This window comes from Bos taurus, chromosome 8 (assembly GCF_002263795.3).
Source record: "Bos taurus isolate L1 Dominette 01449 registration number 42190680 breed Hereford chromosome 8, ARS-UCD2.0, whole genome shotgun sequence".
NCBI lineage: Eukaryota > Metazoa > Chordata > Mammalia > Artiodactyla > Bovidae > Bos > Bos taurus.
In genome coordinates this window covers 69,896,636-70,007,109 of record NC_037335.1, presented here as the reverse complement: position 1 = coordinate 70,007,109, position 110,474 = coordinate 69,896,636, and the positions used below count along the sequence as shown (strand labels likewise).

Genomic DNA, 110,474 nt, shown 5'->3' with positions numbered 1-110,474 from the left:
TTCCCAACACTTTGTGCAATAGAATCCAAAACTCAAGGACAACATTGCTTGGAGGAATTTATTCTTTTTAATGCCACAGAATGTATCTTTTATTTTTCAATTTAAACTTTTTGTTTTCTGGTGGGGTGTAGCCAATTAACAATACTGTGATAGTTTCCGGTGAACAGTGAAGGGACTCAGCCATCCCCATACATGTATCCATTCTCCCTCAAAATCCTCTCCCAGCCCTTTCCAAAATAGAATCCAGAACTGGTGAATCAACACTACTAGGAGGAATTTAGAGGTAGGTTAGCCAGTCCAATCCCTCCTAAAAGCCCAGGAGTCAGAGGGCAGCCCAAGGTCACACAAATAATTGATAGTGGAAGCCAGAAGTCCTGATTCCCAGGCCAGGGCCTGTTCTTTCCATGTCCCCATACAGTACACTTTTTCCATGTCTTGCCTTCTATCTGAGATTGGCCTTCTCTCCCTTCCCTAGCCCAGCCCTGCCCAAAATCTCAACCTCTGGACCCCCATAGCAATTACAGCCTGGGACTTGTGTCTGAGGAGGGATCTCCAGGAAGGCTTTATATCCCACCTCACCCCCAGCAAATCTTACTTTGTAACAAGACTTTCTCCCTTCAGTCACCAGCTTCTCCCCATCATTGCTTGAAAAGTAAGCAAAAACACCCTTATTCAACGATTATAATGAGTTTGTTCAAATGTTGGCACAGCAGATGTTTCAAAAGGAAGTGTGCAATTGGCTTGGTGAGGAGCCTGTGACCTCTGCGACAGGGCAGTGGGACCTGAGCTCTGAGGGGACAGATGTTCTTCTGCCTATTAGGAACCCTGGAAGAAATGCTGCTCCTCCCTGACCTGCCTGTGGGTTGGAGCCCCTCCTCTCCCCTGGGAGAGGGCTCCTCCCCTCTCTGCCAGCTGGGCCCTGAGGATGCTAAGAGGCAGATCCTGGTAGGCCTTCTTCTATTCATTGCCTTCTCCATAGGTTTTACACCTCTCCTTCCTCTTACCTGGGCTGCCCCAGCGGCTCAGTGGTAAAGAATCTACCCATAATGCAGGAGCTGCAGGAGACTCGTGTTAGATCCCTGGGTTGGGAAGATCCCCTGAAGAAGGGCATGGTAACCCATTCTAGTATTCCTGCTGGGAAAATCCCTGGACAGAGGAGCATGGTGCCCTACAGTCCACGGGGTCGTAAAGAGTAGGACACGACTGAGGATGCACTCACTTCCTCTTACCACACCTACCATTTCCTTTCTTTCTCCTGACAGCCAGAAAGGCTGGAATTAAGAGCAGTATCTTTGGAGTCACAACACCCTGAGTTCAAATCTCAGCTTGGCCATTTCCTGGCCAAGTACCCTCCAACTAACTACTCAGATTTCTTCCAACTCCTTAGATCTTTCATGAAGGGGAAAAAAAAAAAAAAACACTATTGAGGGGCAGCCCTTAAAGCTTCCTCACAGAACTGTTGTGAAGAATTAAGCTGGTGTATCTCCACAGGCCACCATCTTTTGTGGGTACAGAAGATCAGCGAGCCGGACGCCTCCAGCAATCCCCACACAACACTCTTAACCAGAACCACCACCCCTCAAATCGTCATTACTGTCAAGTTCCTTCCATGGGCTTCTAGACCAAACCCATCTCACCTCAGAGCTGGCTGTGTGTGTTAGTCACTCAGTCGTCTCCTACTCTTTGTGACCCTATGGACTGCAGACCACCAGGTTTCTCTATCCATGGAATTTTCCAGACAGGAAGACTGGAGTGGGTTGCCACTCCAGGGGACCTTCCTGACCCAGGGATCAAACCCAGGTCTCCTGCATGACCTCTAAAATGCCAAGGAGGTTTGTCCAGGTTGATTCCATGGATGAACAGTCCATCTCTTGTGGGGTGCCCCAAAACAGAAAGCAGTTGGAAGCCCTTGAGGGAGTTATCATTCAGGAGCAATCTCATCAGGGTAGGCTCTCTACATGGGTGCCTGGTGTGACTTGAGGAATGCCAGATGTTCTCTGCACCCCAAGCTTCCAAATCCTTGTCACTGGATCTGACATCCCACAGTCAGACCTCAGCCCATCAGCGTATCTGAGTTCCTACCATTTTCCAGGCACCATGCTTAACAATGGGCTAACTTCCTCTGGTTACACACTACCCTCTTCCAAGCATTTTCTGATAAAAAGGCAAATCTTGTCTGAGATGGTAAGTCATTAACTTGCCAGCACCTTAGTTTGAAATAATTGGGGGCTTCTTTATTTTTTTATATTGGAGTGGAGCCGATCAATAATGTTGTGATATTAATAGTTTTGGTAGACAGCAAAGGGAATCAGCCATACACATACATGTATCCATTCTCCCCCAAATAAGGCCTTCTTTCTTATAAGACAGCAGAGAAGTACTGGATATCTTTAGCAAAAAGGAGCTCAAGTTCAGAGGGCAGAGGTGACTAAGGAGCAAGACAGAGTTCCAACCTGGCCTTTTTCTGTGATGGATTTGTAGGGCCAAGTCCCCTCTTTCCTCCACTCTTTCACCAAGACAAACACACTCATTGCCCCCACAAGCAGCAGTAGCCCCAGAGGTAAGCAGTGGGGAATGGGTGGCCTTGGCCCTGCTACAGAGCCACAGCCTTGCCTTTCACCATCTTCAGGGTGAAGATGCCCTGAACCAGTGCCCTACTCGCTCCCCAACAAGTCTGGGGCTTCCAGTTCAGGTAATTAGGCCCTTGGCAATCTCACCTGAGCCCGCCAATAAAACTGAGACAATCACCCTCAGCCCCTGTTCAGGAGGCAGAGAGGCAATAAAACTGGAGGGAAAGGGAGTTTTTTTTCCTATGCTGAATTCAAGATGGAGCAAGCAGAGGGAGAATGCTGTTAGTCTCTAAGGGGCCACTCCACACCTCCCACCCCAACTCTAATAGGCAGGGTTGCCCGTGCCCACCATAGATCCCTGGCCTCTGTTTGCCACCTTCATCCAGATTGACAGGGGACACCTGTGTGGGCTGTAATCGGACCAGCAGCCAGGCAGTGAGGACCTATGCTTGTGGAGGCAGGCTTTCCCCAGCATGGATCCTTCCAGGATCCCCACCCCACCCTGAAGCCACAGCCATCCTCCATAACATGTCTAGAAGGATGCTCCAGAGTGTTAAAGAGCAACTGAATGACTGCTTGGTATTCTACTTTATGTCATCACCAGCTACCAAGGGCTCCATCCTTGTCTGGGTTCTCACAGAGTGGGGACCATTCCTTAACCATCTCTGTGATGATGTAAAGCTCACACATAAAACCTTCCTGTATATGATCACACTGATATGTGTGATGAAGGGTATGGAGTTTCCTACCTGGCCCTTTTTACTCCCTGTGTCAACTACACTCACCCCAAAGATACACAAGGGGAATGGGCTTTTCTGTCACATGGTAGGGTGGGGGAAAATAGAGTTTACCAGTAATAATTGCCATTTATTGAGTGCTGCTAGTGATCTAGCAACAGTATTCTATGACGTTATCTAATTTTAGTTCTTCCTAAGGGATTGTTGTTGTTGTTGTTCAGTTGCTAAGTCCTGACTCTTTTTCGACCCCATGGACTGTAGCCCACCCGGCTCCTCCATCCATGGGATTTCCCGGGCAGGAATACTGGAGTGGGTTGCCATTTCCTTCTCAAAGGGATCTTCCCAACCCAGGGAACAGAACCCCCATCTCCTCCATTGACAGGTGGATTCTTTATCATGAGCCATAGGGGACCCTCCCCCTTAAGGGATAGGTACTATTATTATCCTAATTTACAGACAAGAAAACTGAGACCCAGAAAGAGATTCAGAAATTTCCCCAAGATCACACTAAAGTTTTAATGAATACTTATTTTTTAAATACTTATTAATTGAAGGCTCCCATTCTAGGTCAGGGACAAGTAGGGAAGAAGGGGACAGGCATTTTGCCCAAAAAAAGACTCCTACCCATTCTCACCAAGCAAACAGGTCTGGAGCAGGCCTGCAAACTCTTCTTGTTCTCCTTGAATGCAATAGGTCCAGTCGGCCTAAAAGTGTCTGCGGCCCACCTCTGGAATGGCTACACTCCTCTATGGTCTTTGGGGCCCCGGAAGCTTTCAAGAATCCCCGATTCTCCCACCGGCCTCTGCCTTTCCTACTGTGGGTGCCTATCAAACAGGCCCGGGGTTTCCAGCTCCTCAATCTCCTTTCCCTCCCGGGTCTCAACGAGGGTGGGGGGTGCATCATGGTAGGGTCCTCCCGCGTTGAGCTGGGCGGCCGGGAGCGCTCGCACTTCCTCCCCGCCACCCCCGCGGGCTGAGCTGTGCCTCGCGCGGGGAAACATGGGCACTGCAGGCACCACTGGTGTCTGCGGCTCGCCTGAAGGCCGCTAACCTCGCGGCGTCTCTTGGCCCCGGAGAGAAACCCACAGAACCCCTCTCCACCTCCGGGTGCAGGCGCAGCAGAAAGCGCCGCGGAGAGGCCACGGCCGGAACTGGAACGGCCGATGCTCGCCGGGGGTCGCTGCTCCCCGCCTCTCCCCGTCTCTCCCCAGCTGCCAGGCTCTGCGGCCAGAGGCCGGAGCCGCTGGCTAATTTTTCACGCCCCCTAGACCGCCTCCCTAGGTGACGCTACAGCCTGTGTGGTTCCTTTAAAGGCTGCGGGTTCCGTTCTTCTTTCCTTTTCCACTGGATGCCAAAATATGCAAATCCGGGGACCGGAATCTGCAGCCAAATCGAGAAGGAGAAGGGGCGCGGCCGGCGCGTCACCGGATCCGCTCCTTGTATGGCTCTTCCCGGCTTGGCCCGCCGCCCCGCGACCCTCCTTGCAGCCGCCAAGGCCCCTCCCGCGCCCAGCCCGGCTCACACTGCCGCCCACGCCCCCGGGCCGGCCAATCGCCCCCCCCCCCACCCGCCCGCCCCACCGCCTTGGGAGGGAGCCGGGGGCGGGAGGCGCTGCATGCCCTGATTCCGGCCGGAGCCGGGGACCGCTGCAGAGCGCTCCCTCCCCGCGCCGCGCGGGCGGAGGAGAGCCCGGGGGCGCAGAACCTCCCCGGTATAGGTGCGGGGAGCCTGGCGGGAGCGGCAGCAGGGGCGAGGGAGAGGGGGCCCGCGGGCGGCGGGAATCCCTCCTTTCCTAAGCACCAGAGGAGATCCGGGGGAGACCGGGCCCTCCCACCCCTAGCTCTCCATCGAGTGAAATGGAGGGGAGGAGAGCGAGGTTGTCATCCACCCCCACGACGAGCAGCAGCTTGGGAGTTCCTCCCACACGTCCCCGGCCCGCGTGGCCCTCCTACGGAGTGAGGCCCGGGGATCCTCTCCTCCTCCTTGTCAACACTCCCACTCGCCCTGAGAAATGCACGTTCCCCCAACCCCAGCTCCCGGGCCAGGGACCGCGGGATCCACCGCGCCCACACGGCCACCGAGGAGGGAATCCTCCTACGCCGAGCCGGTGTGATCTGGGGTCGTTCCCCCACGCTCCTCTCCTCTTCTCCCCCTCTCCCGCGGCCGGGCCGCGCGCTCTCCGAGAACAGGCCTCGGGGAACGTATCAGCCGCCCCCGGGATCTCTGCCTCCCCCGGGAGGTGACAGCGCTCGGGGTCGGCTAACAGGCGGCCCTTGACTGCAGGGCACCCGGCACTCAGCCACGGGGACAGCCCCGTGTAAGGCGAGGGGGAGGGCAGAGACCAGGGGAGGTCGCCGCGGTGGTTCGGAGACTGTGGGTTCGGCAGACTCTTGCCGCAACTCGGTGGCGCGCCCTTCGCAGGAAGCACTACACAGCGACTGCGTCTGGGCCTGCTGGGCCCTCCTGCCATCCCGTGGTCAAAGGGGTGCTTGGAACCAATAGGGGATTTTTGGAGGGTTTGGTGCACATGTTTCCTATCCCCTCGACTTCACTCCATCACCACCAAAATTGCACACCCTCGACCTCCCGAGGTGCGGGTTCTCGCCTCCAGCGCAGCCGTTCTGCAGCTACCAATCTCCCCAACACTACGCTCAGCCTGGTGTCAGCTCAGGGTCAGGGGCCCAGGGAGCAGCAGGAATGTGGGCGGCAAACCCGAGGGAGGGCGGCACAAAAGTTCCCGAGGTGCTGGACCGGAGACCCCTCACCCGCTGGAATCCTCCTCAAAGGAACTTTGTCCCAGTCCCAGGTGAGAGGAGTCCTGGACAGGAGAGGAGTCCTGGACAGGAGAGGAGCCGTGCCGGGTCGGGGTCGGAGAGCACACCTTCCGGGTTCCCCAGAAGTTCCCAGGCTGCAAAGGGAACCCCGCTGTGTGTTTTCAATCCTTTTTCTTCCTGCTGGGGGGAGAGCGTCGGAGGCCACTTGCAAACCGCCCCACCTCACTGCCCCCCGCCCCGCCCTGCGATCCTATAAGCGCGCTCTCTCCAAGTGCCGACACCAAATAAACATACTGGAGGCTATTGCTCTTTCGACCCCGCGCTGCGCGCTTTACTCTTCACTTTCAGTTACATCCCTCTTTCCTCTCGCCTCTCGAATTTTCTTTCCTTCTTCTCTTCTATTTCTCTTTTTTTTTTAAGATCCGCGAGCGGTGCGGGCGCCGCACGTTGGCTGCGGCCCGCTTCCTGCTTTCTAATGTTCCATTGTGAGGAGCTTCCATTGTGACGTCGCGCCCCTTCGGCTGGGCTTTGTCTGTCCATATATGGGCAGCTACGTCACGGAGCTTTCCCGGGGCTCAGATAAATAGGCTGGTGGAGTTCCCTGGCTGGGAGCTTTTGGGCAGCAGTGAGCTTGCTAGGAAGCGGCGGGGCTGGTGCTGGCGGTAGCAGCGGCAGCGGCAGCGGCAGAGGCGGCTGGCAGAGGCAGTGGCGGCGGTGGCGGTGGCGGATTGGGGGGCGGGGGGGCCGCGGGCGCGCGTCTGTTGGTGATATCAATATTGAGGCCGCGTGCGACCCCCTTGGACCGAGATCTCCCCACCCCACCCCAACCCAGCCCCCACCCACCTCGCGCACACGCCCCCCCCCACCACCACCACCACGACCCAGCCTCCTACCACGGCGCCAGCTGAGGCATCCAAGAGGATTACCCACCCTTTGCCCTCTCCCCCACCCACCCCTCAAAAAAGAGAAGATCCCTTCCCCAGGCCCACCCCTTCCCCTCTTCCCTCCCCCCTCCCCCCGAACTTTCCCTCTCGCATGCTTTTCCCCTGCACCACCGATCGCCTCTCGGATGCCGCTTGCCTGGAAGCTGCGTTAGGAGCAAGCGGCGGCGGCGGCGGCGGCAGCTCGGGAGTGCTATGACCGGCAAACTCGCCGAGAAGCTGCCGGTGACCATGAGCAGTTTGCTAAACCAACTGCCTGACAATCTGTACCCCGAGGAGATCCCCAGCGCGCTCAACCTCTTTTCTGGCAGCAGCGACTCGGTAGCCCATTACAATCAGATGGCTACAGGTAAGGGCGGCGGGGAAGCGGCGAGGCAGCGAGGAAGGAAAGGGAGAGAGGAAGAGGAGGAGGGAACAAGCTAGCTACGGATGGATAGATGGATGGATGGATGGAGAGATGGGGGGGGGGGGCGCGCGCTGTGAATTTTCCGGGGGGCGAGTTGCTTTTCCCACCCACTCCTCCCGCCCTCCCCGATCGGGAAGGCTCGGTTGGCGACGCCACGGTAGAGGCTTCGATTCTTCCGGGTGGGGGCAGCCGCCGACCAAAGGGAGGTAGGTGCGAGCGGCTCTGGGGTTCTCCACTTAGGGGGCGCGATCGCCGGGCTGCGCGCAAGGCGTAGTGCCATCGCCCCCTTTCCCGGGAGGAGCCCAACGTCCCTTTTCACCCGCGCTCTCCCCCCTTACTCCCTCAGCCTCCCACCCGGGATGGAGCCATGTGCGGCGTGGAGTCCCCGCGGTGGGAGAGGTACTGCGACGCTGCCTTTTCAGGGCGTTCAGCAAAGCCGTGGGGGTGTGGGGACGGCGGGGAGGGGAGAAGGTGGGGATCCACCCGCCCGGGGGTTGCCACGGGGGGCGATCCCCGGACCGAGGAGCTTGGGAAGAGCGGCCACTCCCGCCATGGAGACACCGGCCGGTTTTCCGCCGCCCTCCACTCTAGCTAAGCTGAGGCTAGGCTTTCCCCCTCCGCAGGAGCCGAAAGCTCCTTCAGGCCCGGAGGAGGCTGGGGCTGGGGGAGGCGGCGGGAGAGCTCCCTTTGCGGGCAGCACCCCTCTACGCGCCGAGGACAAAGCGACGGAGCGCTCCGGGTCAGCTACCCGGGCGCGGTGCGCACAGGGGGCTTCGTCGGGGCAGGAAAGGCGCGGGGTCCGGCGCGGACAGGGCTAGGGGAAGAGGGCCGAGTTGTGTGCGCTGGAGAGCGAGAGCCCGGCGCGCTCCGGGTCTGAAACTACCTGTAGCTGCAGCTACCTGCCCGCCCCACCTCGGGAATAACAACAATGCTTCTCGCTCTCGCGCCTGTGTGTGTGTGTGTGTGTGTGTGTGTGTGTGTGTGTGTGGTACGGGAGTGTGTGTGTACGGCGTGTGCGGTGTGTGTGCAGCAGCCACTCCACACCCCGATCCGTAGTATTTTGCTGTATCCAGGTTGCGCCCGGGAGCGCGGCACCGCCCGCTTTGCGCTGGGCGCAGCTTTCTTTCCTCTTATCCCATCCTCTGCGCACTCCACGCGGCCGCACCCTCCACACCTGGGCAAGGACCTGGGCGCCCCGGCCCGGGAGCCGACTCGGCTTCACTCACCCCTCCCCTCTCTCCCCCGCTCTCCGCAGAGAATGTGATGGACATCGGTCTGACCAACGAGAAGCCCAACCCGGAACTCTCATATTCGGGCTCCTTCCAGCCAGCCCCCGGCAACAAGACCGTGACCTACTTGGGAAAGTTCGCCTTCGACTCCCCTTCCAACTGGTGCCAGGACAACATCATTAGCCTCATGAGCGCCGGCATTTTGGGGGTGCCCCCGGCCTCTGGGGCACTCAGCACGCAGACCTCCACGGCCAGCATGGTGCAGCCGCCGCAGGGGGACGTGGAGGCCATGTATCCGGCGCTGCCCCCTTATTCTAACTGCAGTGATCTCTACTCGGAGCCTGTGTCTTTCCACGACCCCCAGGGCAACCCCGGGCTCGCCTATTCTCCCCAGGATTACCAGTCGGCCAAACCGGCCTTGGACAGCAACCTCTTCCCCATGATTCCCGACTACAATCTATACCACCACCCCAACGACATGGGCTCCATGCCGGAGCACAAGCCCTTCCAGGGCATGGACCCCATCCGGGTCAACCCGCCCCCTATTACCCCGCTGGAGACCATCAAGGCATTCAAAGACAAGCAGATCCACCCGGGCTTTGGCAGCCTGCCCCAGCCGCCGCTCACGCTCAAGCCCATACGGCCTCGCAAGTACCCCAACCGACCTAGCAAGACCCCTCTCCACGAGCGGCCACACGCGTGCCCGGCGGAGGGCTGCGACCGCCGCTTCAGCCGCTCGGACGAGCTGACCCGGCATCTGCGCATCCACACGGGCCACAAGCCCTTCCAGTGCAGGATCTGCATGCGGAGCTTCAGCCGCAGCGACCACCTTACCACTCACATCCGCACGCATACGGGCGAGAAGCCCTTTGCCTGCGAGTTCTGCGGGCGCAAGTTTGCGCGCAGCGACGAGCGCAAGCGCCACGCCAAGATCCACCTCAAGCAAAAGGAGAAGAAGGCGGAGAAGGGGGGTGCGCCTTCTGCGTCCTCGGCGGCCCCGGTGTCCCTGGCCCCTGTGGTCACCACCTGCGCCTGAGGCTCGGGCCCCCAGATCCCACTTTTCCCCTTCAGTGTCTCCCGGCTGCTCGCCTGAATGCGCAGCCGAAAAGCTAGCTACGGAGGCGCAGGGGCCGCGCCCTGGCCTCTCCATGGACGTAAGGCCCCTTGTTTCCCTTCGCTGTCCCCCGTCTCCACCCTTTCACATCGGCCGACGGTCGGGGGCCAGGGCAAGAGGCGCCTTCCCCTCGCTGCCCACCCCTTAGCCAAGGCGTGGGGGCGGAAAGGTGGCGTCTAGCCCGCTTTGTTCAGTTCGGATCGTCTTGATCCAGGGGCCGCCGGGCCGGGCCAACGACCTGCCGGGGACTGAAGGCGGGGTCCGCCCAAGCCTCGCCGGACCCAAGCACCTCACGGTTCCCCCCACGTGTCCCTCGATTCCCCCTCGAAGACCCGAGAGGGGGAGGGGGTAAGGAGCGCACCAAAGCGCAGAGCTTGCTGCCCGCCGCACGCACGCGCGCCTGCGTGCGGGGATGCGCGCGAGTGTGCGTGCTCGCGTGTGTGTATGTGTTATGTGTGCGTGTGTGTGTTTCTGTGTGTGTGCGCGCGCGCGCACGCGTGTGTGTGAGACTCTTGAGCTGAACTGGGCTGTGTCCACCCTAAACTCTTCCCCACTTCGGGTCCCCAGGCCGCTAGGGAAACGTCCCAGCCTGGGGGCCTGCGCGTGGCGGGACGAGACGGTCTTCCATCTGCTCAGAAATAATGTTTCTTACAGAAATGCCTCGGATGCCGCCGCCGCGGTGCTGCTACCGCCGCTTAGGGTTTGGCCCCTCAGAATCCCTCCTTTTCCGAGCGCTTCCCTCTCAAGGCCTCAGGGCAGTTTGATCTGCGGGGAGAAGGAGCAGCCATCCTTGAACCTGCCTTTTTAGAAATGTGTTTCCTCAGCCCCACTTTTTAAAAATCTGAGTTTGCTCTCTGCCTTCCCCCGCCTTTCCCCTCTAAGCCTTTTACCATCTCTTTCCAAATCTTTTTTCCAAAAAGGCAGGCCTCAACCAGCCACCCCATTTCGCCATCTTTTTGTTTTCTCTCACTCACGTACCCATTTCTCTTCCCACCATTGATTGGAATGCAGCCTTTTTTTCCCCTCTTTGTCATCATCCATACAACAGGTAGAATTCAAATTTAGGTAAATGGCATGTGTGTATGTATGGATGTGTATAAATATGTGTGTGTGTTCACACACACACATATATATACACATACACATATATATATATATAACCTGCACACAGTATGTATTTCTAGCAAAATTAAATCTCTAAGGTACTTGGCAATCCCGTGCAGTGCACTGGAATAAAAAGAACTTATAGGCATATACAGCTTTAAACGATTTATTTTTTATGAAAAAATGGAACCAATGAGACTGTATCTGCCTATGTGTGTATGTGTATGTGAGTATGTATATATGCATCCATAGAAACACATAGACACACATCAGTGTCCAAATTTTCCTCAAGTTATGGGGATGTCTGCATTAATCCATGTTGATGAATGAGGCACATCTCTTCCATACCCCAGTCTCACCTTCTCCCTGCCCTACCTCACCTCTTCTCAGGCACCCCCTCCTCCCCAGCCTCCTCCGCACAGGGGGAACTATTTGGATGTGGAGTAGTAGGGAAGCTGGCCTGAGACACAGCTTCCAGTGCAGTCTTGCCTGAATGTACTGTTCCCTGTTAGCGTTATTTCTCCTGGGGTCAGTAAGCTGCCCAGAGAGAAGGAAGACAGGTCTGGAGTTTACAGAATGTCTGTTTTTAAAGTCACTTTATGCGTTTCCCACTTTTTTTTTTTTTTAAAGAAAAAAGCACCGGTTTTTTTGGTGGTGGATAAATAATACTAAAAGGAATCTAGTGAAAGGGGGAAAAAATCATAGAGCAAGAGGATTGTGGATTTCCAGGTACTTGGATTTTTTGTAGAAGAAGAGAGAAGTGGATGAAGTTTGCCAGAAGGGCCCATATTTTTTCAGCTGAAGGGTAAAATCTTTCTTTGCAGAGACAGTATTTTGCTGAATACTTTTTATAATGTGATGATTATTTAAAAAAACAAACAAAAATTTTGGTCACTTCAAAGCTGGAAGGAGGAATCAGATAACCCTTTAATATTTTTTCCTTGCTCCTTCTGATCTATGCATGTCACTGCATGATAATTCTGAGTTTTCCTTTGTTTTAATAAAACTGTTCTCAGACATTTAAACTAAACTAAGAGAAAAATGACTTTGTTGCCAAAAGGTTGTGCTATCCAGATTTTTTATATGTCTGCATGTTTTAAGAGGAAAAAAAAAAGAGAAAATGCACTCTAACTTATGTGAACTGAGAGAAAAAAAAATCAGGTTTTAAACAGGAAAACCTATGGGGAATGATATTTTTTGAAAGACTTTTGTATAAAGTTGAGTACTTAGAAAAAGACAAACCAGATGTAATATATTTTGTGGATGTTTTTATTTCTTGGATTTATAGTACCTTATACTAAGGTTAAAAAAATATGCTTGATATTGTGAAAAGGTGAAATTCTTCACCAACATTTCATTTGCTCCTTTGTCACATTGTTATGCCAATATAATATAGTTAATGAAAACAGCATTTTTAAAAACCGAAATATTGAAATGGTGTCATGTTGTACCATTTGCACTGTGAGCAAATGCTAATACAGTAAATATATTGTGTTTGCTGACAATCAGCTGGCCTATAAATCTCCTTATTTTATTTCTTGTTTTCATAGCATAAACTTTTGGTTTGGCTTGTGTTTTTTTTTTTTGTTTTTTTTTTTTGTCTTGTTTTGTTTTTGGCTGGTAGTTGGTTTGATAGGTGGTGCTTGTGCCTGGTTTTTGTGGTTCTTTCTCTGAGACTCTTTACCGTGGAAAGGTGGAGTCTGGCATTATTAGAAGGTGGTCAGAATTTTGTGTGGGGTTCTGGTGTTTCCAGGTCCATGTTGCGTGTTTACTGTGGTTCTCAGAGAATTCCACTGTGGTTCTAAGGTTTCTCCTCCACCCTTCTGAGAGCCTCAAACTGCCAGAGAGATTAGACGAACAGATTAGATAAGCTCATGGGACTCTGGGCTGGACTCTTTCTCTCTGGTTTCTAATGGGTATTTGAGGGTAGAAGGGAGGGGAGCTCCTGGTTTAGGATCTACTTCTCTGGTGGTTACAGTGAGCACCAGAGCCGGACCCAGGGTTGGGGGGTGAGTATCTCTGCAGCCACACTCAGTCATGCTGTAGTTGGAGCTTTTAAAGCTACTGAAAAGCAGATAGAGATTTGAGAGGGGTTCTTCAGGGTTGGCAAGATCACTAGAGAGAGGGAGAGCTCTTCTTGTGGTCAGATAATTGGGAAAAATAAGGTTTAAAAGCTCTACAACTCAGTCCTACTTGGACAGGGAGCAACCTGGAAAAGGGAGTCCTAGTTTTTATGAACTACCCAAGGATCCAATGCTTAGAAGAGAAAGAACCCTGGAATTTGGAGAAATACAGGGAATGTTTTCTATAACAGTAATCCCTCCCATCTTACAATTTCTATCTCCCATAGGAGTAATGGTTTCCCTACCCTCTGAGCTTTGTTCTCTGGAACCTTGCTTTACCTTAACAGACTTTATTTGCCAGCCCCAGAGCTTTTGCCATTTCTCTTGAAGAGACACGTACTCTCCACTTCCTTCCTGTGTTCACATCTCCATCCTGCTCCTTATTTCCCATCGTTTATAGAATCCTTTATCCTTGGGAGGCTTGTTCTAGAACAGTCTTTGGACAGATCAGTCTCTCCCTCTCCAGCCTGCCCCCTGAAACACTCGCTTGCATTTCTTAGCCATGCATTTTGTATCTTACCTGCCTCAGCAACATGTAGGAGCTTGTTGTACCATACAGAGCTGTGTCAGTGTACCATGACATTGTGACTTGGGAACAGCACCTGAGGTGCCAACCGGGCCAGCCATCCAGTGACAGGATGTCATTGTGATGTCCCTGCTTGAAAACTGTTCTATCGTGCCCCCTGCCCTCCATGCGGGCCCATCAGAGTGAAAAATACGGGTGGTATCTCTGGTTGAGAGCAGACCTGGGTGGAGGAGGTGGGCTGTGGCTTAGAAAAGAATGTTTTTGATGTGAGAGATCAATACAGAGAATGCAGTGTGCAGTCTCTCATGTTCTCACCCACACAGCTCTAGGTCACTGGCTGCCATCTTAAATTCCCTTCTCTGGCCCTCATGAAACTTGGAAACTTCCAAGCTGCAACTTTGTGTACAGCTGTAAAGGAGGTATCCTTTTTTAACACAAGGAATCCAAGATGGCCGAGAAGTCCTAGTGATGGAGAATATAGTCCATCTCCTTGCTAAACTGGATGAATCCTTCCAGATTTCCATGTGTTTTTCAAGTGAACATTATCAGAGGAAGAGAGGTCACTGGGTTTCTTCAGAGTTAGCACACAGCCCTACGTGCACCTTCTCCAGTCAAACCCGGCGTTCCGAGGGACACTTTCGTCAACGGTGTACTACGCAGCTTGATTAATAAACTCGCTTCCCATTGGTGCATGTTACTCAGCCCAACCTGGTTCAACCACTGGGCTACTTGGCAATATGGCAGCCCGCCTGGCTGGCACCAGCCCTCTGTGGTGTAATCTCTGATTCACACTTTGTAGGTAGATAAGGCTGCCCCAGATAGCATCACATCACCAACCCAACCTGCCCGAGTTTTGTAAATGTGGGGAGAGGAGATTCAACCCTGAAACTTATGGGTGAAGTGAGGGTGGGGGAGAGGAAAGTTCTGGATGGGGCTGTCATGAGAAACAATCCATGGAGGCCTTGCCAAGAAGAGGCCCGGGAGTGTGGAAACCCCTAAGTTGTTTGGGGGTGAATGAAAGGATGCTCCCCAACACACATACACACCCCTCGGAGTGGCATACTGAAAGTGATGACTCTACAAAATTGTACTTAGTGAACTGGGATTGGGAACAAATGAGGTGATACTTTGTGAAAACCGGGGGCAGGGAATAGGGAATAGCTTATATTTTTATTCAGTGGTGGTGGTGAGTGAGTGAACGAGTGTGTGTGTGTCTATGTATTATTCACAAGTATATAAAAAGGAATAGGAAGGTGGATTCTGGTGAGTGTAGGCAATAACATGTGGCCACTCATTCCTGATCCCCTTTTGCTAGTCCAGAATTTGCTTGCTGGAGGTGAGGGGTTGTGAACAGCCTTTTACTGGCCTCATTGGCTCCCCTTGTGTCCTGGAACAATAAACCTGGGGAAAGTAGGAGGCCTCTGTGTATCCCAAAGACTAGAAATCATACTGGCAAAAATCTTAATGACTAGGAGAAAATGACTTTCTAAAAGGTGCCATGGGGTTTTAAAAATAGGTCGTAATCCTAAATCTATCCCTAGTGGCTCCTTTTAGCAAACCCACTCTTTGTGTGGGGAGGAGTGAATTCCCCAAAAGGGGATGGATCTGAGTGACCCTTGGAGCCCTTTGGTCCCGGCAGCCCCTGGGACAGTCTTTAGGGCAAACCATCACTCCCCCATCTGTCATCTACGAAGGCATGGAACATGTCTGGCCTCATCAGCTTCTCCCAGCATCCTAGCTCTTGAAATTTCACTGCTCCTTTTGCTGGAAAGTTCCCATCCATGCAGCCATCTCTAATATTTTCCACGCTGACCATTTTCACTATTCCCTGCAACAACAGAGGTGGGGGCAGGGTTGGGGGCAGTGCCGTGGGGCTCTCCCCAATTTGCACTACAGTCTCCAATGGGTCATGCCCAGGCAGGAAGGGAGCAGGCCCTGAGCTTCCTGCATGGGATCCTCAATCCCCATCCTTCATGTGGGCTCTGGAATTGGGGTCTTCCCTGCCACCACCACCCCTGCAGGCCACCAGGGGCACAGTGCTCCTCAGCCCCCCTAATGGGCATGAAAAAACTATGTCTTCCTCTCTGACAAACATATAGGTGGTGAGAAGCAAGGTTTCTGAGCAATCTTACTAAGGAGGTGATGTAAACAGATCATGGACACAAAGTGGCAAACAAGAATTAGAGAATACAGTGTTCTAGATGGTGCTGGCTACTCAGCAGAATATGGGGTGGCTTACTGAGATCCTGCTCTGCTCTCAAGGTCTCTGGACAAAGGAGAGACATAATCTCTGGGCTTTTGGAATGTCATTCCTTGATCTCAGGCACCCTACCCTGCTCTTATGGTCTCCTCCTTCATCCATTCCTAGGGGTCTTCAAGACTCTACAACCCTCTAATGCCATCATTACTCCAATTATGTTCTCTTATTTGTGTGGAGCATGATCACTAGCCCTCCAAGTGGTTTCCCATGAGGCCTGCCCAGGGCCTGCCGTCATCTTCACCTTGGACTGTTCACAGTGGTATCACACCCAACCAGAAACCAATGCTCTTTTCTGCTCCAGCCAACAACAGACTTGAGCCCCCTCTGGGGTCTCCCACTGGGTTTCTAGTGAGAGGCTCAAGAATGCTTCCATTTCTCAGCTCCCTGGAGAAGAAGAAATGTCTGACACTGCCGAGGCTGGGGACAGCCCAGCCCTCCATGAGGGAAGTTACCCTTATCTGTGGACCTGTGTTCTGGTCCACCTCAGGGGTTGACCACTTACCCAGAAGTCATCGGGTCCCTGTCTCCACCAAAGGGAGAGAGATTAGTGACAAGAACAGAGCTGGGCCTCCAGGAACGTTGGCTTCTTCTCACCAACACGCTGCAAGAGCTCTGGCACTTTTATTCCTGCGTGCTTTGCCCATCCAGGTGGTCCAGGCACCCAAAGGTCTTCCATTCTTCCTTGTTCCCTTTTCTCTACTGCTTAGGAAGGTCAGGCCCTCTGAGCAGGAAAGAAAAATTTCCTGCTCCTGTATGACCCTCGGGTGCTAAGGAAAGCTTACTTAGGGGCACTTGTTACTCAGGTCTCCGTCCTGAAAATTGAGAAGCAGTTAGATAACCCAGCAGCTACTCTAGCTGTGCCCTTGGGGCCCTTAACTTGTTTTGGAGTCATCATCCATCCTTGATCTGAACCCAGCTCTGCCACTTTCTTGCAGTGTGACTGTCAACAAGTTTCTTGGTCTCTCTGGACATCGCTTTCCTCCTGTCTGATCATTACTGTTGTGGGGTTCAAGTGAGGTGATGTGTACGATGCCTGACTCAGTGTGGGTGCAACATAAATGCTACTTATCTTGCTTGCTCCTTGCCCCGCCCTCTTTCCCCATCCTCCAAACCCAGATGCGAGAAAGAGGCATCTGGCTCCACCAGGGATCAGTACACGGATCCAAACACAGCCAGAGGAACGTGCAGTCCTCAAAGCCACTCCCAACCCCAGCCATCCACTGGACATCTATATTCTGAAAATGGGTCCTCTCCACCCACCCCACCCCCAATCCACCCAGAGAACACAAGTCCTGTCCCCTCTTGGCCGCAGTTGCTGCTCATTGTTGCCATTTCCTGCCCTGGTTCCTGACCCCTTCCCTGGTCCTTTTGTCTCTCTCACTTAGATGGGTGGATGTAACACCTTCCTGATCCAGTATCATCTGCAAAGTTAATTAATGTGTCATCAGGTTGTTGCCTGCTTCCTGATCCTTATCAGGGATTTAAATAAAACGCAGCAGCCCCAGCTCTTCCCCAACCATCCCTCACCCTGGATCTGAGACTTGGTCTTAGTCATCAGTCCTTGACCTCAGCCTTCTGGCCAGTTCTCAGCCTCCAGCCCCAGGGCTGTTGGTGCTGCCCCTGCCCCACCCTAGTTTGGGAACAGAAGTGCCATCCAGGGCTTTAACGACAGTGATGTTCTTGAGGGAATCAGGGTTGCCAGGGCCTTTACCTCATCCCACCCCCTTGGGCGGGTTCCCCTAGGTTTGTAGAGTCATAAGGGACTTTGGAGAAAGAAATGGCAGCCTGTTCCACTGTTCTCACCTGGGAAATCCCATGGACAGAGGAACATGGCGGGCTACTGTCCATGGGGTTGGACATGACTTATTGACTTAACAACAAAGGGACTTTGAGAGGCTATTTAGGCCAAAACACTCCTTTTCAAGCGTGGAGCAGGTCATGATTTGTCCAAGATCATATATATCCCGTAAAAGCAAAGTCAGGATTTCAGATCCAGACTCTCAGCAGATGGTCTCATAAAAGGGTGCTAATTGCTTCACTTATTTAATAAATATTTGTGGAAGGATATAGCCGTGAACAAAGGAAAAAGTCCCTCTGCTCTCAAAGATTCTCTTCTCCAGGGAAGAAACGGGTAAAAAACAAATAAGTAAATACATGTTGTGTCAAGTTGTGATATGTGTCACAGAGAAGAAGGGTAAGAAGAATGACGAGTGTTGGGGAGCTGATTACAATACTATATAGGGTGTGGGACTTCCCCGGTGGTCCAGTGGTAAAGAATCTGCCTTTCAATGCAGGAGATCCCTGGTTGGGGAACTAAGATCCCACATGCCACGGGGCTTACTGAGCCCTCGCTCCACAACTAGAGAGATTGCATGCTGCAATGAAAGATTCCTCAAGCTGCAACTAAGCCTTGACATAGCCCAAAATAAATAAATATATTTTTAAAATATACTATAGGGTGGTCTAGGACAACCAAACAGGGAAGGGGCCTTTGTGCACAGACGCAGGAAATGATGGAGCTGGCCACACAGGGACCTCTTGGGCATTAGCTCTCCGGGCAGAGGAGATGGCAAGTGTAAAGGTCCTAATGATGGTATTCTTAGACTATTAAAGGAATCGCATGGAGCCAGAGTGACTGGAAAGAAGCCAGGGAAGGAGTCAGGCATAGGAAGAAGTCAGAGAGGTAGTGTGGGGACCAGATCACAGAGAAAGCAAACCCGTTCTGAAAACTGATGGTCAGAGAGAGCCCCGTCCCCCACCAAGCCTCTGGGGAGAACACTGACCTGTGCCTGGATGCCCCCTCTCTCCTCTCATGCTGCCTCTCCTTTCACCCTTCAAACACCCTTCCTCTGCTTGGCCTCCTCACCCTCTTACTGCAGTCTTCTTTACCCTTCTTCCACATCCTCTCAGAGGCCACTGATGATTCCTAGACTCTAAATTGTCCAAGGAGAGACAAAGCTGCCTCCTTTGAGAACCACAGCCTGAAAACCCTTTCTCCTCCTGTTGCCATTTGCCTTGATGCCAAGTCCCTAATAAGATGGATGACTCTTTCTGCTGTCCAACCTCAGAATGGGAATTTCCCTTGGCCTCATCTCTGAGGAACTGCTGCAAAGGCAGCCGCCTCCTTCATCTGTGGCTGGATTGGCCATGTTTCCTGCCTTGGCAAAGAGCTGGTGGATGGCCGCTTTTCTCCAATAGGGTCATATTCGCATCCCGTCTCAGCTCTCATCTTGTAAGATGGAACATTCCTGAAATCACTTAATCTGCAGTCTTCCTGGCATAAGTTCCATTTCCCTGGATTTTTGCAAATCTTGGAGCATCATTTCTATACACTCATCTGAGCAGTTTCATTCTGGAGAAGAAAAAATGTCTTCCATTGCCTTTTTTTGGGTCTTCCACTTCATGTCTTTCCAAAAGCCCCCATCAATCTCCGTCTTTCTGTGGCAACTTGGCATCATCAAGAGCTTCTTTGCATCTGATTAATTTGTCCGTTAATTTAGTAAAACCATATCAAAGCAGATCCAGTGCTACTTGGAGGGGAGGGGCAGCAGCAGTACAAAGTCAAACAAGCACAGGACAAAGTTTCTGCCCTCGAGGATCTTCCATTCTATCAAAGAAAAGGCAGACATGTAAACAGACCACTTCCGTAAATTGGGCCTCTTTTAATGTGCGCTTTCCAGGTGGCATTCATGGTAAAGAACCTGCCTGCCAATGCAGAAGACATAGAAGACATGGATTCAATCCCCTGGAGGAGGGCATGGCAACCCACTCCAGCATTCTTGCCTAGAAAATCCCATGGACAGAGGAGCCTGGTGGGCTACAGTCTACAGGATCGCAGAGTCAGACACAACTGAAGCGTCTTAGCACACATGTCGTGTGATAGTAATGCCTGATAGGAAGGCATCTAAATCAGAGTCCAGTGGGAGGTGGGAGAGGTGGGGGTGGGGTGAGAAAAGCTTCCTGGGGGAACTTAGAGCATCCTCTCCAGACCCCACAATAATAATGAAGCCTCAGAGTCACCAGGAACTTAACTACCTGTCAAGTGCTGTGCTAAATTCTTTTGTGAATTATCCCACTGGGTTCTAGGTGGAGTGGATCTACCTGGGATGTTCACCTGGTGGCCTATTGGGCTGCTCACTCTCTTGTCCTTTTCCCAAAGGAGAAAGAGAACATCCCGGTGGCCCACAGGCCCCAGAAAACAACATAGCAGCTTGGCATATCTGGAGCGGGCCCAGCTGGCTTGGTGGAGGTTGTCCAACCCAGATGACACTTCCCTGTGTTACATTCTGGTTGCTTCTTCCTACAGGGCAGACTTTTCTGGGGCTTGAGGAGGGGTTAGGATGGGGACTCGATCTTCAGATTCTTCTTGGTCCATGCAGAGCATCCTTTCTGCTCTTCTCCTCGGCTGTTTCTCAGCTCAGGGCCTGAGATGGTCAGCTGGGAGCCAAGGCCACCCCAGGCCCTCTTTGTTCTGATGCTCAGAGTTCTGCTTCTACAATTCCAGGGGCTTCTCTGGTGGCTTAGATGGTAAAGAATGTGCCTGCAATGTGGGAGACCCAGGTTCAATCCCTGGGTTGGGAAGATCCCCTGGAAGAGGGCATGGCAACCCACTCCAGTATTCTTGCCTGGAGAATCCCATGGACAGAGGAGCCTGGAAGGCTACAGTTCATTGAATAGCAAAAGATTTGGACACTACTGAGTGACTAACACACTTCCACAGTTCCAACCATGGACAGACCTCTGCCTTCCCCCTATCAGCCCACCCACCTGCTTCTCCTTTGCTGCTGTTGGAGGAGCTCAGATCTCTCAGCCAAAAGACCAAAGGCACTCCAATAAATAAAAAAAAAAAAGCCAAGAAAATTTGAGGAAAAAATTATTTATTAATGACTTGAACTTTCAGATATTTTAGAGTATTATAAGCACTGATAATTCACTATTCTTATAGAAAAAAACATATGTCAAGAGAACAAATAGAAAAATAAAATTTAACTGTTGGTAAGAATTAAAAAAAAATCCCAAAGGCATAGCTTCAGCCCCAGAACTGCCTTTCTGTGTTAGACCATATGTCAACCTCATAACTCGGCTGAGTCTCTGTTTTCCCATCTGTACAATGGGGTTAATGCCCCTACTCTCCACCAGGCTGTTGAGTGGATCTGCTGCATTGTAAAATTGTGATAAACAGCTCTTCAGTCCCAAAAGCTTGAAGAAGACTGCTGGGGGATGTTCTCCTTCTACAGGTGAATATTCTGGGCAGATGTTCCCAAGAGATCTAGGAGCTAGGTCTGAATTCTTCCTACTAGATCATGTGAAAAAACCATACAGGGTCCAGGTGACAAGCTCAGGCATGGTCCCTGCTTCACAGTTAGAAACTGTACCTTCTGGGTCGTAGAGTGTTGAATTTACACCCAATGAGAATCTGTATCGTCAAACCATTGTTCACCTCTGGGCCCCACTGCATCAGGAGTTAGGAGATCTGGCTACTGGTATTGACTCTGAAATTAGGACAAAACTGTATGATGTTTGCAAAGTCACAGTCCCCCTCTGGATCTTACAGTCTGATCAGGAAAGTGAGTGGTGCTGGTGGTGGATCCATACATCACCTCCAGCTGTGATGTTTTGGGAATGGCAGGCTGGGTCCTATGGGTCCACACAAGACCCAGCCCTCCATCTCAGCAGGGGAAGCTGAGCCAGGGCCGGGCCACAGCAGGTTGAGGGAGAGGCCTCTGCTCTTGTCCTCCTGGGCGCTAGCTTAATGATCCTGCTTCCTTCTGCTCAAAAGCTCCAGCCTCTCTCCAGCCCTGTGCTGGCTCCCTGGGGCCTCTGTTCCCTGACTATAGTTCCTTCTGGCCTGAGTCTGTGCTGGGGGAATGTTCTGGGGCTGTGATTATTTGGGGAATGTGTTTCTTAACCCTTTTCCCCTTGTGGGCTTCCTAAGTCATTTCAGTCATGTTGGGCTTTGTGTGACCATATGGGCTGTTGCCCTCCATGCTCCTCTGTCCATGGGATTCTCCAGGCAAGAATACTGGAGTGGGTTGCCATGCCTTCCTCCAGGGGATTTTCCCCACGAGGGATCAAGTCCATGTCTCCTGCGTCTCCAGCTTTGGCAGGCGGGTTCTTTATCCCTAGTGCCACCTAGGAAACCCTTTGTCCCACTTATTTGCCTGCAAAGTGTATAGAAACTGGTATGGAGTGAGGTCCCCTGGTTTGGGGTCCCAGTCAGTCTAAGTGCTCTCAGAGAGGCCTGAGATGCGTGAATGGATCAGCCTCCCACCTGTGGACTGGAAGACCCCAGAGGGTGGCCGGTTCCTGAGGGAGCCACTGCTCTGATGAGGGAGCAGGAGGGCTCAAGAGCTCTGCCTCTAGGTCTCCATCCTGAAGACTCGCACTGCTGGGAGTCCTCCATGGCTAGATTTTTAGCCCCAAAGCCGCCACCTGAGCCTCTCCCTCTGCTGCCAGGACCTTGTCCCAGGAAAGGCCTCCCAGGAAGTTCTGGAACCTCATTCCTTCTTCTGAACCCCAAAACCCAAGTGTGCTCCTCCCCATCCTCCTCCTCAGCAGGCTGCCAGCAGCCCCTCCCAGCTGGGCCGGGCCGGCACACCCTCTCTCCCTTATCTCCAACATCACCTATTTATTCTAACCCCTCACCCCACTGGAGCGTCTGCTGGGTTTCCCAATCACCCCTGGGTCAAGCCTGTGTCGAATGGGTTGAGTCATTACCTCCATCTCCTCCCCAACCCTCCCAGGTCCCAGGGCTTGGTCTGGTTTAGCAGGCTGGGAGGGAAGACACATCCTTTCCATGAAAGTAGAAGAGGCCTCCCAGGACAAGGATTTCCCTGAGATTCAGCCTAACTTTGTCTTCCCTGGCACAGTACCTGGTGACCTAGGAAGGCCCCATGAACCGCCCCCATCACCCACTGGACCACCCAGGAGCTTGTCTGAGTATTCTTCCTGTCCATTGCTCCTGACAGTACCTCCCCCAAGTATTCAGAGCAACTTGGACACAGCAACTAACTCAACTCTCTGGGCCTCAGATGACACATCTCTGAAATGAGGATAATGATACCTCACCTGACTCAGGCAGGACACTGGCCAGCCCATTTCCCAAGGTCCTCTTTGGTTCTCTTAGGTCTGCTCATTCTCAGCTCTTTCTTACCCCTATATTGAGAACAATACCTCTTCTGCATCCATTTGGGTTTCTTAGCTCACTTTGACCCTTGCTCTGGGGACTAGCTGTCTCCTATCCACAACCCCTACCCTCCAGTCTCCGATGATTTTCTTATAAGAATCTCCAAATCCCATAAAATCTCTGAGAACAGGCCTCCAGACCCGCCGGCCTCCCCACAGAGGCTCAGGTCACCACCTCCCTCTGCACTGCCCCCACCTCATCTAGGGAAACCCAGAGGTTACAAAGCAAGGCCTGGTTTCCCTCTGGGAACGAAAAGAGGATTCTGCGCTCTTTTCACACAGCATCTGGAGGGGCCCTCGGCAGTCCCTTCTGTGTGCAGCCCTCGGGGCACGGCTCTCATCTTTGTATGCTTGCCCTGCACACTTGCTCACAGGTGCCCCACTCCATTGTCCCGCAAGCAGTCTCTCCTGCCCTCCCTCCCTCTTCTCGATTTCTCTCTCTGCTCTGTGCTCCAAGAACACGCCCTCCCAACCCACCAATCCTACACACGCCACTGTGCTCTACAAGCTTCAGCTCCAGAATTTCCCAGTTCTCTGCTCGCTCCTCCACCGCATCCCCTCCAACTCCACCCTCAAAAGGGTGGGCCCCCCCACCAAGACAGAGACACCTCAGCTTCTCTTGGCCTGCCTTCATCAGAGGGAGTCTTTGCAGGCCCCTCAACTTCCTTTCCCCCTGAGAAAAAGCAGCTCGAGGTCCTCAGCAGCCTGGGGAAGCCCCTCCCCAGCATCTGGTGAAAGGACAAGAAGGAAGAACTGTAGGTTCTTTTCCCCAAGACTCCTAGATTTTGTACCAAAATGCAGGGTGTGCTCCTGTTTGCATTTTTTTTTTTTTTTGTTTCCTTTCTGAAAATAACCATGAAACTATCATTTCCTCCCACTGCCTTTTCCCTATCTTATTTGGATTAGCAGCAGAGTTCCTGAGAGAGATGGTTTGGAGCCACTGACAACCTTCTCTGACTTGGGTCTGGTGCACTCACAGGTGGCTTTTGAGCAGGTGCTGGGTCCCAAGGTTGGAGCGAAGGAGCCCCGAGGCTGGGCACGGTGGGTCCAGGAGACCACCACACCCCACCTCTCCCCACCAAAAAACCAATCAGGGACTTTCGGGAAACCAGTTTTCTGCCCAACCTTGAGGCCTTGGCCCCAATGTGGCAAATATCTGGAAGAACTCTGTCCTCTGCTGTAGCTCTTGGGTGTGGGGGAGGGGCCAGCAACTCAACCCCCACTTCTTCCCCCCGCCTTAACCCCGGCTGACCAGATTGGAGGCTGCTGTGGTTGCAGACTCTCAAAGTAGTTGGGGGGCGGCAGAGGGATCAACACAGAGGCATCTATATTTACGCAAGAAGGAAAATGGGGTCCATACTGGGGAATATATTTCTCTTTTTCTAATTCATTTTCATGCAATATACCTCCTCCAGTTCAATCATTCTGGGCACTCATACAGTTGCATCAACCAAGCCTCTAAAGATGCCGCATCCAGAGTTGTAGGAGGCAGATCAGAGAGGCCCCGGGAGGAACCCTGCCACTCACTGCATCAGAGTGCCCTCAGGGTCCAGCCCCTGACTTTCCCATGGCTTGCTTGAGAAACTGGGTTTGCCCCCCTCCCCTATCCCTCAGCCCTTGCTGTGAAGAGATGCTGGCCCCAAAGGTCTGAAGTTTTCTGTGACACCTCAGAGAAGTCCAGAAGCTGCGGCTTTGGTAGAAGGAGGGCAGTTAGACACAGAGGTGTTGAAGAGCCTCATTTTGGAGGGTGCCCCAACCCAAAGGTTCTGGTCCAGCTCCCAGACTCCAGCCCCCCATGCCTGCATCCACCTGCCTTTACTTCTGGTTGCAGACCACCCTGAGGGAGGGTCCGTGGGGCCCGGGAAGTTGCAGTTACACGTGAGGCAAGAGGTGGCCGCAGGAGGGTCTAAGACCTGTACTGCACACAGACCTTGTCCTAGCTCTGCAGGGTTTGGGGGTGGTGCCCCCAATTCCCTCCTCATACTCACTTAGTCTCCCTTCCCTCCCCATGTGCCTTTTTTGGGGACCCTTTCCTGATCAGTCCAGCGGTGCCCCTGGCCGGGACTTGGGGGGCAGCTGGCCTGGCCTCAGGGGCATCACTGGTTCTTCCTCTACAGCTATGAGCCCCTCTTGACATCCCTGCTCATGCTGGGCACCACCTTCTCAGTGTGACCAGATTTATCCTGGAGTAATGGCATCTGCCCCATCTAATCCCTCTGGGTCGCCCTGCGTCAATGGGGACTCATTCCTTCCTTTGAGAGCCCTTGCCTGCACAAAAGGCAGAAGCCTTGATGTGGTGAACTCCTCCTCCACTCCCCAAGTCCTTCCAAACACATCCACCCCATGCACCCTCTCAGTCCTGCCCCTTCATCCCCAGTGGGACCCTCCTCCTCCCCCACTCCCTGTGCCAGGCTGAGCTGCTGGGCTATTTGGGGCTCTGAGCAGCCCTGTGGTGTAATCAGTGCCCCGGGATAATTGCCACCTGCTCTGCCGGTGTCTGGGGGCTGTCTCGGCCACAGCAGCAGGGGGTGGACACTGGGCAGCCAGGCCTGGAAAGAGGTCAGACTGGGGCAGTCCTCCCCACCCCACTCCCCAGATCTGCTCCTCACCACCCACAAGACCTGCAAGGATTCCCCAGGAAAGCCATGCTCTCCTGGGGGCTGTGCCCTCCTGGGATGCCCTGTGGCTTCAGCTGGAAATGGGTAGCCATCCCAGCCAGGGGGCAAAAGTCCAGAGGCCACTCCATCACCCAGAATCAACTCCAAGAATATCTCCCCCCACCTCATACTGCCCCCAGTGAGCACCCCTCCCCAGGCTGTAAGCTGACCCCTGGACAACGTGAGGGCTGGAGAACATGCTTGCAGCTAGGACTTCCTCGTGACCTTCAGCAAGACTTTCCTGTGATCAAGCCCTTCAAGGCCTCATTGTCCTCCTCCAGGGGGGAGCCTAAGGAGACACGTGAGACTGAGTCCCCCATAAACGCCGGCTCCCTGCCCTCCTGCTACTTATACACAACAAGGGGCTTAAACAACCTGTTGTTCTCATTTGGCCTTTGACAGTTCAGCTTCGGTTTCCTCATTGATGAAAAGGAGATAATCAGAGGAGCTGCCTTAACAAGTTACTGTGAAAAAGACGCTATCTAATGCTTGCCAAATGCTTAACCCAGTATCAATAAATGCCAGTGGTAGTTATTATGGGGAACTTCAGAGGGCAAAGAATGGGGCTGGGGAACACTTAGAGGCCAGTGGTAAGACACTCAGAAGAGCAAAGCCTGAAGAGTCAGGCCAGGGCTGATGGGGCAAACCACACAGGGACCCCAGCACCTAAGCACCCCCAATGGCAGTGATGGCTCTGGAGGCTGAGACCGAGAAAACCTGGCCTTCTTCCTCTTTCAGTCCCATTTGCTCTAAGGTGGCACATATATACACAGCATATATATATATATATATATATATATATATATGCTTCTTGAGATCAATGAACACCAGACCCTGTGGATTTTTTTTTTTTGCTTAATTTTTTATTGAAGTATAGTTGATTTGCCATGTTGTGCCAATCTCTGCCATACAGCAAAGTGACTCAGATATACACACATATACATTCTTTTTTTTTAATACTCTTTTCCATTATGCTTTATCACAAGATATTGAATATAGCCACCTGTGCTATATAGTAGGACCTGGTTTTTTATTCATAAATGTTTTATTTTAAAAGAGAATCAGCAAAATCAAGATGAAGTGCCTTGATCCTGAGAGATGGAGAAGTAAATCTGTTGCTTTTTTCTTTACTGTTAGAGTCCAATGCTAATTCACCCTGATTCTTGGAATTCTTCAGACATCCATGAGTGGCCTCCTAGGGCCACTCAGAGAACTGACTTCTTCCCTGGGTGGTGCAACACCGTGGGAGGAATGGGCTGCAGTGCTGGGCCCAGAGGACAGGATTCGCAGGGCCAGACGCAGCGGAGCGCCATCCCTTGCTACTTCCCGTCTCCAACCAGGCATAGAGCTCCCATCTCTGGCACCCTGGCAAACAGGCCAGACCGGGAGAATGCCTTAGCTTTCCTGCTCCACCAGTACCACAGTGGATGCCAAGGAGGCCACTTGGGTAGAAGGGTGAGCCCAAAGTACTAGATACCTCCCCCTTGGGGATGGAGAGAAAGGGAGCATGCTGAAGAGTGGGGCTTGGAAAGTGCGTACCATCACCACCTGCAGGAACTTCGAAAGCCCAGTCTGAGCCCTGAGGACCCCAGACCAAGGCAGTCCTTAGCCCCACCATAGCCTGGGTACCAGCCCCACATCACAGCCATCACAATTCCACCATGCTCTCCCTCATCCTTGACAGCCAGTGCTCCCTCCCGGGAGCCGCATCTTCAGGGACTTCCTTTGACTTGATCTTGGTGGACCCATCCGGAGGAACAGGTCACCCAAAGCCAACAAGGACTGAGGGGAACCATGGGCTCCCACCAGTTCTCTTTCCAGTGGGTTCCTGCTACTGTGGGGTAAGCCATTGGGGGCTGCCCAGGCTTGACTTAGCATCCCTTGGATTGATGCCTGGGGCATATGTTGTCCAGGGGGGATTGTTTTCCCTCCTGGTGTGCTCTCTCTCTTTCACTCTCATCTCCTCCCTGGCTTCTGTGAGCTAATCAGGGAGCAGGAGGGGGAGGAGGGGGATGCTGCTTGCCTTCCCCGTTATCTGCAGCAATCCACGGTGACTAATGCTCCCAGTTGGTAAAAAGGCAGTGTAATCAAAACACTTTTTTTTTTTAGTCCTTAAAGTTAGTCATTCTCCCAGAGTGGAGGAGAAAAAAAAAAAAAAGCCCACAGCAGGCACCATGAAATGCAAGCTGAGAGACTCATGCTGCAGATGGAACTAAAGCATTGGCCGTAGCAGCTCCAGAGTGGGTCTGAGGCTCAATCTCTCCTCCTCTGGACCCTTGGCTAGACTTCCTCCACACCCTCATTTGTTCTTGCTTTCCTCCATATCTGGGCTGTCTGATCCCTAAAGGACTCCCATGCCAAATTGGGATCTGCCCTTTCCTCTCACCCTGCCAGGTGCTGCCACCTTCTGGTCACCCCAAAGTGGAGGAAGCATATAAAAGCTCCCAGGCTGAGGCTGAGGCTGAATGTCAACTTCTTGTTAGTTAGGTGCCTGGTCGTGTGCCGCCCCTCCTTTCACCTCACCCCGGCCATAGGTCAGGTTGCCCATGTTGGAATCTCCATTTCACTACTTACTGACTGTACTTCATGTGGATAATAATAACAGTACCTACCTCGTAGGGCTGTCGTGAAGATTAAATGGGTAAGGGGAGGGGGGTGCTTCCCTGGTGGCTCAATCGTAAACAATCTGCCTGCCAATGCAGGAGATACAGGTTTGATCCCTGATCCTGGAAGATCCCATGTGTCTTGGAGCAACTGAGCCCATGCACCACAACTACCAAGTCTGTGTTCTAGAACCCAGGAAACATAACTGCTGAAGCCCGAGTTCCCTAGAGCCCAGGCTTCACAATGAAGAGTAGCCCCCACTCTCCAAAACTAGAGAAAAGCCTAAGCAACAACAAAGACCCAGCACAGTCAAAAATAAATTAAATAAATTAAAAAAAAAAAAAGATTAAATGGGAACTGCTTAGAATAGTGCCTGGCATATCATGATTGCTCAATTAACTCATAAAAATAATAACAACATAATAAAGTGGAATGTATACCATCATATTCCCCTTACTCATCCATGGCAGACATTGCTAGTCAACCAATAGGAAGAATTTCCCCACCAATAGGAAGATTCCCCAGAATCCTCAGCACAGCACTCCAGCCCTCCCTAGACTTCTGTGTGGGGAAGCTGGGGGAGGGTGTATATGACAAACTCAGAGATGAAGGTTAACAGGGAGCAGCTGCTTACCAATTACGGCGTGAAAAACTCCCAAAGAGATGTCAGGTGGCAAAGCTAGTTCTGCTGCTGCTTCATTCGTGCTCATGCTCATTCGAAACCAACTCTTTGTGACTCCATGGACTGTAGCCCACCAGGCTCCTCTGTCCATGGGATTTTCCAGGCAAGAATACTGGAATGGGTTGCCATTTCCTCATCCAGGGAAATCTTCCAGACCCAGAGATCGAACCTGCGTCTCCTGCATTTGTAAGTGGATTCTTTACCACTGAGCCACCCAGGAAACCCCTTAAGCTGCTTTCCTTCTGATAAATAGCTTTGTCCCTGCCACCTGAACACTCATTTAATTTCTGGCTCAGGCTTCTGGGGAGAATGCAGTAGTCACCTGGCTTGAAATCAGTAGCATCTATTGATCAGTTCAGTTCAGTTCAGTCGCTCAGTCGTGTCCGACTCTTTGCGACCCCATGAATCACAGCACGCCAGGCCTCCCTGTCCATCACTAACTCCTGGAGTTCACTCAGACTCACGTCCATTGAGTCAGTGATGCCATCCAGCCATCTCATCCTCTGTCGTCCCCTTCTCCTCCTGCCTCCAATCCCTCCCAGCATCAGAGTCTTTTCCAATGAGTCAACTCTTCGCATGAGGTGGCCAAAGTGCTGGAGTTTCAGCCTTAGCATCATTCCTTCCAAAGAAATCCCAGGGCTGATCTCCTTCAGAATGGACTGGTTGGATCTCCTTGCAGTCCAAGGGACTCTCAAGAGTCTTCTCCAACACCACAGTTCAAAAGTATCAATACTTCGGCGCTCAACTTTCTTCACAGTCCAACTCTCACATCCATACGTGACCACTGGAAATACCCAAAACTACTCCACTCTCTGCTTCCACTTAGAAACTGAATTTGCTCATATTCTAGTCCATCCCCCACCCTGAAGGGCCAGGGTCAACCTGTATCATGCTTGTTGCATGCATGTGTGCTAAGTCACTTCCGTTGTGTCCAACTCTGTGGGACCTTATGGACCGTAACCTGCCAGGCTCCTCTGTCCATGGGATTCTCCAGGCAAGAATACTGGAGTGGGCTGGTTATAGAAGAGCAAGACAAGCTCCCAGCCCTGGGTCTGGAGCCCCTACAGCTGAGTTTCCCCCAACAGTGGGAGGTGTTTGTCCTTCCTTGTGCTCAGTTCCCCATGGCTCAGTTCCACATGGCATGCCATGCTCATGGAGGGAAGCTCGTGCATTCATGGGATAGCAGGATGCCTGTCTGAGCCCAGAATCCACCCTCAGCCCAGCACACCTCAAGCTGAGCCAATGAGCCACAGTAGGGAGATGGAGCTCTGCTCAGAGCAGACATTCTCCTTACAGACTCCTGGGAGGCCAGCACTTTTCCCAGTAAAGGTCGTGCAGGCTACACGAAAGTTCTGGGGTCAAAGGTAAGCAGTACAACCCCGGGGGTGGGGGGGGCCTCAGGCTGAATCCTTTCATTCCAGAAGGTACGGGTTTGGCTTCATCTCCAGACATCGATGATTCCTCAGACCTGCTCACTTCTCTGGGCTTGCCTCTCCCTGCTCAAGCCCCATCTCATATGCCTCTCCTATTCTTCTGCTTCCTGGGGACCTCTGCAGTCAACGGTTGACTTGGAACCTCAAAATACTAGTGACTTGGTGAGGAGATCCATCCACTCATCTCAAAGAGGAATTCAAGGCCCAGAAAAGAGCTGTGACTTGTCTGAGGTCATCTTGGGGTCAAAGAACCAGAGCCCAGGACTCCTCCAGATTCTTAATCCGGAACTCATCATTCTTGCCCTGCAGGATGTGGTTTCCATCCCACAGCCCTGAAACAGACTTCCCCTGGGATATGGTGGTTGCCTAGGCTAATACTTGGACGTTCTTTAGCACTGTGGGGCAATAACCAGGGGAGACAGAGTTTGGGGAAATGAGGAAGCAGGTGGGGGAGCCATCCACAGGTGCTGAAATTCCAGGAGGCTCATAAGCACATCGCCCTCCGTCCATCCTGGGCAAAGCAGCAAGGACTGTCCCTTCATTTGTCCACTCTGCCCTCACTGCCCTTTGGTGACTTCTCTTCCTCCTCTCTGCTCTTCAAGGCTGTCCTACTGCTCACTTTGGCCTGTCTCCTGAGGAGTAACATGGTGATGGAGCCAATCTGTGTGATGTGCTTGGGGGCCCACCCTTCACTGGAAAACCTCTGTTGAGTCATATACCCTCAAGAATGGAAACAGAAAATAAAAATGAGAGACTACTCCCTGTGGATGATATTATGCGCTCCCCTGTTTCCCCTGGTCAAGCCCTCCTCCCTACCCTGGGAGGTCAGAATAAGTCAAACATTCCTGGGGGGGTGTGGGTGGGAGAGAGGCTCAAGAGGGAGAAGATACATGTATACTTATAGCTGATTCACAATGACGTACGGCAGAAACAACACAACTTAGGAGACATAAGAGACTCAAGTTTGATCCCTGAATTGTGAATATTTCTGGAGAAGGGAATGGGAACCCACTCCAGTTCTTACCTGGAGAATCCTGTGGACAGAGGAACCTGGCAGACTACAGTCCATCGGGTCACAGAGAGTTGGACACGACTGAAGTGACTTAGCACTTGGCACAATTCATGTTGATATACAGCAGAAAACAACACAATGTTGTAAAGCAATTATCCTCCAATTTAAAAAAAAATTAAATCTTTAAAAAATCATACTTTTCCTTGCTCTAGTTCAAGGGTATCCAACCCCCATTAGGGGGGCCACTAATGGACCACTCAGCAGAAGGTGAGCAGCAGGGAGCAAGCAAGGCTTCATGTGTGACTCTCCATCACCCACATTACCACTGGAACCATCTGCCCCACCCCACCCCCAGCCATCATCATGGAAAAATTGTCTTCCACAAAACCAGGCCCTGGTGCCAAAAATATTGGGGACCGCTATTCTAGTTTACAGGCTTAACTACTCTCCAAGTAGCCCCAGTAACGTTGAAGCCTATGTGAAGGAGGAGAATACCTAGAGGGAAGGCCCTTGGGGCCCCAGAAGTAACCTGTAGCCTCACTGCCTGCTGCTCTCTCTTCTAAGGCAGGGTGTTTCTGGGGGGTAAGGAGACCAACTTGGCCCAGGCCCCCAGGTAACTTAGCAGGAACTAAGGCCCTGAAATCTGACTTTGGAAGACCCAAGGCAAATGAGTTGCTTGCCTGAAACTCAGTCCTCTTCTCGGCCAGGATAGGTTCCCACTGCCTGCACCTTCACCAAGCCCCGCTTTGGTATCACCCAGCCAGCCTGATTTGCCATCAGGATGTAGCTTACACATTGGGTTCTCCCAGAAGCCTTCAGTAAAAACCCATGTGCAGTTTAGGGGGGCCCCTTACAGGCTGCCACAGTGCCTTGTTCTTTCCCATTATACACTATTATTTAGTTGCCTGACTACCTCTCCCTACAGGGGCTTCCCTGGTGGCTCAGATGGTAAAGAATCTGCCTGCAAAGTGGGAGACCCAGGTTTTATCCCTGGGTCAGGAAGATTCCCCAGGAGAAGGGAATGGCTATTCACTCCAGTATTCTTGCTTGGAGAATTCCATGGACAGAGGAGCCTGGCGAACACTTATATCTGCCTAACTGCCAGGTAGGTAGCTCTAGGAGAGCGTAAACACGGGATCTATACTGTTTTTCCATGGCTGTATTCTTGAAGTTAGTGCAGTGCCTGGCACACTGTAGGAGCCCAGTGAATATTTGTTAGATGAATGAGTAGAAAGACTGGGACCATTCACATCATTTGCGTTCTATATTGGAGCCCAGACGGAAGACTGGAAACAACATTTACTCTTAGTCTTCTTCTGTTGAATAAATCCACAGAACATTCCAACCTGAAAAGCACCTATTCTATTTCTATTCACAGTCCTGTGTCATCTTGGAGGAGAGAAAGATCCATTTATTTCTTTGTTTGTAACAGGTAACTATGTACCCAGTAGAAAATTTAAAAGATACAAAAGACCATACAGTGAATATAAGTTCCCGTCCATCACACCCCCTCCTTCATCCTCGTCCTCTCGCCCTCCCCAACCCCGATCCCCAGACAATTAGTTACTGCTACCGTCCCTGAACAAGAAATCTCTTTACAGACTGAAAAACTAAGGCAATCGGCGGTTATGCAACACGTGTAGTCTGTGGAAGAGAATTTTACAAGTCAGTGTTTAAGGAACAAAACGCACCCAGGGGTCCTCAAGCCCCCGCCACAGCCTAAGTCCTCTGGACCCCCTAAGCCAACGCTTGAGAGTCGCGGGCCAGGGCAACACCTCGGAAGCAAGCGGCAGCGGAAGGGTTAACGCGCCGCGCCCCACCCCCACCCCCACCCCCGCCCTCCCGAACGCCTCTTCCGGGCAGAGGGGGCGGGGCTACCGTCACTTCCTGGAGACTGGTTGAATCCGGAAGCGATCTCCCAGGACAGAGTTGCAGCTGAGGACCCCGGTGGCAGGGCAAGGTTCGGGATCATGAGTTGGTGAGTGAGGCCAGGCGGCGAGAACCGCTGGAGCCCCCGGCCCGCAATGCGCTTTGCCCTGCGTCTGTCCGAGTTGTGTCCCTTGGTCCCTGCTGCTCGCGGACCCTTCACCCCAGAGCAGGGCCCGACTGGCTCGGGATCTAGGGTCGTTCAAGGGGCCTTGCTCCGGTGCTTGCCGGCAGGCTTCATCTCTCTGCAGGCCTCACCGGGAAGTGAGGCGTGGGATCCCTTTAGCGTGGGATCTTGACGTTTGTTTCCTGACTTTGTTCCAAGGAGCCGGTACCGTCCGTCTTATCTCGACAACGTGAAGGGAGCGACTCTCCTGTTACCTCCTTTTCTAGATATCCGTTGAGAAATATCTCCTCCTTTCTCCCTTCGTGAGCGTCTCTCCACCGCTGCCAGGTGGCCCTCATTCTGACAATCTGAGCCCAGTTTACGGATCAAACCCCCTTGCTTTCAGAAGAGTAACCTTTGCCCCACTTAGTCTTCAAGAGGCAAACCGTGCTTCTTTTTTGGAAGATGCCAGAATTACACACGCACCCTGTCGGTACAGGACCAGACTAGTTTTCATCGTTTCCAGGGCCATTACCCCCTCATTGCTTTCCCTGTTAGCATAAGTAAGTGTAAATGTTATGGGAAGGAGGGAGTCTCAGAGTAGAGTCACAACTAAAGAGCTGGCAGGTGCGTTGCTATGAAACTGTCTGATACTTGACTGGTGATAAACATTTGATATTGTTCAATGGTTGATTTCTTTTGTAAAACTCAATTTGCTTGAAGGACTTCACCCTCAGGCCCAAGGGCCTACATATTCACAACTCCAAACCTCAGGGCATCCAACCAACACAATAGATGTGCTGATCTGAATGCACTGCTCCCCCCTTCCCCCACCGCCCCCCCACCAGAGATGTACAGGATGAATCAATCCTTTTGGAATCCAAGTTCTGTTAGCATAGGGATCATCTTTGCCACTCTCTTCTCAGAGTCTAGTCTGTTTCTTTACCAAAAATACACGATAGCGAGTTATGAATGAGCAAAGATGGTAGAATATTCTTCAGGAAGGCTCTTGCAGGCTCTCATTTGGCCATCTGTGGAAACTAAGTTCTAGCCACAAGCAGCTGATGTCATTCAGTGTCAAGGACAGATCTCTGGTGTAAAAGTAAGCCATTTCTACCTAACTCCCCTTGCTTCTTAGATGAAGATTGACAAATATAAGACAATCAGCACCAGCACGTGGAGGGCAGCCCGGAGCAGTCCTCTAACAAGCCCCAACAGGAGCTGCTCCTTTTCCCTTCACCTTTGCTCCAGGAGGCCGATAGCGGGCTTGAGCCTTAAAAAGCTAATTTTCCCAGCTTGTTATAACCTAATCAGTGACGGGCAAAGTGGCAATCCTTCAGTTCCACTTCCTAGAGGAATTGCTTCCTTAAAGGGTCAACCAGGGTCCCCTTACTTTGTGAGATAGACGTCTTCTTACCTGCGGCATCTTGAATCTTTGGAGTTCTCTTACCTAATTTCCTCAAAGTGAAAAGCAGACAGTACAGGTGCTTTACATTGCTTAGACTGGCATTTACAGTTCTTAAGAGTGAATCAATCTTTTTTTCACAAATCGGAGGAGCAGAGCAGAGACCACTGAAGCCAAAGGATTCTGTGGGTGATCTGAGATGCATTGTTTCCACCTGTCTCACAGAACCCTTTTTTTCCTAAAAAAAAAACTAGTAGCCTATTTCCTAAAGCCTTTCAGGCTGGAGAGAATTGAAATTGACAAGTAACTGTCCAGCCAAAGCTGAGATTTTTTCCAGTAGAATTAATTTACCAGTACACACACGTCTTGGCTCCTCCTTGGACTGAGGGTCACAACCAAAAGGGTGGCTTTGTCCCTCAAAGCTGAGGTTCCTTTCTCTTCCTCCTTAGAGGGCTTCTACGTCATCTCTTGCGTGGACCCTGACCCTCTCTCCCTGAGAGGGGAACAGCACGGGCGCCTGGGCACACAATCACACTCAGTTCCTGGCTCAATGGCTGGCAAGAGGACCGGGGCTGGATCCTTCTGATTCACTCCTGGAGTGGTTTTCCTGCTCCCAGAATGAATCCATCCATTCATCTGCGACTGGAATTCTCAGTGGGGGAAGAGACCAGAGTGACGTAGAGCCGTCATGGGAGGCTGATGCCCAAGGTCAAGTTCACCAAGCACATAGGATATGCCAGCCATCATTGAATAAGGCCTAGGGGCACGCAGCCCTTAGTCCCCAGAGGGCAACCATTGTTCTGGGCTAGACTGGGCTTTCAAAATGTCACAGTGAGAAATGTCCAATATTGGTGCCCTTTGCACACTGTGGACTTTGCATGAAGAGTGAGAGCCCTTTGTTCTCTGCTTCCTCAGTGCATACAGCCCGCCCACTGCCTGTTTGTTTAGTGGGCCCTTGCTGCCTTCCTGCACCATCCACCAATCTGCCTTTCAGCAAGGTGGCCAAGTGGTGGGCCCTGCTCTGAGGAAGGCATTTGATGTTCACATATCAGATCACAGATCCACCTCTTGGCCCTAAGCCAAGTGCTTCTCTCTTTCCCCTTCTCTTCCCCATCACTCCCTCTCTCCCTGGGTGTGTGTGTGTCTTTATTATGATGTGGAGGAAGAATTAAGTAGTATTAAGGATAGTGGCCTTAATCTTACTCATCTGTCTTCCTTGGAACCATACACCTTGACAATGATGTTAGGCTTCAACGACAAGGAAAAAGGAGCACTGCTGAAGGAAATCGGCCTGTACCTAGAGGCTCAGGAGTTTGACTCAGAAGAAAGGAAATTAAAATCAACACAAATAAACTTGGTAGGAGTTGGCGTGCTGAGTTCAGGCTCTGGTTCCCTCATTCACAGTATGGCCTGGTCAGGCACTTGATCTTTCTCCATCTTGTTTTCTCCAGTGGATACTTTCAACTGACACTTTGTCACCCAGATCTGTTGTGAAAAGAATGGAAACCCTGCAGATCTGATTTTTTGTGTTTGTGATTCTTCTGGGTTTTTCTACCTCTTTCTGCCCCCTTAAACATTGGTATTCCTCAGGGAACATCTTTTTTTCACCCCCTGTTCTCACCCATCATCTTCAGGATAAAGGGTTAACTCTGTGCCATGTCTTATAAGGCCCCCTGGATCTGGCTATCCCCCTTCACTCCTGTGTCCATGGTTTTCCTGGTCTCTTGTGCCCCTGCTCCTTTCTACCCACTGCTCCTGCCCAAAATGCTTTCCTCCCCATGCCCCACCATCCTCCAGGCCCACATCCGCTCATCCTTTGAGTCAGGGCAGGGCTTCCCTGGTGGTCCTGCCTGCCAGTGCAGGGGACATGGATGTGATCCGTGGTCTGGGAAGATCCCACATGCCTCAAGGCAACTAAGCCCGTGTGCCACAGCCACTGAGCCTGCGCACCCAAGAGCCCGTGCTCTGCAACAAGAGAAAGCACCCACATGAGAAGCCTGTGCACCCCAACTAGAGAGTAGCCCCGATGCAACAACAAATGCCAGCCTAGCCAGAAGTAAAAAAAAAAAAAAAAAAAAGTCAGGGCAGGTGTCACCTCCTCTGAGGGTCTTTCCTAAATGGCCCCTGCACACCTTGCCAAGCTGAGTGGGGTGCCCCTCCTCTGGCTCTCATTAGCATCTATACTTGAATTGCTGGCTTTTCAGTCAGCCCACTAGTCGATGAGTTGTTGAAAACAGTTGTCTCTTGGCCACCGTAGTAACCTTAGCACTGTCCCTGGCAATCCGTAAATGTTGACTAAATGTATGAATGAGGACTGTATTCCCATATACTGACTTGCCTTTGCTCAGGAAAAATGTAAGATAAAAATGTGCAAAAGCTACTTTTCAAACTGAAGAGGGTCTAAGTATGCTGTCGTTAACATGAAGAAGTGGCTTCCCAGTCTACTGTCTGTTCTGTCCTTTGCCTTCCCTACCGACCCCCCACCTAAACGCCTTTATTCTCCAGCTCCACAGTGCTTCTCATATAGTTCTCCCACACTCTCCACATATTGTAAACATGTGCCTCTCACATGGTAAAGTCCCTGAGAGCAGGATCTATGGCTTCTCCATCTGTGTGTACACATGGTGTGTGGCACATAGTGGATACCTAATCAGTCATTGTCAAATGAATTGGATGGAATGTGAAGGAAGGACAGTAAACTGCTGGGTCAGAGGGAGACATCCATTCAATGGCAAACATTTTCTTAGGGGAGGCTCTTTTCCCTCTGGCATTACCATTGCTATCTTACATTCATACAGTATTTTTAACTTTGCAAATTATGTTCCCATCCATTATCTGATAGCATCCCTGCGTCTACCCTTTGAGGTTTGCAGTTCAGGTCTGATTATCTCCCTTCAGCAACTTACCTGAATTCATTCACCTCCCAGAACTGGAACTGAAGCCTGAGAATTCCTATGCTTGAAAAGGAACATTAGGAAAGGGGAAGACCATCCCCAAGTTGACTGGATCCCAGAGTCAGCTGATTAACATGAGCAGATTGGTAGTGAATTATAGGAAGTGACCGGTCTTATTCTGGGCCATCATGGTTCCTTCCGACTATGGGGCCTCCCCGCCTGGGGTAGCCTTACCACTCACTTCTGTGACTTTGGACAGGCCAGCCTCTCCCCAAGCTTCTTCCTCCTCTATAAAGAGCCACATGCTCAGTTTTATCTGACTCTTTGCGGCCCCATGGACTGTAGCCTCTGTCCATGGGATTCTCCAGGCCAGAATACTAGAACAGGTTGCTACTTCCTCCTGCTGAGGATCTTCCAGACCCAGGGATCAATCCTTCATCTCCTATGCCTCCTGCATTGGCAGGCGGATTTTTTACCACTAGTGCCACCTGGGAAACCCATAAAGAGCATAGCAATGTCCATTGAGGAGCCCATGGGATTCTGTATTCAACACTGTTTTGTGCACAGATGTAAAACTCTACTTTCCGCCATTTGTAACAAGAGGGGAAGGGACTTTTTCCTGATTTGGGAGCAGTTTGAAAGAGTCAAGCATCTTGAGTCCCACAGCTTCTTAGTCAAAGGCATTTTCTTATATTGAGTTGGCCAAGAAGTTCGTTCAGGTTTTCCCATAACATCTTATGGAAAAACCTGAGCAAACCTTTTGGCCAACTCGATTATTCTACTCTAAGTAAATGTATTAAGGTAGCTTTCAGATTGGCAGTTAAACTATTACAGTTGTCCCAAAACCATTAGTCTGGTGGCTGATCTACTAAATAGAGCCCACTGTAGTTCATTGCACATAGCGCTCAATGAATTTTTGTTGATTTAACATATATCAAGCACTAAACATTGGGGGACATTCCGAAGGCTTTAAGACTCTATCCTTGCCTTCATCTGGTGTATGAAAAGTGCCAGGGGTTCACAGGAATGACAGCGGATCACTAAACGTCCATGTAGCATCATCACGAAAGATGTCAAGCAGAGGATGTGACTGTAACTCAACGTTGACTTAGCAAGCGTGTCCTATTGCAGTGGGGAATGACAGAGAGGGGTGTACAGGTTGGAAAAATGGTGTGAGAAAAGTGCATGGAGATGGAATGCTTCTAGAGTGTTGGGGCGGGCAGTCAGGAGGCCAGCTTGTATTTAATTAATAGTGATTCAGGTAGAAGCTTCGTGGATGAGAGCTGGCACTCTGGTTGGGGCCCTACTGCAAGCACTTGCAGTGCCATGCTGAGGAATTGAAATCAAGCCTAGGCTTTTGAAAATTGCAGGTTTTTGAGCAGGGAAGTGGCAGGGCAAAAGCAATGATTTTTGTCAGGTTAATTTGGCAGTGGTCTGCAGGATAATTCAGAAGCGAAAGAATGGAGATGGGGGCGGGGCAACTTGGACAGTGGCTTCTGAAATTTTTTGACCACAGTTTGCCGTTAGAAATGCCTTTGATGTCAACACACACACACTTGAAATTAGTTTCACATTGGATGTGTGCAATGCACTCAGATATTTTCTATTATGTTCTATTTTGGTTTTTAAAGAAAGACCCACTTCATTGCTTTCATGACTGATTTTGATAGATGTTTACAGTGGAATGACATGCAGTAGTGTAAATGATCAGTGAGTGATGGGTCTTCTACACAGGACCCAGAGTTTATTACAGATATTCCGACTAGAAGCTTCTACCTGTGACTCCAGCCTGGTCAAGATGGTGCTGTTTGTTTATTTGGTTCTTTGTCATAGGTTATAATAAATACAGAAGGGGCGGCTGTAAAGAACACTGGTTGGTTCTATATAAGAATTTATTCCATAGATTTGGAAACTGTCAACCACTTAACAGAAAAGAGAACCAGGTGGACAAAAGCCTCAGCCAAGATTTTCTGTGAATTAATTATCAAAGGAGGACTCCCCTGGTGGTCCAGTGGTTAAGATTTCAGGTTCCAATGCAGGGAGTGCAGGTTCAATCCCTGGTCCAGGAGCTAAGATCCCACAAGCCTCGGGGCCAAAAAAAACCAAAACATAAAACAGAAGCAATATTGTAACAAATTCAATAAAGACTTTAAAAAATGGTCCACATAAAAAAAAATCTAAAAAAAATAATATTCAAGGAGAGATTAAACCAACAGTGAGAAATGAGATGCCATTTCACAGCTACTGGACTGGCAAAAGATTCGGTAAATTTCGTCTAGCAATGCCAGGTGTCTGCGGAAGCAGTGGGAACTGCAGCCACTGCATGGGGTGAGGGCGGGGAGGTTTTGCAGCCCACTGGGAGGTTTTGCAGCTCCTCACGCAGTCAGAGTTGGGCCTACCCCTCACCCAGTTAACCTTTCACACCTGTGCAGCAGGAGACCTGCAGCAGAAATGTCCACTGCTTCATTGTTTGTATTAATAGATGTCCAGACGCTAAAGAATGGGAAAATAAAACATGGTATCGTTACATAGTAAAATAAGCTGTAGTCAAAATGAATGAAGTCATGTGTGTCTCAGAAACATCAAGCTAGACATAAAGTTTCCAAATGGTACATTTAATATTGTACTATTTGTATAAAGTTTGTGTGTGCTAAGTCACTTTAGTCATGTTAGACTCTGCAACCCTGTGGGGAACTGCTTTTTCTCATTTTTTGTGATTACACAACTCTGCCCCATAGAGGAGCTTTTTTACACCAAGCTCCTCTGTCCATGGGATTCTCCAGGCAAGAATACTGGAGTGGGTTGCCATGCCCTCCTCCAGGGGATCTTCCCGACCCAGGGATCGAACCCACGTCTCTTACATCTCCTTCATTGGCAGGCGGGTTCTTTACCACTAGTGCCACCTGGGAAGCCCAGCACATATTTGTATAAAGTTTAGACCTGTAAAACAGTACTGTGTTGTGCTTATGGATTCAAATTTATGAAGTGAAAATATGGGAATAATACACCCTGAATTCAGGGTAGTGGTTGTGTCGAGGATAATGGGGTGGGGAGAAAGAAGTGGGATCAGGTTGGAAAACCCCAGGAGCTTCAGCAGTATCTGTGCTGTTGTATAGATTGAAGGATAAGACCTGAAGCAAGTGTGGCTCAGTGTTAGAGTTTCACGTTGCTCTGTGGTAGATATATGAGTATTATACACGTGCCAAAATTTTCTGTTTCCAATATTTCTGTAACTGTTGTCATGCCTCGCCTGACCAGCATCATGGCTAGGGCTGACCTCATGGCGAAAGAATCATTGCCTCCTGTGATCAAAAGCTGGGGATGACCGAGGGAGGGGGGCCTACAGGTGGATGTCCATCCCAGCCTTCCTCTCACTTCTCAGGACCAGACCTTCAACAGAGAAGAGGAAATGACAGAGTAAAAGCGCTTTTAAGATTCCTGGTTGGTGAAGTACAGAAGTGAGAATGAGATCAGAGCTAGTGCCTCAGCTTGTCTGGTGCTTCTCAGAGTCTCTGCATCTCAGCCTCCGTGAACCCATCAGAGTGGAGGTCAGGCCAAAGAAGACTTATCTCTGGCTTGTCCAGTAAGCAGGACAAACATTGTAACTTCAAGTCCCTTATGGTCCCCTTTTATAAAATGGGAAAACCATTTTTTAAAAATGTCTGTCAAATAATTAGGAGTTTTTTAAAGAGAGGCAAAAAAAAAAAAAAAGTCCAAGCCACCTCTCTGAATTGCCTTCCTTACTTTCTTTTCTTGATCTTTGGATGTTCCAAAAGTCTCCGGACTTCTGTCACAAATCCTTTTACTGCTCAGGAGGAAGTCACCACTCAATTGTAAGCAAATATATCAACTTGATCCTGGTAGTGGCGATTATGTTGTGGGACTGCTGCGTGCTCCCCAAACAGAAAACAACCATTTCGGGTCTCCTGACGTACTTGACCTCTGTTTAACTCTGTGCAAGTCCCCCATCTAGGCCTCAGTTTGATTAGCATCGTCAGGATACCACCACTCTCATCTTTATGACAGACAGATACGGGCTGCTTATTATAGGTTGGGAACTATTGTAAAGAGTAAACTAATTTAGCTTTCACAGCCACCCTATACAATAGCTATATTATGACCCTATTTTATAGACAGGGAAACTGAGACACAGAAAAATTAAGTCACCTGTCAAGTCTCACAGCTGGCAGTTGGCAAAGCCAGATCTTGAACCCAGGCAGCCTGGATCCAGAGTCTATCCCCTCACACAGTGCGCTGTCTCTTGAGTGAAATACGGGAGGGCAGCACTTTGAATGAACTGACGTAGCGGAAGCAGCAAGCACAGAAACTGGCAATAGTAGATGCTCAGTAAATGGCCTCTTTATTGGATGAACTTACTCTACACTCTGTGATTCATTCTGCCTTTCCTTTCAGAGGTCAGCCCCAGGAGCGTGGGGAAGGAGGGATCACAGCTGAGCTGGGCGATTGTACTGGTCCAAGCTGCTGAATCGGCCAAGTCACAGAGTCATGCCTTTTATTTTTAAACACACACACACCTCCTCGGTCCAGTGGCAAGTGAGGGTGGTGTCCTCTGTGCTCTGGTTTGGGATCCGGCTAATTTAGGGGAAGGACTGAGGTGGGGCTGGAGAGGCTGTGGTCGTAGGCACTGGAAACTGGTCGTTCATAGCTCAGGCCATTGGTCTTTCTGATGGGATCTCTCCCGTCCTTGCTCCAGCTGAACTTTCCTTGGCCCCAGGCATCGTGGCCAGCTGGCCCTTCAGAGAAGATGGCATCCCTTGAGCAGCTGCTCCTCCGGAGCCAGCTGACTCCCTGTAAGCCCTGCCCTGGCCCGGCCTGCTGTTTCCTCTCTCTCATGGTCAAGGTGGTGGTAGCCTTGGTGGGGGCCTCAGACCAGAGCCAGCAGCGACCCGAGAATAGAGTGACAGAAGGCTGGGGGAGGAGGGGCTTGTCCTTCCAGCCTGCAGAAGCTGCTGCCTTTCGCCCACCTTCCTGCTCTTGCCGAGACGGTGACTCAGGCCCAGACCACTCCCTGGGGAGCCAGGATTTCAGCCACTATCAACTGCCTCCTACTCTCTGCTCAGCCCTCCCTCTCCCCACCACCCCGAACTCTGATCTTTGCTCAGCTGGAGATATCTGGAAGATGGCGGGGTGGGGGTAGACTGAATCATTCCAGGGTTCTCTCCACCCTCGGCGGGGGCCTAGGCCCATTCAGGCTCCATAGAAACAAATCCAGGAGGCCCAGTGAAGGCCAGGGAGGAGGACGTAGGTTTTAGCTTCTTTCAGCTCTTCTTCGTGATAGACTGGAGGACTCTCCAAAGAAGGCAGGGCTTGAGAGAGGTGCTGGGGTGACCAGGGGGATCCCCACGCAGCTGCCATCTGGGGCTGCCTCTTAGTCTCTGCCTCTGCTGTGGAGGGGGTGGGGAAACAAAAGATTGAGAAACCCAGCAAATTGAAAAGGCACAAGAGCCGGTTTTGTAAATAGACATTACACAAGAGCAGGAGTTTTTTGGGAAAGGTTTTACTGAGACAGAATTAGCCAACTGGCATCCTGCTGCTAATAGAGATATTTACTGTTTGAAAAGTATATTTGTAGCTTTGGAGAACATCCTGTTGACTTTTCTTTATTGTGAAAGAAAATAGAACCCTTTCCCCCCTCTTCCCCTTTCCCTCTGTACACATAAAACTTTTTTTCTTTTTTTTTTTTTGAGGTGGGGCTGGTTGGGGGTTGGAGAAGGGCAGGGCTGAGAGAAATATTTTCTCCATTTTGTTCCTGAGACCAAAATATTTCTTCCCCTGCCCTCTGATGCTCATATTTATGGAATGGCAAGGAGAACCAAGTAAGGAAGCCCACTCCCTGGGTCGGGAGCTCACAGCCTTTCTGATAGCTCCCAGAGTTTAGAGGTTCTCTGGGGAGCTAGCCCTGTCTCCTCTCTGGACCTCTGCTGACACCACTCCTCCCCCCCTACCCCCGCCGATTCCAAGGGGAGGGCTGTGAGGACGAGGAGGAGAACAGAAGTCTGGAAGCCCAGTGAGCCCCTCATCCCAGAGCCCCAGCAATGCCAGGGCAGCAGTGCTCTCAGGAGATGCTGCCTTGCCGTCGCTCTAGCTGCTGCTTCTGAGGATGTCCTGTGGGGGCCTTGAACCATAGGATGAAATCCAGAGGTCAAGGAGACGAAGAGGCAGAGGAGTCAGTTGACTTAAGGTTGCTTTGCTCTCTCTCCACCCTTTACCACTTCAGCAGCAGAGAATCTGATCCCTCCATCAGACCACCTGCCCAAGTTCTCTGGCTCTCTCTCTGGCAGAGCAGAGCACTTTTGCCCTTTGGCAGCCTGAGAAGAAACCCAGGAGACTCTTCTCCTTTCACATTTCCTCTCAGGCTCTTGAAAATGTGTTCCCTTGACCCACATGCTGCTAACTTGCCCAGGCTTCACTGCCAGTGCCAAAGGTCAGCTCTGTTCTCTCGATCTCCATTGAATGTACTTTGCCTTGGCCCCGGCTGGTGCTTGTGGCTGGTGATGCCTTTTAGGTTTTTATTATAACCAGATAAGGATTGGGAGACCAAGGACAATGATACTACCTTTCTTTGTTCTGTATATAGCCTGATCTAAGAGTAGCTTTTTTCAGGAGCCCTAAATTAGAGTGTGGTATTTGATAGGGCCCTGAGGGCAATGGTCTCATTTTACTCATTCATTTAATCATTCATTCCCTGCTTACTATGTGTATGAAACCAGACTATAAGCTCCATGAAATCATAGAATGAGTCTGCCTTGTTCATCCTGAGATCCCTAATCCTCACATAGTACTAGGCATGAAGGATACCCTTAATACATAGTCACCGGCTGTTCATTCAGTAAAAGGTTGAAAATAGCACTGTGCCGAGTCCAGCACTTGCAGGAGATGCACAGAAGCATAACATTGAGTCCCTACCCTTGAGGTGCTTATGTGTTGTAATGAGAAAACAAGATGTGTACACGTCAGAGTTAATTAACCTGTACTTTTTACCAAATAGAGCTTACTTCGGTAATAAAAGGATGGCTTGTTCTGGGGACATGCATTCACACAGTTCATCACAGCACAAGGTCATAGGCGAACCAACAGGTCAATTAATGCATGCTGAAAAGGCATTGATATAATTCAGAAGTCCAGTCTTTATATCTTTCAGTAAACTGGAAACAGAAAAATATTTCCTTACTATTATTGGGTTGGCCAAAATGTTCTTTTAGGCTTTTCTACTATCATACAGAAAAAACCTAAGTGAACTTTTTGGCCAACCCAATGGGAGGCTTCTTGGCTGAAACCAGGAGCCTTCTTCTTGTTCTACAGCAGAAGATTAAACTCAGAGATTCTTACTAAAGTCAGAAGCATCATTTTCTGCAATTTCTAGCCAATGCCATAATACAAGACAATAAATAGATACTAAATATTGGGGAAGAGGAGGAAAATCTTACAGTTATTTTTAAATGATATGACTATTTGGAAAACCTAGTTCTTTTTTTCTTGCCAGCCAAATTTCTTGGGCTATTAAGACTAGGTTAAATATATAGGTGTGGTGACTGGTTGTGGGGTAAATATTTAACACCCCATAGCTTTCCTGTGTACCAGGAAGATGAAGTGAAAAAGAGGATCCATTCGTAGCATAACCAAAATATAAAATTCCATGGAGTGCACCTAAGACATGTAGGGCAAAAAATTTCACCAGTAGGTGTTACTTTGGGATGTTAATATTTAACAAAATAAATGTAGCAGACCTATATGAAAAAACTCTTAAGGCCAAAGAAAGTGATAAAAAGACTTGAATGACTGGAAAGAAATGTTTTGGCCCTAAACGAGCAAACCTAATATTGATAAAGATGTTAGTTCTTCATAAGTTAATTTATAAATATAATGTATTTTCACTTCATGGCAAATAGATGGGGAAACAGTAGAAACAGTGACAGACTTTATTTTTGGGGGCTCCAAAATCACTGCAGATGGTGACTGTAGCCATGAAATTAAAAGACGCTTGCCCCTTGGAAGAAAAGTTATAACCAATCTAGACAGCATATTAAAAAGCAGAGACATTACTCTGCCAACAGTGGTCCATCTAGTCAAAGCTATGGTTTTTCCATTAGTCATGTATGGATGGATGTGAGAGCTGGACTAAAGAAAGCTGAGTGCCAAAGCATTGATGCTTTTGAACTGTGGTGTTGGAGAAGACTTAAGAGTCCCTTGGACTGCAAGAACATCCAACCAGTCCATCCTAAAGGAAATCAGTCCTGAATATTCATTGGAAGGACCGATGCCACTCCAATACTTTGGCCACCTGATGTGAAGAACTGACTCATTTGAAAAGACCCTGATGCTGGGAAGGATTGAAGGCAGGAGGAGAAGGGGACGACAGAGGATGAGATGGTTGGATGGCATCACTGACTCAGTGGACATGAGTTTGAGTAAACTCCAGGAATTGGTGATAGACAGGGAGGCCTGAGGTTGCAAAGAGTCAGACACGACTGAGCAACTGAACTGAACTGAATATATTTTCAGTAATAAATATCCTGATTTAAAAGGGAGGATACAGCACATGATTTTGAATTTCATCTTAAATCTGAAAACAAAACAAAGTTAAAGTAGCCAAGAAATTACCTAAAAAAGAAATGTAATGAGAAGGATTTGCTTACTAGATATTGAATTGTTATAAACCTAAATAATTAAATCTGTGTTGTTCGAAAGAGAGTGGACCTACTTGTGGTATAGAGTGGAAATGTTTAACACTAATAAAATGATTTTTCAGAGATAGATTAATTTTGGGGGGTGGGGGGAACTTCCCTGGTGGTCCAGTGGTTAAGACTTTGCCTTCCAATGCAGGGGGTGCAGGTTCAATCCCTGGTTGGGGAGCTATGATCCCACATGCCTCATGGCCAACGTAAAACAGAAACAATATTGTAACAAATTCAATAAAGACTTTAAAAATGGTCATTTAAAACAAAAATCTTTAAAAATATATTTTTTAAAGATTATTTTTTTTAATCACATTAAAGCAGCTGGCTAACCATACACTCAAACTCTACATGGAGTAAAGATTTGAATATAAAAAACAAACCACTAAAATTCATTTGGAAATGCAAGGAACACAGAATAGCCAAAACAGTCTTAGCAAAGTAATACAAAGTTGGAGGACTTACTCTTCCCAATCTCAAAACTTACTACAAAGCAACAGTAATTAAGATAGTGTAGTACTAGCAAATCAATGGTGTAGAATTGAGTCCAGAAATAACCTTTACATTGATGGTCTGTTGATTTTTAACAAGGATGTCAGGACAGTTCAACAGAAAAGGAAAGTCTTTTCAACCAACAGTACTGGGATAACTGGATGGCCCCATGCAAAACAATGAAGTAGGACCCTTACCTACACTATGTACTAAAGTTAGAAAGGATCAAAGACCTGAACGTAAAAGCTGAAACTAGAACACTCTAAGTAAAGAAAACAAATGTGAATCTTCCTGACCTTGGATTTGGCAAAGAATTCTTAGATACAAAAACCAAAACCACAAACAACAAAAGAAAACATAGATTCGGCTATTTCAAAATCTAAAACTAATTCTTCAAAGGACACCATGAAGAAAGTGGAAAAAAAAAAATCACAAATGACAGAAAATATTTGCAAAACATATATCTGATTAGGGACTTGTACCCAGAGTATATAAAGAACTCTTACAACTCAACAGTTAAAAGAACATCAAGTTTTTAAATGGGCTAACAATTTGAATGGATGTTTCTCCAGAAAAGATACACAAATGACTAATAAACACCAAAAAAGATGCTCAACATCATACTCATACATGCCACAACATGGCTAATCATAGAAAACATTTTGCTCAGTGAAAGAAGCCAAGACAAAAGGCCACATGTTATATAATTCTGTTTATGTGAAATATCCAGAATTGGCAAATCCTTAGAGACTGAAAGTGTCTTTCGGGTACACTACAAAATGGTTCGGTTCAGTTCAGTTCAGTTCAGTTTAGTCACTCAGTCGTGTCCGACTCTTTGTGACCCCATGAACCGCAGCACGCCAGGCCTCCCTGTCCATCACCAACTCCCGGAGTCCATCCAAACCCTTGTCCATTGAGTCGGTGATGCCATCCAACCATCTCATCCTCTGTCGTCCCCTTCTTCTCCTGCCCTCATTCTTGCCCAGCATCAGGGTCTTTTCAAATGAGTCAGCTCTTCGCATCAGGTGGCCAAAGTATTGGAGTTTCTGCTTCAACATCAGTCCTACCAGTGCACACCCAGGACTGATCTCCTTTAGGATGGACTGGTTAGATCTCCTTGCAGTCCAAGGGACTCTCAAAAGTCTTCTCCAGCGCCACAGTTCAAAAGCATCAATTCTTCGGTGCTCAGCTTTCTTTATAGTCCAACTTTCACATCCATATATGACCACTGGAAAAACCATAGCCTTGACTGGATGGACTTTTGTTGACAAAGTAATGTCTCTGCTTTTTACTATGCTGTCTAGGTTGGTCATAACTTTGCTTCCAAGGAGTAAGCATCTTTTAATTTCATGGCTGCAGTCACCATCTGCAGTGATTTTGGAGCTCAGAAAAATAAAGTCAGCCACTGTTTCTCCATCTATTTGCCATGAAGTGATGGGACTGGATGCCATGAACTTAGTTTTCTGAATGTTGAGCTTTAAATGGTGAATGACTGCTAATAGATACAGAGTTTCCTTTTGGGTGATGAAAATGTTCTAAAATTAGTTAGTGGTGGGAATTCTCTGGCAATCCAGTGGTTAGGACTCTGCTTTCACTGCCAAGGCTGCAGGTCCAATCCCTGCTCCGGGAACTAAGATCCCACAAGCTGCACAGCATGGCCAAAAATAAAATAAAGGTAGTGATGAGAGTTGTACAAGTCTGTGAATATACCCAAAACACCAAATTGTACACTTATAAAAGAATGAATTTTACAGAATGTGAATTTCATCTCATAAAGTTGTTTTTTAAAATTAATAAAGCAGGTTCTGAGTAGAGGTGACAGGCTGTGGGATTTGTGAGAGAGAAACTAGGTATATATAGTATAATATAATGTATCTATAATATATAGCACATTATACATTATAATGTGTAATATGCATCTAGTTTTATCTCTCTTAAAATCCTACAAGAAACACAATTAAGTGATTTTTTAAAAATCATGAATCTACAAATTCAAGGAAAATAGAGACATCAACAACACTTGGTTTTCATTTGTTTCTATGCATATTTTGATTTCTTTTTTTATTTCTTCTGTGATTTGTTGGTTATTCAGAAGTGTGTTGTTCAGCCTCCATATGTTGGAATTTTTAATAGTTTTATTCCTGTAATTGACATCTAATCTTACTGCATTGTGATCAGAAAAGATGCTTGGAATGATTTCAATTTTTTTGAATTTACCAAGGCTAGATTTATGGCCCAGGATATGATCTGTCCTGGAGAAGGTTCCGTGGGCACTTAAGAAAAAGGTGAAATTCATTGTTTTCATGTGAAATGTCCTATAGATATTAATTAGGTCTAACTGGTCCATTGTATCATTTAAAGTTTGTATTTCCTTGCTAATTTTCTGTTTAGTTGATCTATCCATAGGTGTGAGTGGGGTATTAAAGTCTCCCACTATTATTGTGTTATTGTTAATTTCCCCTTTCATACTTGTTAGCATTTGCCTTACATATTTCGGTGTTCCCTATGTTGGGTGCATGTATATTTATAATTGTTGTATCTTCTTCTTGGAATGATCCTTTGATCATTATGTAGTATCCTTCTTTATCTCTTTTCACAGCCTTTATTTAAAAGTCTATTTTATCTGATATGAGTATTGCTACTCCTGCTTTCTTTTGGTCTCCATTTGCGTGAAATATCTTTTTCCAGCCCTTCACTTTCAGTCTGTATGTGTCCCTTGTTTTGAGGTGGGTCTCTTATAGACAGCATATATGGGGTCTTGTTTTTGTATCCATTCAGCCAGTCTTTGTCTTTTGATTGGGGCATTCAACCCATTTACATTTAAGGTAATTATTTATAAGTATGATCCCATTGTCATTTACTTTGTTGTTTTGGGTTCAAGTTTATACACCTTTTCTGTGTTTCCTGTCTTGCAAAAAAAAAAAAAAAAAAAAGACCCTATTTTTAAAGCAAACTTCATATATATTTTTTATAACCTTTGTGATTTTGTTCTGTTTGTTTTTTAAATATTGTATTTTTGAGAGTCTAACCTCTACTCTAGATTTTTAATCTTCACTTTTTGGTATTTGTTATCAACAACACTTGGGGTTTAGAATGCAGTTACGTTGGGTAATGGACTTAGCATTTCCTAGGAAGCCAGATCATGAACTAGCATTCAGGAAAACCAAGAACTTCTGTTATAAAATCCTCAAAGGTTCAGGAACTGGTGGCCCTGGACACCTCTAGAAGTGAAGTAAAGCCAAACACTCAGGTTAGGAAGACTGGTTGAAAGCTGCCTGTGAAAAAGTTGAGAGTCCTACCATCTCCTCCCCAAGTCCATTTCCCCAGAGACTGTCCCCTCCTCACCCTCGCAGAAGAATGAAGGGGCTGTACCCTGGAGAGTGTGAAGCAGAGAGTTTCTCTACAAGGGCACACAAAGGTGGATTTACTGTGTGAAACTAATAAAGCTTTAACTTCAGGGCCCCTTGCTTACATGGACTTTGTCCAGGGCCCTGGTAGGAAACCTAGCCATGTGTGCAAATAATCCTATTTCCATAAACTTTGGAAATGTATTTATACTGCACTCAGTTAATACCTCTGCCTTCTCTTCTTCCATTCTCTTTTTTTTTTACTAATTTTTTTTTTTAGTACGGTTGATTTATAATGTTGTGTTAGTTTCTGCTGTAGAGCAAAGTGAATCAGTTGTACAAACACATGCATCCACTCTTTTTTAGATTCTGTTTCCATGTAGGTTGTGTGTGTGTAGGTTGCCATGTAGGTCAGTCACGTCCAACTCTTTGTGACCCCGTGGACTATGGCCCACTAGGCTCCTCTGTCCATGGGATTTTTCAGGCAAAAATACTGGAGTGGGTTGTCATTTCCTTTTCAGGGGATCTTCCCAACCCAGGGATCAAACCTGAGTCTCCTGCATCTCCTGAATTGGCAGGCAGGTTTTTTGTTTTCTTTTTTTTTTTTTTTTAAACACTGAGCCACCTGCGAGGCCCCCCTAACACATTATTACAGAGTATTTAGTAGAGTTCCCTGTGCTACACATTAAGTCCTTATTGCTTAGTTATCTATTTTACATGTAGTAGTATGTATATGTCAGTCCCAAACTCCCAATTTATTCCTCCCTGATCTTTTTACCTTGGTAACCATAAGTTTGTTTTCTACATCTGACTCAGTTTCTGTTTTGTAAAAGGTTCATCTGTACCATTTTTTTAGATTCCACATAAAAGCGATATCGTATGATGTTTGTCTTTGTCTGACTTCACTCGGTATTATAATCTCTAGGTCCTCCTTTTTCTTCTATATACTATCCTTCATGTCAGGCAGCTTAGAATAGCCTAGACCTTTTTTGAGATGGGACAGGGTTGGGGTGGGGGGATGTTGAATTGAAAGTTTGCTGTTTTGACTTCAATTTGTAAGGAGATTTTTGGAAATCTTTAATAAGCCAAGTGAGAAATTGCAGACTCCCTAAGTTGGAAATATACAAAGGATATACCTTTTTCGGTCATCTTCAAGTTTATTTTATAGTTAAAAGGAAAATTCGATAAAAATAAAACACAAAACAAGTGACAAAGGGGAGCAATGAAATCATAGATATTATTCTGAAATCAAGTAAAGTGTAACAAAACAATGTCACATTGTGCCGAAAGCTAGCAATTCATTAAGAGGATAGGTCAGTTTTAAATAGAAGTGATGATTATTTGATAATCCAGCTAATGAAGAGGAGGAGCAAATCATATGAACGTGTTGCTAAAACATTTAAATTTCTAGTGGATTTAACATGAAAGACATAACAAAGAAAACCTAAAACTCATGGTATGCCCTCCTACAAGGACATCAGTGACAAGCCAGTTTTTTCTCATTAATTCAGAGAGCATTTAAGATTAGTCATTGTACAAGAAAATCTGAAATGTGCCCTGAAATCTTACAGTTTACTTATGAAAGAAACATGAGATTTTCATAAATTTTACAACAGTCCTAAAATTTATATTATATTTATATGTTACCAGTAAGCTGCATAAAAAAGCTTTTCTAAACTGTCAGTAATAGAAAACAAATTTCAATCAACGCCACTGGAAAAAAGGCTGAATTATCTTTCTTTTCTCTCTAAGAAAATGATTTATCAAGTCTGTGTCATATGAAGAGGCAATCATAGACTATGCAGCCAAAAAAAAAAAATGTAGAGAAGTAAATATAAAGGTGTGTCAGGCAGATGATTAATAAAAATATTAGGTTATTCTTGATTTTCTGATGTTCATGTTATTTGTCAGGTTTTATAACTTGTAATTTATTATGCTCTTTTCTCTGTCTAAATAAACATTCACTTTCAGACCTAATTTTACATTTGCAGCTTTGGAATCTCTTTAAAAGGGCATGCAGAATTGTGTAAGCTTCAGGGCCACAACACCTAGACCCACTTCAGGTACAGGTGAGGGTAGGACTTCACAGGGGATGAAGTGGATGAATGCATATGGAGTGCTGACACACCCTTTCCCCACATGCACACACACAGGGCCTCGTCTACTCCCGGAGATCCCAGAACAGTGAGCTGGGTCTTTATATCCAGTGGATGGGAGTGGAAAAATCTTCTCTAAGGAATTTCACCTCCCTCAGAGAAAAGACCAGATACTGACATCAAGGATCCCCTATAAGACTTCTCAGCCAGATCATCCTACACAATAGACAGACACTATTCATGTACTCACAGCTGCCTTTTGGCTCCTAGTCATATATTCGAGAAGATAACCAAGAACTACTGTTCATCCAAGGGACGTATTTAATGTGAAAAACAGAGACTAAAACAAACCAGAAAAGCAACTTGAAGGGAAACTGAGACTCTAAAGGAAGAGGAAGCTCTTTTCAAAGCTCTCATTGAAAGTTTCAGATAAAGCATCTGGTAAGTAAAAACAGGTTACTCTTTTTTTTTTTTTTTGACAGTTAACTTCTTTATTAAATAACAAGCTATAAGAAATTTAAGCACAAAATCCCAAATACATTAATGATTAAAGGACACGAAGAGAAATTCACAGCAAAAACACACAATATAAACATTTGGAAAAAGGTTAAGCTTCTCTAGGAATAAAAAAAAAAATAGTTTCATAATTGATGTATGAAATTAGGGAGAAAATTCAAATGTATAAGCACTGCCTGGCAAGAATGAACGCAATGGCCACCCTCACATCCCCAGTTACACTGAATTGCTACATGTTTGGAAAACAATGGAGCAAATGAACTAGGATCTTTGGTGATACTTACTCATGTTTAACCAGAAGAACCGTTGGAAATGAAAAACATGATAGCAGAAATGAAAATCTCTTTAGAAATATTAAAAAGTAAGGAAACGTTGAAAAAAAACAGAAATTAGAGGACCAACCAAGGTCAACATCAGAATTAGAAATTTTTTTAAAAGGCAAACAGAAAATGGGAGTGGGTCAACAACAACAAAGTCTCCTTTAATCCAAGAACTAAAGATTATAAATGGCCAACTTGACAGAGTCCTGTGAATACCCCAGCACAACGGATAAAAACACCACAAGGTGAAATTCTGCACTGCAGAGGACGCACATCTGATCCTCGAAGCTTGCATGAAGAAAATAAAAAGCAGATCCCATGCAAAGGTTTGGGAATCGGAGTGGCTTCAGACTTCACCACCTAAACGGTACTGGGAAAAGAGAAGCCAAGGAACCAGTGCCTTTGAGATTCTGGAAGAAGTCATTCCTAGCCTACAATTCTATACCCAGTCCAACTAACTATAGCGTGAGGATAGGATAAAAAGAGTTTGGGTTGTGCTGGCTCAAAAATGATCTCCAGGACTTCTTTGATGGTCCAGTGGATAAGACTCCACACTCCCAATGCAGAGGGCCCGGATTCAATCCCTGGTCAGAGAACTAGATTCCACATCCTTCAACTAAGACCTGGCACAACCAAATAAAAACACATATTTTTAAATGATCTCCCTCACACTTTACGCACCCAAATGAGGAGTAAACCAAGAAAGGGGAAGACCCATAGTCCAGGTGGAGAAGCTCCTAGGAGAGAAGCCAAAGAAATCCCTGTAAAGATGGTGATGGGAGAGCCCAGGAGGAGAGGTAGTCCATCCAGACTAGGTTCAACGCTCCAGTAGAGACTTTCAGGAAGGGGAGATGATAGAACACCTAATACAAGGGAATGTACTGCGTAGATTTAGACAATTGAGAGAGGATTAGGGCTAAACAGAGAAAATTAAGCATGTGAAAGTAAAAACTATTTTTAGGGAAACTTATGCAGTGTTCCGAGTTTTGTGTTGCTGTGTAACAGATTACCTCCCTCCCCCACCCCTCCACCCTACCACCAACAGTGCCTCCCAGCAATGCCAGTTTCTGATTGTCAGGAATTTGCGAGTGGCTCATCTGGGGAGGGAACTCTGCTGTCTCCTGAAGATGTGGCTGAGGCTGAACAGTCTGCTGGCTGCCACACGAAGGAAGGAAAACAAATCACATTATGTTCCTAATAGTGTATTTCATATGAATCTAACCAGATCACAGTATAACTCTATTGAGAAGACAGAGTTGCAAATATGCCTTTGGTAATAGGGGTGAAGACCCAAAAGAGGTGCATGTGTTTGTTTAGTTAAATCTTCTTCCACGATAAAAAGTCAGTAGCTAGGACCTGAAACCTAATAATCAACGAGGGGCAATGCTCACATTTTCTATTTAAATATGCAAAGGTACCTATCAAAAAACAACAACAAAAAAAGAACAGCCAAGTTAGAAGTGCTCATCTCAAGCAACTGAGTGAGACTGGGGAGCCTAGAACCTAATGTTTTGCTTAGCAAATATTGTTCCCTTATTAAACAATGCACATGTATAGCTTTGATAAGAGCAAAGCTTAAAGAGGAAGTCATAAAAGTAATAAAGTAAATCTAGATGAATTTTTCTTGTTGGGGTGGAGGAGGCAGGTCTTTTTAGGACATCAAAAGAAGAAATCATAAAGGAAAAAGATAGACTTGGTCATTTTGACTTCATACTAATTAAAACCCTCTGTATGTTAAACACACACACACACACACACACGTAAAATGGAGAGGGAAACAAGTAAGGCAGGAAAAGAATCCTGATACACTGTCCAAAGTATCATATACTTTGAAATAAACTATTTCAGTCCTTTAAAAATATGTAAACTGTTTGAATCTGTCTCAGGGTCCATTTGGCAAGTGAATCAAAACCTTGAACCTGCAGGTGTCCTTTGACCCAGCAATTCCAACTAATTGTAACTAATCCTTGATGTGCCCAAAGATTTAGCCATTCATTTTCATTTTCAAGAGAAGAAAAACTTGAAGCAGTTGAAATGAACAGTGAGTGATGTGAGCACAAAAAGAAAACTAGTGGTACAGTTGATTAATGAAATACTAGTTAGCGCTTAAAAGTCAGGCTAATTATTACACAGAGTGAAGTCAGAAAGAGAAAACAAATGTCATATTTTAACACATACATGTGGAATCTAAAGATGGTGCTGATGAATGTAGAAAGGTGGTGCAGGGCAGCAATGGAGATGCTGACGTAGAGAACCGACTTATGAACACGGGGGAGGGAAAGACTAGGATGAATGGAGACAGAAGCGTGGAAACATATACGTTACCATATGTAAAATAGATAGCCAGTGGGAATCTGGTGAGTGACTTGGAACTCAAACCAAGGCTCTGCGACAACCTAGAGGGTTGGGGTGGGGTGGGAGGGAGGTTCAGAGGGAGAGAATATATGTATACCTATCACTGATTCATGTTGATGTATGGCAGAAACCAATACAATATTGTAAAGCAGTTATCCTTCAATTAGAAACAATATAAATTAATTCAAATAATAAAAAAGAAAAAGGCCAATGAAAACTAAATTGGCGTATAAAAACACTCCTGATATATGGTCCCTTTATATTTTAAAAGTTGTGTAAGTAATGCATACGTGTACACACTCATGTACACTGAGATTCGAGGTGGTACTTTTTCTCTGGGATTTTGTGTGTTTGTATCTGTGTTGTGTTCTTCATAGTTTTCCAAGTTTTTGACACTGATCAGGTGTTATTTTTATAGTCAAGAAAAAAGAGTAAGTTTTTTCTTAAGCTTATTTGAGAAATAAGGAAAGTGCAAAGAAGAGAACAGTAATCATATTCTCACCACCCGGAATTAACTACTAACATTTGGCATATCTGCTTCAAGCTTTGTTTTGTTTTGTGTTTTTGTTTTTTTTTTTCCTGCAAATGTTAAAATATAATTAACACCAAAACGTTAACCTTGGTTGTCTTTCGATAGGAGACTGGGGGCTGTTGGGGTTTTTTCTTTTTCTTTTCCCCTTCTTTCTCTCTCTTTTTTCTCTCTTCTAGGCTTTTTTGTATTTCTTAAGTTTTCTCTGATGAGCATGTTTACTTTTTAAAGAGATGAACTGTAATCAACTGTAAAAGGTAGAATATTTTTAAATGCCAAATAAAGTCATCGACATTTCAAAGAAGGTCAGCAAAGTTTGAGACTCAGAACAGCTTTGATGAAACCAGGAGAAGGAAAGGGTTCCCTGTGGGTGGGATGGCTGTATGTCCCAGTTGCCCCAAGTTTTATACCTTTTGTCCTGATGAAATTGTAAATGACAGTGTTGATGCTAAAAAAAAAAAAAAAAATGGACGTCCCACTTTGGGACAGGGAGTTAGGATTTGGGGAATAAATGGACAGCCACTTGGCTGAATCAAGGTGGTAGCTGTATTGGCTGAAAGAGAAAGGAAGCTAAAAGGCAGAGCGAGACCATATTATAGAGGCACAGTGACTGCTGGTTTCGGAAGTTCCTTCACCAGTTCTAGGGCTGGTGCAGGAAATGTACACAATGAGCATCTTTTTGTCCAGAAAGCAAGGAAGTACTAACAAAACACACACACACTGATGTGGGTGTGTCAGAAGGACACAGGAGCCAACTAGAGGAGCTCCCAAAGCTGGAACAGTTGGAAGAACAAATAAAGTAGTATTGGATTATAACTCATATAAAATAAGTATGCATTTAAACTGATACAAATGACTGAATAAATAAATAAACGAAGAACAGAATTCTCCCGTGCAGAATCCCAAATAACTTGTGCCAATACTCTGCCCTCCAGGAGGTGGAGTATAACTCCTTAAGTATGGGCTGTTCCATAGTGGCTTCCTTCCAAAGAGGGGAGGGGGCATACCAGGGTGTGGGGGTGGGAAGTGACCATAGAGTGGAGAATCCTGGGAAACACTGCTTCAGCCCAGTGACCGAGGCTCACGTCAACTGTAAGAAGTCACACTGAGAGACTTCCCTGGCAGTCCAGTGGTTCAGACCGCGCCTTCCAGTGCAGGGGGTGCAAGTTGGATCCCTGGTCGGGGAGCTAAGATCCTACATGCCTCGAGGCCAAAAAAAAAGGCAAAACATAGATCAGAAGAAATATTGTTTACAAAGTAAAGAGGTTTTAGAAAATTCCAATGGTAAATTTTTTTTTTTTTTTTCCCAGAAAGTCACATTGATAGCTCAAACCCTCAGTGTGATGTGGCGAGAACGGCATTTTTACTTCTTCCCCCTACAACCCGTAACCCCAATCCAGTCATGAGAAAAAGAGCAGACAAACCAACCAAGGGACCGTCCATAGAATACCTGACCAGCACTCCTGAAAATGGTCAGGGTCATCAGAAAACAGGGAAGGTCTGAGAAAAGATCAAGAGGAGGCTAAGGAGACTTAAACTAAATGGAATGCAGTAGCCTGGCTAGGATCCTGAACTTCAAATGGACCTGAGGTCAAACTAAGGGAATCTGAATCAAGCATAGACTGATATCTCAGGATTGGCTTCTTAATAGTAATAAATATACCATACAACTGTAAGAAGTTAATAATAAGGGAAACTGGGTGTGGAATATATGGAGCTAGGGACTGTCTTCACAGTTCTGTAAACCTAAACCTTTTAAAATTAAAAGTAACTTTTTTAAAAGAAAAGCATTCTTCAGGCAGGGAGATGGCTTTTGAAGAGGTGAACTGAAACCTGATCAGATTTGAATGATAAAGTTATAGGTGATTGTCAGGTGCTGACAGTGAGGTTACAGAGACCTGGCTCCGTCTACACGGTGCACGTAGCCTCTTGTGTGTAGAAGCACCCCTTTCAGCACCAGCCTCCTTCTCCTGATAACACGGTCCTCTTTTCGTTTCCTGTCTCATAACCATGAACCCTTTGTAAAATCCATAGTATTTTAGGATGAGGTATTGTGGTCAGATGGTTTTTCATAATTTCTTCAAATACACGTGAAGGAACATGTTTGTGTGAAAGAGTATTACATTCTGAGTAGCTGAGAGAAATATGGACAAATCGAGGCCCTGACAGTTTGTTCTGCGTCCTGTCGTCGCATGACCCTGGGCTCGTCACTGTGCCCCTCCATATCTCCTTCTCCATCCACCAAATGAGAGGGTTGAACTGGAAAAATTTCTATGGTAACTCGCAGCTCTAAAAATACCGTGATTCTAAATTAAGATTTAGAGAGAGAGAGGCTGTGGCACCACAAATAATAGAATCGAAGTTCCTAATTCCTTTGTCTCTAGTTGGTGGTAATGTGTGTGTGTGAGTTGCTCAGTCATGTCCGACTCCTGCGACCCCATGCATTGTAGCCTGCATGTGGGCCCCTCTGTCCATGGGGCTTCCCAGGCCAGAGTATTGGAGTGGGCTGCCATTCCCTTCTCCAGGGGCTCTTCCCAACCCAGGGATGGAACCCAGGTCTCCCGCATTGCAGGCGAATTCTTTGCCATCGGAGCCACCAGGGAGGCAGTAGTACTAGACGCCGAGTTAGAATCTCTTTGACGACTGCTCTGAGTCGTGTTTAGAATTCTCATCCTGCTCCCCACATTCTTGGAAGGGAGAATTCAGTGTAGAATTCAAGTTTTAGATAAGCTGAAAGGGCCATCTAGTCCAACTCCTTTGTTTTATAGTTTGTCTAAGAAACTAGTCAGAGGCAGAGACCAGGGTTTCAGATTCCTGAAACCTTTTATACAGCTTTTTATAGGCCGTATGCTTGCCACAGAGTGGGATCAGTCCTTTTGCAATGCCACCAGGACCTCATTTGCACTGTTACCAAAATGGTCCTTGAAGGCAGTGTCTCACTGTCCAAAACCATTGTGTCAATCAGCTTGAGTCCCTGATCTGGGGAAAAGTAACTGGGGGGAGGGGGAGGAGTCTAAGGCTCTCCTCTTAACCTGTCTTCTTCAGGTCTGAGAAAGGGAAATGGCAGTTTCATTTTTTTTCCCTTTCCTTTTTGGTTCCATCACTTCCCTTTCCCTGGTAATGACACAGCCAGAGCTGATTTGTTTACAGAAGCCACGTGAATGAGCCAGCCCCCAAAGGGTTAACACTCCCAAATTATGGGGCTGGGTTAACAATAAACAGGATGTCCTCCAGAAATTAAATTTAAACCACTGTGACTCAGGCTGGCCCATCCTCTCAACCAGATCGTTGTCTGGGGTTATTATCGGTGGTTAATTATACCATTGGGTTTAGTGGCAGTGTTGGTCAGTGCGGGCCAGAAGTCAGGCTCCAGGAGAGGGATGTGTGTAGGGAGGGGGTGAGGGATGCAGTGGGAGCGGGAGGTTTGAATGGAAGGGACCCACTGGTCCTGAGCCTGGAAGGAGAGCATTGAGGGGGGTCCAGCCCGCACCCCGAGGGCTCTTCCCTGAGCTGATCCCAGCCAGGAAGGCTTCCCTGCCTCCTGCCTCGGTAGGAGAAGCCTGTGCTTCTGTAGCTGTTGGGTTGCCTTGTGGCTTCTTTAAGTCTCAGAATTATAGGATCGTAGAATTTTCAGCACCTGAAGGAAGCTTGTAGACTTGTAGACTCCCAGTTTAACCCTCTGGTTTCCCAGAGTAGGAGATTAAGTCCTGGCACAGTCCTGGTGAAGGGCAGCCTGTCCGTGAGAGGGGAGGTGGGGTTAGAGTCTTCCACCACGACCTTCCTCCCGTCAGGGCAAGCTGTCTTCCATTTCCAGGTGGACAACCTGAGGGGCCGAGCTTCCCAGCAAGTTCGAGCCAACCTTGAGCTGAATTCAGATTCTTCACCAAGCTAGCTTTATTTAGATGTTGTCAGTTCTTGCGGGACATAACCCAGCCTGACTGATCCTTAATGCCCCTGCAGTTTGTCATCTCTCCCCAGCCCCACAAGAAGCTCTCCACAGTTTTAGAATTTCCTTGGTGGTCCAGTGACTAAGACTCCATGCTCTCAATGCAGGAGGCCTGGGTTCAACCCCTGGTCAGGGAACTAGATCCCACATGCTGCAATGAAGACCCAGTGCAACCAAATATATAAATAAAGATATATTTTTAAAATCAGCTTTAAAAAAAAAAGAAGCCCTCTACAGTGTGTCTCTCTGTAGAAAAATAGGGAAGCACCTACTACAGATGAGAGTGGGGTTTTTGTTTGTTTGTCGTCTATGTATTTATTTATTTGGGAGGAGATGATAGTGGGTTTTGTGGTGGTTTTTTAAAGGCACGTTTTCAAGGATGAGAACTCTCCAGGTGAGCATGTGACCTCTCTGCCCTAGCCGCTCCCCAAGACGCAAGCTTTGTAGCGACTGTTACTAGTACAGTGCCTCGCTTTCCTGGCTTCACCTTTGCAGTGTATTTAGACAACAGACAGTAGTGCTCAGGGGCATCTCCACCTGTGTGTCCGTGGAGGACCATTGCCCTGGAGCCCAGCCTGGCTGCTGATGGTCTTTGACCCGCAGTCATGTGGTATGAATGCCCTGAGGTGAGGCACCCCTTCCAGGGGAGAAGTGGCCATACCTCATTGAATCTTTTCAGCCACATCCTTCCCCATTTCTCCTAACTTCCCTCTTCATCTCTCTCTGTCTCTCTCACAGGATTCCTTTCAAGATTGGGCAGCCCAAGAAACAGATTGTCCCCAAAACAGTGAGTAACCAGTTCTTTGACTCCAAGACTCACGTGGCCTTTGTATAGAACTGGAGCTTTGACTCAGCGGGTCGTGGGACTGGAGAAGCAGAACCGGGGCCTTATTATTCCCAGTCGTGTCACTCTAGGACCTCGCATTGGTAGGGGCTTGCAGGGCCCTCCTGTCCCAGGACACTTTATTCCCTCAAGTCAGCCTGGGCCCCTCCCCCTCGTTATGGAGGTGGCAGACGTGGGTCACAAGGTGAGGACGGACACCCCGCTTCTGAGCAGCCTGTCACAGGGGTCTGGTTGTGACAACCTGCACTTTACTGAAAGCATTCATGAAATTCAGCAGGGATGTGTCCCAGACCTATATGTCCGGCCTCCTCAGGCTGCGTAAAATCCCAGGGAGCCTCCCTGGGATGCCCAGGTCCCCTTCTCTCTGCTGCCACATTCATTCTTAGGCAGGACCCAGAGCCACTCAGAGGAAGGGCATGATTGACTCCTACCCTCTTATGAAAAAGCAGAGACATCATTTTGCTGACAGAGGTCCATATAGTCAAAGCTATGGTTTTTCCAGTAGTCATGTTCGGGTATGAGACTTGAACCATGAAGAATGCTGAGCACTGAAGAATTGAAGCTTTTGAACTGTGGTGCTGGAGAAGATTCTTGAGTCCCTTGGATGGCAGGGAGATCAAACCAGTCAATCCTAAAGGAAATCAACCCTGAATATTCATTGGAAGGAGTGATGCTGAAGCTCCAATACTCTGGCCACCTGATATGAAGAGCCAAGTCATTAGAAAAGACCCCGATGCTGGGAAAGACTAAGGGCAGGAGAAGAAAGGGACAACAGTGGATGAGATGGTTGGATGGCATCATTGACTGAATGGACATGAGTTTGAGTAAACTCTGGGAGATGGAGAAGGACAGGGAAGCCTGACTTGCTACAGTCCATGGGGTCTCAAAGAGTCATACATGACTTAGCGACTCATCAACAGCAACCCTCTTGTAAGCTCACAGTTTTTATCCCCATTTTATCATCCCAACAGAAGAGGAGGAAAATCTAGATTCTTAGAAAGTTGGAACTGTGGGACTTCTCTGGTGGTCCAGTGATTAGGACTCTGCTTCCACTGCAGGGGGCACAGGTTCAGTCCCTGGTCAGGGAACTGAGATCCCACATGCCACAGCCTTAGAGACTGTCCAGTCCAGCCTTCAGTTTTCCTGATAAGGAGACCAGTGGCCGTAGAGTTGGGGTGACTTTCCAAGGTCTTAACCTAATTCTGACGGAGCTGGAGTTAGGACTCGCGTTCAGGACCCTTGCCATGGCTTTGTGTGCTCTCACTTGGGCTGTGAAGACCTGAGGTTTTGAAATTCTCGTCAGGAATGGCCTCTTTAACCCCTCACCCACAAATCTGAGTAAGACTCCTAAGGGTCTAATGTGGGAGACCGTAACTGTAAGCCTAGCACTGGTCAGCCTGCTGGAGGCTCTGCACTGTCTTCCCAGCCACTGGCAGTTCTTGTCTTAATAACCTTGGCTCAGGACTCAGAACCAGAGAAAGCAATGGCACCCCACTCCAGTACCCTTGCCTGGAGAATCCCATGGATGGAGGAGCCTGGTGGGCTGCAGTCCATGGGGTCGCACAGAGTCGGCCACGACTGAAGCGACTTAGCAGCAAAAGCAGGACTCAGGACTGGGTTTGGCAGCAAGGGAAGTTCTGAGCACATCTGAGCACTGGCTTCATCTTTGGGAAATCCACCATCAGGTCACTTAGAAGGAAATGGGCCTGCATTAAAAGACCCCTCCTGTTTTTCAAGCAAAGGCAGGCCAGGGACAGACTCAGAGCTTACCTCCCATGCAGAGGCTGAGCAGCTGTGGAGGCTGAGGAGCGGAGAATCTGGGCGTGCTGCAGCTGGCCACAGGAAGTGGGAAGGTGTGGCTTTGAGTCTCCAGAGTTTAATCCAGGGCAGATCTGAAAGGGAAGTGGTTTCAAGAAGGGTCTTTTATTCCCAGCACTCACTACCAAAAAACAAGCAAAGAAACAAAAATGACTCCTAACATCCCAGCCTTTATCAAAATAGCCTTTGTCCTCCGTGGAAAAGTATAGACGAGAATGAAGTTTCTAGCTTCCTTGGCAGACTTCATTGTTGGAAAGTCTCTGGGTCTTCTGTTTGGGGGAATGGCCAGGACTCCCCAGAGGAAGGGCAGATGGCAGACTCAGTGCCCGTGGATGGGCCCAAGGCCTCCCTCTTCCCTTCCTAGAGTCCGTCGTGTTTGGGACAGAATTGCAGTCCTCTCACTCCTGGCGTCAGCTCCTCCAGACAGACTGGGTAGCACTGAGTGGATTTGTAAGCTTCTCTGTCTGGATTCCCGTCCCGGCCCTGCCACATGCTGCCTGTGAGCCTCAGCAAGTTCCTTATCCTCTCTGAGCCTTTGTTTCGGGGGTTGTGTGTGTGTGTGTGTGTGTGTGTGTGTGTATGTATGTGTGTGTGTGTGTGTGTGTTTTTGGTCAAGCCACGCTGCTGCATATGAGGTCTTAGTTCCCCAACCAGGGATCAAACCCCACCCCCTTCCTGCATTGAAAGTTTGGAGTTTTAACCACTGGACTGCCAAGGAAGCCCTTCTGATCCTTCATTTTCTCTTTGGTGAAGTGAGGATGTTACTAGCTCCTATGTCATTGATGTGTGATGTATCTCACAGGAGGAGCAGATGAAGCACTTAACACAGTACCTGGCAGGTAGTGAGCTTTCAGCAAGTACGCACTACATAACGAGATGATAGCTGACGTGGCTGCATAAACCACCAAGGACCCAGCCTGTCCCAAACAGCTGGATTCCCCACTGCAACCAAACGGTCCAGTCACCTGGGCCTTCAGTCTCTCAAGAGGAAATCAGAGCCAACTCATGGCTTGGAATAGAGGCCTTTGATTCCTCAACTCCCCAGAGGCACTGAATCTGTGGAGCTAGACCCTGCCTCTTTGGAGTCTCCCTCCACCCCACCAGCCCCCTCCTGGCCCCCACACAGGCCCAAGCCGTGCAGTTGTCTCAGCATCTCTGGCAGCTGCCCCCGAACTCGGGTGACGCACTCTGTTTTTCCAGGCCCTCTCGGGGAGGGAACAGATGTGGCTGCCTGGGTTATTGGAAGTCGCGGCACCCTTGTCATGGGAAGAAGTGCTCATGTTATCTTCAGGGAGTTCCAGGAGTTTTCTTGGCTTGAGGCACCCAACCATCAGACACAAAGAAAGCATTGTGCCTTTGCCCTCCCCATTCTCCTGTGCCCAGGTTATTGACACAAACCCCAGGGTTGTCAAAGCTTTGGCTGGGAGGGTGTGTTCTCTGCAGGGGCTGACCCCTGGGACAGAAATGGAAGGATGGGCACTCGCCCACCTCCTACTCCTCAGCTTCTGCTTAGTCCCCTCCCGCTGCCCCAGCCCATCAAGGAGCTGTAGTGTCTTGGTACAGAAAAGAAACTGTACCTCCCTCTATAGCCTGGAAGATGGAAGACTTCTTTTTTTTTCTTTTTTTTAATATTTATTTGGTCTCACCAGGTCTTAGTTGCAGCATATGAGATCTTAGTTCCCTGACCAGGGATTGAACCCGGACCGCCCGCATCTGGAGCGTAGAGTCTTAGCCACTGGACCACCAAGGATGTCCCAGACTTTGGCCTTTAAAGCAAGGCTTTCCCTGGGCCTCACACACGCCCAGAGTCCCAGCGAGGCAGGCAGGCATTCTGGAAGGTCAAAGTAGATGGGAGTCACAGCAGGTTGATCCCTCCCTTGAGAACTGTTTCCACACACAAAGTGAAGGGACCCTTTGTAACAAATCTAAGAGAGGCTGCTTCCTGGAAGGGGAGTTTCTCAGCTGGCCCAGGGTTTCTGTTTCCCCACCTCAGCTTATAGCCCCAGGATGTGAGCCTGGCCCTGCCCATGGGCCTCCCTGTCTTCCCCATGCATGTGAGTGGGCAGAAATTCTGCTCCATACTCACTTAACAACCACTGAGTTCCTACCATGCGGCAGTCTGGCCCAGGCCCTGGAGATGAGCCATGAGCCGCTCAGCCCCTCTGGCCACCCTGAGCCTCCATGAATGCCGAGGCGGTCTTGGTGCTTGATCCTCCCAGCGCTGACCTCGCCAGCCAGACCTGACCCGCTGACGGTCACACACATGTGTTTACACTTGCATTGTTGACTGGGGTCCAGTTGCCTTTTTGGCAAAGGCATTGGGCGTCCAAAGATGTTCAAATCTTTTGTGTTTGGCTCCTTTCCTCAGCACGGATACACCTTGGAACGAGACTTCATTGTGTCCCTTGATCCCCTAAGCCATCGTCTGAGAGTCTAGAATCCGGGTGCTATGCCTCTTAGATCTTTCCCCAGGGGACCAGAGACCTCCGAAACAGTGAGCTGTGGAAGTAGCCCCAGGTGGCTACCAGAGACAGGAGGTGAAGCATCCTTGACCTTCTCTTAGGCTGTCAGTGTGTAGAGCAAAAGCCCTGAGTTCCCACCCGACACACCTCTGTGCTTCCAGCGTAAGATCCCCAAGTTTTTCTCCTGAGCCAGTTGGAAACCTTCAGCCCTTCTACGTGCAAGGACCAGCAGTGGTACCCAGGGAGACCAGGTTCCCTGACACCCCGCACAGCACCCTGGGGATTGCACAAGAGTGTGCTGCAAGCCAGGCCTTCGCCTCCTTTTCCCCCTTCCCCCACCCCCACTCCCCGCCACCTCCCGGGGTCCCTCCTGTCTGCGCTTGATCTTCAGGAGAACAAACTCGGGCCATGGTGACCTTCATTTCAATTATGTTTTTTTGGCCAAAAAATGCCTGTAAGATGTGAAGACTCTGCTGGGGCACCAGTGACGAGGCTTTTTGTTTGTTTTGGGAGTTTGATTTCTTTTTGTTTGTGCCAAGTGGCTTATGGGGTCTTAGTTCCCGGACCAGGGATTGAACCTGGGCCCTCTGCATTGGGAGTTCATAGTCTTAGCCACAGGACCACCAGGCAAGTCCTGTGAATGTAGTTTTTTTTTTTTTTTAAAGACCTAAGCTAGCATTCTGCATTCTAGCCCTGCTATCCCACAAAGTAGGCCTGTGTCCTGAAGTAAATCACTCCCTCTGGCAGCATGCTCCTCACTTATCCCATGAAATCCTTGGCCCGGATAATGTTCTGCTAGTCTGTGACTGTGTTGAATTTACCTCCATCCAGATGTGGAGCGTGAGGCCCGTGTGGGGGAACAGCATATGAGTCTTTGATGATAACTACAGATTTGTGTGCCTCACCTCTAACCTGTATGTCCAGTGACAGGATTTAGGGCTCTCCCTAGCAGGAGTCTCTGGGTGGCAGCCAGGAAGGCCCTCTCGGAGGTCATGGCCTCAGTTCATCAGCTGGGGCTTTCCTCACTTTGGTAGCATGACAGTTAAGGGCACAGACCTGCGAGCCGGGCTGCCTTGTCCGTATTCAAACCCTAGGCCTCCCGCTCAGTAGCGGTGTGACCTTGATCAGCTGACACCCTTCTGTCCCAGGGACCTCAGTGTGGTGAGGGCCCTCAGCACACCTGCCTGCCAAGTGACTGATGGAGGACAAGCCAGCTCTGGGAACGTGCGGGGAGCAGTTAGGCCTCCTTGGGAGAGTATAAAGCAGAGGCGAGGCTCAGTCCTCCCATGGGACTCCACTGGCCACTCTGCTGAGACCACCGCCTGGGCCCCGCGTGACCAATGGGGAGATCAGGCTCTAGAAGTGCGGGTGACTTTCCTCACTTCACCTGCCATGTCAGGGAATTGGAGTCCAGGCACACACCCACTCAGTTTAAATATCGAGGAAACCTGGTAACTCATCCAGAGTTTAGATAGCCTTACTGAGTCAATAATGATATTTGTGATGGGCCTAAGTATCCCAGTGCACAGAGGGTGATCCTGTGTCTTTTACGATCCACCTGAACCTCTCAGGCTCAGGACTTGTGAGGAAACCGGGTTGGGAGGGGACTGGTTTCCACCTGCTTTCTTCCAAGCCTGGGTGAGGAGTTTCTGCACACTCTGAGCCCCTTACCTGCCCCCCTCCACCCATGGGGAGGGCAGGGGAGGGGTGTCGGGAGCACAGCCCAGCCTCACTCCCTGCAGGGGCAGACAGAGCTGAGATCCGCTGGTACCTGCCTGGCTGGCCCGTCTGGGAGGGGAGGCCTTCACCCTAAATCAAACAATTAATTTGGGAACACAAGGCTCCTGTGTCATGAGCGGTGCTTGTGTGGACTGGATGGCGTTGTTTTCTGCAGAAGGGGTGGCTGGGAGGGCGGGCCGGGAGTTTCGTAGGTGGCAGATTTTTTCCAACGTGCTGTCAGTCTTCTAGTGATTGAGTTATCACTTCCTTTTTAGGTGGAGAGAGACTTTGAACGAGAGTATGGAAAACTCCAGCAGTGAGTGTCAGCCCTGAGAAGGGTGGGCGGGAAGGGGGTTCTGCTCGGGAAAGGAAAGACTCTCCTGCCCAGTCTCACTTCCCACATCACCTCATCCACTGACCGACCATCCTGTCGGCACCCCGGGAGCCAGGGCAGTTCAGTCCACCACTGGCCAGAAATTCTGTCCTGAGGTGGCCGCCTAATAGTCATTATCTCGTAGCCTTTGGGTGTGTGGCCTCGAGCCAGGCTTGTAGTGGCCCTTCGGTCAGTAGGAACATCCTCGCAGAGCAGGGCTCCTCCTCCTCCTCCTGGCAGGAGCCCTGAGTCCCACATAGGGTACAGCTCAGATGGGTGGGCGAACAGGGGCAGAGGCAGCCGGGCGATGCCAGGTTCCAGGCCCATACTGCTGCCTTGCAGGCTGGAGGAGCAGACCAAAAGGCTGCAGAAGGACATGAAGAAGAGCACGGACGCCGACCTGGGTAGGTGACCCCTCCCCCGCACTCAGCCTGGATGGGAGAAAGGCAGAGGTGGTCGCCCTCCTCACTCAGTCCCTGTAGGGCTGGCTTTGAAGAAGCTGCACTTAGCAGTTGCCCCACAGATGTCCCTGAGAAGTGGCATGAGGCCACATTTCACTTAGCAAACTACCGCTCTCTTCTTTCCCTGGAACATCAGCCACCACCAGCAACAGGTGGAGGCCAGCTTCTGGGGTCTGTGCCCCAGAACCTCCTGCCAGAGCTCATCCAAGGGATGGGAGGTTCTGGCCGTGACCTCCCCCACTCTCCTGTCCTGGTGTCTCCACACGGTGTATAGCAAGCCACAGGTCTGAGTTTGAGTCCATCCATTATTTGTTTTGTACGAGTTAGTTCCGAGTCACCTGGAGTCCATCTTTCTTTGTGGCTCCTACTGTCTTCCCAGCAGGAGATGCTGCGGCCTGGGCTTCCTTTCCCTCCTGCTTCCCCATACTCCTCAGAATGTGAATGGAAGGAATAGAACATCAGGGATCTGTGAGGTGGATTCTGACTGTAGAGAGCACAGGTTTTTAACAAATAAACCAAGATAAACGGCCAACCTCTGGGGCCTCAGATTCCTGACCTCTTCCGTCCCAAGTCAGAAGCGGAGTCTGGGCAGAGAAAGCCCTCCTTACACAGTGGTGCCCTCACCCATCACAAAGCCTGCGTCCCCCAGTCCAGGCAGCCTCACACCCTGGCAGCTGGTGCGTCAGAGGCAGTGAGTGCCCGCTGTAGTGCGGATGGCCTGGCCCACCCCCAGGCTCTGAGTCATCAGGTCTGGGCAAGGCCTGAAAATCTGTGTTTCTAGCCAATTCCCAGGCAGCACTGATGCTGCTGGTCCAGGGACCCCACTTTGAAAACTACTGCCCCAGACAGTGGGGGGGGGGGGGGGAATCAGATTATGCCTTTCCTGGTCTTGGAAATCCCTGAGCTGGTGCCTAGACAGGATCTCACGTCTGAAGCTGTGGGTCCAAAATATGATCAAGGAGGCGTGACCAGTCCCCGCTGGGTCCTCATCAACCCTGGCATTCCCGGGTTGTGTTAAGGCCCTAGAGACTCATGTGGGGTCTGAGACCTCGAGCTGTCCAAGGTACAAAGCCCACCAAAGCCTCCTGGTTTGTACTGGTCTGGCCATGCCCCTCGCCTGACCCTGCAGAGCTAGGGTGAGGGCTGTGAGCTGCTCCAGTGGAGCGCGGGGGGCCCTCTGTTCATGCAGGCCAGTCATATCTCAGAGTGGAGTTCCAGACCCAGTGCCACCCTGCAGATACTCACTTTTCATTCACTTCAGGTGGTTCTAGCAAAGAGACACCACATGAAGATGTGGCATCTGTAGGAAAGAAAAGGAAAATTGGGAAGAAAGTCTTCCCACCTGACCTTTGCCTTTTGGGGATTTTTCCTCAACTATTAAAAAAAAAGGTGGAAGAAATTTTTCAAAAACATTTCTAGATTTGTCCAGGTTTTTTCATCTTTTAGTGATGTTGTCTGCAGCCATTTCATGATCCAGTCAAGGTGCATGAGTTTGTGCCTAAACCTACAAAGTTATCTACTTTTTTTTTTTTTTTTAAGAGGGTTTTTCCCTCCATTGCTTCAACATCTCTGGGAGGTTTACATTTCCAGTCATCTCATATTTTGCCCTTCAGCTGGGGGGATCTGCAGCACACTCCCAGAGTCAAGAGAAATCAAGGTGCTTATTACAATAGCGTGCTTTGGTTTAATTGGCAGCATTTTTTTTTCTCTCTTTAATGGCTTATACAGTAATGGCATGTCTTACAATTGACAGCATCTTTAATGTAATGACATAAAATAGTAAGAAATAGTTCAAAGATTTGTTTTCCCCTGAGCCCCTGAAACTGGTACAGGCGCTACAGGGCAAACAAGGCCCTTCTCCAGCCTTTCCGACCCCTCCGGGATTTTGTTTGCTGGTAATAGAGGCCTGAAAAAGTCTATGGGGCCAAGAACTCCAACACTGCCAACAGGTTGCCTCGCCACACCAAATCCTGCCAAGTTTTGTCAATAAAGTTTTATTGGAACACAGCCACACCCATTCTTTCGGTATCACCTGTGGCAGAGTTGAGTTGTTGGAAGTCTAAAATCTCGTCTGTAGCCCTGTACAGTACCTTTGCCTCCCTGATGTAGATACTGTTTTACTTTTTACGTGAGGGAGCCCCAAACAAGCCTCACATCCAAACTGCTTGGAGATTTTTTCGAACACATATTCCTGGATTCCAAGCTTACTGAAATAAATCTTTAGAGCTAAGAAATGTGGATTCCTTACAGCTTCCCATCCACATGATTCTGTTAGAATCTAGAGTTTGGAAAATAGGTCATTGCAGCAGGTAAATCTGCTCAGAAGAATTCCCACAAGCAGCATCCGATGAACGTTAGCAGCGTCAGGCACGCATGTTATATGCCATGAGGACCAATGCCTGGTGCCTCTGGGGTAACTGTGGTTTTGATGGCCTGTGGCCATGGGTGGAGGTCATCCAGGTGCAAGACTCTGGCCCCAGGAAGGACAGGGAGCCTGCAGACAAGACCTTGAAGCCTGTCCTGTCATCAATTCACTGAACTTTGATCTCTTAAAGCCATGTCTAAATCCGCTGTGAAGATATCCTTGGACTTGCTCTCCAACCCCCTCTGCGAGCAAGACCAGGACTTTCTGAACATGGTGACTGCCCTGGACACAGCCATGAAGCGGATGGATGCCTTCAACCAGGAAAAGGTGACTGGGGTCTCTGCCCACCCCCCACATTCCACGGCTTGTGGAATCTTAGTTCCCCAACCAGGAATAAAACCTATTCCCCCTTCAGTGGAAGTGCAGTCTTGAACCACTGGAGCACCAGGGGATTTCCAGGGTGACTGAGGGGTTGGTCTTCCCCCTTCTCAAGGCTTCTGTCTGGGAGAAGTGCTACATGGAGTCTTTGCGGAGGCTCAATCTCTCCGGGCGCCTCAGTGTCCCAGCCCTGTGAGCTCTGTCCTGGCCACCGTGCCCTTGCAATGGGTCCTTGCCATGGCTCCTGTGAGCTCACGTCACTCACCATGAGGCCACAGAGGAGATTCAGGCCAGCTCTGCCCACCTGCACCCATAGCCCCTCAGACTCATTGTGGCTACCCACCCAGCCTCCCCACCAGACACGGCCACATTTGGCCTTCCAGACCCTGGTCCACAGGATGAGAACTGCCATGAGACAAGACAGTGCCTCTGGTCGCCCTTCAGGCTCCCTGCTCATCGTCTCTGCCTTGCTCCTTCAACAGTTAGGGGTGCTCCTCCCTGCCTGGAGCTCTCAGGGCACCCCTGTCAGGCCCATTTCCTTTCTCTTTTCCCCTTTGGGGAAGAGTCGAGCCTCCCCCGAGTCTTGACACCACCTGGTTTTTCTTTCAACAGGTGAACCAGATACAGAAGACTGTGATTGAACCCTTAAAAAAGTGAGTAAAAGTCGTGGGGTCCTTGGACCTCAGGGCATGTACTGAAAAGGCAGTTCAGCTAGCCACTTGGGAACTGAATATCATTTCTATTAACCTGTCCCCAGAGTCACTGGGCAGACAGGAAGCTCCGGGGGACACCGGTGGCCTGTCCTGGGGCCCTGGGGTTGACACTCGGGGTGGCTGCAGAGCACCCCACGTGGCCGGGAGTGCTCAGTGACGACAGGACCCACCTGCCCCTCCACGGCAGCCGGCTGGCGCCCCCGCGGTCTTTCCGTGGTGTTGTCCCTTTGTTCCTGATGGGCCAGAGCTTGTGGGGTTAAGCTAGCAGAGATCTTGGCCAGCCCTCAGCGGAGATGAGCGAGGCCTTTCATCTCAACCGGGCTGGGAGAGCAGCTGCCTGCAGCACCCGGCTCTTAAAATGTGGGGGTGGCCACTCACAGGGAGGGGCACAGCCGCCTGGGAAGGTCCCCCAACTCGTGACCTGTCAGGGTCAGAAATTCTTGTGTGAGGCTCAACTTCAGTCTGGCAGGCTCTGGTCAGTGATCAGACAGGCCTATTCCCTGGGTCCCCTGAGGTGGGGGGGTGGGACAGCGGTGGGGAGGACAGGCAGGAACATTGCCTTGAAGCTCCCGAATCACTTCATCTTCCTCCCTGGCCTCTCCCAGCCCAGCTCTGACCTAGAAAGGCTCCCGCGCCAGCCCAGCAGCTGCTCTTTATTACCTCTTCCGTGGTGGTCCCTGGCCGTTGCCTCACCAGGGCTGGGTAATGAGGCTGCGCTAATTACCATTAGGCCTGGATCAGGGCCCGGAGGGAGATGAAGAGGGCAGGTTTTTGATCCTCCAGCCCCTGGCGTTGGGGTTGTTGAGCTCTTGTTCCCTGTTCGGGTCCAAGGGGTGGGATTAGGGAGAGCTCCTTCTAAGCCAGGCCGTCTAGAGGCTCAGCCACGCAGGGAGACGGACCTTGGCCTGTAGGGATTTCTCCCCACTCCTGCCCTGGGCCCCTGCCCCCAGCCCCTGCCCATGCCTAGGTGGCAGAGTCACCCAAGGAGCTGGGTGCTGGAGGGGCCAGCAGTTCAGGAGGGAGGTATCAGAGCTCCACTGCTGATGGCTCTCTGAGTCAGTCTCCAGGTGTGAGGGTTCAGAGCTGGGTGGGAAGGACCTCGGGCCAAGCACACCCTGCCCACGGGGGTCCCAGGGGCTATCACGGAGGCTGCTATGGACACCCAGGCTGGCAGGGTGAGGCAGGGGACACCAGCCTGGAGAACTGGGGGACTGACTCCCGCCTCAATTTCACCACCAACGAGGCGGCCTTGAAATTTGATGCCTGGCTTCTAAAGCCAACTGGAGAGAGATCCCGGCTGCTTCCCACCACCCCAGCAGCCCACCACCTGCCAGGAAGGTGGGTGAGTGGCCGGCCGAGGGGGCGGCCACTATCTCCGCAGCAGATCCGCTGACCTCTGCCTGAGCCCCCTGGCCAGCCTGCCTGCCTGCCTGGCTTCTATGCATCCCGTGGCCGACATGCGATCCCCTCCAACCGGGTAAACCCGGCGCTGCCTGTTGCCGCCTCTTGCCAGGCGAGAAGCTCCCAGGGACCCCAGCACCGGAAACAGGAAACTGCAGCTTTCCTGTCCTCTGATGAGGAACATTGCCACATGGCCTCCCCACCGCCCCCGGCCTCCCCTGGGGGGCTCGGCCTCTAATCCCAGTCTCTGGGCCGTGTTCACATGGTCGGATGGGGATGCTTTCAATTTCCCTTTCCTGGTGGGTGGAAGATCCCGGCTGTGTGGGCACAGATTGAGGAATGGCAGGCATTCCCCACCAGGGCCGGCTGCTCCCAGCCCACCTCCCAGCCGGCCTCCCTTCCCTCTGCCTCCCGCTGCCTCTTCACCCGGGAGACATTTGCTGATTCCCACTCAGGATGGGCAAGAAATGGACAGAGCTTCAGCAAGCACTCGGGGTAGGCCCAGCCTTGCTCTTGCTTCTCCGTGGGTAGATGTGATTCAGTCTTTAGGAGCTTGGGATGTAGTGAGGAAGCCATGCGGCATTCCAAAAAAATGGTCCAGAGTGACAACTGCCAAGGCGGGGCAGTGCAGTGGAGCGGGAAGAGCCGTGCACAGGCCAGGCTTGTCTCCTGTCTGTGGAAGGGGACCAGGGCTAAACTCTTGAAATGACCAAGCCCATCATCACCTCCCTGAAGGAGCTGTCATGGGCTGGAGTCACTCTGTGCATGGAGGACAGAGACCCTCCTGGGGTCCTGGCCCAGGGACCCCATGTCCCCCTCACCAGTAATTTTCGGGGGACCCCCGGCACTGGGCAGAGATGTTCTGAGCCCTCAGCCTTGCTTCTTCATGGCCACCCAGTCACAGTGCAGACTTGGTCCCTAGGGAGAGCTGGGCCACTTGTCCTTGTCAGGTCAATTCCGAAGGTGCCCTGTAGGGTCCCAGAGCCATGTCTGGAAGGGGCCCAGGCCCTGGGGACCAGCCTGTGCTTGTCCTAACCTCCCTCCCACGTCCCTGCCCCGACGTGAAGGTAGAGGCGGCACTTACACACCCCAGACAAGGAGAGCGGGGTCAGCACTGTGGTGTTTATACTCTCTAATACATGGAGCTGGCAGAGTTCTGTAACTTCTGAGGAGAAAATGAGGAGGTGGGGCTTCCGTGAGGCAGTGACCAGAGCCAGGGATTCAGATTACACTGGCTGACCCCCCCTGCCCCACCTCAGTTTCCCTGCTTGCGTATGGGAAGGGCATGACCCCACCCCTAGGGGGTCCTGAAGTCCAGGGCCCAAAGCCACCCAGGTAGTAAGTGGTTCATGATCCTTGGTGGCAAACGGAGTGAGTGGAGCAGCCCCCCTCGGCCTCTGGTTTGACTGTGGAGTGCTCTGATGGGAGACAGGAGTTAGTGTGGTGAAGAGACCGTTTTCCTGGGGGGTCTCACAGAGCTGCTGCTGCTCCCCTCCAGAGGACAAGTGGTCTCGCTCCCACAAGGCTGAAGGTAGCCTCCTGTGAGCACACTCATCCCCTGAGGTTGCCTGGAAATCTGCCCTGGATCCATTCCTCCCTGCCTCAGCTCAGGACCTGTCCAACCTAGGGTTGGATTCCTACTTCCTGTGTTCACTTCAGTTCAGTCACTCAGTTGCATCCAACTCTTTGCAGCCCCATGGACTGCAGCACGCCAGGCTTCCCTGTCTATCACCGACTCCCAGAGCTTGCTCAAACTCAAGTCCATTGAGTCAGTGATGCCATCCAACCATCTCATCCTCTGTCATCCCCTTCTCCTCCCACCTTCAGTCTTTCTCAGCGTCTGGGTCTTTTCCAGTGAGTCAGTTATTCGTATCAGGTGGCCAAAGTATTGCAGCTTCAGCTTCAGCATCAGTCCTTCCAATGAATATTCAGGGTTGATTTCCTTTAGGATTAACTGGTTGGATCTCCTTGCAGTCCAAGGGACTCTCAAGAGTCTTCTTCAGCATCACAATTCAGAAGGATCATTTCTTTGACACTCAGCTTTCTTTATAGTCTGACTCTCACATCCATACATGACTACTGGAAAAACCATAACTTTGACTAGATGAACCTTTGTCAGCAAAGTAATATCTCTGCTTTTTAATATGCTGTCTAGGTTTGTCATAGCTTTTCTTCCAAGGAGCAAGAGTCCTTTTAATTTCATGGCTGCAGTCACCATCTGCAGTGATTTTGGAGCCCAAGAAAATAGTCTATCATTGTTTCCATTGTTTCTCTATTTGCATTGAGGTGATGGTACCAAATGCCATCTTCTTCGTTTTTTGAATGTTGAGTTTTAAGCCGGCTTTTTCACTCTCCTCTTTCACTTTCATCAAGAGGCTCTTTAGTTCCTCTTCACTTTCTGCCATAAGGGTGGTGTCATCTGCATATCTGAGGTTATTGATGTTTCTCCCGGAAATCTTGATTCCAGCTTGTGCTTCATGTGCTGCATTTCGCATGATGTACTGTGCATATAAGTTAAAAAAGCAGGTGACAATATACAGCCTTGACATACTCCTTTCCCAATTTTGAACCACCAGTCCATTGTTCCATGTCCGGTTCTAACTGTTGCTTCTTGGCCTGCATACAGATTTCTCAGGGGGCAGGTCAGGTAGTCTGGTATTCCCATCTCTTGAAGAATTTTTCCACAGTTTGTAGTGATCCACACAGTCAAAGGCTTTGGTGTAGTCAGTAAAGCAGAAGTAGATGTTTTTCTGGAACTCTCTTGTTTTTTCGATGGTCCAACAGATGTTGGCAATTTGATCTCTGGTTCCTCTGCCTTTTCTAAACCCAGCTTAACATCTGGAATTTCTCAGTTCACGTACTGTTGAAGCCTGGCTTGGAGAATTATGAGCATTACTTTGCTGGCATGTGAGATGTGTGCAATTGTGTGGTAGTTTGAGCATTCTTTGGCATTGCCTTTCTTTGGGATTAGAATGAAAACTGACCTTTTCCAGTCCTGTGGCCACTGCTGAGTTTTCCAAATTTGCTGGCATATGGAATGCAGCACTTTCACAGGATCGTCTTTTAGGATTTGAAATAGCTCAACTGGGATTCCATCACCTCCACTAGCTTTATTCATAGTGATGCTTCCTAAGGCCCACTTGACTGCATTCCAAGATGTCTGGCTCTAGGTGAGTGATCATACTATCATGATTATCTGGGTCATGAAAATCTTTTTTGTACAGTTCTTCTGTGTATTCTTGCCACCTCTTCTTAATATCTTCTTGTTTCTGTTAGGTCCATACCCATCTTTGCATGAAATGTTCCCTTGGTATCTCTAATTTTCTTGATGAGATCTCTAGTCTTTCCCATTCTATTGTTTTCTTCTATTTCTTTGCATTGATCACTGAGGAAGGCTTTCTTATCTCTTACTATTCTTTGGAGGTCTGCATTCAGATGGATATATCTTTCCTTTTCTCCTTTGCCTTTAGCTTCTTTTTTCTCAGGGCTCTTCAGACAACCATTTTGCCTTTTTACATTTCTTTTTCTTGGGGATGGTCTTGATCACTGCCTCCTGTATAATGTCATGAACCTCTGTCCATAGTTCTTTGGCGCTCTATCAGATCTAATCCCTTGAATCTATTTGTCACTTCAACTGTATAATCATAATGGGTGTGATTTAGGTCATACCTGAATTGTCTAGGGTTTTCCCTTCTTTCTTCAATTTAAGTCTGAATTTTGCAATAAGGAGTTCATGATATGAGCCAAGTTAGCTCCCAGTCTTGGTTTTGCTGACTGTATAGAGCTCCATCTTTGGCTGCAGAGAATATAATCAATCTGATTTTGGTATTGACCATCTGGTGATGTCCATGTGTAGAGTCGTTTCTTGTGTTGTTGGAAGAGGGTGTTTGCTCTGGCCATTGCATTCTCTGGGCAAAACTCTGTTAGCCTTTGCCCTGCTTCACTCTGCACTTGGCCAAACTTGCCTGTTACTCCAAGTATCTCTTGACTTCCTACTTTTGCATTCTAGTCCCCTGTACTGTAAAGGACATCTCTTTTTAGTGTTAGTTCTAGAAGGTCTTGTAGGTCATTATAGAACTGTTCAACTTCAGCTTCTTCAGCATTAGTGATTGGGGCATAGACTTGGATTACTGTGATATTTAATGGTTAGCCTTGGAAGAGAACAGAGATCATTCTGTCGTTTTTGAGATGGCACCCAAGTACTGCATTCCAGACTCTTGCTTGAATATGAGAGCTACTGCATTTCTTCTAAGGGCTTCTTGCCCACAGTAGTAGATGTCATGGTCATCTGAATTAAATTCACCCATTCCAGTCCATTTTAGTTCACTGATTCCTAAAATGTCGATGCTCACTCTTGCCATCTCATCTTCCACACACTTCCTGTGTAGGCTAGCCCAGTTCCCGTGTTGAGTCAGTCTTCCAAAGTGTATCTGACCTTGGCCTTGGAGATACAACCTGGTTGACCACCGGGGAAAGAGAAGTTATGAGCTGTGTGTGGTTCAGGTGCTGCTGGGGCCAGAGTAGCAAGAACTGCTTGACTGACCATGGGACGGTGGCCCGTCCAGAGCTGTACAACAACCCGCACCCGCTGCTTCTGTGTCATGGCACCCTCCTTCCTAAGGACAGGAGCTGAGGCGACAGCACCTTGACAAAGACGAGGAAACTGTCTGCAGCTCTCTGCCTGCCTGGTCCTTGTCCTGTCTCTGTGCCCGCCCCAACCCACCACCTCCCGGGCAGCCAGAGAGATGGAGCGGAGGCTAGGAACACTGGGGCTACCAAGCAGGGGTGTTGCTAATGAGAAAGTCAGGGCAGCTGCTGGTGGTCCATGTCCAGTTTGGGTGGAAGGGGAGGGGCTCCCCCAGTACCTGAGACCCCCTTGTAGCACTGCCTGAGGCCAAAGAGGTGAAATGAGTCCCACCTTCTCTGGAGGGTCTCAGCCACCTAGGTGTCCAGCCCTACCTGGGGGACCATGTGTCGTGGAGGTGGCCATCTGCTCCAGTTTGCTCAGCACCAAGTAGGCCTGAGTCTTCTGCCCGGCAGAGCAGTCCTTCGGGTACTGGTTTGATTACAGCGTACAGGGGTCCATGACTGAGGATTCTGAGATGGGTGGCTGCTCTGGCCCACATTAGCATCTCCAGCTACACGGTGAGCCCATTACAGACACCCAGGCAATTAGAAGGATCCTCTTCAGTGGCCTGTTTGTTTCATCCAAGTTTACTGCCTGGGTCCACAGCTTTGTTTGGGACGTCATGCTCCAGGCAGGTTTCTGTCCTCTGTTCTCTGGCAGAAGTGGTCATTACTCTTAGGTCACTGCACTCTTGATCTGTTGAGTCTTTTTCCTGCCCAAACTTCCATTTTCTGAGCCTCCCTCTTCATGCTTGTCAGCCATAGAATAATCGCTGGGCCGTCATCTTCTCAGTTGGAGGTGGCATCTCCACCAGCTACTCAGGCTTAGTGTTCAAACCACCCTGTCTTTTCCTGTCCAGTTCCAGAAAACCCACTCACGGCTTTGCCTGGCCTCCTCCCACGCTCATTAGTCGAGGAGAACGCAGCATCCTTACCTGGATGTGGTCGTGCCCTGGGTTTGTCTCAAGACTGGGTTGCCCTTTCTAGTCAAAGAGGACCCTCATCACAAAGACTGTGCCCACGGCGGCCAACCACACCAGAGCCTCTGCTGCTGCTCTTTCTGACCAGCTGCTAGAGTGTTTCCCTGTGGTTCCTTTATCCTGGTGGGGCAGAGCTCCTTGAGTCATTTTTCTCAAACATTTGGTTTGACAGTTTGGCCATTTCAACAGCAGAACATGCGGATTCTTGCGTTTCTGGTGGAACTGGTAGAAAAGGGCAGGAGTAGGTTGTTATTTTATTGGAATATAGTTGATTTACAAGGTTATGTTAGTTTCAGGTGTACATCAGAGTGATTCTGTTTTTTGTTTTTATTTTTTGGCTATGCCATGTGGCTTGTGGGAGTTTAGTTTCCCAACCAGGGGTTGAACCTGTGTCCTTGGCAGTGAGAATGCAGATAGAGTCCTGACCAGTGGACCACCAGGGCATTCTCGATTCAGTTATATGTGTGTGTGTGTATGTGTATATATGTGTATTTTATAAACATTCTTTTTCAGATTGTTTTCCATTATATGTTATTACAAGATATCGAATATAGTTCCCAATGCTATGCTGTAAGGGCTCCCCAGGTGGCTCAGTGGTAAAGAATCCACCTGCCAATGCAGGAGATGCAGGTTTGATCCCTGGGTCCAGATGATCCCCTGGAGAAGGAAATGGCCACCCACTCCAGTCTTCTTGCCTGGAGAATACCATGGACAAAGGAGCCTGGCGGGCTACAGTCAGTCCGTGGGGTTGCAAAGAGTCCAACACAACTTAGTGACTAAACAACGACTACTTTGCAGTAAATCCTTGTTCATCTATTTTATATATAGCAGCGTGTATCTGGCTAATCCCAAACTCCTAATTTACGCCTCCCCTTCATCAATGGACATGAGTTTGAACAAAATCTGGGAGATAGTGAAGGACACGGAAACCTGGTAAACTGCAGTCCACGGGGTTGCAGAGTCAGACACGACTCAGTGACTGACAGTCTTGCCGTTTGGTAGCTACATTTGTTTTCTTTGCCTACGAATCTCTTTCTGTTTTGTTCATGTGTGTCGTGTTTTAGATTCTGTGTATGAACAATACAATATGATACTCGTCTTTCTCTGTCTGACTTAGTATCGTCATCTCTAGGTCCATCAGTCTTGCTGCAACTGGCATCATTTCATTTTTCTTTAATGGCTGAGTAATTCGGGAGTAGGTATGGTTGCACCTGATGGCAGTGTGAGGTGGTGGGAAGGTGCCAGATGGAGAGCTGGGCCCCTTGAGTGGACCTCTGCTGGACCCTCACTACCTAACTGTGACCTTAGACAATTCATGTCATCTCTCTGGTCTCAGCTCTTGCACTTTTTTAAAGGAAGATGTTGGACAGAAGCTTGACCTCCAGGCTTTTCTGACACCAGCCCTCGGAGTGGCTACCCTTGGCCCAGCTCCTGGGGCACCCTTGGATCCAGGCCCAGTCGTGAGGGGTGTGTCTCCATTTGCTCAAATGGCTTCCTGAGCCCTGTCCACCCGTCCCTTCGTGATTGTCTAGGGAGCTCTCCTGGTTCTGCTAGCTCATCTGTCTTTTGTTTCTTCTCAGAAGCATGATGCTAATTAATAGAAGCTGAATCATTTTGTACCAAGTCAAAAAAAAATACTCCAAGGAGTCTTCAGCTCCTCCATACTCTGAAATGTGTGGAGTCATATAAGGTGGGGGCTAAAAGGCAGTGGCCACATCCTTGGCATCTTGCATTCACGACCCCCTGAGTCTCCTTAGGGGCCATGGAGAGGCCCTTCACCCTGTCTTCCTTCCCCCGACCTTACCCCCTGGTGATATTCTCAGCATGTACCCCACTGAAGCCAGGGCCACATCTGTCTCATCCATAGTAAGATCCGCAAGATCTAGAATGAAGCCTGGTACTTGGTAGACACTCAGTATGTGTTTCTGAATGAGCGATGAACTGCCAGCCTGCAGCTCTAAGAACAGGCCTGTCTTCCCAGGTTCGGCAGTGTGTTCCCGAGTCTCAACATGGCAGTGAAACGGCGGGAGCAGGCCTTGCAGGACTACAGAAGGCTGCAAGCCAAGGTGGAGAAGTACGAGGAGAAGGAGAAGACGGGACCGGTGCTGGCCAAACTCCACCAGGTACCAGGAAGAAATGCTGGGGGTGGACCGGAAGCCGTGTGGTCCGACACGGCAAGTTCCTCCTTCACCAAGGGGCTAAGACACCAGATGTCCTGACACCTCCGCCTTCCCTCCACCACCCCACCCGACCCCCGACACACACACACATCTTGCCCCAGTCAGGGTTCTGGGTGAGCCGTGACACCCAGCGTGTTGCTCCCCAGGCCCGAGAAGAGCTTAGGCCAGTTCGGGATGACTTTGAGGCCAAGAACAAGCAGCTCCTGGATGAGATGCCGCGCTTCTACAACAGCCGACTGGACTACTTCCAGCCCAGCTTTGAGTCCTTGATCAGAGCACAGGTGAGGCGGCTGCCACCCCTCCTGCCCCGGAGGATGGCCCAGCGCTGCTTCCCTTGGTGGAGAGGCAGCTGTGGGCTTCAGACCAGCCCAGCCCCACCCCACACACTTGAAGTGGGCTTAGCCACTTTCTCCCACCACCCCCGGCCCATCCCCCCAACTCCCCAGCACTGCCTGAGGGGAGGAATCCAGGCACCTCTGGTTGTTGGCTGGAATTCCTGTTTTGGTTCCTCCGTTGCTCTATGGTTAATCCCAGCCTTGGGACGGAGTTCCCCTTGTCCATGAGTCCTTCCCTCAAGTTCTCCCCACTCCCACTCAACCACAAGGGCAGGAAGAAACCAGGCCGCACCTACAGTGCCTCACCCTGATGGGCAGGTACCTTGCCTGGTGGGCTCAGGTGAAGAACAGAGGCCTTTTCCTAAGGACCCTGCACCCCTGCCCTTCCCTGATTAGCCCTTTTGGTGGAAGACTAGGGAGTGTCTTGACCTTTAGCAGCCCTGGGCAGGGTCCCTAAACCCTGGAGAGAACCATGCTCAGCACTCCCTCTGGGGCACCACTTTCGGTGGAAAGGTAGGCTCGCTCGGGCTGGGCTGGGGTGGAGGTGCACTGAGGTGGCCCTAGCAACCATGCCTCCTGCCATCAAGGGTGTAAAGACAGAGTCACCGCTGCCCTCCTTCTCCGCCCCACATTCTTCAAGCAGTTAGCAGGAGTTAGTCTCCCCATTTGTGAAAAGAGAGAAGGTTGAGATGCCAAAACCAAGAGGTTTTCTATATGTGGGACACCCTGCCGCCTACCCCTACTCCCCCAACAAGGTGACTGCAGGTAGTCAGCATCCTGCCAATTTCCCACCAGGTAACAAAGCTAAAGGCTCAGCATGTCCCCAGTCCGCCTCCAACCCGACACCTCACCTCCTGGCCTGGGTTTCTGGCGCCCTCTAGTGGACACACTCATTCTTGCAGCATCCACAGTTGCAGACACTGAGGAAAAGCCAGGTTTCTCCCTCCCAGCCTATCTTGGGAGAACCCCAAAACCCATGGGAATCATGGGATCCGGAGCCCTGAGCAGGATTAATATTAGTGACCAGAACCCCGGGGGTGCAGGGAAAGTGAAGCAGAGAGCTGAGTGCGTGGGGCAGCCCTGCCCTTGGAGGTGCATGCAGGCTTGCTTCCAGCGGCTTCTCCCTGGGCCAAGGGGCAGTGGTTTGAGAAGACCCTAGCCTTCCCTCTCCTGTGCCGTGCTCCCAGGCCCCCAGCACGGCCCCTCCACCCTGCATTGTGCGCAGGAGGAAAACCTCCAAGTGCCCGAGCGGGGAGCTCTGGGTGCCCTGTAACCAAGCAGCAGGGTGGTGAGGGGTTGTTTACTGCCTCGTCAGCGCCAGCCTCCCCCTCCCGCGGCTGCTGCTGTCATTAGTCACAGAAGTGAGCATTCTGAGTGACTCAGCCTGCGCAGTGCGGCTCGGGGCAGGGAGCTGGGGGAGGGAGCCACCCGTCCTTGCCACCCCACCCCAGGCCCCAGCCCCTCGGGTGACACAGGATTTGTTGGAGACCTTGTTTCAACTACCCCTCAGCCAGTGGAGACCCAGCTCTGGGAGTGTGGAAGGTGACGTGACCTGGCCTTGCCCCTAGTAGCACTGCAAGCCTCTGGAAAAGGAGAGTTCCTCCTTCCCAGAGACAGCTTGGAGCTGGAGCTGGTAAAATTTCAGGGTGTTCGAGCAGTGTCGAACGTTTTCTTCAAAGCCCATGCTTTCATTTGGTCGTGAGGTGGAGGCTGAGGCAGAAGGGGCCCCCGGCCTCCCTGGGGCCTGCCCAGCCCTCCACCACCTGAGAGAAGTTGATGGTCCTCACTCCTCAGCCTGCTGCCCCCACCGCCTTCCTGCAGGCCTCCTTCCTACTCATGTCTGTGCAGAAGACACAGAACAATCCTGGTCTCTGGCTTGGCTTTCCTGGGTCTGCAGTTGAGGCGTGGTCAGGGCTGGGAAGGGACAGAGGCCAGAACTGTGTCCCCTCTCACCTTAACCTTTAAGACTGTCCCAGGGCTCTGAGAGCTACCGTGACCTCTCCCCCACGGCCAAGAGCTTCTGGCTTCCATAAAGCAGGTAGCCCCTGACTCCCTAGGCCCACCCCCAGGATCCAAGGGTCCACCCACTCCCCCCAGCCCTCTCCCCTCAGCTGCCTGGAGAGCTCAAGCCTCCACCTCACTCCCCTTTGCACCCAGGCAGTGGGCAGCGAACGTTCCTGAAGGGCTCAGGGCCGTGGTTGTCCTGCAGTCCAAGGGGAAGGGTGGTGGCGGAGGGGAGGTGACGGAACAGCAGGGGGCCAGCCCATAGGCTCCAACTTTTCTGCTCGCCATCCCAGGGGTGCAGTGCTTTGGGGCCCCGTGTCCTGAGCACAGCACCTGCAGACCTCTCCTCTTCCCCCCCCAGGTCGTGTACTACTCAGAAATGCACAAGATCTTCGGAGACTTGACCCAGCAGCTTGACCAGCCCGGCTGCCCTGACGAGCAGCGGGAGCGGGAGAACGAGGCCAGGCTGAGCGAGCTCCGAGCCCTCTCCATCGTGGCGGATGACTGAGCCTGGCCTGGGGAAAACTCTGGAACACAAGCCAGCCTCCCTCATCTGCCCTTTTCAAAAGCTCGGGCATCAGCCAGCAAAGGGCCCCTCCTTGGGAGAAGTATGGGGACAGTGGTGGCTCCCCCTCCCCAGCCCCTGGGAAGGCCTGACACCAAGAGCCCTAGCAGGCTGCTGTGTCCCTACCCCACCGTAGCAGAAACCCGCAGACAGGTAAGCAGTGTAGGCTGTCTGTTCCTGAAGAACCGTCCAAAGTGCCTCCTGGCCTCGGGCCAGAGCCTGGACTGTCAGCTCCCTAGAGGTCTCAGCCTGGCTGCACAGTTGGGACCACATCTACCTCCAGAAGGGCTCCCTTGGGAGTCCCCCACCTACGCTGCCTTTTCACCTCAGACTCACCTTTTCTGGGAGAGGCTGCGACACTGCCCTGGAGTGTCTCCCAGCACTCAGGCTCAGCCCACTTCTAGCCTTTGGGTCACCTGCAGGGGAGACCCTTAGTCTTACAGCTTCCCTAGAAGCTGGGACTCAACGTGTGTAAACATCCTACCACACTAAACGTCACTGACCAAGTCATGGGCCTCAGAGCAAGAAGAGTGGGTTTATGTCTCACCTGGTTATTTGGAACTTTATTTTTCCAAGTAAAATTTTCAATGAAATGTCCATATATTATTGTGCTGTAACTATTAAGAAGGGAAGGGCCACCCCAGGTCTCTCTCTGGGTTAGGCTGCCCCCTTACCCCCTTAGGGGGGTGGTCAGGGCAGGGTTGCCCCAACCACCCGTAGCATCCCCTCTCCTGACCAACAGGTCATGGAGCCCAGAGCTGCCCCCTACCAGCCACCCTCTGGAGGAGACACCTCCACCAGCAGAGGCTGGGTTGAGGGTGGGGAGGAGAGTGCAGAATCAGACCTAGACAAGGAGTCAAGGGGAGAGCTATGGAGCACACTGGGTTTGTTTTTGACTTTGGTTTATTTAAAAAACAAAAAGCCAAAAAAAAAAAAAAAAAAGAAAGAAAACCAACTTTATATACAAAGTCAAACTGAAACCACGGATTAATGGAAAGAGGCAAGACTTGTGGGGAAGGGGAAAGGCCGGGCCAGAGCCAATACCACATTCTGAACACAGGGAGCCGGGGGACAGGTGCTGGTTTCTTCTGGCACACCTGGGGCAGCTGAACACAGTGTTGACTGGCAGACACAGCCCCACACCAAACGCTCGCTAACACTGACACTGTTCCCGTGATGGCCAGGGAGCCCCCTCCCCAAAAACCTGCTCCTGGAAGCTGGCAGGATTTGTGCCATTCATAAGGGTTCTTACCCCCAACCAGATTCCACATCTGCTCCTTTAGTTTATTGGCATCAGACCTTATGACAGACTTGAAAAGCCTTTTCCTGCCCTGTCTTATTCTAAACTGGAAGAGGACAGGAGAAAGTCAGCACAAGACGAAAGGGCCCCAGGAGGAATCCCAAAGTAGAGGGCAAAATGACATTCGAGGGGTGCACAAGATGTTGGATTTAGTTGCGCGTGGAACCGGCTTCCTCACTCATCCGACCCGCGTGGCACAGACAGACCCCCCCCTGACGGCCTGAGCGCCTCTGCAGAGGCCGAGTGCCGCCAGGTCAGCCACCCCTGCCTCCAGCTCCCAGGTCCTGTTCTGGCTGCTTTCTGGGCTCTAACTTCAGCAGGCTCCATCGCTGACCTCATAGGGCTCCTGCACCAGGCCCCTCAGTTGCTTGGTGCTGGCTCCTCCTTCTCTACCCAGCTGTCAGCCTGTTTGAAACAGACACACGAGAATCAGGACTTGGAGGAGGAAGGGCTGAGATCCGAGATCCCATCCGAGAACTACTAACCACTTCCTCCTGGGAGGCTCCCGGTCGCAAGCTGCTGACTGATGGATTCCATAAGAAACTAGCAGATGGAGGCAAATGCCAGTGAAGCTGAGCCGGCTGTGCTGACCCACCTCACCACGCAACGGCCGGCTCTCCAGGAGGCTCACCTTTTCAAGCATCCTCTGTGTGTCGAGCTGCAAGGTGGTCAGGCGCCTTCGGAACTCCTGAAGCAGCCGCTGAAGCTGGTTCTTCTGTCGCTCGGCTGTCCGGGCCATCTCCTCAGCCTCGGCCAGCCGGGCCCGCAGATCCTGCATTTCCGTTGCCAGTGTCTTATTTGTCACTTCAGTGGCTGAGAAACGGTTATGGCTCTCCTCTGGTGGGGGCAGGCCGGAGAGACTGCTCAGCTAAGAGGGGAGCAGATGGCGGGCAGCCTGGAGTCTGGGGTGCAGGCCTCCCGCTTCATGTCCCCAAGCCACAGGCCACTCACCCAGCTTAAGCTCCAGTGTGTGAATCTTGTTCTCCAGGTAGAGCCGCCCGCTGTCCTGCTGCTCCGCACGCTGCAGCAGGTTCCCCACGTTGATGAGGCTGCCGTTGTGGGACACCAGGCCCTTGTGCTCCACTGGGGTCGTACCCGGCTTCCCACTCTTCCCGGGAGGAGGTAGCAGGTCCAGGTTTCCTAGGAGGGCCAGGAGAAGACTCAGGGACGGGAAGTGGGAGAAAGCAGCCCACCCGCCCCCGTCCCCTGGAGGCCGCAGGGCCCAGTTCGCACCGAAGAGCAGGTCCTCAGGGAGTGCCCCGTCTGGGCCCTCCGGGCGGCTGTACTGAAGGCTCCGATACTGGCAGATGTTCTGGGACACCGCCCTGCTGACCAGCTGTTTGGCCTGCAGGAAACACACACCCACGATGCCCACAGAGAAGAAGGTGCAAGGCCCCTGTAATGGCGCACAAGAACCTAGAGCCACAGCATCCCAAGCCACACCTGCACACAACGACACTGGGGGAGGCATCTCAGGGAGGGCTGGGAGACGCTACCTGCTCTGCACTGAGCCGCAGCCCAAGGGTAAGCAGGATCCTCTCCAGGTCTCGCCGGTGCAAGTAGCCACACCAGTTGGCGTCAAAGTAGACGAAAGCAAGAAGACAGTCCACAGGGAGCACAGCAGAGGGTTCCAGCTCCTTGGGCTGCAAGAGAAACAAGGATGAACAGGATTTACAAATAGCTCTCTTAATGCTAAATCACCCAGGATGAAGCCCTTTCAAAATAAGGCAGCTTGGCTGACACATTCACACCCAGACACACCTTCCAGTTGGAGATCTGACCCTTGGCCTGTGAGCAAAGATCTCTCTCTGGGGCACTTCCGCCCCAAGGCCTGTCATCCAGAGAGGAACCGTGTGTGCTCCTAGATCAGACAGCTCACTCAGAACCACACTGATAGAGACACTGAAGGATTCTCCTGGATCCTATGAGTGTGCTATCCCACGAGCCAAGAGCCACCTTTGTCTTTGATCAATGAGAAGATGCCAGGTGTCTCGGCCTTTCCTGGTGGTCCAGCAGATGAGCATCTACCTTGCAGCGTGGGGGACAAAGGTTCAATTGCTGGTTGGGGAACTAAGATCCTACATGCCATGGAGTAACTAGAGTGCCCACATGCCAAAACTAGAGAATCAGTGTGCCACAGCAAAAGATACCCGGTGTACCATGACTAAGACCCAATGAAGCCAAAATAAATAATTTTTTTTTTAACTATCAATCTATTAAAAAAAAATGCCAGAGGCCATTTAGTAAAAGCATCCCTTTCCCAGGAGAGTCAGAGGCCTTGCCAGGCTTCCCGATCACGGAGCCCCAAGAGCACACTGAAGGTCTCACCATGTCCTGAAGGGTCGAGAACTCCATCTCTGACTGGTTCGAAGCAACCGACCGGACCTCGGAATCCTCCAGCTTGGCTCCTGCTACAGAAAGCCTGAGGTGAGCCTAGAGCAAGGCCCAGGTGGGTCCAGACTGGCTCCATCCAGAACGAGAGAGCAGTAAGCCACAGTGTCAAGAAGCCACCATCCGGCTGGCACCACACATACCAAATTCCTCCTCCCCGTCGTCTCTCAGGAGCAGCAGTTCTGGGTCCAAGGCCATCTCACACAGATCCTCAGACGCCTCACCCCGGGGTTTCTCTTCGTCTTCTCCCCCAGAAGACGGGGGTTTGGGCAAAAGCCCATCTTCCTTCTAGGAGAAGCAGACCCAGATGATAAGGAGAAGAGCTGCCCCTGGAATTACGCACCATAACAACGGTTAACATTTTCACGTTGGCCGTCTTCAGGCAATGGTATAAAGGCTTACGTGCAGCGTCTCATTTAATGTACTTCATTACACAGGGGTCACAGAGCAGACCAGGGCGAGTTCCAGACACCTGGGGTGCTCCTTGGGAGTCAAGCCCAGTCCCATAAGCAATCTGCTTACTTGATTATATTTAGGCAAGAAGCAGACCCATGGACTTTAGAAACCGTTAAGAAAATGCAGTGCTGTAGTTAACCATAGGGTCATGAAAACACCTGTACCCATCAAAACACTGCTATGAACACAGATGTCCATGGTGCCCTGTCAACCACGCTTCCCTTCACGAAGCTCCAGGCCCTCCTCCCTTCTCCCAGGTGCTTCACCTCCGAGCTGTGTAGCCACACAGGAGAGTTACATGCCCTGTGCCCAAGTCACACCGGGGTCAGGAGGTGAGTGCAGTGAGTGTGGGGTAGTGAGCAGAGCTGAGGCACGCTCTGTGCTCCAGTTCTGGTGGGCCTTAGGACCTGCCGCCCCAGTGCCCGCACAAAGGGCAGCGATACTCACCGGCGGGGCGTCTGCCTCGGCAGCTGTGCCCTCACTCTGTACCTCATCCTTGGACTCCTTGGCCTCCTCCTTGACTGCTTCTTCTTCCTTGGCTGCCTCCTCCTTCTCAGGCTCAGGCGGGGCCACGACCTTTTCAGGAAGGCTCAGGAGCGTCTTATAAATCCTATAGCCAAAGTCCCTCTGCAGCATCTCCAGAAACAGCTCAGCCAACACCGTGGCCTGGTGGGGGAGGTGGCGGGAGGCCATGAGCCTCAGGACAGAGAGTGTTCCCATCACCCGCTACCGCCCCACAGCCGCCAGCTCCTACACCTGCCTCAAAAGAGATCCTTTCCTTCGGCCTCCGGTCCTCCACGATACTTTGCAGGGACAGGTTTACACAGCGGGAGCGCGCCATGACAGCAGGTTCCAGAGGGGGTGGGGGGGCCTCTGGGAGGTCAGTGTCCACTTCCTGCTGTGCGGTGACCTCTGGATTCTCGGCACTCTTAGAGGTGTCTGCTGCTTGCTCCGATCCATCAGCCGGCTGCTCTGTAGGCTCTGTTTCCTGTGGCAGATGTCAAGGGCTATGACCACCTGGGTCCCGGGGTTCAGGTACCTCCCTCCCTCATTGGTTCGTAAGCCTTGGCCTCACCACTGGCACCTCCGGGGGCGGGGGAGCTGCCTCTGCAGCTTTCTGCTGGCACAGGGCCTCCCACTCTTCCAAAGTGGGCATGATGGTCCAGATGTCTGGCAGGTACACCACCACAGTCTGGAGCCGCCTCGGGGGTCCCGCCTGCAGGTACTGAAACTCAGCAAAGCGCCACCTGCTCACAGTGAAAGGAGAAATGAAGTGCTGACCCATGACTTTCACAAGTGAGTGCTTCAGCTGCCAGTCAACATTTAATGAACATGTACTGTGGGCCAAGCTCTAAAAGATACAGTCCAAGTCCTCAAGAAATGGTCCATGGGAAGAGACAGGTAATCCAACAGTTACTATCCGAGGTGCCGTGGCAGTAAGGAGCTCGGAATGTGGCTGGGGACCACATCTGAGGAGCCTTGGAGGGTCAGCTGGCTCTCAACACACTTACACATCCCTAGCCATGCTCGGGACTACAGCAACCACTGGCAGGGCTGGAGGGAGGGAGATGAGCTGGGATGAGGGAACTGACGGGAGCTGACAGGTCAGGAAGGCCCAGCAGAAGCCTGGCCTCCGCCTGGGTCTCACCCACTCAGTGGTGCCCACAGGCAAGCTCTGGCAGCCACTCACCACTTGGTGCAGGCACTCAAGTCGATGCCAGCCTGGGCCTGCGCGCAGCGTGTAGCAGTGCGGACAAGCACCTGTGGGTCGCCCTTGGGGTCGAGGCCATCCAGCGAAGGAGACCACTCACCACCAACCAGCACTGCCTCATCATCCTTCCAGCCCAGCAAAAACTGCAAAGAGAGACCAGGGATAAGACACGAAAAACCAATCATCTGGGCTTCCTACTGGGAAACAACCTGCACCACTGGGGAACAGAGTCCACCACACTGCACGTGGTGGGCAGCTCTCTACCCATGAACTTGAACCCCACGTAAATCTAGTAAGACCATCTCTGGGCCACACCCTGCTCCGGGCAGAACGACTAGTATCTCAACTCTGTTTCTTTGAGCTCATGAGCAGCATCTCAGTTGACAGGGACTGACCATCGTCAGTAAGTGTGTCTTGCCTCCTGGGCTCCAGCTCTTACTTTAATTTGCTTCAGAGGGTGTTCCGGGGTCTCCCGTGGCTCAGCCATGTCATCCACGAACAGCATGCAACAACGATACAGTTCCTCCAGTCCCGGGGAGGAGAGCAGCAGTACCTGGTAGGGACGGCGTGAAGGAGACACTCGAGAGCTTTCTCAGCCCTCAACAAGGGGATCAAGTGGCAGGACCCCAGCCAACTCACCTTGGAACTGTAGGTGGGGTCGCTGTCTGTAGGGGGGGGCTCTGCACCAGCATCAGCAGCTGGCTCCTTCTCCGAAGATACCTGGATGCGGCTGGGATGATGGAGAGAGAAGGGCTGGCTCACAGGGAAGGCCGACAGCCAGCTCAGATGCACGGCCAGAAAATCTGAGGGAACCAGGAGGGTGCGGTAACGGCGCTGGAGTTCTAAGAAATCAAAGACGGGGCTGTGGGAAGAAAGCAGGGAGTTCCAGATTGAACAATGATGAAGTGTTTTTTTTGTTCTGTTTTTTTTTTTTTACATGGAACCATAAAAAAGACTTGAAAGAAAAGGGAAGCAAATTCTTTTATAATCTGAGAAGAATTTTCTAAGGAAGACACCTCTGAAGAGAGAAAAATGGATTAGATTTGACCACTAAATGCTACAAGTCAATCTAGGGAAAGGAAAAAAGACATTTGCAATATATGACAGCAAAGAGTCTTTATCTTAAAGTTAATATAAAAGGAACTCACAAATCACTAAAAAAAAATCACATGTCTAAGAGAAAACTGGAAAAACTGACAGCAACAGATACTTAGAAAAAGGAATGAGACTGAAGAGCTCATGAAAATATCCTCAGTATCACTCATAATTAAAGAAATTCAAATCAGGGTATCACTTTTCACCTACTGGACTGACAAACATCATGAAGCTGGCTGACACGGTGTTGGCAAAGGCTGGGTGTGCAAGTACCTCACAATTCGTGTGAGAAGGTAAACTGACAGCCTCTGTGAGAAGCCTGGCCATACCTTCAAGGTTCACAGACCTTTAAGCCAGCTACTCCATTTGTAGGAACTGAGCCCAATAAAATACTTGCACCTGTCCACAGACATGTCTACAGAAGAACGTTTATTATTACAACAAGGTTTAGAATAACTGCAGATTAAAAATGGAGACCTGGTTCAATAAATTCTGGTCCATCCACTTAGCCGTGTGGTTGCTAAAAAGAATGAGATCAGTCTAACAAACATTAATGTGCAATAAATTCCAAGATAAGTGAAAAAGCAAAGTGCCAAATAGTATGTACAACAGGCTTCCACTTGTGATTTTAAAAAAATACACAGCTGTGTGTGTGGCTAATCATCAGCAATCGGTGTCCTGACCACTCAAGATGTACCCTGCCGCAGTGGTGATGTGGGGACCAGGGTCTCCTGAGATTACCCTAGGGAGGCAGGTGGGTCAGCATGGAGAATACAAGGTGTGGCCTGCTCCTGGGGGTGGAAGCAGGGCAGCCCGCCCTCCCTGCCCGTCATGAGGAGGAGGTGCTAAGAGGCCGCCCTCACTTCTACTTGGAGCAAAGTGGATCTGCCCTGGGGGGCTTCTAACACAGCAGCTGGAGCCCTGCATCTCCCCTGCTAGCTGGCATCTGGGATCACTCATCTACTCAGATTCTACGCTTGAGAAGTAAGTTTGTATGGGGACCTGTGACCTCGTACATGCTGTCACACTCAAGAAATCATTCAGAGCTTCCCTGAGAAACCAGTCCCACCGTTCCCATGACCCATAGTTTCCACCTGATTTATAACTGGTATTGGGCACCTGGATTTTGATTGGGATGCCATAATTATAGGCTGACATAACAACTTCTGGTGATTAAATCATAAATCAGTGGTGCTATGCTGGCCTGAATTTGAGATTCTGAAATAAATTTGTCACATTACAAAACAAAAATGAAGTGAGCAAAAAGGTCATAAGAATACACATACACAATTACTACCAGACTATATCGTATTTACACAAGAAAAATGTTACCACCTGCAAGTCTCACCCCCCAGCCCAGCCTCCCCACTCACCTGTCCACAGTATAGGGAGTGAGATGGACTCGGTAAGGAGGCAGGTCATGCCTTGGTTTCTTAGCACCCCAAGGCTCTCCACCAGCTCGCTGTTTGCGTTTCTTGGAGTCGTAGTCATCGCTGGAGGTTGATTCATCACCAGAAGGAAGAAACCATACTGTTAAATACAGCTTCAGGACATGTTGGCCTAAAAAGAGCTGGAAACCATCTGAATCCTGAACTTTAAAGAAATGGATAAATAAGCCATACTAACAGCCATATAAGAGACTGTTATTAAAGATATTAAAGTATACATTTAAATGCTTTAAATAACACAGAAAACCATTCATGTTAAACAAAAAGTACAGTATGGAACACTGTATAGAAAACAGTGCCTCAAATGAGCAAAAACAGCTTTAAAAGACTGAGAGAAAATATTAATGGTGGACGCCTCTGACTGATAAAGCTAATAATTTTTTAATATTTTTACAAACATTGTAAGTTACAGCTAACATGTAAATTTTTGAAATGAGAAAATTAACTTTTTTTTTTTTTTTTTTTAACAAGAGATACATATATGGTACCATGCTATGGGTTCTATCAAGTTTAATTGAGAGAGAGAGATCTGGTAACAAACCCTTGAAAAAAGTGAAGAGAAAGTGTTAGTTGCTCAGTCATGTCTGACTTTCTTGCAACCCCATGGACTGCAGCCCACCAGGCTCCTCTGTTCCATGGAATTTTCCAGACAAGAATACTGGAGTTGGTAGCCATTTGCTTCTCTGGAGGATCTTCACAACCCAGGAATCAAACCTGAGTCTCCCACACTGCAGGGGAATCAAACCTAGGTCTCCCACATTGCAGAGGAATCAAACCTGGGTCTCCCACACCAGAGCAATCAAACCTGGGTCTCCCACACCAGAGCAATCAAACCTGGGTCTCCCACACCAGAGCAATCAAACCTGGGTCTCCCATACTGCAGGCAGATTCTGTACCATCTGAGCCACCAGGGAAGCCCCACAAACCCTTAACCCTACACATTTAAGTCATAAAAATTCACTAATCATACAGCCATTAAAACAATTCTGAGGATTACTCTGCAATATGGAACACATGTTAAATAAGAATGTATTAAAAAAAATCTGAACTCAGATTAAAATTATAAAAACTATGTGTGTGTGTATGTGTGTGTGTGTATGTGTGTGTGTGTGTGTGTATATATATATATATATATATATATATATATAAAGACTAGGAAAGAACAATGGGGAAAAAAGTGACAGGAAGTAATTTTGCTTTTCTAAAGGTCTTCAAATATAAGAATGGCTACCTTGGGGACAGGGGGATGGGGGGATAAGAATAGGAGACTAAGAGGTACAAACTACTATGTACAAAATAAATAAAATACAAAGGTTTAATACACAGCACAGGGATTATAGCCAACATTGTATAATAACTTTAAATGGAGTGTGATCTATAAAAGCACATAACTTTAAATGGAGTATAACTGCTATGTTGTACACCTGAAACTAATACAATATTGTAAACCAACTATACTTTAATTAAATAAAGTTTTTAAATGCTTACCTTTAAAGGGAAAGAGGGAATGATAATTTTTGTAGTACTTTAACTTTACATAATGTCATGCACTATGTTTTATAATAAATCACTTATTACGGTGCCACTACGTTATGCTGCGAGCAATGAGAACAGTGGAAAAGCAAAGCCTTCAGGCCATTATAAAATGCCAGACTGACGGGGGAGCCATGTCTCTCAGGGGAAATGAAATCAACTGTCAATTCTTCATGCTGAGGTAATACTGAGCTAATTCTATTTTTTTTACCAGGTCTCTGCTCTTTTCCTTTAGACCTGCCTGGGTTGTTTCCCTAGTCATGACACCCCTGATTGACTAACTCGATTATATTTAATGCAGAATTTTTCTTTTCTCACATTTCTGCCTGGGTAATTTCCTTGTTCATCAGTATCTCCCTCCAAAAGCTGCCTTCTAATCTTGCCCTTGTGGGATATCAGTGCTTCTGTGTCTCTAACAGAAGAACTGCTCCAAAGTCATTTTGATAACTCTCTTCAGCTCACCCGTGATTGAAGTAAACTCTTCAGTAAAGGCTGTCAACCTCAAGTTGAAGTGCATGTTCTACTGAATCCTGTAATCTTTATTGTCAATTGTCAGGAAGAGACTATAAAGCACGAACAGTGGAAGCCATCTGGGTAACTTCAGCAGGACACTGAGATGGTCTACCCGGCTGAGTATCCTTGTCTAAACCCCTCAGTAGTTCAGCATTAGCAATCCAAAGGAGACACTGGTTTCTGCCTCCCAAAACCTGAAGTTCAAAAGAAAGCCTGGTTTCCAGTCAAACACTAAGATGGCTGACTCGGTTATAAACGGTTGTTCCCCCAGAGGGTGACCTCATTGCTACTGCCCCCTCCCCGGCTCTGCAAATCCCTTCTACAGACTCATGGTAGTATCTCACTCCCAAAAGTCATGTCTTCTATCTCTAGAGACCGTGACACTGAACCATTATGGCCAAAGTAACAGAACACAGAACTTGCACAGGGCTTGGTGTGTCCTGGACAATCAAATGCTACTGGCTTTACAGGAAGACTGAATTTGAACCTAAAGCAAAAAGTCAATAGCAGCCATTGATTTCTACCCAGGCTACATTATCCCTGAGGGCACCTGCTGTCCTCAGTCTGTAACAAAGTCTTTAATAAACTCACAGAACGGGAGAGTTGGAGAGTCCTTGGAAACTGAAGACCAAGAAGATGCAGAGGACAAGAGGTACGGGTGTATGTGAATTATACACCAGTAACTTGAATGAAACTGTTTTAAGCAGTGGAGATGCTGTGGAAAAAAATCCTACACAATCAGAGCTGCCCACTCCAGAGTTCCCAATGACCTACCCCGAGGCAGCACACAGCAGCTTCAGCAGACTAGCTCCATCACTTTGCTTAAAGCTTTTTCTCTGAGGAACTCCATGCCCCCTTTACATGTCTGCAGTAGACTGCGTGCTTAGCCCTTACTTACAAGTAATAATCACTGGCTTCTGGGAGAGGAAGCGGTTTCCTTCTGAGAACAGTCCTCATTTCAGAAGAGAACTAGAACATGAGAACCCTTTCTGGAGTGATGGACATATTCTGTATCTTAAAAGGGGTGAGAGTCACATGGGATTTTTCATTTGTCAAAACTGCCCATCTAAGATCTGTGCACATCAACCTACATAAATTTTACCTTAAAAAAAAAAAAAAAAACAAAGTATAAGGCAGATGAAAAAGAATGGCAGATATTGATACTTGTTGAAGCTGGGTGATGGGTATATGAGGGTATTTACTATGCTTATATTTGAAAATTTCCATAATAAAAAGTTAAAAAGAAGACTGACAGAAATAACTTGAATGTGTCTTCAACAAACTAGTCTAGAGCATAACTCCTAGGGATAGAAACAAAAACTTTTAGGTAGGGTACGGCAGGATCAGAACATGTGAGCCAGAGAGAACAGGAAGCATGCTCCTGGCAGTCCCCAACGCTCACAGATGACACACGATGGCCCAGAATGCCCCAAAGGCCCAAAGCCACCATGCCTGCTCCACACAAGGCCACGTCTACATGTCCACAGCACAGGATTTCTGGACAGAGTGCAACATACATAGTCTATCACATCGCTGACTTCTGTGGTGTATAGGAAGAAACATGTTTTATACTAAGAATTAAATCATGCACTGCAGGAAACTAAAAAAAAAAACCATCAAAAAAACAGAAACAGACTCACAGATATAGAGAACATACTGGTGGTCACCAGAGCAGAGGGGGTTGTGGGGGGAATGGGCAAAACAGGTGAAAGTGAAAGTCACTCAGCCATGTCCGACTCTTCGTGACCCCACGGACTATACATAAACAGTCCATGGAATTCTCCAGGCCAGAATACTGGAGTGAGCCTTTCCCTTCTCCAGGGGATTTTCCCAACCCAGGGATCCAACCTAGGGATCGAACCCAGGTCTCCCTCATTGCAGGCGAATTCTTTACCAACTGAGCCACCAGGGAAGCCCAAGAATACTGGAGTGGGTAGTCTATCCCTTCCCCAGTAGATCTTCCCAACCCAGGAATCAAACCAGGATCTCCTACACTGCAGGCAGACTCTACCAAAAGAGCTATCAGGGAAGCCCTAATACAAGTGAAGGAGGATTAAAAAGTACAAACTTCCAATTATAAAATAAGTAAGTCATAGAGATGTAATATACAGCACAGACAATATAATCAATACTTTAATAACTCTGTAGAGTGACAGATAGTAACCAGCTATTGTGGTAATCATCTCATAATACATAAAATTTCCAATCTACTGGTATTATATTGTAAATTATGCTTCAGTTAAAAAAACACACTGCAAAAATTTTTTTGGACACTACTATTTTCTTCAGTTTTGATTCCTGGTATCCCAACCTTAGAGACTAGAAATAAAAGACAAAATTATATATTAAAAACAAATTCAGTGTGATATTTTGAAAGATGAATTATGCCAAATCCCTACTTGTTGAACCAGCTTATAAAGTTCCAATATTTCTCAATGTGTCAGCCTATCTTAGGGATAAAGGGACTAGGATCTAGCTGCACAAAGAGAATGCTGGTGTTAAGAAGTGGTCAAAAAAAAGGGGGATGGGGCACATTCTCTGAGAGGCAAAGAAATGAAGCACCTTTCCTGCTTGATCATCATCTTACCTTCGGCCCTGATCCAATCGTCCATGAGGGCCCCGAGCAGGAAACCTGTTCAGGTGGCTCAGATGAAGTGTGTGGGATGTTTGGAAGAGACTCAGAGCTGCAGAAAGGAAATGGATAGTGACTCAAAACACCTAAATATTTGCCCAACTTTCCTGTCCCCTATTCTAGTCTCCACTTTTACTCTGAGAGCAACAACCTAATTCTTACAAGTCCATTCAACCAGAGTACTCCATAAAGCCACACCCCCAATATCCATGTCGCGGGTACTCACGCTTCTGAGGAAAGAGTGGGGGAATCCGGTGAGGCTGAAAGATCAGCTGGGGCTGAGCTCCCAGAATCCCTTGCTTCTGGCCCAGGGCTGCCACATGTAGAAGGGGAGGTGCTGGGGACTTCAGTAGGGGCTGCAGAACAGTAACCAGGAAACTCAGGGCATCCCATGGCTGAAGTGCTCACTACCTTGGAAAAATGTGGCCCTACCCCCTTGACCAAAGAAAGGTTCCTGTCCATCTTTCTGGGCACCAGGGTGTCCCTCCTACCCCTTTCCAATGCACATGCTGAGGAGAGATGAATACCTGGTTGGAGAGCGTCTGCACCTTGACAGCATTCCAGGGCACTGCCTGACCTGGGTTGTATGCAGCCTTCACCAGCACCTTCTCACCCAGCTGGGGCAGCCGGCCCTTCACCACACTGCCAGCACACAAGCCAGGAGACCCAGTCAGGAGAGAGACCCTGGCCAAGCCACCTTGACTGTCCCTATGAGGCCCTTCCCATCAAGATTTCTCACACCTTGCATAACAGCAAAGCAATGTCTTTAGAAGGCCCCACCAGCACGGTGACAGACCCGAATCCCGTTAAGCATTTCCAGAAGGGGAACGGCCTCAGCCTACCTTAGCTGAAAAAAGACTTCTTCATCCACCACCCCAAAGTAGTCGTGCAAGCTGGTAACAATGCCAGTGAAGACCCGCTGTTTCTCTCCACCCTATATGAGAAGAGTGAAGTTTAAAGGTAAGAGGAAGCATCTATCCATGCTCTGCCATTAGCATCTCATCTTTCTCCACCCCTCCAGCCCCAGATCAAAGTACTGCACGGAGCTTCCTGTAGAAGGAAGCACATGTGTCTAGTGGACATAATCTACCGAAGGTGGGAGAAGTCATGCTGATTCTTGGGCCATAAGCTTCTTCTAGGATTCCCAGTTCTTCCTTAACTCCAAAAAGCACCCTAGAGATTTCCCTAGAATCAAAACCAAAGACTCCCCAGTCAGAGAGTTCTAGTTACCTCTGGACTGGTTGACGATAGGAGTGTCAAGAAGGATGAACAATGTCATGTAAGAATGAAAGCATCGGACAACCATGCATGCTGAGGTCCTCCCAAGTGCTGAAACTCACTAGACGGGATGCCCAACTTACCTGAAGGTGCCTGGCATTTTGGGACAGGTCTGTGGCCACAGGAGGAGTGAGCAAACCAGGAGGAGGGCCCAGAAGGGATGTCGAAGCTGCGCCTGTTGGAAGAGAAGCAATCCAGGAATTGCACCTACCGTGGTAAGCACTAGAGTCAGCTAGAGAAGACAGGAAACCCAAAGGGTAAAGTGGATCCGTACAAGTCCCAACAGGGTTTTGCTGACAACCACTGTGGTCATCGACTAGCTTCCTAAGAAACATCAGCAGCAAACTGCACTCCACCAGGAAAACCCCTGGTGGATTTAAAGACTAACGTCTGTTAAAGACTAACTTCAAACCACATACTTCCCAATGTGGGGCCAGGTAGAGATAAAGGTGATCACCTGAGAAGTTGCGTCCCCCTGGAAGCGGGTTGATCCGCTGGCGCTTAAACTGTGACATTGGGAATGCTGTCCTCTTTCAGAGTCTTGGGAAAAAACCTTCAATCAGAAAAGAAATAAATTAACAATTCACAGGGAAGATTTTCCACCTACCCCCCAAAAAGGAACTAAGGATCTGAAGGAAAGTGGGGAAATGTATACTGAGAATGAACAGGGAAGACAGATGGAGAGAACAGGAAATGGACCAGGAAACAGAGAAATTACAATGCTTCAGTTTCTCTCACAATAACCTAGTGATGGGTAATACTGTTATACTCTTTCAAACAAAAGGAAACCGAAGCTCGGAGGGACTGAGACTTGCCCGAGGCACAGAACCAGGTACGTAAAAAACTAGGACTCACACCCAGGTCTCCCGACAACTCAGCGCTCCTCTCACTATGCCACGCCACCCTCAGATGGTTGGGGAGAGTGAAGGGTTGGAAAGAGCCCTGGTGACATTCATTCATTCAAATACATCCGCCAAAAAGCTCCACGCAAGGCCCGGAAAAATGGAGGAGGCTGGTGCCGGAGAGGAGATGGTGTAGGCCCTCTCCCCGGAAGCCCGGCCCGTTGTTCCCCGGACGGGCTGGTGAGAAGACAGCTCCGCGGCCAGGCGAACGCAAATCCGGCTGCGCGCCCGCCCTCCTGCTCCCCCGCTCCCCGTGCCTCGGCTCCCGTCTCAGCGGCCACCAGAGCCGGATCTCCCGGGCCGGGCCGCGGCCAGGCCGCCGTGGGAGGACGAAGGCGCGCGGTTTCTCCTCCTCCCGCCCGCCCCCAGGGCCGAGGCCGTTGCCAGGGAGACGAGACTTGCAGTCCGGAGAGGGGCTCGGCCCCTTCCGCGCCCAGTGCATCTTCGCGGCTTGGCTCTCGCAGCCCCTCGGCCGGGGGAGGGGCAAGGAGGCAGAGGGGCGGCGGAAGGCCCCCCCAACCCACCTGCGGGCCAGGGCCGCGACACCGGGGGGACAAAGACACCCGGAACCACCAGAGCCGCTGCTGCCGCCGCCACCGGAAGCGTCTCTCCGGAAGCACGACCACTGGTCGGAAGCTGCCACTCTCCCGGATATAGTCCCTCCCTCCTCTCCACCGACCTCTCCCTTCCCCCACACCGGCCTGCCATCCCGCTCCAACTGCTGAGCGGAAGTGCGCCTTCCCCGATCGGATATGCGTTAGGAAGCCGCGCGTCGGTGGTGTCCGCGCTTACGTGTCCCATGAGAAAAGCAGACTTCAGAGAACTGGTTCCTGGTCCAAAGACACATGGAGCTGGACCCTCAAACATAAAGCAGCACCTATGCTTCATTCTGGCGGACCCCCAAGCCGGCAGCAGCAAGAGAACCAGCTGACTGGAGGAGGAGGATGCATGATCAGTGCCCGTTTCTATAGAGACATCCTTGTGTCTGACTCAACCAATGACCCCATCTCTAGCCCTACCCTTTGTTGAGGGCAGCCCCCACTTGTACCTCCCATCTTCTGGGTGCCTGCAGGAGACTAAACTTTACCCCCTTCTCAGTTAACAGAGCTTGGAACCTAAAAGGTGTGAAATGGAATAGTTCCTCCCATATTGGTGTCCTGACTATGGTGACTATGTCCTCCTCCCATAGAAAATATTTTCCTCCATTTCCTCCCTCAGAAAAATACTTTTCTGAGCCCAGGTAGAATAATACCAGCTATCTGGCAGCCATCATCCACTTAGCCACTTCCCTGGTAAATGCTGAGGAGCTTGGGGCAGGGGGCAGGTGTGTGCAAGAAAAAGCAAGAGGCAGCCACCCACCACATCCCCCATTCCCTAAGTTGAAAGAGGAATTAAAGATGTGAAAGATCATGCAGTAGGATTTAGCCCCGCTAGCTGAGATGCATATGAAAGGAATGAATTCAGGGAGCCCAGACGATCGCAGCTTCCCATACTTAGAAGACTGCTAAATTTCTTGATTTGAGATATTTGGTTTTCCTTAATTAACAATAAACTTTTGTTCAGAGCCCCATCCCCTGCTGCAAACTTCTATATAACCTGACTCCTCACCTCACCTCCTTAGAAAGAGTTCTCTGAGGAAATGCTGTCTCCAAGGCTTGAAGTCCTAAAAATTCCCACAGAATAAAGGTCTCTTAGGTTGCGTGTATTTTTTCAGTCAACACACCTTCACAATATACATTTACAAAGAATTCTCACAGTCATTTTCTTTAGTCCTCACATCAACTCTTGGGGAATGAGCAGGTCAGGTGTTAGTGTTCTAATTCTCAGATGTGATACGTGAGAGACTCAAATGACTCGCTCAAAGTCTTGCCACTAATCACTGGCCATTTTAGTCCCAATTAGCAATCCCAATTCCCCCTTATCCTCTGACCTTCTCATCATCCCTCCAGTTTAGCCTCCCTCCAACTGCCCTTTCCTATTCATTTAACATTCACCAAGCATTTTGAGGCAGCTTAATTTCACTTTATCCTCAGAACAAGTCTGTGAGGTAGGCAAGGCAGGCATCGTTATACCATTTGGGAGATTAAGTGGGCAGCTGTGGCTCAGAAAAGTTAAGCAATTTTGTCAAGGTCTAAATGCTAATTTGGGCCTCTGGTTTCAGCTATGATATAGGTAAGCAGTAAAGCAGCAGAGAGTAGACCTTGAAGATTACTCTGCTGTTCCCTGTGTTGTACTTGACTCTCCCATCCCTGGTGCAGTCTTCAGGCAAGATTCAGGGCAGAGGCAGCCAAAAGAGTGCCCTTCTCTGTTCTAGGGCTGCCCACTTGAGTATGAGGAAGAAGACAGGACTCCAGATCAGTAACTGTCCACTCAGGAGTGAAGGTCAGGTCCATCGTCCTGCGGTTACCTCACCATGAGGGCATGATTCCAGAGAGATGGCTGGATCCAGTCAGTTCACCACACTGACAGTCCCACAGTCCCCAGCGACACACTGGGTGCCGAGAGATCACTGTGCCTGACACGCCCCATGGATGCCCCATGAATCAGTGAGGTTCACATTGCCTAAGCCCAGGGATTTTTGGCAACCAAGGAGGAGCCCCAGAGCTGCTGCACTTTGGGGCCTCTCAGGGACCCAGGGCTCCTTGGCTGCTCAGAAGAGAAGGACTCAGCCCTTGCCTGAGTTCAGAGAGAAGTTCAGAGAGAAGACAGAGCATCCACAGCTTTTTCTGGCAGTGCCCAGAAGCAGCATCAGGGCAGACGGCGAGGAGACTTCATTGCACTCGCCCCACGGGGGTCACATCCCTGCACCAGGAGGTCTCAGTGTACAGAGAGGTTTTTGTCTTGTTTCTTCTTAACCACTAATGATGGCATAAAGGTCTTCTGGAGGGGATGGCCCAGAGGCTTTTCAGGGAGGTCCCTTGATGCAATCCTGTGGAAAAAGGAAGGAAGCTCTAGGCTAGGGGAAAAAAACAAAGGTAATGATGGCAGACTTCTGTGATTAAGAATCTACCTACTCAGGGCAGGGGTTGGGTGGGGGGTGGGGAGGAGGGATAGTTAGGGAGTTTGAAAAGGTCTTGTACACACTGCTGTATTCAAAATGCATAACCAACAAGGACCTACTGTACAGCACATGGAACTCTCCTTGGTGTTATGTGGCAGCCTGGATGGGAAGGGCGGTTGGGGGAGAATGGATACAAGCACATGTAGGGCTGAGTCCCTTTGCTATTCACCTGAAACTACCACAACATTGTTAACTGGCCATGAAAGTGAAAGTGTAGTCACTCAGATGTGTCCAACTCTTGGACTATAGCCCACCAGACTCCTCTGTCCATGGGATTTCCCAGGCAAGAATACTGGAGTGGGTTGCCATTCCCTTCTCCAGGGGATCTTCAGGACCCAGGGATTGAACCCAGGTCTCTTGCATTGCAGTAAGACCCTACTATCTGAGCCACCAGGAAAGCCCTGGTGATAACTGACTGGGAAATCACCAGGGTTGCAATATAGCCCTGGAATAATCAGTTATATCCCAATACAAAATAAAAGGGTTTTTTTGTAAAAAAAAAAAAAAAAAAAAAAGAATCTGCCTACTAATGTAGTAGACATGAGCTCCATCCCTGGTTTGGGAAGATCACACAGTCTGCAAGGCAACTAAGCCCATGCGCCCCAACTACTACAGCCCGTATGTCCTGGAGCCTGTGCTCAATAACAAGAGAAGCCACCAGAGTGAGAAGCCCACACACCGCAACAGAGTAGCCCCTGGTGGCCACAGCTAGAGAAAGCCCGAGCAGCAACCAAGATCCAGCACAGCCAAAAATTAATCTTCAAAAAAAAAAAAGTAATGATGGCCCCTGAGTTGACCGACAATTGCGAAAAGCCTAAGGATATTAATTGATGGGGCTTATCCTGGAGAGTTATTCAGTAAAGACCCTCACTCCCAGCACCCGCTGTGGCATTCTGTGTGCACTACCTTGCTTTCCTGGGGAAACCCAGGGAGGTCGCCTAAGTTTCAGCTTTGAGGGCTGAAGGCTTGCTGGGTTCACATGACGATTTCCTATCTTTTGGTCCTGGCTCTGCCACTGGCTCGCCGTGCGGCCTCAGGAAGATAACTTCCCTCCCCAGCCCTGTTCTCAGACTCCTCATCTATAAATGGGGCTTTTTAACTACTTTCTGTTTCTTCCCACAACCTCTCCAAGACTTTTTGTTTAGTTGCTCAGTTGTGTCCGACTCTGTGACCCCATGAACTGTAGCCCATTAGGCTCCACTCTCCATGGGATTCTCCAGACAAGAATACTGGAGTGGGTTGCCATGCCCTTCTCCAGGGGATCTTCCAGATCCAGGTATCAAACTCGGGTCTCCTGCATCACAGGCAGATTCTTTACCGCTGAGCCACCAGGAAAGCCTTCTCCAAGACTGCCTCTCTCAAATTTTGCAGGGACAAAAATAACAACTGGCAGCACAACCTCAGCCTCCTAGCTCATCAGGCTCCTCCTTCTGCCCTGCCCTGGGCAGGGTCACAGAACTCACCTGGGGGCTGGGTCACAGGACTCACCTGTGTGTCACAGGACCATCGGCAGAGGTGGCAAGTTCAGCAGGTCGAGGGCTGCCCCACCTGATCCGGTTGAGCAGGACTTTGACTTTGTTACAGTGGGAGCGATCCCCCTGAGCAGAGGGTGAGGGGGTCACCCAAGGTCCCTCCTCACAACATACCCCGGACCAAGCTCCCACAGATAGTTGTCACCATAATCAGGACAAGTCACCTGCTCCAAATAGGAATCCTCTCATATTCTAGCTTTCAGGGTATCCACACATCCCAACCATCCCACCCCCACCCCATCCTGTCACCTGGCCCCACGTATCAGTTCAGTCACTCAGTTGTGTCCAACTCTTTGCGACCCCATGGACTGTAGCACACCAGGCTTCCCACTACAGCAGGCCAGGCCCCACATATAGCCCTCACCTACCTTGTGTTCCTGGGAGGATGAGGTGTGAGCTGGCTCCATCAGGGCCTCTGACAGCCTGGGAGGGCTGGCACTGGGCGCCCCTACCTTTGGGGGTGAAGCTGTTTTTGCTCCTTCAGAAAGATAATCCGGTTACCCCAGGCAAGGAACAGGAAGGCACTCATCAAGCCCAGAGCTCAGGCAGTCTGCCTGTGGGGCCCTGGTTAGGCAAGATGCAGAGAGAGATGCAGTTGGAGCTCACCTGTCTCCTCTGTCTGGCTGAGCCATTCCCACGGTCCGCGCACCTCACTGCCTGGGGCATAAGAAGGCAGAGGTGAAGGCGCCAGGGTTGTCTCCTCCTCCTCTTCAGGATCCTGTGCACAGGAGAGACAGGCTCTCTGGGCCTGGCTAGAGGGCTGAGGCTGTTCTGAAGGGAGTCCTGGTTTCAGGGGTCCCACCGATCCTCTGCCTCCCCCTCACCTGCCCACCAGCCGGCCTGCCCACTCACAGCTCACTCACCGCAGGGCCCCTCTGAGTCTGCAGCTGCAGACAGAGCTGCTGTAGATTTGCCACCTGCTCCAGCACCGCGCACAGGTGTTCCAGATAGCGAAGACCCTGCCCCGGAAGGCCGGAGCAGGCTTCAGGCTCCAAGTCCTCCACCTGTGGGACACAGTGAGGTCAGAGAGACTTCTGAACCCAGCCAGACTCCCACCCAACGGGCCAGTAGATGGGGCAGAATAAGTAAGAGGAGAACACACACCCAGCTGCTCACCCCGTGCCCAACCAGGCAAAGGGCCAGGTAGGCCCCAGGCCCTGCTCATCTCCACACAACTGGGGGTTGGGGGTGAGGTGAGACATCTCATCCAACCCATCAATGAGAGGCAAGGAATGCCCTGCCCCAGCTTCCCTGGTGGCTCAGATGGTAAAAAGTCTCCCTCCAACATGGGAGACTCAGGTTTGATTCGGGTTGGGAAGATCCCCTGGAGAAGGGAATGGCAATCCACTCCAGTATTCATGCCTGCAGAATTCCATGGACAGAGGAGCCTGGCAAGCTGCAGGCGCCAGGGTTGTCTCCTCCTGCAGTTCATGATGGTCACAAAGAGTTGGACACAATTAAGCGACTAACACACACACACACACAATACCCTGCCTGGGAGAGTTCCAGGGAGAACAAGGTTGGGGCGGAGGGGTGGAGGAGGTAGGGGAGAGTCCATCTCCATCCCACCCTTGAGAGTTGGCACTTACCACCTCTGCTTGTTCCAGGCCATCCTCCAAATCACTCTCTGCCTCAGTGGCCTCTGGTCCCCTTGCTTCAGAATGGGGCATTTCACACTTAGGCGACAACTTTGGGGAGTGGCAGTGTTGTGACAAGCTGGTAGGGGGAACTGAGAGCTGGTGGGAGCGCTTCAGCACCTGCTCCAGCTTACGGCTGGCTAGAAGCCGGCTTAGGTGGGCAGGAGGCTCCAGGGCACCAAGGGCTAGGGACTCAGCGCTCTCCAGGGGCTCAAAGTTCAGAGAGTCTTGAGAAAAGCTGGGGGAGGTGGCCAGGGAGCTGTCCCCAACCGCCATCTCCACTCCTGAGTCCTGGGAGCCCAGTTTGAGAAGCGGCACCTGCCCCTGGGGACCTCTCAGCTGGTCTTGCCTCTTCCAGGAGTCTGATGAGCAAACTGGAGCCACATCTGGGATCTGCCTGTAGGTGCTGTTGACTCCAGGCACTACACAACCATGTGCCAGGTCCTCGCCAGCCCCATCTGCAAGGAGAGTCAGTCATCAGGCTGGGCCGGCTGCGCCAACATTCCTGCAACTGGTGGCGTTTCCCGGGGAGGAGTGTCCTGGGTCAAAGGTGACAGGAGGAGCTCAGCAGACCACAGCCGCGTCCAGATCTCTCCATCCCTGTCTGGGAGATTGGGTTAGGATGGGGGTCCCTTTTACAAAAGTAATTGTTAATGATATCTTCCTTCGAGGGGTGGGCACTTGCTTCCAGGGAGCCCTTGCGCTCTGGCCCCTGAGGTCAGCCTAAGACCTCTGAACCATCACTGGGGAACTATAGCCTCTTCGGCTGCTCCCCAAGGGGTAGTGTGGCTGTGCCTCCGCCTCAGGGAGAGGGGAAAGGACACAAAGAGGGAAGCAGGGGTCTAAACTGGCATCAGGATGCAAGAGAAAGTCCATCCCAGAAGTCCTGGAGGGAAAAGGTACCAAAAATCACAATAGCCATAATCATTTTGGACTTTTGTTCTTTTAAATGAGAAACAGAAAATTTGGGAGAGTTGAAAAAAATCTGAACTGAGGAAAGGGAACCCAAATGGTAGGAGAAGCAGCGCGGTCGCCCAATCACTGTCCTCTCTACAGCTCTCCTGGTCTGTGCCAGGCTCTCCTGCAGTCTAGGTGCCCAATCGTAAAAATACAGAATTGGAGGTTGGAGGGGACGGAGGCCGGCCTCCTTCCCCGGCCTGCCGCATCTGGATGCCAAACCAGGCCCCTCTGGGCAAGAAAGTCCACCAGGAAGTCTACCCCTGCGCGGCTCCTTTGGAAAGAGGTCCACCGACGCAGAGATGAGGGCTTTTCGCGACCGCCGGCTGGGGCAGGGGCCAGGGAAACGAGGATCCTGACCAGGAATTAGAGGTAAGTGGGCCCGGGGAAAATGGGATGGAGGTGACGATCGGTTTAACGCCAAAAAGTAAAAGGGCCTCCAACGTGAGGACGCGATCCCCGGCCCTTCCTAAGGGAGGCGGCGAGGAGGGCGCACCGAGGTCGGGCGGGCTGCGCCGCGCAGGTGGTGCGGGCTCTGCCGGTGGGGCGGGGAGCGCAAACAGGGGCCAGGGCACGAGAGTCGGCTCCAGGCCAAAGGTCCGGGCCCGCCCCTGAGTGGGCGACTCACCCTGGCCGCCCAGCGGCTCCACGGCGAAGACGCGCCGCCGGCCCAGCATGGCCCCAATCCGGCCCCAATGCGGCGCCCGGGCCGTGGCTGCTGCAGAAAGACCGAGCTATCACTGCCGCCGTCGCGGAGCCGCTGTCGGGCGGGCGGCTAGGCTTGCGCGTCCGGACCCGGCAGGGTGCGGCCCCGGGACACTCCCAACCCGCATTGGGGAGGGACGGGGCGGGGAGGGGTGCGCAGGTGTGCGAACGCGACGAGAAGGGCCGCGAGGGCGGAGCCTGGGCCCCCCAGCATAGTCGACGGGGACAGGGGCCCGGGGTCAGGGGGCAGGGGTAGGAGGCGGGCCCCTGGCTCCCTTGCCCAGCCGGCCTAGCCGAAGAGCAGGGACCCTGGCGGGGGATGCGGTCTCGCCCGTGGCGTGGGGTCACCCTGCCCACGGTTCCCAAGCCGAGTCTATCTTACTGCGGCCGAAATGAAGCTGGGAGAGGCGGGGGGCGGCGACCGGACGCGAGCGCGGAAGGAAATGGATCAGCACGTGCAGGCGGTGGAAAGATCGCAGGCCAGGACGTCCGCGTCCGCGCGCGCCCAGCTGTGTGCCTTCGGGAAAGTCACTCAGCCACTCTGAAACCTGGCGCAATCAAAGGTGGAAGGGATTCTCGGCACAGAAATCCTTTCCAATAACTGCAGGGCGCCTTGGATCCTGGGCTAGAGTAGAATCCGGCGGGGGCGAGGGTGTGGTTCAGGATCCGGTAAAGTGAAACAGGGGGACCGAAGGGCAGCCCCGAGGTCTGGGAGTGTAAAGGCTCACCAGTCCTCAGCCCCACCCACTTTGAGTCCATGGAACTCCACCACCGCAGGCAGCCGAGAAAGCTGGGACAGCCTGGAGACCAGATGGGGTGGTGGCCTCTAAGGAAACCTCAGTCCCCTGAGGAAGGTCACTGGGGCTGGAAAAATCCCAGCAGGACCCAAATTCCCTGGAGGGAGATAAGGGCGCTGGCGGACGTGCAAGCTTGCACCTGAGCCTCCGGGAGTAGGGAGAGGGGCAGGCTGGAGCTGGAGGCTCTAGTCGCAAGTGGTAATTATCTGGGAGAGAGAAGACAGTCTGCTCACCCTCTGCTTCCTCCTACCTGTCCTCCAACAGCCCCCGCAGGATCGGTCAGGAATCAAAAACTACATGATTCTAACTCTATGACATGGGGAAACAGGCCTGCAGCGAAGCCCTCACCCCCGCCCCTCCCCACAACTCCCCCCTCCCCCGGGAACAATGACTGCCCAAATTTACTCTTGACACCTTGACTTTCAGGCCAGGCCCTTCCCTGCTGTCTGAGTTCTCTGGGTTGCCCGCTGCGGCCCTGTCCTCCTGGAAACCACCCCCATGACTCTTTCCCAGGTACAAAACAGAGAAGCCTGGGCCTGGGGACAGTACAAGTCCAGCAGCCCGGTATATCGTGCACCATGCTTCCCAGGGGAGGAGGCGGAGGTTGGGGGGTATGGAGGGAGGGCTGGCTGTCAGGGGGCTTTCCCCCTCCTGAGTCAGAGGATAGGGAGGTAAAGGGAGGGAACCTTTGCCAGATCTTGTCCTGAATTTCGAGAATGTGGGGCCAGATTCCAGGCAGTCTCTGTGGTGACTCTGGGGCAGGAATGTATCTGGAGCAGGAAGCCAGCCCGGCCAGGAATGCAGTGTCTCAGCACAGGGCTCTGTGTGGGCTCAAACCACACACACACACACACACACACACACACACACACACACACACACACACACACACACCAGGCACACACACACCAGGCACACTCTCCTCCAGGCCACTCCCTCCTCCCCATGTAGATATGCCGGAACCTTCAAGGTGGTTGGGATCCCCCACTGTGGGGGGCCACATGCTGCCTTCCCATCTGCCGTTTACTGCCCTAACTGTGGCAAGCGCCTGTCAGAGCTGGGCCAGGCCTTCACCACCCAGAAGGCTGTCTCTCCTTCCCCCCACCTTCTACCAGAGAAGAATCATCTCTCTCTTAGTGATGCTGGAAGGGATAGGAGGGGCACACCCTCGCTGCCCACCTGAGGGATGAGTAGCTACCATGAGTCCCTGAGACACATGGTGGCCCCAGCAGAGGCATCCCTCAGCCTCCATGGGGGAAGTCCCAGCTTCAGGAAGCACATCTCCTGCCAGCTAGGCCCTGTGGGAGGAAAGGCAAAGCCAAGAGCCCAGGGCAGCTTCTGGCAGACTAGAGATGGCTGAAAGCTGTGGTGACCTCCACCGTGGCCTGGAAGGCTGCCTTTGGTGGAGGGACAAGAGCAGGCTCCTGGCTCCTCAGCCCCCTGCCCTTACTGCCAGGAGTTCTTGAACCAGCGACTTATCCTTCCTGTCCTCAGTTTCTTCATTGACACAACTAGGATGACAACAGTACCTATTTCAGAATGGTGAGAACTGACATTAAAGCACCTGAGAATTACCTAGCAGTGTCACTTTGGGAAAGTCATTTTCTCATCTCCAATAGCAGGGGGCTGTATCCGATGCTCTCTCAGGTCACTTGTAACTCGAATCTGTCATCATTTCTGAAGTCATTCCCCAAAACACAGAAGAAAGTAAAGAGGGCACTGAGCTGGACAAATAGCAGCTGCCTGCTTGGGTGGTATCCCATCCCCTCCCCAGCTTGTCTGGGTCAAAGCGGGTGGATGCTCACAGCTGGGCAGAGACCAAAGGCTGCCCCCCACTTTCTCCTCTGGCAACCAGGATTGACTAATAACTCTCTTCCAAAGAAGTCCTCCCCCAGGCTCGGGCTGGCTGGTGGCTGCAAAGAACTCTGATGCTGAAACACTTGGGCCCTGGGGAGGAGAGCTGACTGCCACAATTAGGGGAATGGCAATCCACTCCAGTATTCTTGCCTGGAGAATCCTATGGACAGAGGAGTCTGGCAGGCTACAGTCCACAGAGTCGCAAAGAGTCAGACACGACTAAGTGACTAGCACTACACTGCTGCTGCTAAGTCACTTCAGTCGTGTCCGACTCTGTGCAACCTCATAGACGGCAGCCCACCAGGCTCCCCCGTCCCTGGGATTCTCCAGGCAAGAACACTGGAGTGGGTTGCCATTTAACACTACACTACTATTAGTTAAAACCTGTCCAGCCTTTGAAAGGCCTTCAACAGCTCACTGGCCGACCCATTTCACATGGGCCTCCATACCCCATTTGTTCTCTGTTCCTTAGAGCTACCATGAGTCTAAGAGAATGGTTTGTTACGCGTGGGGATCTGACCATATTAAGACCCCAATGTTCTCTTTTCCAACCTGTCACTTCCCTGCTGATTTTTTTTTACTGTCCGCAGAGCCTCAAGGTGAAATTCAAACCATATCTTACGGCATTCAAGGCTCCCATCTTCCTTTCCAATCTTGTCTCAGTATCGCCTTCAGCCTCTCCCCTAAGCTGAGCATTCCACTTGCACTAACCCCCTCACTCTGCATGTCTCTCCTCCATCTGTCTGAGTCCTGTTCCTCTGACAATGATGGCCCTGGCTCTGAACTCTCAGAGTGCTGCTGTGTGTTCCACGTAAGCTCTTCACACTCACTACCATATAGCACCTTTCATCATGTCAACTCTATTGCTGCCACTTGATTATACATCTTTAGGAAACCCATAAAAGTGCTCTTCCGGTATTCCCACTGTGCCAGGACCCAAGAATTTACAGAGGAGTCAATCAGTCCCCTTTTGTGAGCATTCTCCCTGCCAAGGGCTACACCTGACACTAGGTGGCGCCAAGGACCCTGTCCTACTTGGGACCAGATTATTGGGGCCTGACAACTCCTTGAGCCACAGACAGGCTTGATCTTTCCTATAAAAATAAAGGCAGCCATTCAGGCAAAAAGTGGGACAATTATAGCAAGGTATAAATTACATCAAGGTGCCTGAGGAGGCAACACACACAGTCTCTGCCAAGATTCCATTCAAAAAGAACCAGATAGCACCAAAGCACCCCCCAGCTTTTATCTTTTCTCTCCAGACTGACTGGGTGGTAAGGTAGGTGCTGCAGCCCAGCAGCACCCATGCACCTTTCCAAAATGTCCTCTGGGATTAGGACCAGAAGTGATGGGTGAATCAAGCCAAAAATCTGGCAGAGGACCACAGCCCCCTGTCTGACTCAAACATAGCCCCATGGCAGGCACGCCTAGCACCAGCTTTCCAATCTACCACCTGTGAAG

The 110,474-nt window shown here is 50.1% G+C and overlaps 4 protein-coding genes across 14 annotated transcripts; 2 read left to right on the top strand and 2 right to left on the bottom strand.

The window, feature by feature from the left end:
• The first annotated feature begins 7,078 nt into the window (after nt 1–7,078).
• On the top strand, nt 7,079–12,382 carry EGR3 (early growth response 3). Of its 2 annotated transcripts, XM_003586408.6 has the most exons (3): nt 7,288–7,370; nt 7,774–7,826; nt 8,683–12,382. In XM_003586408.6, exons 2-3 carry the CDS (start codon nt 7,787–7,789, stop codon nt 9,690–9,692), a joined length of 1,050 nt encoding a protein of 349 aa, XP_003586456.1. In that variant the 5' UTR covers nt 7,288–7,370; nt 7,774–7,786; the 3' UTR covers nt 9,693–12,382. The 2 variants fall into 2 exon arrangements, with proteins under 2 accessions (NP_001276747.1, XP_003586456.1); NM_001289818.1 differs by lacking the exon at nt 7,774–7,826 and having other exon boundaries at nt 7,079–7,370; nt 8,683–10,872.
• Nucleotides 12,383–33,245: 20,863 nt separating this feature from the next.
• BIN3 (bridging integrator 3) lies at nt 33,246–83,807 on the top strand. 4 transcript variants are annotated; one of them, NM_001075299.2, is given in 9 exon segments: nt 33,246–33,334; nt 60,723–60,771; nt 67,103–67,143; nt 67,543–67,604; nt 70,217–70,353; nt 71,017–71,057; nt 80,106–80,247; nt 80,451–80,585; nt 83,005–83,807. In NM_001075299.2, coding segments are annotated over 9 exon segments (762 nt in total). In that variant the 5' UTR covers nt 33,246–33,326; the 3' UTR covers nt 83,152–83,807.
• A 285-nt stretch (nt 83,808–84,092) lies between these two features.
• Nucleotides 84,093–99,087, bottom strand: CCAR2 (cell cycle and apoptosis regulator 2). 7 transcript variants are annotated; one of them, XM_005210229.5, is made up of 21 exons: nt 98,992–99,087; nt 98,023–98,118; nt 97,649–97,740; nt 97,130–97,221; nt 96,815–96,929; nt 96,514–96,643; nt 96,243–96,339; nt 91,535–91,654; nt 89,706–89,928; nt 89,506–89,619; nt 89,046–89,209; nt 88,431–88,602; nt 88,116–88,343; nt 87,803–88,021; nt 87,043–87,187; nt 86,837–86,916; nt 86,005–86,151; nt 85,742–85,853; nt 85,460–85,648; nt 85,140–85,345; nt 84,093–84,913 (listed from the first exon to the last, which is right to left on the bottom strand). In XM_005210229.5, exons 2-21 carry the CDS (start codon nt 98,078–98,080, stop codon nt 84,869–84,871), a joined length of 2,748 nt encoding a protein of 915 aa, XP_005210286.1. In that variant the 5' UTR covers nt 98,081–98,118; nt 98,992–99,087; the 3' UTR covers nt 84,093–84,868. The 7 variants fall into 7 exon arrangements, with proteins under 7 accessions (XP_005210286.1, XP_024851299.1, XP_059744969.1 ...); XM_024995531.2 differs by having other exon boundaries at nt 86,837–86,919; nt 87,845–88,021; NM_001075298.3 differs by lacking the exon at nt 98,992–99,087 and adding an exon at nt 98,421–98,750 and having other exon boundaries at nt 84,100–84,913; nt 86,837–86,919.
• Nucleotides 99,088–100,148: 1,061 nt separating this feature from the next.
• C8H8orf58 (chromosome 8 C8orf58 homolog) lies at nt 100,149–107,532 on the bottom strand. Its single transcript, XM_010808045.4, has 7 exons — nt 106,283–107,532; nt 104,650–105,155; nt 103,924–104,064; nt 103,667–103,778; nt 103,429–103,538; nt 103,017–103,126; nt 100,149–101,396 (listed from the first exon to the last, which is right to left on the bottom strand). The coding sequence occupies exons 1-7, from the start codon at nt 106,329–106,331 to the stop codon at nt 101,285–101,287; spliced, it is 1,140 nt and encodes a 379-aa protein (XP_010806347.2). The 5' UTR covers nt 106,332–107,532; the 3' UTR covers nt 100,149–101,284.
• Between the last annotated feature and the right edge of the window lie 2,942 nt (nt 107,533–110,474).

Excerpts from the sequence above, each read along its gene's own strand:
- EGR3 (NM_001289818.1), top strand. The coding sequence starts at position 7,217 with ATGACCGGCAAACTCGCCGAGAAGCTGCCGGTGACCATGAGCAGTTTG. Across the intron at positions 7,371-8,682 it reads TTACAATCAGATGGCTACAG|AGAATGTGATGGACATCGGT; the intron begins GTAAGGGCGGCG and ends CGCTCTCCGCAG.
- BIN3 (XM_010808016.4), top strand. Across the intron at positions 71,058-80,105 it reads GTGATTGAACCCTTAAAAAA|GTTCGGCAGTGTGTTCCCGA; the intron begins GTGAGTAAAAGT and ends CTGTCTTCCCAG. Across the intron at positions 80,248-80,450 it reads TGCTGGCCAAACTCCACCAG|GCCCGAGAAGAGCTTAGGCC; the intron begins GTACCAGGAAGA and ends GTTGCTCCCCAG.
- CCAR2 (XM_059888986.1), bottom strand. The coding sequence starts at position 98,080 with ATGTCACAGTTTAAGCGCCAGCGGATCAACCCGCTTCCAGGGGGACGC. Across the intron at positions 89,929-91,534 it reads ACTCCCTATACTGTGGACAG|CCCCGTCTTTGATTTCTTAG; the intron begins GTGAGTGGGGAG and ends TTCTTCCCACAG. Across the intron at positions 88,022-88,115 it reads AGGAAAGGATCTCTTTTGAG|GCCACGGTGTTGGCTGAGCT; the intron begins GCAGGTGTAGGA and ends CTCCCCCACCAG.
- C8H8orf58 (XM_010808045.4), bottom strand. The coding sequence starts at position 106,331 with ATGCTGGGCCGGCGGCGCGTCTTCGCCGTGGAGCCGCTGGGCGGCCAG. Across the intron at positions 105,156-106,282 it reads GGAGCCGCTGGGCGGCCAGG|ATGGGGCTGGCGAGGACCTG; the intron begins GTGAGTCGCCCA and ends CTCTCCTTGCAG. Across the intron at positions 103,779-103,923 it reads AGACTCAGAGGGGCCCTGCG|GATCCTGAAGAGGAGGAGGA; the intron begins GTGAGTGAGCTG and ends TCCTGTGCACAG.